General features: G+C 40.4%; 1 protein-coding gene across 1 annotated transcript; it reads right to left on the bottom strand.

Annotated features, from left to right (window-relative positions):
* Positions 1-52,889: 52,889 nt before the first annotated feature.
* PTCHD1 (patched domain containing 1) lies at positions 52,890-132,764 on the bottom strand. The gene is made up of 3 exons (XM_089511751.1): positions 132,406-132,764; positions 93,028-93,688; positions 52,890-58,504 (listed from the first exon to the last, which is right to left on the bottom strand). The coding sequence occupies exons 1-3, from the start codon at positions 132,754-132,756 to the stop codon at positions 56,850-56,852; spliced, it is 2,667 nt and encodes an 888-aa protein (XP_089367877.1). The 5' UTR covers positions 132,757-132,764; the 3' UTR covers positions 52,890-56,849.
* Positions 132,765-133,702: the final 938 nt, after the last annotated feature.

Below are 133,702 nucleotides of genomic sequence, written 5' to 3'. Positions count from 1 at the left end.
ACCATTTCCTCCCTCTAATGTGCCCATAACCAGCACCATATTGGTTCCTATTGGCTACAAGTGATTTCCTTTCCTTTCCTGGAAACTCACTATGGGCCAGCAGATGATGTTTCATGGACTGACAAAGGTCCAGGTACTGCCAGTTTGAGTAGTACAGGTATAGGTGACTTGCCAAGTGCTACAAGATCTTTGATTTGGGTTTGCTGCAACAAAAGTAAATCATATAGTACAGGTTTACTCAGAAGTTATCCTGAGCTCAATGAGTCTCACTCCTACTAAGCGTCCTTAGAAGTGAAATTTCTGTCACTATCAACTGTTGACGTGATTGCTCTTTTGCCAGCCTAGGACTCCTTCTCTTACTTGAACTCTAGGGAACTAACAGAAGTTCAAACTTCATATGTATATGATAGCTACATCTGCTGTGAACTTTTGCTGTGAAGGATAAGAACCAAAAGCCCTTTCATACAACACAATTATAGCACAATTATAGACTCTATTGTAAATGTAATGGCAACATGCTATGGAATTCTGGGTTTTATAGTTTAGGGAGACACTAAAATTTGTTGTCTCAGAATTCTAAATACTGGATCCTAAACTACAGGTCCCAAGATCCCAAAGGACAAAACCATGACGATTGAAGTGAAATCATAGCATTATAATTGTACAGTGTGACAACGACCCAGAGCTTTCAGCAAGCGTTCTTCTGAAATTAGAATATGGTGCATAAATGGCAAGAAATAGGACCACGAAACCAAGCCCTGCAATTCAAAGAGCTGTTGCCAATAATCTGGGGCACTGGCAGAGCCCAGTATTAATGCCTAATCTAGACCTTCTTTAATGGGATATGAAGTTTTGTATTCTAGTGCTTTAAGCAGCAACTGAACAGCTGGGTCCACTAATTTAACATCCCACTGTAATGTGGTACTGGGAAATTAGTGGAAAATCAAAATGATGCGGCCCATGTTTTAGAGCTCTGCTTTTCCTTGCCTTCACTGCTAGGTAAGACCTCAAGTGTCCAGCAATAAAGAAGAGAGCCCATTAGAGAGCACCTTGCCCAGGAGACTCTTAAAAACACAAGCCAGCCCTCCATTTCAAGACTGACTAGGCTTTTAATGAAGACAAATGTTCTCATGGGCTTCTCTCTTTAGAACAATCTTATGTACACTTTGGAAAGTTTTATTATGATTATTATTTTTGTATGTCCTGTTACTCCCCTTTTGACATTTTGACTCTCTTTGAATCTCCTATTCACTGGAGGTCACAAAACCATTCTATTGAGAAAGAAAAGGTCACACAGTGTACTTGCCAGTGTTCCATTATCCATCTAATCTCTTGTATGCTTCCATTGTTACTTTAGTGGTCTATCTTGCTGATCTAAAACGGAAAAAAGCAAAACAAAAACCAGTGACACACTTTCAAGGTTATACAAGCAAGAAAACACATAATGTAATTTGTGTTCATTTTATGATGCATACTAGTAACAGAGGTTGACATAATAGCATGGTGGTGTGGGGGAAAACGTGTTGCTGCTTTTCACATTATTATTTCTAGTTTTAAGTTTGAGTTATGAAAAATATTTCTAGAAAGTTTCTATCTATCTGTTAACACTTCTCACTTTGAATTGATTTACCCTCCTTTTCATACAGTGGCCTCTTCTATGACTGGAACAATGTGTTGCATTATGTCACCATCTCTTTCATGGATAGAATTGCAAACAATTTTGTCCTCTGCTCTTTTGTCCATCTCAAAATGGCACTTGTTACATTCCTGTTTTCTCTGAATACCAGCCTCTTCCTTCAGCACATCCACATAACAATTACTTTCTCTTTGAAACAAAGCCATCTAGATACATGCAACTGCAATGGCATCATCCCTGAGAGACAGGGCTGAATTGAAATTCTGCAAGCATAGGAACTTCTGCCGAGGTTGCTATAGTGCCGGTGTTTGCAGTGTGGTAGTTGAAAATCTGTAAAGAAAAATTCTATCTGCAATTATCTTTGTCCAGGAGGCTTTTTTTTTTTTTTAACTAGAGTTATGTGTTTCTACAAGCAAGGGAGTGATGCTTTAAAATAGGTGTGTTGTCTTAAGTGCTGGAAGAAGATCTTGAGTTTGTTTACACAACTGGAGTAAGGTCCAGTTAAATACTGTGCACTACAGTGTGTCACTAAACATTAGGAATTACAAATTAAGTCCTTGCCATTGCTGTCAGAGATGATTATGATTATGATGATGATGATATTATCTTTTATCTTACCTTTTGCCCAATAATGGGAGTAGAAATGGCTTTTACAGATCGAGAAGATTGAGATTTGGCATCTCTGTTAAACTAGACATTAACATAAATGTGTATTTGTTCGAGTTAGAACCCTTTGCATGTTGATGTTTGCTAATTGCCAGTTTTTTCAGACTTCCTGTTTGCTTTTAAATGCCCACTCTATTCCTGCATCACTCTTAACTTCCAGTCATCATTTTCTCTTCTTCTCTTTGTCTTCCCTAAGAATATGTGCTTGATTATGGCCAAGTAATTTTACAAAGAACACAAAGATGTTTCTTTCTCTGCTAAACACTTTCTCTCCCTTCCTCTCTTTCTGTGAGACTGGAGATTGTTCAGCTTCTGCTTCACTAGTTTGATTACTTTGCTTGAGAGATCCAGGACCATTTCTCACATTTTCCAAGAGTATTATCTAAGGTGTTTATCACACTAAGGTTTTTGCAGCTTTTTGCAGCTCAGATCCGACGTGACTGCGGGTCCAACAATGCGAATTCACACGTTAACGTGATGTGTTATCACACATGATTCCTTTCTATGGGTGCTCCTTCCATGGCGCATCTGCAGTGATTCCAAAGTGACCCCTCATTTTGGCGAAATCGGTAACAAGCGAATTCACAGAAATCACTTCCAAGCTCACTTCGATTTCACTCCGAATTGGTTTGGTGTGGAATGCAACTTTGCTTCTGCTCTCATACACCACCGCAAACCCCCCCCCCCCCAGTTGCAAATTTCCCATGAAACGGAGCTGCAATTTCCCCCCATTTCCTTTCGGTGGTCCTTTCACTTTCAGGGCAACTTTTAGGGCAACTCAGTTTTTTTGGAATATGTGTGTGTGTGTGTGTGTGTGTGTGTGTGTGTGTGTGAAGGTGCATGAATGTGAATATACAGATCGATCTATCTATCTATCTATCTATCTATCTATCTATCTATGTGTTGAAATTGCTGAAATGGAAGGGAAAATAAAAAAGGGGGATGAAGAAGACACAGAAATATTCACGAGGCAAATATTCACACAATCACGCAATTACATGCCCCTTTTCACCCCAGAAATGTACAAGGTCTCGATGCATTCAGACCCCCACTGAGCATATGCAAGGTTGCCGATTCAAATAGTTTAATTGGCATGGTATGTACCGGTGTGGTAATACAATTTGCACTCACCCTGCTTTGCGTGAATCCGCATCACGGATGCCTTGCATTCATTTCCCCCTTGATTCGGAAGGGCAACGGAAGGGCAACCAGATATGATAAAACATTCATGTTATAACATGAATTCGCATAGCTGAACCAGGAGTTACCCCGGATCTGAGCAGCAAAAACCTCAGTGTGATAAACACCTAAGATTAATCTATTTTCTCTCATACAATGGGATTTCCTCAAAGATATGTGTTTCAAAAAATTAATCTGTTTGCAAATTACATCTACATTTACCTTCCTATGATGTATTGAACCCCCCCCCCCCCCCAAGAAAAAATCTTCACCATTGGTTATGCTACCTAGGGCTGTTGGATGTTGCAGTCTAACAACATCTTGAGGGCCACATGATTTCAACTTTGATTTATGTTATGTTCAGTCAAATCTTTCGACATGGCTTGCTTCTTTCTTGATTTCTTTTTATCCTTAAGACAGTTTGCCCTAAAGTTTAACAAGGGCCAGTTGTATCATTAAGGAGAATGCGGCAGACATTTCAGGAAGCAGATGCTTAGGGTCAGGGAGCAGCAGCAAGATTTTGGAAGAGAAAGATTTGTGGGCCATATGGCCTACCCTGCATTTCTTAAGCTGGCCTGGTGCCTGAGATGCAGTAGAAGGGGCAGGCTCCCATTACCAGTACTGAAGTAAAATTCAGCTGTCGGTTGCTCAGCTTGGGGAAATGAAAGGGAGCCATTTTACCTTTGTCTCAGGCTGCAAAATATTTTGGGCTGGATATGAGTTTACCAGGATAGCTTTTCCTGATATTCAGCCTCAATTACATTTTAGTGAGAGTGCAGCTCTTTATTTTGAATATATATATATATATATATATATATATATATATTGAAAATGAATTTGGTTTTTCTGTTTTCAAACTTGTTGTGATAGCTAGAAACTTGGGCCCAATACAGACGGGCAAAAAGCTCTGTCCTGGGGCCAAAATTAGGGCTTGGAAGAGTGGAGCATCTGCATGTTCCATGCTCTCTGGGCGCCGATGATATGCCTTGTGCACTGCGTCCAAATGGAGCAGCGCACAAGAGACATCATTGCACTGCTCGAGGGTGTTAATGGTACCTTGGCAGCAGTGTGGAAAGGAGCTGCATTTTTGGAGTGGATCATTGCTGCTCCTGTATGGTTGTCGTGGCAATGATCCAGAGGAGAAAGGAGTGGTGTCTCGCTGCCCATTCCTGTCTGTCTGTACAGGGCCTTGCTGAAAAAATATAAAAGCTGTGATTCTGCCTTGGTCCAGGCCTCTGAGGTGGAGAAAAACTGCTGGACCTGATCCCCTTCCCCATCACCATTCCCTTCTCCTTTTGTGTCGTGTCTTTTTAGATTGTAAGCCTGAGGGCAGGGAACCGTCTAAATAAAAGATTGTATGTACAGCACTGTGTAACTTTACAGCGCTTTATAAATAAAGGTTAATAATAATAATAATAATAATAATTCATGATTCTGACAAGACTCTGCATTTTTCCATAATCTAATGGAGAATTACAGATAGTTCCTGACCTATGATTAAAGAATAGCCACAGAAAGACTATCTCTGGATTGTCCAAAGTAAGGAAAGAATTCATTCTTATGATCAAGAATTAGTTCAAAGACTGTGCAATCATCTTTAAATAGAAGCTGAAAAACTATATACAATGTAACCATAAACCTCCTTAGTCTGATACTGCCAATCCTGAATCCAAAAAAGGTTTAAAGCATCTTGGTGGAACTAAAGCAAGGAGACCAGTAGTAATAGATATGCCTATGCCCTTCTCTCCATCCCACCACCATCTCAAGCATGGTTGGTGGGGGCACGAGAGAGGGCCTTTACCATGGCTGTCCCTAGACTCTGGAATTCCCTGCCCATTCACAGATTTTGGTGTCCATGGAGGGTCCTGGATACCAAGAACCCAATGTAGTCTGGGATAGCAGAAATGTTATTTATTTTTAAAAAAACATGAGCACTACAGTAATAAATACCACCATCTCCCAAGACATTTGCCCCATTTAAAGAAACCCAATATAATGAGAGGAAGACCAATGCCAATGAAGCTTGGGGAAGAAATAAAATGATTGGCCTTTCTCTAGTCAACTTGTCTTAGGCAGCAGATCTCAATCACTTACCTGCAAATAAGTTCACTGAATATGGCAGAATATTTGAGCAGAAATGCATGGCACTGAGCTATGCAGCATATTCCAACTGGGGATATTCCTAGTGCTAATGGAGCCATCAGTCTGTAGCAACAGGAAAGGTCCACCAGGAATAATGCTGCAAATAAAACTCAGTCAGCAGTACAGTCTTTGATATTGTTGTCTTTCTTTCCACCCTAAGAAGGGAACCAGAAAGGATCCTGGATTTTATTTTCCAAAATTAAAATGTTAGCCTATAGCTTTATTTTTAGACTAAACTGTCAAAGATAGTATTTCATATTTATCCTGTCACATCTGTGCTATTTATAGACTTCCTGTTCACCAAAATATATTGGATGTGGGGTTATTCTGTTTTATCTTCACATGTCTGAGGCTGTGGCTAGAGACAGAATTTAAGATATCCAGCAACTCTGAGAAATAACATTGGCCCTGTCCAGATGGGCCAAAAAGCATGTACTGAGTACGTGCTAGAGTTGCCTGGGAGTGTCCTTTTCAGATGCTCCCTAACCCTAGTACGTACTCAGTACATCAAAATGGCAGTGCCCTGTCTACATGGGTGCTGCCATTTTGCTATGGATGCATAGCGTCTGCATGTCCCGTTGTGCTTACGACATCACGAGTGTGCCATTTGCGCACTCGGGCATTGCAAGTGTGATGCAAAAAGAACCCACTTTTTGAGGGTTCTTTTTCCGCCGCCGGGAAGCCTCACCGTTTGGCAGCTGAGGCTTCCTGCCGGTGGAAATGGAGGCGGTGGCAGACTACCCTTTTTGGGCAGTCTGTATCCCGCCATTATTGAAATAATCCACATTATATGTAAAGACAAGTGATGTTGAGTTCTTAGTATGTGCTTTTGGATTTCAGAGTTCTGTGTACTAATTCCTGTTCTGTTGGGAACTTTTCTGTATATCATAGGAGAAAATCTGTCAGCTTCTTGAACTCTGCTGATCTTGGGTCCATTCACACCACATACATGTAGTGCTATTATTCCACTTTAACTGCCATACTTCTATCCTACGGAATCCTGGAACTCATAATCTGAAAGCATTAATGTGCTCTGTATGAAAACTCTAAATGCCCCTGCAAGTGCCAGGATTCTATACAACAGAACCATGTAGTTGTGCAGTGCGAATGGGCCCCTGTTAAAGGGTTGGCCCAGGAAGGAGGGTCACAAGGCTTGTTAAATTTTTGTACACATGACTTGTTACATCTCTGAAGAGAGCTTTGTTGATCTCTTTGCCAATCATCTTCCACAAGTACAACTGTGTTCACTTGGGGGGGAGGTGTGTGATTATAGTATTGACTCTTCGTTGTAATGAATATTATTGCTTTCTTTCATTTCTTATTTTTGTAAATTTTATTCATTTATTGATTATATTTTACCTCTAGGGAGCCTATGTTTAAGACAGCTCTCATTATCCATATGTTGTCTTCCACACCAACAAATCTGTTGTGAAGAAAACATGGTTGAGAAAGATTAATGTATCCAAGGTCACTCTGTGAGTTTTATGGTCCAGTGGGAACCAGATGTTCTCAACTCTGGCTCAACAACTTAACTGCAACCTCACATTGGTGCTCAGTTGTTTTGAGTATAGTGTTTTCAGGAAAGGTAACCTACTGATGATGATATTGATGATATAATGATAATAGGATCTTGTAGCACCTTTGAGACTAATTGAAAGAAAGAAATTGGTAGCATGAGCTTTTGTAGACTTGAGCCTACATCCTCAGATGCATGCTATCAACTTCTTTCTTTCTTTTGGTTAGTCTCAAAAGTGCTATAAGATCCCTTTGCATACTGATTTCCAGACTAACATGGCTATGTCTTTAAATAATGACAGGATATCATAAAACATTTTTAGAAATTAGATGGAAGTCACTAAAAGAAAACTATGAATATGCTTCTTCTTGTGTGCTTCAAGTTGACACTGACTTATGGCGACCCTATCATGGGGTTTTCTTGGCAAGATTTATTCAGAGAGGCCTTACCGTTGCTTCCTCTAAGGCCGAGGAGATATGACTTGCCCAAGGTCACCCAGTGTTTCCATGGCCAAACAGGGATTTGAACACTCATCTCCCAGAGTGCTAGTCTGACACTCAAACCACTACACCATGCTAGTTTCTCAAGATTACTGTATATACTCAAGTCAGCCTCGTGTATAAGTGGAGGGCAGATTTTGGAGGCCAAATTATGGATTTTGATATGACCCTTGGATAAATTGAGGGTAAAATGTAGGGACATGCAACAAAGGATCTAAATGATGAAGCAAAGGGAAAAAATACCAAAGAACCTACAAAATTATGGTAGGCATAACTGTTTGGGCTCACACTAAAGGCTGGATGAGAGAGAAAGTAGAGGGAGGTCAGTGCTTCCAGGACAGATTGCACTCTTGTCTTTCACCAGGGGATGGTTCCCTTTTTAATAAGAGTTAAAGTATAGTATTTACATTGACCTGTGAATAAGTCAACCTAGGTTCATGGGACCAATTTTTGACTAAAATTTCTAGACTTATACATGAGTATATACAGTATGCTTATCATTATTTATTTATGTCTGGCTTTTAATTATAATGATACGAACAATCACAAAACACTGAATCACTGAATCACATGAGGAGTATTGCAAAGTTTGCATTTCAGGCATTAATTATATGCAGTAATACAAGAAGGGCATCTGCCTCACTAAAGGTGCACTTTTCCATTTGACTGTGTACAAGGTCTTCATGTTGTCCATGTTCTTGTCATTGGAGACTTTGCTGCCTAAACATTTTCCACATAGAGGAAGATCTTCCCATTTTGATCTCTTTCCCATTGGTTTCTCTCTTGTGTGCAGGAAATTGATTCTCTCATTCTGAAGATAATTGACAGTGATTGCTCTTAATCTAACATCTGCCACAGTCCAATTTCAGCTTCCTTTAATACTATGTCTGGCTTTCTTTGTCACAGTTGCTTTCCTGAGAAGTAATCCACATCCCTGTTCAAAAGACCACAGTCACTATAAACAAAAGTCAATAACCTCATGTACTGCTTTAAAGCTGAGCAATTGCTGTTTGAACCATGGGCTGGCAAGTGAGATAGTCCATCACTCTGATGGAGCTAACTTGCATTGCTATGTCATGGAAATGAAAGAGGACACTGCCTGGTCAAAAGCCAGCCCAAGACATTTTGCTGCCTAAAATAAAGGAGAAGATGGCAATCCTCCCCATTCTGTATGTAAGAATATACCATGTGTTATTTATTTTAGCAGCATACTATGGGCTAATGCTGTGAGCTTATGGCTGTAAAATAGGAGTAATTACTCTGGGTACTCAAAGTAAGATGAAAAGAAAAACGTACTTTAAAAACTTGCTTCAGGAAATTCTTCAAAGGTAGGACAGGCAGGGAAAAAAAATCTAACTTGGATGGGTTACAAACCACCAAAAAGTATGTGCTCGGCACGTACTAGGGCGTTTCCGGACGCCCCTAACCCTAGTACATGCTGAGCACATACAAAATGGCGGTGCCCATTCTACATGGGCGCCGCCATTTTGATGTAGCGGAAGCTTAGTGTCCGCACGTTGCGGTGTGGAAATAACACCACAAGTGCGTCATAACCGTGCTGCAAAAAGAACCCGCTTTTGCGGGTACTTTTTGCTGCACCAGGGAACTACGTGGTTTGTCCGCTGCGGTTCCCTGGCTCAGCAAACACGGGCGCCGGCAGAGCGTCCTTTTTGGGTGCTCTGTAAAGCACCTTGGTTATGGAACCCCCTAAAACTGGTTTCTGTGTATGTTAACCTGCTCAGGAAACCATTATGGAGTGTCTATGTGCTGCTTGTCTATGTTCAGCTGTTGGAGAAGTAGGAAGGAGATAATACCCAAATACTGCAATCCTCATACACCACTATAAAAGAAAAGAGAAGAAAACAATTGAAGAAATATACCTGCCTATCTCTCCACCACCATTGGTTCATACAACTTGGTACAATGTTGGTGCTTTACTTTTCAACACCCCTTCTCAAACTCTTTGTACAATTCCACCAAATCCTTCTTCTCTCAGAGACCTTAGAGAAATGAGAAATGCTTTGATGGGAATATTTGCAAACATGCCCTGCTTGGAAATACTTAATTCCAACAATAACTTTCTCTTGCATGTCTTCCACAAATTGTATTTCACACCAGTGGGTTTTCTGTGTCTGTAAGAGTCTTATGTAGCTTTGGTTGTTTTTCAGGATCTGCATGGTCATTGGTTCAGATATCCATAAATATTTGGGTTTGGTCTAAGGAAGTAACTTCTCTCTCTCTCTCAATTTTGAATCCAAGGTGATGTCCTCAAACAATATTCAGTTCAATTTCTCAGTTCAGGAAGTGTGTGACATTCTCACAACCTGCTTCATCTTGACAGCTTAGAATCAAGTCACAAATATATCAATGTATAGGTCTGTATATCAGTGTTGGTCTCTGTGTAGAGAGGAATCAGCTCAGCCATGTATGAAATCTCAGATAAGCATCTGGCTGACTTTCTCATTTCATCCTTTTATAATTTGCATCAAGACCATATATGTTTTTCTGAAATTTGCACACAAATGACCTGTCTTTTGATATTTCAAATCCAGAAGATTCCATCATGTAAATTTATGCCTTGATTTCTCCATGTGGAAAGTCTGCTGTTACATCTCTGTGTTCACCATGCATCTTGAACTTAACAGTGTCTTAATTACATGATATACAGTTGGCCCTTCTTATACTCAGATTTTTTATACACAGATTCAACATCCACGGGTTGAAAATGTAAAAAAAAATATAAATTTCACATATCAAACCTTGATTTTCCATTTTTATAAAGGACACCATTTTGCTATGTCATTATATTTAATGGGAATTGAGCATACATGGATTTTTTTTATACACGGGGGATCTTGGAACCAAACCCCAGTGTATAACAAGGGTCCACTGTACTTCACTAAGGCGTACATAGCTCATAGTTTTCTTGTTATTGCACCTCTCCCTCGCTGCTTTGGTTTAGGTTTCAAGTTATAGCAATGTCTATGCATCTGAGGAAGCAGACTGAAGTCTACAAAAGCTCATGCTGCCAACTTCTTTTTTTCAGTTAGTCTCAAAGGTACTACAAGATCTCTCTACCTACTGATTCTACAGACTAACACAGCTACATCTTTGAATCCATTACAGCAATGGTACTTTAGTTTCCAGCACTATATATGAAAGCTGACTGAACTAGCAATTGAGGGCCCTTTCACACAACACAATGATAATACTTTGATTTCAGTTTAACTGCCATGAGCCCGGTACAGACTGCCAGAAAGTGGCGGTCTGGGGCTGATTTTAGAGCTTGGGATTACAGAGCGACCACATGCTCCTGAGCCCTACTGTGCGGCGGTGGTGCCATCATGGGGTGGCCCCGTCCACATGGAGGGCCATGATGACACAAGCACGGCGTAGCCTCTAAACATTATGGCGCCATGCATGTGTCATCGCTGCATGAGAGTGCACCATTGGAACACTCATGGCGCCTGCTGCGCAGATTAAAAAGAACAAACTTCCAGCGGGTTCTTTTTAGTCCTGACGGAGGCTGTGGTGTTTGTCTGGTGCAGCGTCTGTCAGGAGTAAAAACAGGTGGCTCTAGCCCACCCTTTCAGGGTGGTCTGTTGAGCCCCATGGTTTCATACTATGGAATCCTGGGATTTGTAATTTCATGAGGTATTTAAAATTATCTGCCACAGAGTGCTAGTGCCTCACCAGACTGTTAATTCCAGGATTCTATGGACTGCACCATGGGCAGTTAAAGTGGAATCATAGTGCTATAATTGTGGTAGTGTGGAAGGGTCCTGAATCACGCTTCAGTGGAGGTGGCAGGAGAGTGTTCTCTGCTATTCTTGAGGCATTTGGATAATCCAGGAGGTCTAGAACAGGCTTTCCAGAACAGGGGAATGGCTCTGGGGCTCTGGAGGAACTGACCTCCAGTATCTGCTGCCTGAAGCCTTTATCATACTCTTCTTACTGGCAGGGCCTGGCCTGACCTGGGCTCCTTTTCTTCCAGTTGTTAATCCCCTCATTTGTTATTCATCAGTGGGAGCCTAATGAACACTATCTGGCAGGTTAGCTGAAGACTAGGTGCACTGCTCCAGCCTTCTACAACTTGCCTGCAATACTATGTCTGGCTTTCTAATACTTGTCATCCTCACGAGATGGTGAGTTATGAATGGCCCACTGTGTATGTTGTGTTGTGTATGTAGTTTGAGAATGTGGGACCCAGGGTTCTGATTGCCTTCCAATAAATATATTTTGCTGTCATATCAAGTGAGACCTTTGGTCCATGGGACACACTAAGGGACAGAGCTTGAAAAAGTTACCTTTTTTGGACTACTTTGTTGTCATGCTGGCTGGTGTATTCTGAGCATTGTAATCTGAAAAAGTTAGTCTGTGATTTTAAATCAGGGGTAGAAACATCTAGCCCTCTGAATGTGGATGGATTGTAAATCCCAGCAGCACCAGTCAGCATAGCCAATGGTGAGGAATACTGGGAGCTATATAGTGCAACAACATTTTGGGGACATGCTTTCCACTCCATTTAAATACAGAAAACAGTAACCTTGGGGGGGGGCAATATGGCAGCACTTTCACACAGTAGCTTAATAAGCAGAAGGTAAAAAAAATGTCTTGAATCTACAGTCTGAATCCTATTGGCTAGTGCCAACTAAATTAGACCCACAGAATCAATTGCTCAATAGTGAGTCCACACATAGTTAAATCCCATTGATTTTATGGCTCTTTTGTTGAGACTAACAATAAAATCCAGGCTAACTTGTTGCTTTGTGCCATCTACTCAACAAGCAACCAGACTCTCTAGATGGAAAAATGCCTGTTGGCATTTGTTGTCTTAAAAGCTCACACATATTTAGAAAATGAGATGAATTTTAATCCTTGTGTGATCATAATCTGTAACGCATAGAAGAGATACTTCCCATGATTTCAGAGACATTTACAGGCCATAGTTTGTTGGTATATGTATACATTTATGTAGTGGAGGTGTCTTGGGTTTGCTAATGAAGCTAAGGACATGAATAATATTTGACTTTACTGTATGATGCTTTGGAGTGCTGTTCATTTGTCTCTGTACACATTTGAGAGCAAGCGGTCAGCGTGTGTTGGCAATCCGATGACTAGCTTTAGGTTTATTATTCCACACATCATCATCATTATTTATTGCCTTATTTAAAAAAAGATGTGGAATCTAAATTTTGTTAAAAATGGGTAGCTAGTGATCACTTTTATTTAAGTAAGAACAGTGTTTTAAAATGACATTGCCATGTTTCTGGAGTGAGTTTTATTGGGTGTGATCCATATAAGAATGAATAATATTCCTAATGTCATTTCCTTGCTAGCCAGTAAACCTTTCAGATGAAGCCCTATTTGCAGCTGCTATCTGAAAAGGGACTTTTCATTACATTTATTTTTTCAGACGAGGAAAGAAACAAACAATTATGTCTTAGGGCTGACTCTTTTCCCCCTACAGCAATAAATAGAACATGACACAAAGAAAACAGATGACAAAGAGCAGAACACAGAATGAAGCAAGCTTGGGTCTAATAAAGGACAAATGGCATTAACAAGAGGGACTAATCTGACTGAAAGGTAAAAAGCAAATACACAAGCTGGTTGAATTAATTAAAAATGTTCTAGTTTCCTACAGTCAAAAGATGTATTGAAAATGGCCAGAAATGTAATCAGGAAACAAAAGTCAAGATGGTGATGTTTGCTGGTTATGAGAAGTGTTTACATTTGGTTTTGTGAGGATCTCCTGTTGTTTCTGCCCATTGCTCAACTGGGGAGGGGGGGGGGGAGAGACACTGAGATATGCATTGGCACATTGGCACATTGTGCAATTGTTCTTCTACTCGCCTGTTTTTTTTAAAATGCCTGCTTCAAATTATGGGTTTAGTGTCATGGAAACGGCTTGATTATTTGGAGAGCTACTGCAACACTATCAGAAGCAAACAGAGCGTGCAGTGAAGAGAGTGGGGTGGTGCAAACTGTCTGCGGTTTAGTCTGTCTGTCCAACATTACCTAACGTTCTTTCAGACACTTTTACAAAAGGTCAGTAGTTCTGCAAATACCTGTTGCATTACTCTGCAGTATATCATAAATCTTTCCAGTGCTGCTACGTATCACCCATCCAAACTTTAGGGTCTCATATTTTGTAATAAATCAGAGCAGTCCCACATTTTAATTATAGAGGGATGTCCACCGGTGAATAACTTTTCCAAAAGTCATGAGGTATATATTTATACACAAGTCATACTTTCCCATTTAACAGAGAAGAGTTTTGATTAGCACATGAATTGTTTATTTCAACTGTGTTGCCTATGTGTTGGTAAAAATTACTATGGCAGTGATGTATTACATGTGTCAACTGTAGTGGTGGGAAGCCAACAGTTGACACATTTTTGAAGAACGGAAGAAAAGATATTCTTATTTTATCACTAAATTTAAAAAAGAATGCTGAGATTAAGACTACTAGGTACAATTCCTAGTTTATTAGTTCCAGTTTGTGCTGTTTTTTCCCTTCCTAGGGGCAATATACATTATTTGGTAATTATGAGCTAGTTGGTAACCGAGTACCATGATCAAATTAATTGTATGGTATTTTACTTAAGCAGACTAAAAATAGAAATAGCTGATGGACCATTTTAATAGCACATGAATGTGACACTAACATGAGACATTAACATGAATGGTGTCGCCACTGTAATGTCCTCCAGTTTTTACTGTTTTGCTATATCTCCACCTCGTCCTGACCCTGAGCATGAAATGGGAGCCAGTACCTAGATAACAAGCAATGTTTCTACCACTGATGGTGTAGGAAGTAAGACAGATAAGTATAAAATGAAAAAGCGGTGAAGAGTCATTTCCCCCCTTATCCTCCAAACCTTCAAGTCACTCTTACCACCCATAAGTAGGGTGGGATAGTATTCTAAACTTTGGAGTTTTGTATGTGAGACAGGAACTAATCCCATCCATCTCACCCCGTCTAAGGGTTTACCTGTGTTCAACCAACCAACAACAGAAAGAGAAAAAGGTTATTGCAAAGAACCTAAGAAATCTACCTAGTACCTTGGGAGTATATGTTCACCCTAAGGCAAACCAGCTGCCTCTGTGTTCCAGTGTAGTTCAGCTGTGACTGTTTGTAACCACATCATAACTACCAGGATTGGGTTTTAGTTTTAGAAAGATACTCTAAAATTAGTCCTGGAAAGAATTTCCTTGTGCAGCTTTCTTTGGACCCTACTTATAACACTAAATTTTGAATTACTGGTAATTGAAACTGTCTCCCTTCATCCTAATTTCTTGTTTCAGGTCAGTTCTTGAATTTAACTTTCTCTCAGTTGATTAGGTGTCTAGCTTTTCCATTGCAAGGTAATTACATTTAATAACAGCAACCTATGGTACTATTATGTTTTTCATTTAAAACAATTGTCAATCTATGTTCCTGCTTGAAAATGGTAGTCTCCCAGTTATCATTATATTGAAGAGTTGTTATGGAGCTTTTCTATGGAAGTCCCTCAGTACACTACATTTAGACCTTTTAGTAGTCTCATCTTAACTCAGGATTGTCAATATCCGAGGGTAGTTTACAGAGGTTGGGGAGTTATTTTAGGACTATGTACAGCTTGGGGGATTCTGGGACTGTATTTTAAAAAGCACGTTTTCTAAGATCTTTTTCATACTTAAATCAGTTTCATCCTGTTTCCATATTATTCTGTAATTTAAAACTTTAATCACATTAGTATTTAAACATGCATTACTGAATTTCTTTGAATGCATTTGCGACCATGTTTATCTTAAAATATTCATTTTGAAACACAGACTCATAGAATCATAGAATCATAGAGCTGGAAGAGACCGCAAGGGCCATCCAGTCCAACCCCCTGCCATGCAGGAAATCCAAATCCAAGCAACCCCGACAGATGGCTATTCAGCTTCTGTTTGAAGACCTCCAGGGAAGGTCTTTTTTGAGCCAAGATTACAGCATGAATCTCGGAGAAGTGAGAAATCTGAAAACCCATTCATTGCTAATCCATACATCAATCCAGGAGATGTTAACAGGTTGGTTTTGCACTGGAATCTGTAAAAATTGAATTTCTTAAGCATCCCTGCTTACTGTGAACAGTTTGGTATCCCACCAACTGCTGTAGGCTGGTGCTCTTGGGGTCTTGCCTAAAACCGTTGTTGCTGAAGTAGAGCTGTCCCATGTGGACGTGGTACTGAATATGAAAAAAGGTGGTGGTTATGTCAAATGGGAGTCTTTTGCCTTTGGCTGTAACAATATATTCAAATAGCAAACTACACAATTTCATAAGGTTAATTTCATCTGTTCCTTCTTTATAGAAATTAAATTACTTTTATGTGACATCTTCTTACACAATATTTTATTTCTTCCTAATTTTGCAGATAGACCATTAATGTGATACGGCTGCATTAATGGGACAAGGAACTTTTTCAAGTGAAGGTCCAGCAACCTTTAGCAGGAGCTGTTTAAACACTGGGAGTAAATGAATTGATTTCTGATTGATTTCATTCCGGTTGCAGCAGTCTGAACTAAGGAATGAGCCCCCAAAGACATATATTGGCACATTTATGTGCATACCGAGAAGAAGCAATTTAAGTATAATCCTTTTCTATAAGAGGATGCAGTGCTACATACATGTTGCTCATTTCAAATCCCCAGACATCAATCCTGTTTTGATGCAGTTGATTAATAATTTTGGTGAAATATCTGTGTATTCAATTACACAAGTCCATGTCACAATTACTGCCAGTGGGAGATAAGATTGACTCTAGTGTATTTTAAACATGGCAGTTTCAAGATTGCCCAAATTCTATTACTTATTTAGATATAATTATCCCCAGGGACTTAGATGATTAAGTTTAATATAAGTAAGCTGATAAAAGATATTGCATAGGATTTAGAGAGATGTGTGGCGTAAACTATTAAAATGAATTTTATTCCTAGAATTGTTTGTGTTATTAGTGCAATTCCTCTACTTATTTTCAAAAGTATTTTCAAAAACTAAATGCATTGTTTAGTACATTTGGATGTGGACTCATCACCTCCTAGAATTTCAGTTAAAAGGATACACATTCCTATCAAAGAGGAAGGATTCAGCCTTCCAGAACCTCTTACAAACCACTGGGCATATCTGTTGTCTTGTATTAATTATTTAAAGTAAGTAAAGTAAGTTCTCATTTTATAAAAAAGGGCAATAATTTGCCTACAATTTCAATAGTTCAAAGTGTGTGGGAGATGTTGTCTCATCAATATCAATTTGACGCATACACTCATGCAAATTGACTTTATCAGGGAATCCAGTTTTGAAAATTTGTAAGGAACCATTTTTATGGAAGGTATGGGCGAACCATGGAATTGTTACCTTAAATCAGATACTTAGTGTTGATTATGAGTTTTGCCCTTTTCAATTTTACAAGAACAGCTTAAATGACCTTTATCAGCTAAATGGCAATATCTACAACTGAAACATTTGTTACAGTCCAGATTTGATGATGCAGCTTTAAATACACCTGAGGTTTCCTTAGTATTAGAGACATTAATTGAAGCCAATCAAGTATCCAAACAATTTATATATATAATTTTCTATTACCTATGAATAAACATGACATGTCAGTTTTACAGTAAGAATGGAATGGAGAACTGCAATATCCAGTTCTGGATAATCAATGGCCATTGGTTATAAAATCTATAATTAGTATAGCTATAGATATTTGTCTTACACAGGGTGGGTTCCCACTACGATTTAAAGTGAATTGCTGATCGGGTTATATGACCATTGTTCCCATTTGAAAACAGTTCCGATCCTACTTTGATCAATTTCAGTTAGGATAAAGTGAGGCAAACACAAAAAATCCAGTTTCCCCAAACACTAGTTTCCTAGTGCTTCTTTTGAAAAGAATCAATTCCGAAGTGTGTTCAACAAGTGGGAATGACAGATCTGAATTGCATCATTCTGGAGGGGAGGGACTAATGGCAGAGGGGTGTTTACCATCGCTCCTCAGTTTTTGGTAGATCCACCAGCACCCCCTCTCAGCACTGCCTTTGTGCTTGTGGTGTGACCCATGGGCACATGATTCTTTAAAAATAAAATTGATAAAAGATTGGATTCATTGATTTTGCAATCAGTGAAGCAAGTAGTTGCAAAACCAATGAACTGAACTTTACAAATGGACCAATATCTGGACATTTGGTCAGCTTTTACAGAAACTTATGGCTAATGTGATTTTTCTTCCTTCAGTGTTTTAGTTTCCTACTTTTGTTATATCATTGTATGAGATTCCCATTGAATGTAAACAAACATTTATTTTTTTTAAAGTATGAACACAGGTAGTTGGAATCATGTTGGTGTCTTATCCATGTGTAACCCCCCCCCCCCCCCGAAGTGGTTGGACACTTTTGTCTGATATGGAATGGTCATATTTAGAAATTCAGCACCATTTTTTTATGTATATACATTGCACATGGTGCTCAACATGCAGCATACATGTAGATGGGTTTGCACATGTGTTTGCTTAGTGTTGCAATTCACTAATAGGGCAGCAAGGCACAACCACCATGTATCTCTGTGAGGGTGAAGTTAAACTCTTGTCTCATCAATGCAGGATACTGGCATTATCTCCACTTATCTTTATTGCATACACACTCTCTCTCTGTTTCTCATCCTGAAATTCAAGGAAGGGTTAAGAAACAGTTTCACATAATATAGAGCACTTGAAATTTAATCATAGTGATGGAAAGCTTTCATTTTCCCCTTGTGAAAGCACAATGAATGTGATAGCTGTGAGGTTTTTCAGCCTAGAATAGAGGAAAATGCCTTTTATTACAACTTCCAGACCAAGAACTAAGAAGGTGTGAATTGAAGGCTAGAAGCAGCTGTGTTCTACAATAACTCTGGTCAGGTAGGATGCCTGGGAAGATGCTTTAATTGTACCTAGTTTTTTTAAAATGGATGTTTCATAAAGATCAGGCAGGTTGCTCCCAATGCCACAGTGAATAGAAATATCCATTCTACATGCACGTAGAAGAGTATTACATATGACTACTTTTTTTGTGTGTGAAAACTGAGTAAAATTCAAATTAATGTTTCTAAGATTGCACTATAGCCAGTATGGTAAAGTGGTCTAAGTTGGGATGATGACTCTGGAGATCAGGCTTTAAATCCCTGCTCATGGAACATGGAAACTTACTGGTGACCTTGGGCAAGTCACACTGTCTCAGCTTCAGAGGAAAGCAAAAGGAATCCCATCTGAACAAATCTTGTCAAGAAAATCCTGTAATAGGTTTGCCTTAGCCCTGTCATAAATTAGAAATTACTTGAAGGCACACCACCACCACTAACAGACTGCACTATGTATACTTTTCTTGGAGTACATTAGATACATTGGATCCTGCTTCTGAATAACTATGTGTAGGATTGCAATTTACTACCTATAGCATTGCATTCTCAGTTTCTAAAGGTCACTATCTATCTATCTATCTATCTATCTATCTATCTATCTATCTATCTATCTATCTATCTAATCTCTATCTCTCTCCACTTCCTGTTTATTGAGAAAGATGGTACTGCATGGAAAACATTTGTTGTTGTGTGCCTTCAAGTCAACTCCAACTTATGGAAACCCTGTCCTAGGATTTGCTTGGGAATATGTATTCAGAAGTGGTTTGTCATAGCCTCTTTCTAAGGTTGAGAGAGTGTGACTTGCTGAAGGGAGTTTGAGCAGAGATTCAAACTTTGGTCTCCAAGACTTTTAGTCCAATGCTCAAACCACTATACCACAGTGGCTGGACATGTAGTACAGCCATAGAAAGTTACTTATTTGAAGCATGACTTAAACATCTTCAAGTCATGATGCTCAGTACTGAATCTGGGAGCTATAGTCTAATAAAGGAACTTTTCCAAGTTCTGATATAGAGGTGTAACAAAAACCCAAGTTGATACTGAGATGGAATCACTCTATTTTAAAACCAAATCTGGTTGTCATGGTCTACTCTCTTCAAGCTCCCATCAGAAATTTCATTTTTGAAAACCAAACATTTCCACTCCAGCTTTCCCCTCTGGTCCACTATACTCTGCTATGAAGATAAAGTTAAGAATCTGGAATCAAAAAGAAATAATGCCAGAAGAGCTGGACTAATTACATGTGCTCCTGTTCTTTTATTTAACTTTAAAATGAGCACACAGGTCTTGACATTCAAGGACACCCTTTGAATCTGTAGTCCTCTCTGAGAGATTTGTGTTCATGAAGAGATGAATAGGTTTTGCAAATGTATATTCATTTCTGTTCTCTCATTCCCCCCCCCCCCCCCGGATATTGTTCCCTCTTTAATCATTTACAGTTGATAAGAAATAAAGGACAGTAATAATTGACACCCCTGTATTTGTGTGTACTTGAAGTGCTGTGGTGGTTTCTTGAAATGTAATGGCTGCCTTCTTGCACAACATGAAATCTTTGTAACACAAAAGGAAACAAACCACAAATGAAAAAATTACTCTACAGTGTGTTCTTTCTCTATAAATGTTGTCCACAAAGCATCCCAAGTCCTTCCATATCTATTTTGTTACCATACCTGTATGGAATGATGCCTTGTGTCTTTGTAAAACTGTAAACCAAACTACAATTTGAGATTTCAACTCAATGTACAAAACTAAAACAATTTAGAAAATATCCCCAGTAAACTATATGGAATACTTTTGTCATTTCCAGAAAAAGACTCATGAATGGAGTCAGAATAATATTGACAAGAAATCAGAAATGATCTTCTCCTTTTATGCTAAAGTGACAAACCCAGGTGGAGAAGAAATTGGAAAAACATCTCAAGGTTCTCATCATGCCCATAATGCCTTAGTCTGGAAAACATCCAGCATTCACAATGTTCAAGGAGTATATCCATGTGAGTGGGAGTCCAGTGTCCAGGGAGTAGTGGTACGACTTTCTTTCTTAAACCACAGCTGCACCAGTGCTCAACCAACCATTTCCCAGTCGTTATGTATTGTCTACTAGCAAATGAGAACTCAGCAAATGCAAATGGGAAACCACTCAGAGTCAGGGGCTTTCCCAGCAGATAATGATCACAAATTAGCAGACACTAATCCTCTTTTGCATTAGCCTCCCAGCCTGAGGCCTGCCATCAGCACAGAACAATACACATGCAAATCACTCCTGCCTTCTCAGGCTCACACAATATATTACACACACACACACACACACACACACACACAGACACACACTTTTTCCAGGCAAGTATTCTCTGAAGATGCCAGCCACAGATGCTGGCAGAACATCAGGAAGAAACTCTTCTAGAACATGGCCACATAGCCCAAAAAACCCACAAAAAACTATGGATGCTGGCCATGAAAGCCTTCGACTTCACAACTTGGAAAACTTCATCATTCATGAAAATATTAATTAGGTAATCTAGAATAATATTTGGCTGAACTAGTTTAAATTTGGGGAACATGCACTTTTTGAAGAATATTCATTAAACAGAACATATCTGAGATGTGTTTGTGTTTAAAATATAGGCTATAAACTTAGCATGTTGGCCTATGAATTTGTAGCTTTGTAGTTTTTGTAGTTTTCATATCTGAGCTCACCTGGGTATGGAATTAATTTTTAAGCAGCTGATGTTGGTACTGATGTGAAGGGTATCTTCAACTGACAATAAACAATAGAATCAACAAAGAATTTCCCATTCAGTCCTCACTGACCAAAGTTTATTGAGAATCCATCAGTTTATCTTAAAAGAAAATGCTTCTCTTATATCAATCAGAAATATTATTACACAGCAACAAGAAGGACAGGAAATTGAAGCAATACAGAGAAGGACTCCAATTGGAAACTTAAGTTTTTAAGAACTTTAAAGGCAAAGGTGTTGGAGAAATCCTTTAGATAAAATAGGGAAAAATTAAACCTTTCTACAATTGAAAAACAATAATCTAGGATTGTGTGTGTGTGTGTGTGCGCACGCATGTGTGCGCAAGGGGAGGGGTTGATGAGAAAGAAATGACAGTTCTTACTATTTGTGTGGGAACTTCTTTTGTTTATAATATTCTTTGGTATCCAATACAGTCTTTGTTTTGCTTTCATGTATTTATTTGTATATAAAATTTAAAACAGACTGTCACAGGGCTGAGATTTCTGGACAGTAAAAATCTATTGCTTCTGTCCCACCAGAGTCACTTGGGATACACTTTCTCATATTTTATCTGTGTCCAAGAAGGCATTTCTTTATCTGGCACAGAGATTGAAGACTGTACTTTAGGATGCAGGCTTGCTGTCATTATTCATACTTTTTATCACCTCCCAGTTAGACCCTTGCAATATGTTTTGCATGGAACTATACCTTAAATCAACCCAGAAATAATATAGAAATGGCCAGCTGTCTAGTAAAGAGCGTGACTCACTGAGTGTCTATGAAATGTCAATGAAACCAGACTGATAGCAATGAAAGATTAGTAGCACTGTAAGATTTCTCATAAAAATCCAATTTCAGCAAAATATTTCTAATGTAAACAACTGCAGCAAGAAGAGGAAATTGGGAGAAAAATTAACTTTGGTCTGATGTTTAACTTCAAGCCTATCTGCTGTATCCTTGGAGGATCAAATTTTCATTGATCTATAGAATTCTGGCCTCAAGGTCTCGAAGATAGCATGAATGAGAAGTGAGACTAACTTTATTACTTCATCAGTATGCAGAATCAATGTTTGATAACAAACCCAAACACCAACAGTCTATCTGACACATTTTGCTCATTTTTTATAAATGTGATTATGATGAGTAACTTTAGAACTTGTAGCAAAAACTTTCTGCTGGGAGAAAACACCATGGCCATTTGTCATTCTAGGCATGCCTGCTTGTGCATTTCCTGCCTAGATTATGACAAAAGCACACAGGCCAGGAACTAATGGAGTATGTCTGCTGGATTCTGCTGCTTCAGCTATCAGGACTGTCTGTCCGCCCCCTCTCCCTGCAAACCTTTGTGGCACCAAAGAGCTGCTTTGGAATGCTTCCCAGTCTCCCAGTGTTGGTTTTTGGGGCTTAGGAGAAACTGTTGGTGTGTGTGTGTAGGGATTACTCCAACCCACTCTTGGTGGAAGAAGCAGAATCCAATGCAAGTACACAATTGCATTCAGAATTAGGACATTTCCCCAAATGATGCAAAACATGACATTGCGATCTCCCATGCTTGTATGATTTTTTTAAATGCCCACATTGACTGTAAAGGATGTGGCATTGTCCTTAAGGCTGACATAATGTGAAAGCATGGCATTTTTTGATGAAAAACGTAGGTAGACAGACAGACAAACAGACAGATTAATTCACTCAGGATGTTTAATTTAATGAAACAACATAGGGTGATGCTAAGCATCAGGTAGAGGTACTTCCTTAAGTGAAGGATGTACATCATAGCAGAATATTTTCCTCAACTCCATATCTTGCATTTAGCATGCTTTGTTTTATGACTGGTCATTGGAAGGTAAATATTGGCTTAATTTGCAAGTCTCTTTGCTGAAGCATGTGTGTCTACTGTGTTGTGGATCTGTTGTGAAGAAAACAGGTTCATCCTTGGGAGTGTATGTTCCCTTTAATTTTTAGTTCGACCCTTAGTAATTTGCTCTCAAACTTTGTAAAAGTGGTATTATGAGGTTTTCAATATTATACAGGAAGGACAATTTTTATTTTCTTACAGATGAACTCTAAAAGTAAAGGGAGAACTGTGTTTGCTTTCAATAAAATGTTTTCTTCGTTTATTCATTAGATTGTATTATGTGTCTCAGTGTAATTTCTGACTTTTCAGAAAGAAAATCAGTCTTCCTGGATGCATTAGTGCTCTTTTCACTGTACCTTTTCAGGTGAACTTATTACCAAATACTTTTTTTTAACAACCGTTTTCACAAATGAATGTAAGGGTTTCTTCCTTTTGAAAGAATGAAAAATAAAATTTCCACTTTCCCCAACTAATCTAGAGGCTCTATTAAATTATACAAAATACTTTCCCATAGCACAACAATCTATTGATCCAGAATTCATGAATAAATGTCTGAATATGAAAAGTCTTCTCTGGAACTCTGTGCTGTTAATTGCCATTGAGTCAGCTTTGACTTATGGTAACCCTATGAATAAGAGCCCTCCAAGACATTCAGTTGTTGCCAGCTTTGCTCAGATCGTGCATACTCAGGGCTGTGGGTTTTTTTTTGACTGAGTCTATCTTCTGTAATGGGGTTTTCCAAACACCATCACTAGGGTTGGTGTCACTTGGTGCAGTAACTCATGGTGTAACCCCCCCGCCGCCCCAATTGACCTCCTCCCATACGAAACCATACAAAAACTTTAGTAATGTTTTTTGTACTAATGTTATTCATAAATCATAATTCCCATATATCAATGAATGTAATGGTAATACTTGTGACAGAAACAACTTGCAAAATTATTAAAATTATACCTTTACATGACAATATTATACGAATGGTTGAAATGTATTTGCATCTATATAGTTTCATGTGGTTAAAGTGAAAATTGGTAAAATGTGATGCTTTTAAAGAAAATTTTACAAGAATATTTTTTTAAAAATATTTTTAAATAATTTTTTTATTTTTAATTAAAATTATTATTATTATTTAAAAAAACTGGGGCTTCTCCTTTCTGCTCTCACTTAGCCTTACCCACTCACACCATCTCTTTGGCATTATAAAGGGACACAGGCAAATCCCACTGCCCATTTCTGCAAAAAAGCAGATGTTTGAGGGGAAGTGGTGTCACCCCCCCTTGGGGTGTCACCTGGTGTGATCCGCATGCCCTGCACCCCCTAATGACACCATTGAGTCTTCTTTCTTTCCTACTGACTTCCATTTTACCAAGACTTATTTTCTCCTGGGACCAATTTATGTGTTTATCCCAGAGTATTTTCTGTCAGTTCCTGGTGCAATCAAAGACTTTTTATACCAGCTTCCCAGGTCAGTTTATTTTAACAGAGTATGCAATTGGAAAGGACAGGAACAAAATCTGGGACTTTTTCATCAGTCTGGATGTGCCTTTAGTGTGTCAGAACGCCTCCCTTTAAAAAAAGAATATTGCTTGGATTGCACTTACTTTGAACAGATAGCACAAGGAACAGATAGCACAAGATACCACAACAGATAAAATCCAGAGGAATGTGGGGACAGCAAAAGTTATTCTGAATTATTTTGGTATCTTGAACTCGCCCTATAAAAGCACTAAGCTTCCCCTTTTAAATCTCTGGGATAATATCAATATAATGTGCATTAGGGGCAAACAGTAATGTCTTAATTTAAAACACTATGGCCCAGTACAGAGTGCCCCAAAAGGGCTGTCTGCTGGTGCCCTGGTTTGCTCCACAAGGAAGCTGCAACGGACAAAGTGTGCGGCTCCCTTGCGGAGCAAAAAGAACCAGCGAAAAGCAGGTTCTTTTTGTGGCACCATAATGACACTGCAGTGTGCCAATGGTGCACTCTCAACGTCATTATTGTGCCGTGACGTGTGGACGCTAGGTGTCCGTCACATCAAAATGGCGGCACCCATCTGTACAGGGCGCTGCCATTTTGATGCCCTCGTCATGTGCTAGGGTTGAGGCACACGTAGGCGCAGTGCCCTCGGCCAACCCCTAGCATGTGACGAGGGCTCCCTATAGGCCTGCCTGGACCAGGCCAATATGCTAAAAAAAGGAGTGCGGTGGCTTAGCAGTTAAGATGCCAAATCTGATAATCAGAAGATCAGAAGGTTGGTAGTTTGAGGCCTGAGTGCCACGTGATGGGATGAGCTCCCATCAGTAGTCCCATCATCTGCCAACCTACCAGTTCAAAAATATACAAGCAGATAAATAGGTATCACTTCAGTGGGAAGGTAACAGAGTTCAGTGTAGTCATGCTGGCCACATGACCACCAGAGCAGTACTCAGACAACATTGGCTCTTCAGCTTAGTAACTGAGATGAGCACCACCCTCTACAGCTGGTTACGACTAGACATTTATGTCGAGGGACTACCTTTACCTTTATGCTAAAAAAACCTATAGGCTATCTTTAAGCACCAACTTGCAGTGAAACTTCTGTGTACTTTCATGATGGTTACCACTTATATCAGCTCCATAGGTTGGTTTAGTCATTTGGGCTCGGTACACACCACCAGGAACCGGCATCCTGGCAGCAATAGTAGGGCTCAGAACACACACCAACCACACGCTCCCGAGTCCTATGATGTGTGGACGGCGCCCTTATTGAGCGGTACCGCCCACATGGGGGGGGTGTAGATGACGTGTGGGCATCTGAGCACCTACACGTCTCTTAGAGGAAGCGGCGTCATAGGGCTGCATTTATGCCGCAAAAAGGAGCTGCTCTAGGCGGCTCCTTTTTTGCTGTGAAGCTTTGCTGTGCTGTTTTGGTTGCTGCGGCAACGCTGCGTAGCAAAGAGAGGCGGTGTTTCACCATCAGTGTGTACTGGGACTTAGTTTCATTTGAGTTCTCTTTCTCAGCCTCTCTATGCATAACTTCTAAAACAGCAGATGCTAGGATTCATGCTTCCCAGCATGGCTTGTTCTGTGAGTTAGAAATGAGCAAAATGCAACACAGGCTGTAGTTAGTGGAAGGGGTGAAATGTGGGTATTGCCTCTCCAAATAATTCTTCCCTGCCAATGAAATTTTCCTTCAGTCTTCAAGTTTCTAGTATTTCAGTAACTTAAAACTTTAGTTGAACCTTTAGAAATACAGTCTAGGTATCCAAAGAAAAGAGGCAGGTATAGTTCCTAAGGGAATGTAAACACAGCAAATAGAAAAGTTCTAGAAGTGAATGATTTTCAGCATCTCACTCTATGATGCTTGAAACTGGGAGAGTGAAAGAATATTTCTTTTGGGTGGACATAATTCTTAGGGATGAGGGTCAATCCCCCCATAGCTACAGTCCTGTTGAAGCAGTGTATTGTCAGCATATGGGCTACACTGCACCCCTTGCTTTCACATTTGCATCCCCCAAGTTTATATTTGCCATTGCATCTCCAAAGACAGGAGATATCTCATGATACTAGAAGGTGCTTTGGTGAGTGTGGCCCTTGGTGGATTGAAGGGTGGCCATTGTTGTTGTTGCTTGTGTGCTTTCCAGTAATTTCAGATGCATGATGACTATTACAGGGTTTTCTTGGCAAGGTTTTTTCATAGGGGGTTTGCCATTGTCATACTCTGAGGCTGAAAGAGTGTGACTTGCCCAAGGTCACCCAGTGGGGTTTTATATAGATAGAAGGCTCTTAGTGCTAATAATCAGAGAGCATTAACTATTCTACCTTTTTCCTCTGGAATTATTTTCATCATCATCATTTATTATGATAAACACATCCAATAGAGCCAATAGAAAACTCAAACATAAAATTAAAAACAACACCCAAAAGGAATAAATAGTACAGTAAAAACAATAAAATAATTGCTATCAGCTTTATCTAAAATGCGTAGAGAATTCTAATCCTCTTTGCCTCTGAAAGAAATTTAGCAACAGCCAACATCACATTTTGGGACTTATCCTCCACCAAGAACCTGAATTATGCAGGCAAGGAAAAAGAATGGAGAAAGAAGGAGGAATAAAGAAAAACATGGGAGGATAACAAATGTCAGAAGGAGAGACATAGACCCCCTGTAAAATTTCATGAATGAGGCAGGGCAGTTGCGTCATGAAAGCTTTGCTAGGAAGCCCCTGTTCATTTGAAGATCACTTTACTTGCAAGGAAAAGTACTGCAGAATATTGCAGTTTTTGTTTCTAGCTAATGCTTTCTAATTTTACATGCATCCAAAGCAAGGCCTTAAATGGGAAATGAAGGGTATAATGACTAAGCAAATAGAAAAGTGTGTAATGTCTCTTTAGGTGGAGAAACATCCCAAATTACTCATCAATTTTACTTGGGGAAACGTGTGCCTATGTGTTTCTATGTGTCTGCTTGCATTTTACTGCATAGCAATGAAGAAATTGACCAACAATATCAATCCTTTTACTTGATAATGGCTTTATTGCATGAGTGAATGGATCAGATAGCCCTGTGTGCTTGGTGAACTCCATGTTACTTGTGGGTTAACTCCAAAACACGAAACATGAGTCTCTTTCAAAAACATCTGGGTTTTATTTTATTTTTTAAAAAATGACTTGGGCCCTGTTCAGACCAGCCATGAAGGCTGGCCTGGGGGTGGAGTCGGGGCATTGCATCCAGATGATGCACATCCCAATTCTGCCCCCCAGAGCACCATCACATTGTGCACCATTCCATATGGTGCATGCGGTCATGGCGCTCCTCTGGCACTGCGTCCATATGACGCAGCGCCAAAGGAGTGCCATATAGCTGTGCCGCTGCAGCTATGGCGCCCTTTCGAGGCACAAAAAGCAGCTACTTTTTTGCTGCTCCTTTTCAAGCCCTGGATAGGCTGGATCGGAGCTGCAGCATACAGTTTCCACCGCCCTGATCCAACTGAAGGCGGAACAGCTGGATGCTGCCTTTTCAGGGCTGTTTGTACAGCCCCTTATTGCAGTAGTTTGTATATCTTGGCTCTACTTCTGTAACTTGGGGCTACCCTTGTGCCAAGTTTGGAAACTTCAATTGGTACAAAATATGGCAGCCAGGTTGGTTACGAGCTTACCTAGAACTGCCCACATTACACCAGTTCTAAAACCTCTCCACTGGATACCTATTAGTTTCCAGGCAAGATACAAGGTGTTGGTTTTAACCTTTAAAGCCCTACATGGCTTGGGTCCTGACTACTTGTGGGAGCATCTCCTTCCATATAATCCATCCCATACTCTTCGGTCCTCTGGGAAGAATCTGCTACAACCTAAGAAGACTAGACTTTCAGCAGTGACCCAGAAGTCCTTCTCATCAGCTGCTCCCAGGCTCTGGAACGACCTGCCGAATGAGATCCATCAGATTACCACCTTGGAAGCTTTTAAGAAGGCTATTCAAACGGATCTCTTCCGGCAGGCCATTCCAGACTAGACCAGATTTACTGACTTGCCTCTCCCCTACTTTCACCTTTAAGCCATCGTTGTGACACTGGAAGTGTCATTGATAGCGTCGCTTCTGACCTCCTCCCCTCCTCTAGAAGATTATTCATTATCTCACCCCCCCCAATCTGCCTGAAACTTTTTTTTTTTTACTTTTTTGGTCCTGCAATGTTTTAAATTTTTCCTGTTTAATTTCTTTTTGGGGTTTGATTAATGATTTTATGTTTGGGGGGAGGGTTGTTTTTTTTTTGGGGGGGGGGTAATTGCATTTAAAAATTGTATGTGATTTTATCTTGATATTTCTGTAATCTGCTTTGATTCTTTTGAGAAAAAGCAGAATATAAATAAATGTTATTATTATTATTATTATTATTACTATTATTATTATGTTGGACTAGGACTCTGGGAGGCCAAGGTTTGAATCACTGCTCAGCCATGGAAACCCACTGGGTGACCTTGGACAATTCACACTCTTAGTCTCAGAGAAAGGCAAAGGCAAAAGTAAACCTTCTCTGAACAAATTGAGCCAAGAAAACCCTAGAATAAGGTCACCATAAGTCAGAATTAACTTTGAAGATGAACTATAACAATGATTCAAAGATGTAGCTATGTTAGTCTGTAGAATCAGTATGTAGAGAGAACTTGTCGCACATTTGAGATTAACTGAAGGAAAGAAGTTGGCAGCATAAGCTTTTGAGGACTTAAGGAATGCATTTGAGGAATGCATCTGAGGAAATAGACTTTAGTCTACATAAGCTCATACAGCCAACTTCTTTCATTCAGTTAGGTGGAGTACAGACCGCCCAAAAAGGGCGGCCTGCCGGTGCCTGTTTTTCCGCCGGAGGGAAGCCTCAGCCGCCAAATGGTGAGGCTTGCGCTGGTGGAAAAAGAACCTGCAAAAAGTGGGTTCTTTCTACGCTGCAGTGGCAGTGTAATGAATGCGCCACAGCACACCACTGGCGCACTTGTTACGCAAATGCTGCGCAGTGCTGTGTGGATGCCATGCGGCACTTGCGTAACAATGGTGGCACCCCTGTGTGTACAGGGCGCTGCCATTTTGACGCCCTCGTCACGTGCTAGGGTTGCGGGACGTGTGGAAGCACCGCCCCAAGGCAACCCTAGCACATGACGAGGGTGTCTTAAAGGGCCGGTATGTACCGGGCCATAGTTTCAAAGATGCTACAAGATCTCTCCAAATAACAACGATAGGAAATCTCTTTTGGATGATGCCATTTAACAGAAGTATGTGAAATACTGCCTTCCTCAGGAGGCCAGGCAGCAGATGCAAAATGTTTGCCATTCACTCTAAGGTAATCAGGGGAGATGGTAGAGGATCAAGGAACACTGCAGCCATTTCTTTCCAAATGCACAGTTGCTGGCTGAATAGTCATTTCCTGCTGATTTCTGAAGTCTGCATGGGTGGGTGGGGACTATCTAATCAAAATTATGATATGGTTTAAATTCCTCTTCCTCCAATTAACACACAGTTGTGATGGTGTTTGTGCCCAGTGAACTACCTTTTAGGCCACTGCTGAAACCAACATACAGCTGAGCACATCAAGGCCACTGTTTTTATAGTAGATGCGATTAGAAGTAGGCTTATGAGTACCAGCTCTCCTGTAAATAGGGATGCCAAATGAAATAAAGGACAAGGCTCCTATCCCTTTAAGACTTATGTAGTAAAAATGAATTTCAGCAGATATTGTAACACCTCCTAAAATTCCTTCTGCACAACTATTAAAGGGGCAGGAATCCTGTGCCTTATTTCACTTGGTGACTCTACCTGTTAGCATTCAGATCAGGTCTCAACTCAGGCAGGTACCTTTAAAAATATTCCTGTCCTTTGGAAAAGAGTGCCCTTATAATGAAAAACATTGATAAAGGCAGCAACTGAAGTCTGCATGGTAATCGAAAAGTCTCTAAAGTGCTGGCAGGGGAGGTAACTGATGCAGTGGCCTGTAAAAGATCTCAAACCACCACTGAGAAGTTTTCCATTGCCAAAGTGCCTCAGAACTGCCTGGATAAATTCAATGGGCATCGCTAGGGTATGTCAAGTCAATTTGCACCTGTCATAGTGGCATTAATGGATGGCATTAAAGGGCTCTGTCCCTTGGCGAATTCTGTTCCATAAACCTCATAGACTGAGGAAGAGCTGGGCAAATGCTCCTGTGCAGCTGCTCTCCAATTCTTTCCAATGAATCATGTGCAAGTGTTCTGGTAGATAATGCTTTCTGAGTCAAGTTTACTTTCTGTCTTCTATGGTGTTGCCCTTAATGGTGCTTATCGTTGGCTATGTCTGAAGCCTACTTCTGCTTGCCTTATGTTTTACAGTCACCTTTGGCTGTGGATTTGTTTGTTTGTTAATGGTAAACACATTGAGGTAGCTTTGCAGTGATACCTGGGCTGCATGCCATGCCTAGAATACATACTTCAGCTGCAGCAAATGGGGAAAAATAACCCCACATCCAACCGCCTCTTTTTATGTTGCTGCAGCTCAAGCAAACCCAGAGGATCTAACTGTTCCTTTCCCCTTAATTTTTCATATCACAACTTTTAGCACAGGATAATCAGCTATTCTGTGTAAATAGCTATTTCCAAAAGGACCTAAATCAAACTAGTTTTTATTGTCCTCTTGGGAGAAATATGCTGTGCATTTTAAGAAGCTCATAGAAATGCTTCATATTTTATTCAGGTTTAGCACTTTTCATCTGAAGATTTGGAAGCACTTCTCACACATTAATTATAATTCCTATTTACAATTCCCTGTGAATGAGGCACCTTTTTTTTTACATGGAAGAAACAAACAAATCACCAAACCAAAGGAGAGAACAGTGGCCACTGCATGTGACTACACTGGCTTGCTGAGACTACATTAGCAATGAAATGTATCATATGAATTTTTGTAATTTTTGATGTACTTGACAGTGTTTTCTGCCCAGTTTCTTAGACCCTGCCCAGGGCTCATTCTTTTCAATCTACTTAGACTTCCAAAACGGTCTCAGAAGAAGGAAAAGAGTTTGGAAAACACAACATGCCCCTTCCTTGTCCAAAAGATTTCTCCTGAAGAATCCCAGCAGATAATCTTCCTACACTGCCATGCCTCTTCCTTGTCTATTGTGTATTTCCTAATACAGCTTAGCAGCGATTCTTCTTTCCTGGCCTTTTGCTGTTCTGGGTTGCATCTAAACTGCAGAATTAATGCAGTTTGACACCACTAGCTGCTCTGGTTCAGTGCTCTGGAATTCTGGGATTTGTAGTTTCTTGTGACACTAGAACTCTCTGATAGATAAGGCTAAATATCTCATAAAATTACAAATCCTAGAATTCCATAGCATTGAGCCATGGCAGTTAAAGCGGTGTCAAACTGCTGTAACTCTGCAGTGTAGATGCATCGCTTGTCTCTACTAGGAAAGTCTTCAAGCCATTTCCCATTTCATATTTGCAAACAAGTTCTTGCTTAAGTTAGGCTGTGGGCCCTGTGGTAGTGTTTGGATAAGGGGGTTAGTAGTGTTAATCTCTCCTCATCTTGTTGGTCAGATGCGAAGTTAATATAGTTTAATGTAAAGTCGAAGGCTTTCATGGCCAGCATCCATATTTTTTTGTGGGTTTTTCAGGCTATGTGGCCATGTTCCGGAATAATTTATTCCTGACATTTCACCTGCATCTGTGGGTGGCATCTTCAGAAAATAGTGGCATGGAGGTGTGTGGGGTATATATACTCCATGCCACCATTCTCTGAAGATGCTACCCACAGATGCAGGTGAAACTTCAGGAATAAATTCTTCCGGAACACAGCCACATAGCCGAAAAACACACACAAAAAAACTATTAATATAGTTTCTTGTTATTGCTCTCTTTGTAATTTACAGAGCTTTTACATTTCTAACTAGAAATATCAATAACAATAGCAAGTACATTTCTATACTGCGTATCAGTGAACTAAGCACTCCCTAAGCTGTTTACAACGTGTAAACTAATTGCCCCCAATAAAATGGGTATTCATTTTAGCGACCTATGAAAGGATGCAAGGCTGAATGGACCTTGGAACCCTGGCTGGGATCAAACCCACAACCTTGTGGCTGCAGTACAGGCATTTAACCACTGCATCACTAATTACAAAATGAATTTATAATTAATTCATTTTTTGTAATAAGTAAGACATAGCTACATGGTATAATTGAAAAATAATGAAGGATAATGTTACTCCTTTGTAACAGTTTTAGTTATTTTTATTCTAAGGTATGTGTAACCTCATTGTTTTAGGACTTTTTACAGACTGGTAACTTGTAGTATTCTTTTTTTTAAAAAAGGCATTAAATTTACTTCTGGACAATGAGAAAGTAAATAGTTACTTTAAAAATTGCAGTTATAACTATAACGTTGCAAAGGTAACTATCACTGTGGACATTAAAATTATATCTGTAATAATTACTTTGTAAAAGTGAATGCCCAAGTTCTGGTTAAATCCACAACTCTTGGCCTCTTTACAGGGCACTCGTTCCTGTCATTTTAGTCCAGAGGGGTTATTTCTCCCTACATAAATCACTTTTTTGTGTTATATAGAATATAGCTCTTTCCCAATTAGTGTTCTCATCTGAACCGAAATAGTGTGTGGTTTTGAGCAATGTTTTTCTGGAAATTTCTTCTTTTTGATTCATTATTTTTTTAAAAAGATGTCCATTTCCTCTTTCCAGAAAAAGGAGTCTATCATACAGTGGCATCATTAGGGCTGATGTCACTCAGTGAGGTAACTTTGGGAGAGGCAGCAGCAGCAATCTTACTTCCAAATGCCTCCTGAAGTTTGAGCTTCCCACGGGGAGCAGGTGGGTAGCATGGGTGTGTGTGTGTGTGTGTACGTGGTGGAGGATCCCAGCTGAGGGGGTGCTTGCAGGCGAAGTGTGAGCCCCTCCTGCAAAAGAGAGGGTGCTTTGCGGGGGACTAACACCACAGCTGGTGTGGCGGCAGCCTGGGTGCTCTGGGTTCCAAAAATTGAGGGGTGGCAGGAGACAGTGTCAGTCTTTGCCCCCCAACCAACCCCCATTCCCTCCCCCAGTGATGAGAGTGTCCTCTCCTGCTCTGTCTGAGGTGCACTCACCTCCTCCAGCTCTTCAGCAGCAACACTAGCCTGGTGGCTTGAATGGACAACATCACCTGATCAGGGCAGACATGAAGCATCCTTCCCTGCCTGCTGCCACTTCTCTTTCCACTGCCATCTCACCTCCTGCTCTGCAGCGGCAGTAGAGGCAGCATTCTTCTCTTTTGTGCCCCTTCCTCCCCCTTTTGCAGAGGTGTCCTGGCCTGCTGCAAGGGGTAGTGGGGGCATTGGAGGGGGGTGAGTAACTGCCTCACCGGATTTTCACCCCCTCTGAGGTGTTACCTCATGTGATCCACACACCACACAGCCCCCTAGCAATGGCCCTAATATCATGAAAGTGTTTTAGAAATATCTTGTTATTTAGACACATTAGGTAGGATCCAGATTAGTCATACTTAGAGCCATTTGATGTATTTAAGTCTTTTACTCCAGTCTCAAGTCGAGTCTCAATTCCTTGCAAGATACTTTCAAGTCAAGTCTTGGAGCCAACTTTTAACATTAAAAAAATAGGAGGCAGGGTGTGTTTCTTGGAGGGGAACAGCAAGCGTGTTAAGCAATGAGCTTGGGGTTGAGGTCTGCTTGGCAGCACATCAGAGGAACCTTCTAAAGCTTTACAAAAGTTTTAGAAGGATCCTTCCACCTCCAGCTCATTGACCATCACATTTGTTGTTCCTCTCTCCAGAAATGCACCCCATGTTCTGCGGACAGGTCTTGTGCTGCTTGAAGTGAATGGTGCCAACAAGTTGGTTGCTAAAAATATTACAGTTTGCAAGTCAAGCCACTACATCATTTATTGCTGAGCTGAGTCCAAGCAGAGTCACTGAAGTGACTTGAGTCCAAGATGAGTCTGAGTCAGTCAACCCAGATCTAAATCACTGCTTGGAGCAGACCTTGAAATCACTGTGATGTGTTCATCAGTGGGAATACTCTAACCCTGCTAGGATCAGTCTCCTTTACTACAAACTAAACTTTTCCTCTCAGGTAATTTTCATTAGAAATTCATGTCTGAAATACAGATATTATTATTAGTTCAATAATCTTCTCATGACCTATTGAAATATTTAAAGTTCTGTTATAGGAAAATGCATAACTGTCTTCGCTGAATTCATTGAGCAGTAAAAAAGGGGACTGAGAAATTCTATTTTTCTTTTCTGCCAAGAAACGTTTCTTGCTTTCTTTCTACCACTTTATATAGGTATTCCTTCCATCATACCACATGATATTTGCTTGAAAGCACATAAATCCAGGGAAAGTTACTTATGTGGGATATCCACATGATATGATTATCTGACCCATTTTCTTCTTTTCACATTGTTCATGGAGGATTCCTGATTTGGTCTACTTTCTCCTTGCCAGTGGTTGATGGCTCTGATATTAGTGGGGCTCTACATTTTGAAGGAACCATCCAAAGCTGAGCCTCTTTTGGGGATAGTGCTTAACACATTGGAGAAGTCCTTGAATCTTTGGAATAAAACTTGCTGCACTGACCACAGAGACACCCCCTGACTCCACTCTAAATCAGTCCCGTTGGAGCTGCTATTATTATTAAATTATTATTATTATTTATTTTGTTTATATCCTACCTGTCTCCAGAAATAGGTAATCAAGGCAGTTCATGACAAATGTAAGACCATACCAACTAAAATTAAATACAAAGCATTAAAAAGTTTAAGAAACAATTAAACAGTGTATTAAAGTTAAAAACAATTAAATATTAAAATATTAATGTGCATTTAAAAAACTATATGCAAACGTTAAAGTCTGGATTGCACAATATTTAAAAGCCCAGCTCTCATCAGTTTGGAAAAGCCTGCTAGAACAAGAGTGTTTTTACCGGCTGCCAAAAGAACAGGGAACTCTAGGGAGGGAATTCCAAAGTCTGGGACCAGCCACTGAGAAAGTCTTCTTTCCTTTCCCCCCCAATTGAACCTGAGAGGGTGGTGGGACAGTAAGAATGGCCTTTCCAGATGATCTTAATGTTCTGCTAGGCTCATAAAGGGAAATACAGTCCTTCACATAACCTGGAACCAAACTGTATAAGGCTTGTAGGCCAAAACCAGCACAGAGGCCATGATATAGGGAAAAAGTCTGGAAAGCTTTTCTCTTTTACAATCACCCAGAATAAAATTATGGATCTACCACATGAAGTCTAATTAGGAAGTTAATATTAATTACTTTCAATGGGGACAGTGTCTTGCTTTGTGCAGGATTTAGTAATGACTAAAACTCTATTCAGTTCTAGTCATGCAGCTTTTGTATTGTGGCGAAGGTGGCATCAGATCTGTGCTGCTGGCCTCACTCCCTTGAATTAGGTTCCGTGTGTGTGTGTGTGTCCCTCTTCTTGATATATGTGACAATTTAATGCTGCATACAAAATGGTATGGACATGTATGCTGACTATCAGATCTCAGTGACACAACTTTGAAAGGGGAGTAGCCATAGTTCAATGCAGAGCTATTCAGAGTTTTTTTAAAAAACAAAGCTAGTGATTAGTTATTAGATATATCCTGTTTTTCCCTCAAACTGGGATTTGAGATAATCTCTAACATCCAGACTGATTAGAAAGGCCAGATTTTCCCAGGTTTTGTTCCTGTTCTTTCCAATTTTATTTGGGAGATCCATACACATTTTGTTTATCCCAAAATATTCTCTGTCAGCTCCTGCTATGATGAGAGACTTTTAATACCAGTTGCCCAGGTCAGTTTAGTTTCACCTAGTATGAAATCACAAAGAAGATGAACAAACTCTGAGACTTTTTAATCAATCTGGATGCACCCACAATTAAAAACAAATTCCAATAAACACACAATTATACATATTAAAATACAGTTGAACTCATTGTAACATTAAACATTAAAAAAGAAACCAAGTTCAAGCTGCTTAATAATTATTATTATAATTAAAAATTTAAAGATCTAGCAAGTCCATTTAATGTTCTTGTCCATATCAGCCAGTCAATCACCAAAGACCTGCCTGACTAGAAAGGTCTTGCCTTCCACAGTCTCAGAGCAAGCACCAAGAAAGCCTTTTCTCAAGTCTTCATCAACATGTTGTTGTTGCTGTTGTTGTTGTTGTTATATATATTGAAGGTGGCAGGACTGAGATATGGGTTTGTTCTGCAGCTTTTTAAAGTTCAGACACACTTATGTAGGATAATTTGTTTGTTTATTTCATTTATATGCCACCTTTCTCCCAGATAGGGACCTAAGGGGACTCACATATAAAATTAGATTTTTCAAATAGTGTGAACACAAGTAATCTAGGGCTTTATGTGTCATAACTAGTATTTTGAATTGTGCCCACAAATGGACTGGTAGTTAGTTGAGTTGTTGTAACAGGGACTTTATGTACCTTTTAAGTTGAAATTGTTTTTGGAGATGGGAGGAATATCAATCAATAATATTTCTAAGCACTTAGGCACTAGCAGTCTACAGTCAAGGCAAAGGAGACACTTGCAGTGATAATATGATCTTATAGACTGTTGATGTGCTTAGGACTGGGATATATTTTGAGTGTAGAATTGAAATTTATAGAACTCTCTCTCTCTCTCTCTCTCTCTGTGTGTGTGTACAAACACACACAATTCATTCAATTTCCTCCTCCTTTGATTTAACAAATCATTGGCACATGTGTAACCAAATTCTGAAGTCTGCCAAGTTTAGGTTAAATTAAATTTGCTGCTTTGGAACATATTTTATATCAAATGAATATGACAATCTTGCAAGAAATAATTATAATTAATCTGTAATATGTTTTCTGGAATCACAAAAGGAGACTAATTCAAAGTAATAAATACAATTGGAGAGAACTGATCTGCTTGTAGATATTTTACAAAGAAAAACGGGATAAATTCATCAGATGAATTATTCAGGATGTATTATTTGTTCAGCTCTGGTGGAATTTATTATACATGCAGATTTGATTGTAGGGAAGACGTAAGAAAAACTATAGCAACTGCCCTTCCATGCAATGAACAAAATTTCTTTTTATTTCTTTAGCTCCCCCCCCCCCCCTTTGGTAAAAGTTCAACTGTGATGTCTAAAAATGGTGGTATCCTAGCCACAGTACAACTGATGCAGTTCCTATAATATGTACTGTGCAGCTTCAGACTTCCATTTCTGAGCATGCCAACAGCTGTACATCGTTTCAGCCTGAGTCCAGCTGCATCATTAGCCACAGTGCTACTTGTAGTTGTACTCTGCTGTACCCCAGTAGTTTGTTGAATGCCATCCATTCTGGGCATTTCATCTGGCGCTATCTTTTGTTTCATTTTGGATTGTCTCATCATAGGGTTTTTGTGGTAAAAACATTCAAAAGGGGTTTATTCTGCCTTGCTCTGTGCTGTACTAACAAGTGTTAGCTTTGCTGGCACTGCTGTTGTCTCTCAGAAATCTTCTTCCTGTATCGCCATCCACTGGTACTGCTGCCCGGAATCTGTCTGACACATTCAGTCTGGCTCCTCAGTGAAAGCCTGCCTGACATGAGGGACTCTGCTAACAGCACTGCTGCTATCAACATAGCCTCTTGACTCACAGGAGAATACAATCCCACGTCCGCAGAAAGGTAGTGCCATTGCTGGCACTAAATATCCCTCCTTAAACTACAAATCCCAAGATTACCTAGGGTGGAAACATGGTAGTTAAAACAGAATGATAGTACTGTAATTGAACTGTGTGAAAGGGGTCCAAGGTTATTTTCTTAAACATGTTTACTGTGAATCTGGAACATGTCTACTCTGGATCCAATGCTAAATGTTATAGTTATACTTTGCTTATTTGTATACTCAACACTGATGTTTATATGTGCTAATGTAATAACATTACATATGCAATATGCAATGTCAACTATAATTTTAAGGGGGCATTGCAGACAGAAAATGTATCCAGGATAATGGGGAAGGAGGAGGTAGGGGATTAGGAACATCTACTTACAATGGCACAAACCACACCACAAAAACACACAGAAGTGCTGCATTTCATGTTGATCAGTGAAGTGGAAAATGTGATAAAAAGCATCAAGTACTATAATGTGGTAACATTAAATACTATGGCACAAATTGCCACTCTGGAAGAGTAAAATACAAGTTGGGGAAATGTGTAAAAGCATTAACAACCATGCCTTAACTAGTTGGGGGGATAGGTTGGGGGTTGGGGTGCTGAGAAGCAATGGAGGAAAACTCTAGGATGGATAAGAGTCCTGACAAGGAAGGTACAGAGTGCAGGAGGTGGGGTTGATAGCTGAAAAGTCTCCAGAGAACAACAAAACTGATGAAGAGGCTTTGTGGAAGCCTGGGGAAGAGAAATCATGGGGCACCAGCCACAGTCCTGTCATACAAAATGCACACACACAGAGAAGGAAAGCTTGGTATGCAATGGAGATTTGGAGTCTAAAAGAGGTTTAGCAAAGTAAAGCGAGAGAAAGAGATAAAGCTTGGAGCCTAATGGTCAATCTGGAAGCATAGGTACACTGTCTTTAGGATGTTTGAGAGCAGAGGAGGCCTGGGTCAGTGACTAATGGGAACCTGACCCATTTGCTTTGAGTCAGTTTTTGAATGCTAAAAATGTTTTGAGATGCAAGGAATTGATCTAACTTTTCAATAATTGTTTACTTAGGATTCTGTCTTCTAACTCTGATTTGTCTGTTAGTTACTCTGCTTTCCAAAAGCAGTTGAGTCCATAATCTGGACAAGGAAGACCACCTATCTTAATTTCATTAACAGGTGGCAATTACTATCTGAAGGCATTTTGCAACAGTGTGTGTGTCATGACTTCTTGGCTGCTGTGTCCTATCCATTTTGTAATTATGGCTGCTTCTCTCTCCTGTGCTACAATGTTTGTGTGCTGTAAGCTGGCTTCAGTATGGTGTAGTGTTGGACCATGACTTCAGAGACCAAGATTCTATTCCTGGCCACGAAACCCACTGGGTGACCTTGGGTAAGTCACAGTCTCTCAGCCTTAGGGGAAGGCAATAGTAAACCTCCTCTGAACAAATCTTGCCAAGAAAACCCCATGATAAATTCACCTTAGGGTTGCCGTAAGTCAGAAACAACTTGAAGGCAAACAACACACAAGACATACTGGCTGGTTTCTTATGGACCACCCAATGCCTCATCACTACTCTGAGGAGGTTCTGGGGGTAATATTCAATCTACCCCTAGCCTGTTCCGCTTAGGTGTGTAGGAGGATGTTGTCCCATAGTGTTGAAGTAAGATTTAGCTCCTCATGTGGTTGTGTACCATAATTTCTTTCACTTAAGGAAGAAAATTTGGCAAGATTAGACTAAATCCATTGATTTCTGTGGGAGCACAGAAGTGTGGATTAGGGCTGAGGTTTCAATTGGGGATTCATCAATAGGGTTATTGTCCCCTTTGAACCTTCTCTTTCAACTTAATACAAGGGTTACTCTTTTGTGGGTTTGACATGAGGTAGGTTTTGTAGTTCTGTGCTGAAACACATGTGTGAAAGATCAAACCCCTGCATCTCAAGGTAGAGCTGAGAGATAACACCATCGAAAACAGTACAAAGTGTGCGGGGATCATTGTGCAGTCTTTCAGTTGTTGAATTAAAGCTCCCAGTATTCCTCATCATTGGCTGTGCCAGCTAGGCTAGTGAGAGCTGGAAATGGAGTTTAACAACCTCTGGAGAGCCATATGATTCTGACTGCTGATATGTAGCCACTGTCCATCAGTCTAGATTGGGGTGGGCAAAGTGCAGCCCTCCAGATGTTGAACGGCATCTCCTAGCTTTCCCAGGTAAGGCTGATGAGAAGCACAGATCAGCAACATCTGACGAGCTCCCCTTTGCCCACCTCTGTACTAGGTGCTATTGAGCTAAACAGACCACAGCATCATGTATGCATATGTGGCTTTGTGCTGCTTTCATATACTTGGGTTTTCTCATGTGAATGAGAAGTTATCTGTTAAGTATCCCCAAGAGTTTAAAATAGATGGTGGTCATTGTTTCCCAGAGAGAGTCTTCAAATGTTTGATGATTTGCAAGCATTAAAAAAAAAAGGGTGCTTATTGAACAGCCAGTGGATGACAGTAGATGGCCGCCGCATCACATCCAGCCACAGGGCTGATGCTTGGGAGGTGTGCAATTGAGAATAGGTTTTAAAAAACAGACTGCAATACTCCACATTTGTAGACCCCTGGGGAATACTACCATCACAAAGCCTGCAGAGTTTAGCTCAGTTCTTTGGTGAGCACTTCTTTTTAATCTCATGAAGCCCTGGCATCTCTGATCTCTTCCTTCCTCTACAAACTCATCATGTATACAGATTGGCTGAGCACTCTCCTTTAGCACCCAATTCTGCTAATAAGGTGACAGCAGCAAAACATGACAGCAGTGAGTGAGTTTATAGAGCAAGGAGAATATTTAAAGATGCTGCTCAGTTTATACTTGCATTTTCTAACCCCCTCTATGTTTACTTGTTCGATAATAACTAGTGACATCAAGGGTCTTCATTTCAGATATTTGTATCCTCTTACAATGTTGTCTTTTTGAGGCAAATCCTATTAGATTTGAAAATTGAAATCATGCCAATCTAATCTAATCTAATCTAATCTAGCTCATGGAGTCTGTGGTTCTGTCAGACACTGGGTATATGTTGAAGTTTACAAGTGATTTTTCAAATTTATGTCTATGCCACAGGAGCATGCATGACACACTCTAAAATGAGGTCATTACCTCCATACGATATGAACAATATTGGGTCTGAGCAGAAGGTGTAAGCCAGGCAAGGGGAGACACTGCCAACTTTTCCCTTCAAAAGTGCTCAAAAGAAATGTGATTCAAAAAGAATGAAGCAAAAATTAAGGTTTGAACCATCCTTTTTGGATCATCCAATTAAAAATATTGTATGTACAGCACTGTGTAAATTTACAGCACTTTATAAATAAAGGTTAATAATAATAATAATAATAATAATAATAATAATAATAATAATCCTGTAGTATTTTCTTCTAGGCATCCACTGGATGTGGAACTGTCTGATCTGCACATTTAGTTGTACAAGAAAAATACTTGCTTACTCAAATACCCTCTTTCTGAGAACATTCTGATAAACCAGAACATGGCTATCATTTTATTTTTGACAGTGTAGAAGGCATACGTAGGAGATTTAGTAGCTGAGAAATGCATTAACCTCATGCAGATTTCGCCCTACATATCAGCAAGGACTGGAAGAGACCTTGCTGCTACAACAGCAGTTTCATAGGTCCATCCACACAAATTCTAAAATTGTCCCTTAAACCATTTTGTGCCTGAAGAGAAGGGTTTTTAAAGTCCACAAAAAGAAAGACATATGCTCTATTAACTTTTAAGATCTACAAAAAGAGCCAGATTTCCTAATTTAACTAGCAAAAAGGATCTGAATTGCACGTTATATCTATTTTCTCAAGTATTGTTTATTTTCCTTTCTTCAGTTGTATGTTTAATATCTGATTTAATAAGCGAGTTTTTACCTTTGTCTTTGAATAGCCTCCTTTAAAATCATATGGGCACACCAAACAAACACAGAGTAGTTGGGCTGGAGGAACATTCATGAGCATTTATTCAAACATGTAAATTCTGAGACTGGGTTCAACACTCATAAAACATTAACTGAATGAGCCATCCAGCATTATGTGCCAGTATTACTTGGTGCTACATCTCAGGCTCTTTCACACTGTATGATTTACAGCACTATTATTCCACTTTAACTGCCATGATTCCATCTTCTGAAATCCTGGGGTTTGTAGCCCAATGAGAGGTATTTAGAATTCTCTGCCAGAGAGGTCTGGTACCTCTCCAAACTACATATATCAGGATTCCATAGGATGTTGTCATGGCAGTTAAAGTGGATTTGTAGTGCTATAATTATGTAGTGTGAAAGGCTCCTCAGTGTATCAGGGCATTCCTCCATATATTTTCTTTTAGATCCCTTCTTTTCCTTTAGAACAGGGGTGAGAATCAAGCAGGCTCTTACATACATGAGCCCCAGAGGGCTGTTTTTCATCCCTTGGGCCCTTTCTAGATCCTCCACCCCATATCATATAGACTTTCTATTTGCAATAAATTTGTGCTGTTCCTGTAAGTTAAATAAATGAGGAAAAGAAGAGGGAAGCAGAAATTATAAGGGAGGGGGGAAAGGAAAACAAGATAATGGATTAAAATAAGGTGGCTGAGAGATGTGGTTTTCAAATATTCATGCAGCTCTTTTGTTTTCTCCAAATGTCACAACATAGATGGAACATAGAAGTAAATCATGGATGGGATTTTTCATGTTTATTCTGGTAAGGCTTTTCATGCAGAGCAATATAAATTTAAAGTGAGAGACAAATTAGCTTCTTTGTTAAAACATCCCTCTTTCTGTTTAGGTGAGCATGTTAGTCCATTTATACAAACTTTCCCATATTTTATATAACAAGCCAGTTAAGATGAAATTCTAGAATCTAGGGGCTGAGGTATACATATTTTGAAGGCAAGCCCTCTATAGAATCATATTCCCTGATAAGAGGTAGATGTATAGATTTGAAAACTAAATTGAACCCTGGAGGAACTGATTCTTGTTAGATATCTGACTGGATAGAATGTTGTTTGGCTAGCCCACATTATTATAATAAAGCCTTCCCTCTCGTCTTCCTATCTGGCTTTGTGTAATGCTGGTTGGGTAACTGTTTTGGTAGTCATGAAAACCCTCCATGCCTTAGCACTCCCCTCCCAAGTACTGAAAAATGAAAACTTTAAGAGAGAGAGAAAAGGCCTGAATGAAAGTATATCCTCAGAAACTGGGATACAAGTTCACAGGCAACATCGGAGAGTGGTTCAGATGGAAACCATTTGCTGGAATCTTATATCACATTTTATTTAACATAACTTTATACTTAGTTAAGTAGCAGAGGTGCTAAGAAACCCTGTTAGTGAATTGCAAGGATATGTATTGGGTCAATGGCAGAATGCCTGATACACATTGTTGCTTGATGTGCATTATTTCTGTTGCACATCAGTCCCAATGTCCAGTGGTCCCAAACACAACAGTCCCATTGCACAATGGTCACCTTGGTGGCTTTGCTTTGTAGTTACATAACAGCACCCCTACACTGGACATGGACATTACAAAACTGCCCAATTCCAATCCCCATATATGTAAGTGCACTTACAAAGATATCACTTTCATACAGGTTTCCGGCCATTGACAGACAAATTGGGAAGAGCAAGGTTCCACTGCCTCCTGTCCTCTTCCCACTCTCTGAGTTAATGAAATGCAAACTGCTTTTGCCCTTTGTAATCATTTGCAGTAATTGAAGTATATTGTAGACAAGGAACAAAAGAGGGAGGTGGAGAGAGAAATGGGGGGCATTTTACAAGCAGCTGGAAAGAAATGGGACTACAGAGGATTAATTAGGAAATCTGTGCCAAATAGGTTGGAAGGTATATGAATGTTTTCATGAGCACACAAACATGCTGACTCTTTGAGCAGAAAGAGTTCAACATCTCCTTCAGTTAACATCTGGAGTTATATATGGAGGCAAAGATCCTGCTAGAGTCAGGAATGAGTGTCAGTAGAGGACTGGATGTGCAGCAAAACAAGATGAAAGAAACAGGGAAAAATAACCACCCCAACTTGCTTTTGAAAGGTAGTAGTCTATTTTGGCCCTATGTCTGTTTATACCATATATGTGTGTTTAAATTGCTTGCCCAATAGAGCTATGGCCATTTGTATCGTGACCCTAGAAAAGCCGTTGTCTGTTTTACCCTTTTACTCTTATGTGTTTTATAATAATGGCATCATACTTGGCATCATAATGGCCTACATAATGGATAAAGGTATGTAATACATTCTTATACCAGAAAACTTTTTTTTAAATGTGTGCTTTATTTTTTTAAACCTGTATAAATAAATACAAAATGACAAAGAGATTTATGTTTACTAAACATTGCATTTGATTGTATGACATTACACAGTGTCTGTCACAACAGGTTGACTTAAAATTGTGTCCTTTCAGCTGTTGGTGCATAATTACATAACTCTGTAGGAGACAATAAGTCCTGAAGCTGCATCCAGCCACCCCTTTTCAGTGAAACCCCTGAGTGCTTACAATTGCAAAAGAGTGTTAGGGGAGCCATTAAACCATAGTGGCTGAATTCTGGGAATTTTGTAAGGGAGGAAAAAAAAACAGAAGAAAGGTACTCTTTCAAGACATAAAATAAACTGCAGGCTTTTTCTAACCCCTTTCCTCCCCTAAGAATGTTATTATCCTCCCCAGTGGCTGAAGAATCCACAAAACTTTCTAACATAATAATAATAATAATAATAATAATAATAATAATAATAATAATACTTTCATAACATTACTTAGTCACCTGAGATTCTCTTCCTCCCCTCCATGCTCACTGAAAGCTTGATGATATTAATATTCATGAAGTTAATTTTTGATGCACAACTGCTTCCAACATAGATTAAAATTTCATCCCTGGGTCTACCCAACATGAATGACAGAGCTAGATCTGACAGTTCAGGAAGAAGGAAGCATGTTCAGTCTTGCTTTTCTACAGCAAGTCTAATGATGTACCTTCATGTCCCTAATATGTGGTTCTATACTCCAGGTTCATGGTTCTGTACTCCAGGTTGAGGTGATCCAGACCTGTATGTGCACTGCATACAAGTGTCCAGTAGGATTATGCTTTTCATAGAGCATGAAGAGGAGGGATATAATCAGCCACTATACAGATCTTGTGCATCTCCAGTGCTCTTACTGATGGAAGGTCAACTGCCAAGGTTCTAGAAGTGTATTACATTTCAAAATAAACAGTATTTATCAAATGTAGCCATTTTATAAATAGGCGTTCTATTTATACTTTTCCAGTAAGTGCTCCTTGTTTGCAGCTAGCTCACTTGCTGGATTTTACCTATTGTTTTAGAAGAAAAGCCACAACATTCAAGAACATCCTGCAATATGACCAGTACTATAGAAAGCTAGCATCGATCAGACTTGAGGACTGCAGTTGGTACGTGAAACTCATTCTGAGTTTCTCTGAGTGTTTGATATGCAAATGTTGTGACTAGATCTTGATGTTATGTTGCACCAGGGATGGGGAATATGTGGTGTTCTGAAAATTGTTAGACTGCAAACGCCCTTGATTCCTCACTATTGGCTATTTTGGCTAATGCTGATGGTAGTCCAACAAAAGCTGGTGGGCAAGATATTTCCTACTTCTGCTTTACATGGGTTAAGTTCAAAGATTTCTTAACACTGTATAGGAGGCCTATATTCCATTTTTCATGTTCTTTCCACTACATATTCTTCTGCTGTGGCTGCCCACATCAGGGGAGCAGGGCTGTTGAAAGGACTCTAAATTAACTCAGAGTTTTTGGTACCCCAGTTCAGAAGTGTCATGTACAATGACCAAAGAAATAATTCATAGCTGAAGGGAAACAAGAAGCACTGTTAGATCATGGACAAGCAATGCCAAAATTTTTCCATGCTCCACATAACTAAAATATTTGTTAGTCAATAAATGACTCACAATCAATTTTCAATTCTGTTCACATTTGATTACATTATATGCAGCTCATGAAAGGTCATCTAAACAGGCTCCTAAATAGGAGGTCAGGCGAAGAAGTGGTGGTGTTCTTTGAAAAATGAATTGCAACCATTTGCACAGCTTAAGAGGGAAGTGATGGTCATGGATATTTCAGAGAATTTTCACTTTTGTGAAAGATAATGTTTTTCTTGGCCTCAAAGAAACATGCTTGAAGACTAAAGACCACCCTTTAAAAATCACTGGTCTGGTTTGTTAAAAAGAAAAGAAATAAAATTACATTCTAAGTAGATTGGTTCAGATCATTTAAAACACTTTGACATTAAAAGGAGTGGTTGCACCAAATGGACATCTAATCTAATGAGACAGCCTGTTTCATGATGAGTCCACCCTATTATTAAGATCTATAGATCCCTGATTCTATTACTTCCAGATACAGTTACCTCTTATCTGATAAAAAAGAGGGCCTGCTATTCCTATGTTTCTCCCCAAACTGTGAAACACACTCTCGGTTCCTTCTGAATTACTGACACTCTTGACTGTTTTTAGCACAGGTTTTGAAACACATCTTTTTTAATTTGACATTTAAAGTTGTCTTAAATGATCTTTCTGTATTTCTGTTTTTAATTATGCATGCTGTCTTCTAATTTGTGTTGTATACTGCTCTAGATATCTTCATGGAAAGTTACTATACAAATGCAAATAAATAAATACATAAAAATAAATAACTGGCACAAGCACCACATTTATACCTCTGGCCCGTTATGTTTCATAGGGTGAGTGAGATGTCATGCCTGTGCTAGCATTATGTAAACTCTTTTGCTTCTTTGGCAGAGGGACAAGGCCTTGCCATCAAGGTGGTATCCTAGGCTATTTAAAAGTAAAAATAGAAAAAAGTATAAGCATGTTTTCAGTGTCTCTCATTAGATAGCAACAGTGGCTTGCCAACTGCACACTTAAAACAAAGTAGAAGGCCTTTTCCAAAGCAGAAGGCATGGCATTCTAGTAGACTTTAATGCCTAGAGGTGATGGTCAAGAAGCAGGTTTAGAACTCTGGAGGAAATTGACAGACTGTGATACATAACTACAAATGAAAACACTTTTCTATATGTCTTGTGGCATATGTTTTGGTGGCCTATAACCCATAGAGGTGCTACTTTTGATGCAGTATACTAACATTGCTCTCCACTACCTGGTGGAAATTTCCTACATATGCTTGACTAGAATATTATATTTGGCAAAGTACAGAGGGAGCCAAAGTTTAAAAATAGCCAGGCTTCATTTCCTTCTGAAGGACAAGAGAAAGCTATAAACTAGATTTATTGTCTGAATGAATGTTACATTCAGTTCTTCTCTGTCACTCTTTGCATGGTAGCACTGTTATTCTTGAGGATCTAATTCTTCCCATTCAGGTGCTGCTGCTTCCTAGATTCCAAAAGTAAATGTAGGTTGCTGCTATACCATCCCTCAAGATGTTCCTTTAAATCAATCTGATGCTGCAGAGGTATAATCATATGGTTATGTGGCTCAGAACTCAGATCTGAATCTTGACTAGAATAGTGCCATTGAATTAGTGAAATTATTTTAAGTATTGATGTATTGATTCAGTGGAACCAACAAGTGGATTTAGGCCTCAGATTGCTTCATATGAAGGCATAATTCTAAGAAAAGAAAGAAAGCTCTGTCCAAAGACACCCTAAACTAGGGTTAGTCTTATATGAAAGAAAGAGAAAGAAAGATGTCTTTAAATGTCTGAACAGATGTCATGTGGAAGATGGAGAGAACTCTTGCTGTCCCAGAGACTAGAACACAAACCAATGGATTCAAATTGCAAGCAAAGAGATTTTAAACTAAAAATTAGGAAGAACTTTCTAACAGTAAGACCTGTTTGACAATGGAATACATTGTCTTTGAGAGTGGTGGTCTCTCCTTCTTTGGAGGTCTTTAAAAAGAGGATGAACCTCCATCTCTCAGGAGTGCTTTAGTTATGTATTCATGGGGTTGGACTAAATGCTCTTTGCTGTCCCTTTAAAATCTAGGATTATAGGAAAACAGGTATTAATAAGTACTGTACCAGATTTCAGGGCCAATTTGTACACTTTGGTATTAACAATGAAACCTTGAGAGCTGTAGGCTAAATGTGGTTTCAGAAGCTGATTCTATTCCTATTAATTCAGAAAGAACATGAAATAGTTAGCCAGTGTGTGTAAATGTTCTTGCCCTGTACTTTGAAAAGTTAAGCAACATGTGATTAAACACTGACTTTTTACCCATTACAGTTTTCTGAAATTGGGTTCCTTTCAGAAGGAAGGGCTCTTAGCACTACCAGTCAACAGGCAGCCCATATTTTCCTCCTTAATTGGATTTTGTAAATAGATACATAAATAGAAGAGAAAACAACTCTCCAGAATGGAAGGAAGGAAATAGGTGGTAAAAGAGATCCTGGTGGTGATGGGACCAGCAATTTTCTCCCTGGGCTTCATGTATCTGGATTTTTTCACCCCCCCCCCCCCATGGTGCTGTTGCCACTGATTTCAGATGTAGTATCAAGTGCAATGGGGTCTGCAAAAATAACTGGGGCCCACACTTCACTCATCCACTGTGTGTTCTCCACCCTTGACCTAGAGAGGGAGGGATGTCTTGTGATCTTCTACATGTTGTTGGTATGCAACTCACAGCAAACATCACAATTGGCTTTGCTGGCCCGCATTGTTGGGATTTACTGTCCATAAATATCTGGAAGGTTGCATGATTCCTACCATGAACAAGAGAGACAGGATAGGCACTAACCACTTCTTCCTGCCCTCCAGAGCAGGCTTTCTTGGAGAGTATGCTGTTATTGTTGCTGGCTGAACCATGCCACCAGTCATTTGGCAATTATGACTCCCCCCCCAAACACACAAAGAGCAACAGGGTAACAGCACTGTTTTTGTCTGGAAGGCACCAAGCATTCCTGCTTGCAGTTTAGATGTCCATTAACCAAGCTAAGCAAGCAAGTTCTGAAGGCTGATAGGATATTATGGAAATGGAATGGCAATGGAAAACTGAAGCAGTATTTGCTGCTATTTGCATTCTGCCTTAATGCGGTTGGGAAGGAGGTGAATGAAGAGCTACCATTTGTGTGGTGGTATGGGCAGTGGTTTGAGCATTGGACTACACTCTGGAGACCAGGGTTTGAATCCCTGCTAACCATGCAAATCCTCTGGGTGACCTTGGGCAAGTCCTTTTCTGAGGCTGAAAAAGGCAAACTCTAAAAGAAATCTCACTAAGAAAACCAATGATAGGTTCACCTTAGGTTGCCATAAGTTGGACATGACTGAAAGCACAGAACAACAACAACAACAACAACAGAATGAACCAGAATGAAACCAGACTCATGGAACCCGAGAGACACACTAAGTATACCAGCATCTCAACAAAAATCCTTTCCCTCACAACAGTTAGCTGAACAATATGTAGGTTGATGAAGATATTATTAAACTAAAACTAACAGCTTTTTTTTCCTATGAGTGAAATTCAACATAAATAGATGGGAACTTATCATGTTCATTCCATTTCAGCCAGTACAAGTAACTTTGTATGGACTTGTTCGCATTGTTTCCAACAGGAACATTGAATAATGGCAACTGGGATGAAATGAATTTATAGCCAATCTAGTTACAGTGGGCTCTTGGTATCTGCTGGGGTTTGGTTCCAGGACATCCCATGGATAACAAAATGCATACATGCTCAAGTCCCATTAAATACTAAGACATAGCAAAATGGTGTCCTTATAAAATGGAAAAAAAAAACACCCATGGTATTTGAAATTTATATATTTTAAAAACATTTTCAAGCTGTGGATGCTTGAATCTGTGGATAAAAAAAAAATCAGTGGATACAGAAAGCTGACTGTATTTAAAAATAATTGCATAGCTTGAATATGATATTCAACATTGAGACCAGAGATGGGCAGTTTCTGAGGTACTGGGCTATTTTGCCTCCTCAAGACCTTGGCCCACTACTCATGACCTGCTATTCATTTACCCTTCACTATTCTCTCTGAAGAGAGCCAGTGAAGTGTAGGTTTGAGTGTTGGACTGTGACTTTGGACACCAGATTTCAGCCCCCTGCTCAGCCATGGAAACCCACTGAGCGACCATGGGTGAGTCATAAAGTCTCAGCCCCAGAAAACCCCATGAAAGGTTTGCCTTAGGGCCACCATAAGTCAGAAACACTTGAAAGCACACAATAACAGCAATCATCTCTATCATGGCAAACCATGCCTCAGAAGCACTGGAGTGCAAGTTGCTATTTAAAGTGACAACTGTTATTTCACATAGTCACCCCCCAGCCTATTATAGGGTAGAAAAGAAAAGGGTTTTCTTTATAAACCAGGAAGTGACTAGACCAAGTGACCTCCTTTTAAAAAAAGGACTATTTGGGCACTCATAGAATCATAGAATCAATAGATGAAGGAACATATATATGGTTTAAATGGTACCCCCTCACCCTGGCTGGGATTCTGATTTGTCATTATTGGATAAATTTAGGTGTATGGTTGGGAATCCTGAATTTGATCCTGAGGGTCCTGGGATGGCACTGAGGTCCTGGGAGATCATGCCCATCTCATAGGCTCAGCTTTGCCCATCCTAAAATGGACTGATGAACTGGAAGATGTCAGGCACTAGAAAAGATAGTAGAAATTTCTGCTTTGGCTCCAACTGGCAAGCATATTGCAATTGTTTTATAATCCTACTCCTTAAAAAAGTGATTTTTCTATTTTCCTGGCAGTTATTTTGTGCTTTCATGCTCTATAACCTTTAAATGATACTTTTTTGTTGTTTTTGTGTAAAACCCTTCGAAATTTTGCTGGCTGTGAATTAACAATAGTTGTATGAAATGCTATTTCTATAGGTTATGTATTTCAGTCAATAAGGTAATTCACAGCTTTAACTTTTAATTTCTGCTTGAGGTAACAGCAATACACTTGCAGTCCTTGCAATTGTGTCCGTTATATTTGGGGCCAGGGATTTCAACCTCAGCTTTATGCAACAAAGTACCAATTGAAGATTTCTTTTGAGCCTCTCCTTGGCTCTGTGTTTGGAAATGCTGGATACTACAGCTTTCAGTGTTTTGAATCCCTAACCACAACCTGGGGGAATGAGGCTTGAGTGAGGCTTAATGGAGCTTAGTGCCTGCTTTTCTCAGTAACACAGGTTACTGGGCAGGTGGACAAGATGACTTGAGGAAGGTTCAGAGTTGGACAAAATTGTCCATGTTCCATGGACACCACTAGGGGTGTGCGAGGGGTACAAACAGAACTGGGTGACCCTTCAAAGAGGGGCGTCACCCACTGTGCCAGTGGAAAGGGGATGCTTCCCAGAGCTGGTGGTACTTCTGTCCAAGTGGGAAAATGAGTCGCCTCCCTCTCCTCCTTAACCAGCAGCTCCATCAGAGCCAGAAAGGCTGCAGGGTGGCAGGAAGAGCCTGCCAGCAGCAGTAGCTGCCGGTGGAAAGCAGTGCCTCCAGATCTGGCAGTTCTACTGGCCAGGCCCAGACCTCCCCCCCCCCCCCCCCATTAGAGACCCTTTGTCTTGCTGTGCTGCCCTGGTGTGTCCACCACCATGGCACCTCATTTTGCTCTGAGGACAGAACAACTATGATCACATAGCTGGGCACCTCATTCTGAGCTCACTGATGCACTGGATAGCATAGCAGGACAGATGTGCGATCAGCCACCCAGCAGTAGAACAGAGGGCTCTGGATCTTCCTGGAATTTCTAGATCAAACAGGCAGTTTTAAAAATGCATATTAAGAGGGGTACACCCCAGTTCTGGTGCTGATCAGGAGGGCATTGTCCGATCTGTTGACATCAGAAACAAGGTTTGAGGCATGTGTCATCTGGCCTCTTTGCTGAGAATATGGGGAGAGTATTGGGGGGGGGGGGGGAAGGAGGCCAGCTTATATGTCCTGTGCAGACAGGGCTTTAGAAAATTCCTTTAAAGTTCAAAGTAAAACTCAGAGCAGAATTACCTGCCTCTTTACATGGCAACGATGAATTGCCACTGCTTGAGTCAGAGGATAAGACTCTGCCCTCTTCATTCCCTGTACATTAGCCAACAGGACTTGAATCCTACTGCAATTCCGATGAAGGAACAATATATTTCACAGCACTTGAAGGCACTGTGGAAGCTGAAAGGGACAGGTCATGTCCTCCAACAGATCCCTGCTGCTTCTGACTGCTTGAAGTGGCTGCCTCACTAAGACTAATAGTATGATTGGCCCTGGAAAGGCCTGTTTTGAAAAAGCATGGGTGGTTTAAATATGGTTCTTATTGATATATGTTTGACGCCTGATCATGACCTTTTTGATGATGTTTGTGTTTTATTTGTGGTTGTATGCAGAAAAATTATGAGCAATTTTATACTATGGGAAGAATTTGAAGTTATCACTCCTGTAAAATAAGGTTATGTGGATGAATGAAAAAAATTAGCCATACATTAAAAAAGAAGTTGGAACATTACAAAGAATGTATTTCATTTCATTGCATTCATTACATTACATTCATTGCATTACTTGCAATTCTGAACTTGTGAATGGTATGCAACTTGGAAGAAACTATGCCAACACATTGTCATTACAGCCACTCTATCATCTTTATTGTCTCCTGTTTCTGTAGTCCGTCCTCCAACTCTTCCCATGGAAACTGAGCTGGAAACAAGGCACACAACTTGTGTTACATCTTATAAGGCCACTAGTATTTCCAGGAGGTTTCCTGGAACACTATTTGATTTTGTAGAAGCTGCTGCAGGTCTTGTGTTGTGTTTTTTTTTATTGTTTTAGATGAAGGATGGGCAATCTCCAAGTTTGGGGAACTATTTTTATCTTGAGAGCTCTTGTGGGCTAAACCAGCTTTTCAAACTGAAAGGGACTAGAAGTCCACTTCTGGTTTTGTGAAATCCCTCCCCTCTGGGGGGGCCGGGCAGAATGGTTTTTGTGTATGTGTGTGTGTTTGCTTTTTGAAAAGACTACCGTAATTGCCATTATTTCAGCATCATTAATGCTATATGGAAACTCTTGAGGATACAACGAGAATTTGACACTAACTGCAACAGCAATCCATTCTTGATGTTGGCAAGCTTCTATAGGTCTAGACTTACTTAATAAGGTGTTTGGCATTTTGAAATGTTCCATTTGTCTTTGCCAGGGAGATTTTCTTCACATTTCTTTGAGTCTTGTCTTTATTTAATCTGGATTATTTTCAGAAGTAATCTTCCACTAGAGTTAGACTACTTGTAAATGAAGTGAGAATGAACGTGCCCAAAGCCACAATAGGCAATAATATCTCTAGAAAGATTAGTGTGAACTTGCCAAACACAATCAATTAGGTTTATTTTTTTGTTTTCCGGGGGGGGGGGGGGAATCAAAATCCTCTTCTGATCAATGAGCTGTAGTAAATATAAATGCTTAATGTAATAATGGCCTTTTAAGCTATAAGCACTTAGGCTAAATGGGTGATACTTTCCAATGTAACCACAGACTGTGTAAGATTTAAACTTAGTGGACACAATCCAGAAAACAGGTGGTATTTTAAAGCCCTGTTAATTTCACTGCGGTTTAAATATGCATATCTTTCTATTGCATTCCTTGCTGTCTGTTTGGGAGCCAAATTGGAAATCTGTCAGCATCTGGATTAGGAGTAGGCATATGCGTGTGACAGTGTTTTTTAAGCTTTGAAAAATCAACATCAAGGTTTATTGACAAGAGGATTTGATAGAACATAATCTCAGGAAAGGAGAACAAAATTCGTAGATGATTATGATAATGATATGAATCATTTAAAATTTTTACTTCTTCTCATGCTAAATACCCATGTAAATTATATTTCAGGGCAAACACTGGGAAGGAGAAATTACACCCCCCCCCCCCCCCCTGCTGAATTTGTATTCAGCAGAGCATGACTAGGTTTAGTTCTTTCCCACATATTATGTGAAGAACAAAAATGTTACCAAATTCAGTGAGATTTCTAAAAGAGAACTCGCATTACAGTTTCCAGCTGATACTGCACATCGTCGTGTGTGCGTGTGCGTGAGATTTCCATTTTGGGAAGGGGAAATATATGTCAGAAAGCCAAATGTCTCCTGCTTGAATACCCCTCATGTTGGCAAGGATGTTAAATACTTTTGACTGAAACAAAACATTGTAACTTGTACATATGTACAGTCAGATACCCAAGAGGTGAACAGTAACAAAAGATATTCCACTATCAAAGCAGAGCTTCAAGACTGACTAATGATATCTGAAAAATGAACAAAATAAATTGTAACTAACCACCACATACTACATTATTGTATTGGTGCAATGTGCTCAGCCTCCAATTTATACACAAACCACAGGCTCTTAGGAACACCTATCAAGGAAAGTAAAAAAAAAGTTTGTTTCTAGAATTATAGGAGATAATTTGTAGCTCATTTAAGCCCTTATGCCCTTTGGAGAAAAATATGAATGAAGCACTAATAATAACTGAACACAAAAGACAGTTCCAGCTTTTTCCTCTAGTGAAAGTACTATTCTTCATTGGAAAGTTATTTGTGAAAGTCCAAATTGATATAGTTTCTCAGTGATGACATTAACAGTCAGTCTGAATTACTGCAGGGTAGTGATATATATGAACATGTAGAAGTGACCCACTGCTTTTTGACATGGCCTTGGGGCAAATGCCCTACCTGTGCTGGATCAGCAGAAACCATTGGGACAAGTTGAAGAGGGATATACCACAATCCTTGTAAAAGAAGGTTAACCAAGAGATCTTTACAGGCCAAATGGAGAACAAGTGAAAGACAGAAGTCTAAGAAGAGTATGGTTTGGATTTGAAAGGTCAGTAGACCAGTTCAATTATACTGGTATCTACTTGGAGGGAAGTCTTAGGTGCATGATCACCAAGTTCTGTCCTAGATTTTCAGGCACCATTTTGTGGTGCTGTTAAAACATTATAGGAAATGATTGCTAACGTTTTTATTAAAGTTTATCATAATTTCTTATAGATTGCAAAGTGTGAGTATTCTAAGGAAATACAGTTGGCCCTCCATATTGACGCATTCTGCATCTACAGATTCTGCATCCATAGCTAGAAAATATTACTTAAATATTCCAAAAAGCAAACCTTGATTTTGCCACTTAAGTAAGGGACACCATTTTACTTTGTCATTTTATATAATGGGGCTTGAGCATCCATGGATTTTAGTATCCATGGTGGATCCTGGAAACAAACCTCTGAAGATACCAAGAACCCACTGTATTGTATTAGTCATGTTGCAGATAATAAGTCTGCTCTCAAAGTTTTACAGATGTATACTTTTCTGGAATAGATCACTTCCAGGATTTTAATTATCTGTCCATAAAATTGGTTTCCATCTGTCTTTTGTAAGAAGAGGGATAGAGTAAATTGTGTTCCACTATTTTTAGGGCAACTGCTTTTAATGTCACCTTAGGGAAGACTGAAGTATTTTAGAGTTCAAAAGCCACTTCTTCCAAAGCAGCTTGGTTCATTTCCACAACTCATGGTCTATAGTAGAGATTACAGAAATGGAAATTACTGGTTGAGATTTGTGGCAGGTACTACTTGTGAATGGCTCTTATTTTGAAGAATCTCAACATTCACATTTTCTTGATGAAATTTAGGCATCTGAGGCTTGTTTCATGGATTCTCGTAGTGAAGTGCTTCCTTCTCTAACCTGCCACTAAATCTCTAGCATATTGAAGAGAGTGCTACAAAATATAGCATTGGTAAAACAGATCTCTTAAATGAGACAAACACATTCAAAGATTGGAGCTGTTTCAGAGAACTAGAATCATGTGCATGTATGTGTCTTAAACTTATGATCAATTCTCAGATTTTTTTAAAAAAAGAAATGCTACAAAAGTATGTTATATTAAAAATATATTGGGGATTCATTATATTTTAAAATATAGATTCAGAAAAAAGGCAACTGCAACATTATCCTGCCTTGACAGTGATTGCTGTATTTATCCTTGTATTAATTAGCTTTTCTTGGTCTTGTTTTCTTTTGTGTGTTTTTACAACATAATTGCATATATATTTCCATTTGGAAAAAAAATGGGAAGAGGAGGGCAAGAAAAAAGGAAATTAGATGTGATGGCTAAGATCCATAATAGGTGACTCAATGACTTGAGTTATTGCTAAACTGAAAATTTTCCAATAGCCTTTGTGTCCAAAACATACACTTACTACTACTTCAGCCTTGACAGTTGACCTTTCAGTGTGCTGGTACACTGCCGTAAAGGCAGCAGCATCTGCAGGGTAACCTATTTAATAACCCACTTCTATTGTCTTATCTCAGGTAGCAACACAAATTGACACTTGCATTGTACTGGGTGAATGTAAATTTCACTATACTTTTTATGTGAAGGCCAAACGATGTGCAGTTATCCCCACCCCACCTTCACAGGCTGTTTTGGATGCTCCTGGTTTTAATTTGAAAACAGACATCCAAACCCAATTGTTATAATCAATATGATTTTCTTCTCTTGATAATATCTAGGGTTTTTTTTTAAAAAAAGAAAACAAACCAACTAGTCAGACTGTTGTAATTTGGTCAACCACTCGGGTACTATCCATATCCACCATTTCAACACACTCTATTTCCTCCCGGTTCTCGGGAGTTTTCTTCTCTTTCCGCTTTTTCTTCGATGGTGGCACAAAAGTCAGTATCACAGGTAAAATGGCAAAGCAATGAAAGAAGGTGACTAATGCTATCAAAAACAAGCACCTGAACAGTGTACGGGTCAGATTTGAAGGCACAGCTGCAAGAGGAATCAGACCAACAAGGTAGCAGAGGTAGCTCTGTAAAATAGCTACCCCGTGCACTTCTAGGGCATTCTTTACCCATTTAGTTCTTGTGAAATCTTTGCCTAGGACAAAAGTTGACAAGAGAGGTGCACAGTTGTCAACTGTATAATTAATCCCATAAATTAAGCACAATACAGAAATACAGTCTAAGTCGACTTTCCACAAGGTCATAAAACCTATAACTCCAAACTCAACTGAGGCAACGGTGAGCGTGAGCCATACATTGATGAGAGAGTCTGCCACCAGAAATGCAGAGAAGAAGAGCAGGAATAAAGCACTAATGCAGGAGTTTTGCAAAGGGGCCCCCATATAGGAGGCGTAACGATCCATGTATACAAATGATGGGTTGAAAACAATGAATTTAACCTTTGATTTGAGAGAGAGCTTTCTTAAGGTTTCCAGGAGATGGTAAAGTTCTTCTCGTTTGGTTTCCATTGTCTTAGCCACCAGGAACATTCTAGAGGCCACAATGTCGACTTCATTGTTGTATTTCTTGGAAAAAATTATATCCTCTGAAAAATGGGCAAATTGAGGTGCTTTCAGGAAGGAGTTCCTTAGCATATCTGTGAAATTCTTTTTGGGTAATCCAGTTGATATGTTGAGTTTTCTAAGGTAATTTAAATAGCTCTCAAACCAAGATATCCTCACAAACCCCTTGGTGTACTCTAGCATATCTTCTTGAACGGTTATGTTCCAGTATTCTATTGATTCATAGATATAAAACCCAATGACTGGGCTATAATTACTGAAGTACTTCTGCTGAGCTGCAGTATACTCCATGGTTCGTGTCGCAGTTGCTACAATGTTACTAAGGTCTGACTCTTCATTGACCTGCAGGTAGCCCATTAAGGCAAAGGAAATATAAATAAGGTAAAAGAGAACTACAAAAGGCTTGACGTAAGTGTTCGTTATCCAGTCGCAGTAATAACGCTTGAGGAAACATACCAAAAGGTGACTTTCATAACTGTTTGCCTCCTCTGACTCTGCTGTGTCCTCGCTAAATTTGGCTGTCAGAAGAAACCTGTACCAGGCAGGCTTCTCTTGCAAGACCTCTGGCTTTGGTACCTTTCTGCAGAAGATACTATGCTGGTAGTTGTTTTCTATGTAGCCAGTAAACACGAGGCTGGAACCATAAAAGGAGAGCACATAGAGGTAGTTGAAGAAAATTGCAATACAGGAATTACAACAGAAGATCCTGGCTGCTTCAATGTTAGTGAAGGGGCTGGCACCTATTCCAAAAGTGACCAGATACATGGCAGTGGTGAGAGAAAAGGAGAGCATGGAGTCTGCAAACACAGCTGCAGTTCTCTCTTTCACATGTTGGTCTTCTCTAGTTTTCCTCCAGGAGGACAACATTTCAAAAGTTCCATATAATCCATGACCTGGAAGAGATAAGAAAGCCACTATTTAATTTTAGAAAGGAAGGATGAAACTAGGAAATATGAATATGTCTACTGAACGGTACATACATGTACATATGCTATTGGAGAAGCAATTGTCTTCCTGGAGGAAAAACACAAACAAAGTCGAACACTGCCAAGGTTCTTTTAAATGATGGAACTACAGGAAATGGTGCGGGTGAGATGTGCCAGGAGAAACCCAAGTTAGCTGCCATGAAGTATTATGCTAACAAGTCCAGTTATCCACATTAGAACTAAATTAGACATTTTATACCCTATGTTTTCATTCTGAAAAGATTTAAGAGTTGTCTAAGTTTAGGGAACTTTAACTATATGCTATTGATTTCAAAGTAAAACACTGAATGTATATACAAAGCTTTTTAAATATAACGTAAGATGCTGTAGAGATTAACAAGAAGAGTTATGACATATATAACCATTTACTCTTTTTTGCGTGTAGTGTGGTCAGACTAAATTGCAAAACCAAGACATTTTGACCAAGTGTCTTCATTTTACTAAATATTCTCAGTGAAAGTTGTATGTCTAGTTACAAAATGCAGCTATTTCTTCCTCTACAATGCTGTAATAAAAGGGAAATACATGGATAATTTATATCATTTTGAAAAACAAGTTCCCAGTACTTCTGTTTGTACAAATATTGAAAACATGCATGTCATATATACAAACCAGAAGCTCTCTCATAGAATACAAATCAGTAATGGTCCAAAATGCCAGTTGGTAACACCTGGTAGATTAGGAAACCAGTGGTGATGATGATGATATTCATGAGAAAGAGAGTAATTTTTTCCCCTTTCTACCTTTTCTATGCTATGTGTGATTTCATACATTTTTTAATGTATTCCTTTCCTTTTTAAAATCTATGCTAAAGAGCTCTGAACATTATACCCTTTCCTCAGAGGGGAAAGTTGCTCTAAAACTGTAATAGATTTGGAAACGCTTACACAGGTCAGAGTTTCAGACTACTGTATCAAAAACCCTGCATGGGTACCTAAGGGCAGCACTTCTTAATCTGATAATGACAGAGTTCAGTTTCAGATCCACAGGAATTCCTGAAGTAAAAGAAACCCTGATGAGATCATGCAGACGCTAAGGTAATTTCACCTTTTAAAAGGTTCGTTTAGGAGAGCACAGAGGTAGCTAGGATCTGAAGGCAGCCTCAGCATGTTCCGTTATAATGGTCTCATATTGACAAGAGCTTGGTCTCCATTCCTGTCCATTTGGAATGCTAGAGGGTCACCATCATTTGTAATCTTGTCATAGGAAAACACAAATAGATATGTAAATAATATTTGCATCCTATTTGGAGTGAGACGTTTGCTATTTGTCTTCATTTTCCAAACTGTTTTGTAGTTGCTTCCACTGGGCAGGTCATGACTGTCAATTTGATAACTAGCACAGTGCCCCCATTAAAGCTAATTGAGAGCACTGAAACTCCCTAGATATAAAATCTAGCAAAAAGTACAACTGGTGACTGACATCCCATTGTTAATTATGTTTTAAATAGTTATGTTCTATTCTCAGTAGGGAAAACTATTAAGCTCACTTTCTCTGCCTTTGTAAAGGCAGCTTGACCTTTACAAAAAGGAAAGGAAAGGAAAAACAGATTGCCTGCCAACGTAAGAACCAAGAGGTTTAATCCCTTTATAGTTCCCCTATGTACTGTGGACAACTCTGCCTGAAAATTCTATGTATCACCCAGAAGAATCTGTCTTCTATTGAATAAATCATTTTAAAAGCAAATTACTGTTATAACTCTGGGATGCCCAGACATTTAAATTGTAGTTTGTTACAATTTTCTACAAAGGTCTCCCCATAATATGGTCTGACCCATTAAAGCATGTCAATTATCTGTATTAATTTGTGTGTATGTATTGTGTTTGCCTTCAAGTTTTTTTCTGACTTACAGAAACCCTAAGGTAAAGCTATCATGGAGTTTTCTTGGCAAAATTTATTCAGGAAGAGTTTGCCATCACCTTCCTTTGAGGCTGTTAAAGGTGACTTGCTCAAGGTCACCCACAGCCAATTGTAGATTCAAGTTCAAGTTCAAGTTCAGACCCTAGTCTCCTGGAATCCTAATCCAACAGTCAATATTGAGGCGCAAGACAACAAAAATCAGATCTCACTAAAAATGATGCAAGGTTTTCACACATCAGCAATAACAAGCATAGTCAGTAGTGAGAGATGATGGAAGCTTCAGTCTGACAACATTCAAATATATTTCATCACCCCATCATATAAATGTGCAGACAAGGTGATAGGGGGTGTGGAAGTATATTTGGGCTGAAAGTAATGCAGGACTATGGGAAGGATGTATGTTAACTATTCAGGAAGATTTTGTTTTACCTACAAGTCAAAAAAGCAACAAAATATAACAAAGTGGAGTGCTCTCTGTTCAGAATCTTAGGACACCACATTTTCCTTTTCCCGAGTCTTCTATTTTTACCCACTAAATCAGTGGTTCTCAATCTTTGATATTGCAGATGTTTTGGACTTTAGCTCCCCAGATTCCTCATCACTGGCTATTCTGGGAACTGAAGTACAAAACAGCTGGAAAATCAAAGCTTAAGTAACATTGCTCTAAATTGTTGAATAGGCATTCTGTTAATGAGGTATGCTCAGCCCTTATCAGACCTCCTTTCACACAACACAGCAACTATGCACTATGATTGTACCTTAACTGCCATGGCTCCATCCTATAGAATCCTAGGATTTTTGGTCCAATGAAGTTTTAGAGCTCTCTGGCTCAATAGTATAAATGCGTCTCCATAAACTACCAGGATTTCATAACACACAATGACCCCTGGTTGTCGCTCAGAACTCATGTATAATTTGGGGGCCCCAGTACAAATTTGACCAGGACTAAATGCCTAAGGGTACTAGACCTTGCAGGCTCAGCCCTGGTTAATATTTGGAAGGGAGACCTTCCTAGGGAGGCTAGAAAGGCTTCCTCCTTGCTGTCCTTTCATTAGAAGGCTTTTTGAGCTGATGGCTTTTGAAAACAAGGCAATAAGAGAAGGCTATATTAAGTTGTACAGGCTTTTAATATATAATCTTTATCAGGGAGGCTTTTATATGGAGTGTAGGGTTGTACAGACAGCCCAGAAGGAGTGGCTGTACGCTGCCCCTAGAAGTGCTGGGCTAGGAATGTGGCAACCATATGCCATACCCCAACCTGGTGCAAAAAGAGCCCACAATCTGCAGGTACTTTTTCTGCCCAGAAAAGGCATCATAGCTGTGGCAGTGCAGCTTTTTGATGTCCTTTCGGCGCTGCATTGTCTAGATTGTCACAAAGTACTGGTCTGCATTGCCCCTGTGTGTTATTTTTAAGTTTTTTAACTTTTGTATGTTTAATGCAATATATATATATATATATATATATATATATATATATATATTCGCAAGATGATTTTAATTGTTTTAAAAAATATTAAATAAATAAATAACTCTTTACATTGTTTTAAAAATATGTTAAAAGTATATACTTTAAATTGTTTGACATGGTTAATAGTTTGATTTTATTTTAATGTTGACTTCTTGTATGTTTTAATTTTATTGTAGCCATTCTAATTTGTAAAACATCTCGAGTTCCAGTCTTGGAAAATCATGATCATGATCATGATCGACAAGGTTTTTGATCATGATAAGAATGAGTGATCACAGACACAATGGTGGTATATCACATTATGTAGTTGTTAACGTCCTTAATCTACAAGAGCACCCACAAATTCTACTTTGTTATTGTTTTCTACAAATTGTCTACCAGTTGCCAACTGCCAGTGACTGAATTATAATAAAAAATTATAAATAAAAAACCCTACTGTTCTTATTGTTATTAAATAGTAAATATTATAGTGAAATTATTTTCACAGTCCACAGTTGGTTCGGTAGGAAAATCCTGTGAACACATCTGGTATTCAGAATAGCAAATGCATGAAATAAAAGACAAAAATATTGGTTCATTGTATGTACTGTACCATAGTATGTACTATACTGTACACTGTATAGTAACATATATTTTTGCAGAGTGACATAAACACATTGAGATTGTCATAAAATGACAATCTTTCATGTTCTGGCTGGACAGTCTGATCTAATCTAACTGGTAATCACCAGCTAAAATCAATGCTGTTTGTGTTAACTTACTGTTCAACAGTTGAGTCAATGGGTCTACTTTAATTGAGATAAGCAAATGAATTTATCCCTCTTTGTTAAAATTTTGTTCTTATTGTTCAGTCCTTATTAATGTATTCTCAGTACAGCCCAGGAGATACAAATTTCAGTCTAGTAGGGTAATTAAGTCAGGCTGACAACAAAGCTTTCAGTCAGGATAAGAGGACAATTAGCTTTTACTAATGAGAACACAACCTGTTTTGATGATATTTGGTTGCCATTCACTGCTCTTCAGTAACCCTCAGGTCAGCATACAAAAGTACTATCTTGTGAACTGTATCACTCCTCTAAAAATATTTCACTGGGCCTGGGACAGTACATATCACATGTCCTTTACTGCCACTAAGGGTTGCCAAAAGAGATTGTCTACTGAATACTTTGGCTGTTTGACCAGAATGATAAGTGGTTTACCAAAGTGCCCTTTGTCTTATTTAAAGTGACAACATTTCCGTACATTCTAGGGGGAAAAAAACCCCTCATGGATATCAAGCTGATGGGCATTTGGAATCTTTCTCTTTATCACAGTAGACATTCCTCTTTTAATAGCTATTCTTGATTATTCCTTTTTCAGCTCCATGGAACATAGTATTTCCTCTACATGTTGGAACAGTTCTGCAGTGCCTCAGCTACAGAGAACCTTTTATCTGGAGGAAAAGAAAAATCTGACCTGCCGATAAAAGATATGGTAGCACAAGATGGACAAAAAGATTATAGTGTTATAGATATTCGAAGAGCACTGAAAGGAGGGGGAGGAGAGGGAGGAGGAAGGGGTGGAAACTAGATTTAAAATCTTCAAAATCTAACATATCGGCCTCCCTTGTTACGGCTCAGAATAAGTGCTTTTCCCTCTCTCATGCCTGAATAAATAATTCATCTTCTACTGAACAGACATTAAACACTGAGCAGTCAGAGTAAGATAGGCACATCCCATTGTTACCTCTAAGAATTAAAGAACACATTTCAAAAGGTCCAAGCCCACTTTTTTTTTCTTTTGAAGCAGATACAGTTTCTTATATTCAAAGAACGATGAAGGAGTTCTTCTTGATTATGGCCATGTACTTGCCCTAGGGGCTGTAGAAAAGCAGAATACAATGTAGGTAACCAAGGGCATCTAATCTTAGTATTATTCATGAACCTACAGGGTGTTTCCATCTGTAGAGGGCTACAGCTACAGACTGTAGAAAAAGCACAAGCACTGTGTTGGGATGTATGCACAAATACAGAAGCACTGTGGTATGGGCAATGGACCTACACTGGACAACTGAAGCAGTGGAGGACCATCCACTGGTGATGAGCTAGAAGTCCATTAGTTAAGCAGCACTGCCATATAGGAATGGGATGCTGAACATTTCTGGGCTGGAAGAACCAAATAGTTGTGAAAGATGGGTAATAACAAGGAAGTTTTAACAGGTTAAAGAAAGCTAGCCACTGCTCCCTGTTAGTCTTCTGCCCCGCTCCAGTGGTGGAAAAAAAAATACTATCTTGTTGTAGTGTTTAATAAAAAAGATTTAACTACTAGTTAGACCAGTTACTGTATTTAGAAAAGGTGGTGACTAAATGGCTCTGGTTAGCTCTGAGTTGCATTGTGGTACCCTCTTCAATTCTTGATGAGGTCTTGATAAAGATCCAAATAGACCCGGGATTTAAACCTGCATGCCTGGCTCAGGGAGCATTGGCAAACATTGCTGCCATGCTGTGAGAGACCCAGCTGGGGACAGTCCCTGGAATCCTTGGCGGGGGGGGGGGGGTGGAGGCACAGGACTGGCAAGCATGTCTGAGCAACAGAACATGGAGAGCTGCAAAGAGAAAAAATGGTTTGAATAACAAGCCCAGAATACGTGCGTTGACTTATTCGCATCATCCCATCAAACAAACAAACAAACAAACAAATAATCAAACAAAAAACAACGTCTGAATGAACCCTTAAATGAAATAAAGTGTGTATGTGTGCCCTAGCATCAATAGATTTTTTTACTGTTGACTTCCTTCCTTATTAAAATACAAATGTTGTGCACTGACAAATGCTTGCATTTAATCTAAATACTATAAAGGACATAATAATAATACTAGCAGTAATAAGTATAAGTATGCTCTTAATCATTTGGTATTGATAATAATTTGCTGCTGTTATTTGCTGCCAAGTCAGCTCTGATTTATGGTGACCCTATGAATGAGGGATCTCCAAGAGCCTCGGTCATGAATAGTCCTGCTCTGGTTTTGCAAACGCAGGTCTGTGGCTTCCTAGGTTGAATCAATCCACCCATAATGTGCTCTTGCTCCTTTCATTACTGCCTCCCACTTTTCACAGTATTAAAACATATTATTTTAGTATCATGCACCCCCATTCTCAGACAGTTTATACAGTCGGAACTCTGTATCTATAGATCTGCATCTATGGATTCATCCTGCTATGGCTTGACATTAAAAAACGAATTCCAAAAAGCAACCCTTTGAGTTGTTCATGAAGAATGCTATTTTACAATACCATTGCACATAATGATACATGACCCTCCACCGATTTTGGGGTCCTAAAACCAAACCCCAGTGGATACCAAGGGCTCACTGTAATGACAATTTCAGTGTAATGTTCTGTAATGTTCAGTTCTGACTGAAAATGCACCAACTGAAGGGGTTTAGGATTAGTCGTCATCCTTTGCCACCACCAGAAATGCTTTTGTTATGGCTAGTTTCAGAGATCTGCTCTGTTGTGTTGGCTAAAGTCTGTAGGTAGAAGAGTCAAAAAGTGGATGAAGGAGAGGGGAGGAGGAAAAAGGGCTTAGACTCATAACTGACCCTAACATTTACTAGTCAATCCTAAACCTGTACAAAAATGTTGTGGATGTCAATCGAAGTGCATTCTCTCTCTCTCTCTCTCTCTCTCTATATATATATATGTGTGTGTGTGTGTGGTGTGTGTGTGTGTCCATATAGAAGGCTATGTTCTTTGTTTCAGTCCAATCAGTGAAGACATTTGGTGACTATGATGTTTATCACACTATACTCTTAAAGTGCTACTATTCCACTTTGACTCCTCTAGCTGCCTCCTGTTGCATTCTGGGATTGGCAGTTTTAAGGAGGGGTATTTAGAATTCTCAGGCAGAGATTGGCAGGTCAGCAGTTTGAGGCCCAAGTGCCATGTGATGGAGAGAGCTCCCGCTGCTAGTCCCAACTTCTGCCAACCTAGCAGTTCAAAAGCATGTAAAGGTGCAAGTAGATAAAATAGGTATCACTTTGGTGGGAAGGGAACAGTCTTCTGTGCAGTCATGATCGCCACATGATCACAGACTTGTCTTGACAACGCTGTCTCTTTGGCTTAGTGTCAGAGATGAGCACTGCTCCCTACAGTCAGACATGACTTGATAACCTTGTCAAAGGGGAAACCTTTACGTTTGGCCCAAAACAGATGGGCAGTAAAGTGGGGCTTCTGGCTGCTCTGTGGGTGTGGTTTTTAGATGAATCATGCTTCAGAATGGCTGGAAGCTGGGAAGAGCTGGCTGCAAAAGGAGCAGACAAAGTCTGCTCTTCATTGGCATCCCATTCAGGGCTGCAATGACATCCTGGATTGGGACTATGCATGTGTGGTCCCACGCTGATTGGCCACTCCTTTTGCTGGAGGCCTTTACTGCTTTAAATAACTTTTATACAAGTACAGTGCGCCTGAGCCATATGCGGGTGCACTATATGTGGTTTTCAGATTATGCTGAAGCCAAGCAGCAATACATGGCGCATGTGCGCCGCCATGCTCGAGCCCCATTATATTGAATGGGGCTTGAGCATACACGTTTTTGGGCTTAAGCGGGGTGGGTGGGTCTGGAACAGATCCCCTGCGTAAGATAAGGCTCCACTGTATTCCGATAATAGTTATACAAACAATTAATGCCTTCAGTGTTATATACCCAAAATCATACCAGCCAGCCATTATGAGATTTTTTTTTCATCATTAGTGGTAAAGCTCAGAAAGATTAACAGTTCCTTGTGTTACCCCACAAAGTGGATCTTTTTAGGATATTCTGTTTCTTTACATTCTAAAGAGCTAATTATGTCTGAGATGGTTCAGCTGTCTCAGTTACTTTTTTTATTCACTGGTGTGTCCTTCTTACTGTTGTTATACAAAATGCTAAAGGTTTCTGAAGCATCTGTGAGATAATGATATTAATGATCTTAATTTAGCTGATGAATATGGGGATGCAATATTATGTTATACTGTGGCCATCTGCATTGGTATATTTTGAACTAGTCCTGAATTTTCTCACAAGTCATTGCTGTGAGATGTTAAACCTTTTCTGCTCCTCTCTACCTTTTAATTGAACCCTTTCTTTGTTTATGAGGATGGTCGTCTCTTTTGTTAAAAATATGATCTTGTTTTACATTTCTGAAATTAGTATGTTGCCTTGGGCTCCTTTTTTTAGGCTGAAAGTTGACTCATAAGTAGTTTTATAAATAAAGAAATACAATATTTGCCCTTTAAAATGAGTCAGATGACATTCTGCAATGCCAGTAAATTCTGTGGAATCAAAGTACATCTGTGTACAGTGGATGGGAGAAGGATTGGATCATAGTTTAAGAAAGACTTGCAGCCACAGGTAATTTAGCCTACAGTTCAATCCTAATTAAAGTGTAATGCATTCCTTAAAGTGGCCCCTTGCCTTTGGTCTTCCATTTGTTTTGGACTTCAAATTCCAGAAGCTCTAGCCAACTTGGCCAGCAGTCAGGAAATATGGGAACCTAAGTCCAAAACATCTGCAGGACCGAAGGTTGGAAACCACTTTTTAATAGAAAAGATGCCCTAAGATTTAGTGGGTTAGTATTACAACAAGACTCTCTTTATGAAGTAGAAATGCCATAATCCAAGAGCAGAAATGTTTGACTGCTTCAGATCTCTCTTCTGCTGGCTGATCTCAGAGATTTGGCATCCAAGGGGGTAAAACTGCTTTGCTGGCTAAGATCTACTGGTGGAAGATCAAAAGGGTTAAACAATCACCTCCAGCCCACAAACACTGCTGCAATGCTTGCCCAAAGTTAGACCAGGATGAGGGAAGCCCTCAGTAATTTCCAACCCCCCCCCCCCAGACTGGGAAGGATTTGGAGTCTGCACAATTACAAACGGTCCAGGTGGCCTCTGGCCATTTTCTACGGTTCGCATGGTGTTCATATTCCAAAACTCTCTCTGATGAGTTAAGACCATTTCAGTGTAGTTAAGAAAAATCATTGGGGGGGGGGGGGGGAAGCACACATTTCTAGAGTGATAAATGTGTGTTATGTAGCCCATGGGCCTTGTTGGCAGTTTCACTGTCCAATGAGGCTTCCTCCCAAGCACATTTGCTTATAGTTGTAGCCTTCAGAAACTAATTCACACACATTCATGCCCAGACCAAAAGTTTCTTTGTTGTCTAAAATGTAAAAATGTTCGATGTCCACTTATGGATTATTCTAGTGAATCATTGAGGGACAAATAGCTGAAGGTGAAATGACATCTCATTGGACTATATTACACTATGGTAATATAATTTGAGCTGAAACCCCGGAGAACTAATTATTTACATTTCTAAATTGAACATAGGGCAGAATGCAGCTAGATTTCCTGTACGAACAGAAGCCTTCCATGAGCAAAACAGAAAGGACAAAATTTGCAGCAAAATTTCCCTGCAGCCTGGCACAGCACAAATTAGATCCACATTTTTGTTATGGGAGGGGACAATTGCTGAAAATTGCCTCCATACCCTTCCACTGAAAGAAGCTTTCTATCAAGAGAAGAAAAGCAGTTGGATTCTGCCTGTGTCTTCCAAGAGCCACAAATCATTCCTCAGAGGCTGCATTAATACACAATTCATGATGATGCATGGTATTGTTCAGTATAAAGTAGGTTCAGCCTCCTGCTTGTATTACTACTATTGTAACAATAATTTGCTTATTGACTGTTATTACTTGGTATGGTGTAATGCACATATTTTTGCCCAAAGCTATCAAAATGCTACCAACCCTTTAAACCACTATTGGAATTTTCATATACACAAACCTTTGTGACCATTGCCCTCTTTTTGATGTGATTCTGAACAGTATATATATAAATTGGGAATGTTATATCAATAGGGAAACCAGCCACTATTCCCCCACCTTCCAGTGTGCCAGGGATAGGTACCACACTTGTGCCCACTGTCAACAACAGTTTCTTTCTTTCTTTCCTATAAACTTTTTGGGACCAATCCAGGGACACTCACTTTGATAAAATCCAACATATGCCTATAGTTTCCATATGGTAAACTTCTAAAGAGTTCACACATTGTCTAAAAGCACTAAAAGGCTTGGGAATGACAGGCTTGTTTGTTACAAAACAAGGGAACAGAATACTGACGGCATATTGTGCCCCATATCTCAGCTACTAAAGAGGTTACAGATTTTTTAAAGGTTTGGCATCTGGACCAGCTAATGGTCCAATGAGCCACAGGGTGGCATGCCTAGAATTTCAGTAAAACCTGGCCATCCAGGTAATATGAAAAAGCTGCATTCAACTATCTGAGTTACTACTAGCAGGAGCATTAGATCTATCCTCTAAGACATGGGTAGAGAACATATGGTCTATAACTCATTTTTATGGCCCACTATTGCATTTGGTGCTGTTGCCTTCAAAAGCAGTGGTACTACACTGGTGCCAACATAAGTGAGTCACCCAAAATCATAACACACTAAGAGATGTCATCTTGGTCTCCCTTTCAGGAATGCAAGCAGATATTTCCCCCTGCAATCTGGTGAGGCTTTCTGGAAAGGTACCCTTCTGTGCTATAAGAGCCACAACAGCCACCACTAAAATCTGGGGCAAGCATGATAGTAGGAACCTCTGGAAGACAAATGGCTCATAGTGTTGTAAATCTTGCCAATCCATGGCCTGTTACAGACTGCCAAAATGAAGCTGCTTTGGGTCTCTTTGGAGGTATGCAGTTTAAATGATGCAAGAGATTGGAGGTCGCGCCAAAGCCACACTCCATTCCTAAGCACTGGAGTGCAGCTTTGGTGCAGCTTCCGGATTCTTAGGATGCATGCATCATTTAAACAGCATACCTCCAAAGAGACCCGAAGCAGCTTTATTTTGGCAGTCTGTAACAGGCCCATGAAACATGATTCAAAATCACTTTCACGCAGCTGTCCTCTTTTCTTTGCATTCTGTGCATTATTCCAATGTGGCTGCACCATTTGTTTATATAAAGACAAAACATTGATGGCAATTTTATTTTCAACCCATTTTCTAACAGTCACAGCATGGGATTTCTTTTTCACTGCTGCTACACACTGGACTTGATGTTTGCATTGAGCTATCCACTATGTGGTCTTTTTCCTGGATGATCACAGACCATACAGATCTTATCAATGCATATTTATCTCTCCATGCAACTCTTACATTGAATCTCATTTACCACATTATTACTCATTCACCAGTACTGAGTAGGAGTTTTTGGAATGGTGTTTTCTTTCCATCCTGAATAATTTGTTATCACCAGAAAACCTGGACACCTTCTGCTTACTTCCTTAATCCAGATTGTGTATGAATCATTAAACAACACTGGTGTCAATAACATTTTTGGGTGTGTGTGTGTGTTCTTAATAGCCATTAAGTTAGCTTTCACTTATGGAACCAGTGTGGTTTTGCAGTTTGAATCTTGGATTAGGATTCTGAGAGAACAGGGTTTGGATACCCACTGGGTCATGGAAACCCACTGGGTGACCTTGGGCAAGTCACACTTTCAGCCTCACAGAAGGCAATGGGAAACCCATTCTGAACAAATCTTTCCAGGTAAACACTGTTGCATTCACCTTAGGGTTGTCATAAATCAGAAATGACATGAAGGCACACAACAGTAATGAATGAGAGACCTCCAAGACACCCCCATCATCAATGGCCTTGCAGATTTCGAGGTGCCCAAGGGCTTGTTCCATCTATTGTGAAAAGTGTCCATTTATTTTGTTGTTTTCTTTTGCATGGTCATGATTTTAACTGCTTTTAATTCTATAGTTTGTTAAATGATATTTTGAAGTTTTGCATGATGTGATTTTTAAAGCTATATGTTTTTACATTTGTAAGCTGCCTTGCATTCCAGATTGGGATAAAGATGGGATCATCATCCCCTTAGAATCTCTAGGACTTAGAGATTCCTAGAGAGGACAGATTGATCAAAACCACAAATAATCAAATCTGCAAAAGTCACAGCCGCAAATGTGGAGGGCTGACTGTACTTAGCTAAGCAGTAGAAGTGCTAAGAACCCCTGAACTGCTAAGATGTGTATCAGTATACCAGCAAGAGTACTCGATGTACATCCAGATCAACATGCATTGATGTGTGATGTGCATCAGTGTGTGATGCGCATTCATGCACAATGCGTAGTGAACACTTTGTCATCTCTGCTACATTGCAACATAACAGTAGTCCTCAATTGGGTTTGGATGTTATGAAACTATCTGTTTCTAATTCCTACATATGTCAGTCCATTTACTAAGTTTTAAAACCTAAACAGATTACAGCTAATATCTATCATCTCGGCCTCAGAGGGAGCCATCAGGCAGACCAGCAACATCAGGGACTGCCTGAAGGAAGAGGCCCCTCCCTCCTCAACTGTCATCTCGGCCTCAGAGGGAGCCATCAGGCAGACCCAGCAACATCAGGGACTGTCTGAAGGACGAGACTTCTCCCTGCTTTAATTGTCACATTGTATTTGTATTGTATTCAATTTTCACTGTACACCGCTATGATCATTGCGGAATAGCGGTCTATAAATAAAACGTATTATTATTATTATAATAATAATAATATTAATAATAGTAATGTTTCTCCTTGTTCTTTTGAATTACATCTGTTTATAAAAGGTTCTGACCTCTTATCACAGAATTGTTAACTTCAGTTCAGGAGCCTTTGGTAAGGGGCTTCATATATAGGTTTGTGAAAGCCTTATAATGGCTACCCAATGAACCTTAAGTATATATTTGTGGTCCTTCTTAAAGTATCTTGAAAAACTGGCAAGATGTCTTTCCTTCACAGCAAATAGGCTTATTCTTTCTCAATAAGATTTCTTGCAATCCTTCAGAAACCTCCACTCTTACTTTCACAATGAGCATTATCTATAGATGGCCTTCAGATCCAGAAAACACATTGAAAAGTAGCCATTCCCCGAATGCTGGCCAATCAGCAAAATGCAATAAAATCCAAAATTCACAAAAGACCTTTGTTAACCTCCCAAAATGTACAAAAGACACCATGCAAGCTTTCAAAACTACACCAACTTCTTCATTAGGCAAAAGATATTTAAAAATGATACAGGAGAGGTCGAGCGACAATGGTAAAGTCACAGGGCTACATTTTATATCAGATGTTGTTTATGTTGTAGTTCAGTTGTTCTGGAGGGATTTCAATGCAGACAAAGGCCACTCCACTTACTGGTCATGTGGAAACCAGGAGCAAAGGGCAATAAAAGGCAGCTAATAAAATTATAACTCCGTTAGCAACAGAAAAGTTTTCTTGAGCTCCAGGTTCTTCCTGACCTGTGCAAAGCTAACTACTCCTTTCTTAGGCAGAGAATACCAAATTTCTCAATAAGTGCCTGCATTGTTACATCTGGAAAAAAATTAGATGCTCTATAGGTAAAACTTGCCAATTTTAGTACAAATGAAAGAGTTTAACTTTGTCTCCTGCATGGAGATCCCTCTAGAATAACTGAACTACAACAGAAACAACAACTGATACAAAATATAGCCCTGTGACTCTGCCATCACTTCTCCTCTCCTGTTTGATTTTTTAACATTTTTGGCCTGAGGAAGAAGCTGGTAGAGCTGTTAAAGCTTGTATGATATATTTTGTGCATTTTGGTTGGCCAATAAAGTATCGATTTTGGATTTTGTTGTATTATACCTGGGGCCCTGGTAATTTTCTTTTTCTCTTCTTTAAAAATATTTTTTATTAAACAAACAAAACAAACAAACAAACAAACAAACACTAAATTTTCTATTTCTGGGGATCACACAAGGAAAAAATAATCTAAATAACAAAATATCTAAAATGGTCTAAAACAAATCTAAAATGAAAAAAACAAAAACAAACGCAGACAAACAAAACAGGGAAACAGTGCCTTCCAGCTTAACTGACTTTGGTTCTTCAATGAATGAAGAATATAAAATGAGAATATAAAATTCTCTAAATGAGAATATAAAACTGAATAAAATCTCTTTCTATATCCCGTTTCTAAAAGCCTAAAACCATAACAGAACCTCCTTTAATTTTTTTATATAACCAATCAGCATCTGTTATCTAATGGTTTCTCATGTATCAACATAGTTAACTTATCAATTTCTGCAAAATCAAACTATTTTAACAACCAGTCTTCTCATGAAGGAACTATTGTCGCTTTCCATGTTGTGCACAGATCATTCTAACTGCAGTTATCAAATATTGTAGTAGTCTTCCGTGTATCCTTTCTAACTGTTCATCTAAAAGTCCTTATAAAAATATTTTAGGTTCCCGCTTAAGTTTAATTTTATTAATTTTCAATTTTAACCCCTGAAATCAACAGCAACTGAATCTTTAGAGCAATGAATCTGTTCCACATTTATGGGCTACACAAGAATCTGATCCAAGGTAACAAACTGTATCCCTAAAACGAGCTCTGTACCTTGGATAGCTCCTTTAAAGTTCAGCCCAAGACCTTGGGCATATCTACCATCCTACAGCCATCAGAACCACCAAATCATTATTATCTCTGTTTAATGAAGACTGGAATCCTAGATATATATAGTTAGGTGTAAACCCAGCTCAACACAGAGGGTCTTAATTCTGCGTAGACATGTATACGATTTTGTGGTAGTTTTCCAATTTCCATTTTTAAAAACCAGGAGCTAGAAATGGGTGTGTTTAATGAATAACAATCCAATTCATTTATTTTTTCTTCAGTCTTTTAATTTTTCTTTGATAATTCTTTCTTTCTTTTTAATTCTTAAAAGAAAAACTTTTATCTAATGGTTCAAGACTCCATGCCTTTCCCCCAAATTTGCTGTGATCAAACATTTTTTCATTGTTTAACATTTTTTTAGCAAGATGCTCCACAGATTTGTGTGTGTGTGTGTGTGTGTGTGTTAGAGTAATTGCTATTAGCTTTACAAGAGTTTGTGCTTGTTTTTCTTCTTCCTCTTTTGGGCAAATCTGTCACACTTCATAATGAGAGCCTTTTTGCCTTTTTTAGATTCCTCAGCATTACTTGTTAGCTACACTGGAAACTCCTGGATTTGTATACACCTAATTGAAGCTTTTTATTATAGTGCTTTTAAGTAGCCTACAAAAGTGTCCTGAAGAGGTCTGACCCTCCTAACTCCTTCTTTCAAGTTCTTTCCCCTTAAGAAGTTTCCTGTTTTTAAATTAAATGTCACCATGTTGAAGGTTTCTAGATGACTTTCGACTTTCTTTTTCAGTTCAGTTGAAAAGCTTTATGGTAATTGACAACGCTTAACATCTTGCACTGCTTGGGGAAATCAAACATATAGCCACCTTTTTTCTAGTTGGCTCAATGGCTGTTCTATGCTGCAGCACTTCATCTTATTTATATACATTAGTATAGGAACACTTTTATTTATCTGTCAAAATATTGTCTAGTAGCGAGAACACACATTCCCAGGCTGCATTTGTAGATAACTATGAAGCATAATTTGGGGTTATAAAATACACCAAGATTTCACAAAGCAACATCAGAGTGTGGTCAAGATGGCAAATGTTATTAATAAGGAAAAACAGGAAAGCTAGGATTGATTGCAGCAGTTTGCCTTTGCTTGCACCTACTGGGAAGGGTAAGGGTCTGCCCCCTTCTCTCCTCTCCCCTCAGCTAGGCTAACTGAGTACTGTACAGACTATATTTGCACATTGAATTATGCAGGAATTCAAGTAAGCAAAAGGATAAAGAAGTAAAGTGGGATGAGGAAAGAGAGACTGGGACCTTTTAAAAGCAGCTGAAAAAATTGTATGACAGAGGATAAATCAGGACTGCCCTTGCAAACTGAAATAATTTGAGGGTATGTAACATGCATTTCTGAGCCAGTATGACATAGGGGTTTATCACACCGGAGGGTTCCTGCCATGCTCCCGTCACGTAAATGTCACCAAAGTGCGATGGGAGCCTCCTGGTGGGATCGTGGATGGCGCTATTAAGGTGGAACATTTCCATTTTCGTCACAGAAGCGTTTTCATAATTGTTTAAAAAAGGGCCCTTTTTAAATAACAATTTAATCCATTATTAATAATATGTTTTATTTTTAAATAAAAATAAAATAAAAAAGGCTCTTTTTTAAACAATTACGAGAATGCTTTCATGACGAAAACGGAAGCTTTCCCCGTTAAAAGCGCCATCCGCGATCCCAACAGCAGGCTCCCATCGCAAATCGGTGGCGCTGGGGCGATGGGAGCAGAGCAGAAGGTAAGTAATGTGATAAACTCCATAGTAGTTTGACTATTTGACTATGACTCTGGAGACTAGGATTCGATTTTGAACTTGGCAGAAACCTCATGGTAGGTTCACCTTAGGGTCACCATGCTGGAAATGACTTGAAGGCACACAACAAGAACAACAATATGCATTTAGAAAAACTGAACCCAGCATGAAGTACCAGCCTTCTGTGCTTTTCCTTTCCTCTCCTCTCCTCTTCCTGAAGACCATGTTCACTACAGGTTGATCTGTAGTGAGCTGAAGGAGTTGAGCAATGAGACAGGAACCAAAAGCGCTTTGGTTCTTGTCACTTTCATTTGTTCAGTACACCAACATCCCTGTTATTTTTCTTCTGACTTTCAACATGAAACAAACTCTGAATTAACAGCCCCCCTTCTCAAATTAGACAGACACCAAAAAACTATGTCTCTCTCTTCCTCCCTCCCCAGCTTTCAGCACATGTCTATGACAGCAATGAAGAAATAGCAACCATGAACAAGAACTAGAGATTTGTGCTTTCAAATGGTAACAGTAGACATGTGCAAGGAAATGGTATAGTTTGGAAAAGTTATGCTTGTGGGCTATAACTCGCAGGGTAAAAAGCATTTCTCCACTTGCCTTGAAGCTTCCCACCCTAATGAAAGTGAGAAGCACTTTCCATTATATTTCTTTCTACACTCTCCTCTTCTTCATAAGCTCCCCCACTCATTACCTCTTCTGGCAACTGTCTTTTTTGTTTGTTTAAATTTTGCTTCTATGGAGTGTCTGTCAATTGCCCTGTCACAGTACTGATGTTCTCTGGTTGCTTGGGATCTGAGCATATTGGAGGATAGCACATCACCCTCCTCATTTCAGGGTGAAGTATAGTTGGCCCTCCATTTGTGCGGGGTATCGGTTCTGCCCCCCCATGAAAACAGAGGCTTGCACGTGTTCATAGGATTGAATAGGGTGCACCCCATGCATGTGCACCATTAGAAATTATAGAGGTCGTTCCTCCACGCATAATCAAGGTTGCGGATCTCAGATCCACAAGTTAGAAGGGGTGACTGTATACTCTTTTTGGGCCACAGCCATGATTTTAGAGCCCCGTGCAAATGGCTGATAGAGCATCTCCTATCACAGGGGTAGGCAACCTGCGGCACACGGGCCGGATGCGGCCTGGCGAGGCCTTGGGACCGGCCCTAGCCCGGTCCTGCTGCCGATTGCCACCGGGGCCTTTGGCGTCTCGCGCGAGGGGCATGGTAGGGCAATATAGAAACCTCAGAAACATGCATTTATCTTAACATTTTTTAAAAAATCAGCAAATTTTTTTGTGTGTCCTCCATTTTTTATTTAAAAAGTGCCCTCCATTTGAAAATTTTGTCCTACATTTGTCCCGGTTTATTTTTATTTTTTTTAAAATTATTTAATTATTTATTTTTGTGCTTTGTCTGAGGGACAGCAACCCGGCCCCCGGCTCAAAAGGGTTGCCTATCCCTGTCCTATCAGATGTCATGCCCACTGCATGCAGAATAGCCCTGAATTAAGATCTTTGGACTAAAAGTCATCAGCAGTGGGAAAGATATATGTGGGGGAGCAGGATCAATTTGGGGTAATGGTAGGAATATTGACAGTGGTGTGGGATAACATTGACTACTGTTGGCACTACTGGTGACAATTTGTTAGTTGTCACAGTTTGGGTAATAAATCAGTAAATGCACGGGGCACTGGCATAGGAGCATCTGGGGCATGGGTCCTATTGGTAGCCCCATTTTGGCCCATTAAGCCAACTGGTCAATGGTGACATAACACTTAGGTAAATCCAGTTCATTTTAGTGGTTTTCTCTAGTTAGTTAGGATTACCAATACAGTGAGGCCTACAGCAACTGTGGTGATTGCATAAGAGGCCTTCAAAGGTGGCATGCATTATGTGGGCTATCCAGACATGGGCTTTAGTCTGCATTTCTGTCATTATTTACTAACCAGAAATCACAGTTTAAAATAGTGGAAAACAAACTCAGTTCTTTGTGTGTTTCTAAATAAAACACAAAGAGAATTCAAGATGGCTTGCTTAGCAATTGGCTAAAGCATAATGGTAAGCCAAAGCTCTGTTTATGTGAAACTGAATTCTGATTGATTCCTCACTCTTGTGGGAGAAGAAGAATGGAAGTGGAAGTACTAAAGCCTAGATTTTTCTGTGGTCATACTCCTGACCTTGGATGCAATCCTAAAATATAGTTCAGTGCTAAGTGAAACTCATCCCGAGAGTTTGTTTCCATTTTTTTTAAAAAAAGGCTCGTGCAAAGGAATCATTACTGGGGAATTCATGGAGGAAGTTACTCTGGAATGGATGGTGCAGCAAACATTTACATAATAATCTAACATTACAATGTACTGTATGGACAGAGTAAGAGCACAGCACCAGTGAAAATTAAAATTTGACATCCTATGATCCTTGATGGGTGACCCAGTCCATAAGAAAGAGAGATGTTTGCCCACACAGAGGGAGGTCCACTATGCAGGTTCTCCCTTGACCAGCAGTGGGAACATCTTGCTGAAAATGCTCCACTGTAAAACAAAAAAGGGACTTTCTGAAAGGGATGGGAGGGGCAGATTAAGGGAGGCTGTGACCCAAAGCTGCCTTGTTTTCTAGGCACCCATAGAAGTGTGTGGGTGGGAAGAGAGAGAAAGAGAACATCATCCTTGGACTATATTTAGTGGTTTCTTTGTCTCCTTGGAACCAAGGAAAAGGAAACAAACCTTGTGTAGGGAAGAAGGAAATAAAGTGGGGGAAAATCTGCTTTCTTCTGTCCTGGCTGTCTTGAGTCCATGAGGGCTTAAGACATGGTACTGCATCATCCACAGACTCTCATCCTTTTATCCAAGTAATTTGGTAATGGCTTAATTTTAAAATAAAATAAAAATAAAATTAGTGGCTATTAAGACTTGCACCCATGACCCAAGTATCCACATCCCTCCATGCAAAGATGAAGGCAGTAAAGCAAAAAGATGTACAAGAAAAGAAAACAGAAGAGAAAACTGAGTGGAGAAAGAAGCTGGAAAGAAAAGTGGGCCCAAATTCTGCAGGGCAATTGCAAATATGCAACCTACAGTTGTGCATTTGCAACTGCTATGTATTAACAATCCTTACGCAGCTCCTAGGTTAGAGACTACGCAGGGAATGTTAAAGTCCCCTAAACCACATTTAACGGTAAGCAGACACTGTGGCTGCAGAGGTTTATTTCTTTTTTATTTTTTTATTTTTGTTATAACAATAATGCATTCATACAATGTCACTCCCCCTATCATCTCCCCCATCACCATCACCAATCAAATATTCCTATCATACTAAACACGATATACATAGTATATTAAACTAAGCACTACTCCTTATATCTTATACCTATGCCTCTACCTATCAATACATGCCCCCAAATACCCCTTTTTAAAAAACACACCATTGTCTAATACTTTTTCCTATCTATTTATCCCATACATTCTCCTCCTTTCATTTCACTTCCTATTGCTTCCACTCTAACTAGGGTTGCCATCCCTGAGGGCCTCCAAACCGGGAAAATGTAGGACATGGTTTTAAAATGTAGGACCTTTTTTTTTTTTTAATTTCCTTGCCAGGAAATTAAAAAAAAAAAAGGTCCTACATTTTAAAACCTTGTCCAAGGCCTCCCTGGGGCCTGGGAGACAGCGTCCCCCAAGCAGCAGCCAAGGAGGAAGGGGGAAGGAGGAGAAAAAGGAAAGGGAAGGAGAAAGAAGAAAAGGAGGAGAAAGAAGAATAGGGAACAATATAAAAAGAAGAGGAGGAGGAGGAAGAGGGGAAGAACAGAAAAAAGGGGAAGAAAAGAAGAGGAGGGGGAAGAGAAAGAAGAGAAGGAGGGGAAGAAAACGAGGAGGAGGAGGAGGAGGAAAAAGAAGAAGAAGAGAAGAAAAAATAGGGGAAGGGGAAGGAAGAGAGATAGCTTGCCGGCAAGGCTCTTTTCTGCCCTCGCCTGCGCAAGGGACCAAAGAGGAGACACTCCTCCTCTTGAGGCTGGCTGGCCAATGGGGAGAGTGGAGCTGGAACAGCCCTGCCTCCTGCTAGCAGTCACAGGGTCCTGCAGCAGGGGAGGGCTGTCCAGCCATTGGCCAGCCACCCTGAAGGGCAGGAGCTCCTGCTCAGCCCTGTGCGTGGCCGCGCAAGAGCACGCAGGGCCAGGGCAAAGCGAGGCAGGCGGCGAAAAGGCAGCAGCAGCAGCCGCAGCAGCAATGGTGGCGGTGGCGGCTGCAGAACAGCTGCGGTTGTTGCGGCAGCGGCGGCGGCAACCAGCTCAACCCGGGGCAAAGAGCCAAACCGGGACGTGACCGTGCCAAGTGGCCAAAAATCGGGTTTGTCACGGCCCCAGGGGGGTTATGGCAACCCTATCTCTAACCCTTCTGACCTCTCCTTCTCTCCTTCTAAATTATCTCTTTCCAATTCTCCCTCTTTCCCTACTCCTGTTAACACCTCTTCCCTTTTATCCATTTATGTTTCTCACCCTTCCTTCTCCTTCTTCCTCTCCGCTACCTTCTTCACCTACATATATCTTCAACTACTTACTCCACCCTTCTAAAAAAGAACATCCTCCCTCTTCTACTACTCCTACTTCTTCTGTCACAAACTCTTACATTGCCTTCCTTCCTCCCTAATTTCTCATTTTGTCATAAACCATGTCTCTTTTCTTACCATTTATCATTTTCTATAATGTCAGGAAGCTGCTTCTTGATTGACAAAGGAATGGAGACCTGTTGCTCCCTGCAGCTGCTTACTGGTAAGTGAGGTTTTTTTTGAGAGGTGGCACACCAGAATTCACTATGCAGAAATATCATCAAAATGCTATAATACACAATGGTGGTATATAATCCCGGTAGTGATTTACAATGCAGGAAGTTCCCGCCTCCATTTGTTGCTTACTCTCAAGAGTTCAAGCAATCTGTCAGGGATGCTTTGATTGAGAGTTCCTGCATGGCAGGGGGTTGGACTGGATGGCCCTTGTGGTCTCTTCCAACTCTACGATTCTATGATTAAATACAAAGCTCTCTTCTGCTAAACATTTCCACATGCTTACAGGAGGCTGCAGACCACACTGCTGTGGATCTACATTCAGGAAGTGTTGTCTATTCTGGATACTCTCTTCCTCCTCTGCCAATGGGAATCTTCTCCCCCTCCAGCTATAACTTCACTCCTGCTGTAATGTCATTAAGGCATAGGAGCCAAGGTATGGCGTGTACTGCAGACTATATAAGGAGAAATCTGCCAGTTGCCACAGTAATGAATACATAAGACAATAAGCTGGGATCGGATGCCACAGCAGAGATGGATGAGTCCATGAATCTGGCTCATAAAAGGCCTAAGGTGCAGAGACATGCGTTGTTTCCTGACAAATGGTTTGGTAGCATGGAATGAGGAACAGAATGGTAGGTTGCTAGGCAACTTGAATGGAGCATGGGAAAGAAGAGGCATTTCAGAAGGCTTCATTTGTCCTTTCTCTTAGGTGAATTTTCTTGGGTTTGATCAGAGGAGAAGGGCTACTCACATGAATACTTTAGCAGAAGTTGAGTGGGGACTGTTTGCAGGGGTGCTTATGTAGAGATACGGTAAAGGCAGCTTTTCCAGTTAGAATATAAAGAAACCAGGCTAATTCCATAGCTGTTTCCATTTCTGAGAAAGTCACAAAGAAACTCATTATCTATTTCAGCATCTGGCCAGGAAAAACTGCATGCATTTCCCCCAGGTTTTCCTCCAGAAATAGTAGCTGAATGCAAAGAGGATAAAGCCAAGGTGGTGGTTAGGCTATTAGCCTTGAACCTATGAAACCCAGATTCAAAGCTTTGGAATGAAGTAGGTGATTTTGGGGAAATCACTATGCAACAGAAAAAAAATTACCTGATATTAATGTGGCAAAGATAAAAATACACTAATTTGATCTATGCTTCCTGAACTCTTGGAGCAAATGGTGGGATATGCATATAACAGTATTTTAAACTGCAGACATGGAAAGTGACTCTAAGGGGGACCATTCTGGCTTGCAAAATCTAATCCACGTGCAAAGTGCTGGGTTTAATTTTTTTAAAATGAATTTCATTTTAAAGTCAAGTAAATACATTTTCTAATGTAATCTATAACGTGAAAGCTTTAATGGGCTATAACCTCCCCACATACCACAAATGTTCTCTAGTCAGAACCTGTGGGAGATGAAAACATGTACAAAACCAGAGGCACCTCAAGAGAGAAATGAAGCTATCCATCATTTGGTGTGACAGAACATTAAAATATATTACAAATTCCCAGAAGCATTCTTATGTTTCATTTTCAATCTCAATTCAAATAAATGAAATTGTTTTATTGTTGATAGGCTATATTCCTAAACGAATTAGTGCTAGCAAAACAACAATAAACTTTTTTTTTTTTTTACAAACCTTTGGAATTATACTGGAATTAAAGCAGTAGGCTTCTGCTGGGAAATAGCAGAGCTAGGAAAAATTACTTTTGCAAACCATAAGCCTAAGCAGCCTTAGCAGGATATCCAATGTTAATAATTACAGTCTAACAATATCTGGAGGGCTGCATGCTTCCCAACTTTGCTCTAAGATGAGTGTTGTGTTTCTGGAGTTGCTCATTTCATTATGTTTTCATTGTCTTTTGTTGTGTGTTGTATTTTGATGTATTTTTAGATAATAACTATGTTCTCTGAGCCTTGGGAAGTAGGAAGATTAGAAATGTAAATACATTTTATACAGCAAACAAACCTATCTCACATATGATTCCCAACAGTCTTGCTTGTGTTGAATTAGTTTACAGCAGAAATAAGATTTTAATTGATTGAGAGCTTATCCAAACTGTTCTCCAAAGGGGAAATCTCCCAAACATATTCACTGTTGTTGCTTTTGCAGTATCTCTGCAAGCTCTTCCCCATGTTCCAATCAGCACTCAAGGGACATGAGATTGGGAGATTGTCTTGTTCAGGCTGTTGTCAGTTGCAACACCCTGTTTTCAAAATGCTAAGATCTGACACTGACATGACAGGTTTCCTAAACTCTCAGTATATCTGCAGACAGAGCTGGAAAGTGGTATGTACAACCTAGCAAAATAATGAAGCCAAAGGAGCAGTTCTATAGTAAAGGGATCCTATTTCTCTATGTGCTATTGTTATGAACTTCAAAAATTCTCCTCAATCCGCAGTCAAAGAAAATTGATCCTGCTCATATGATTTTTAGTGTGGAAAACTGACATGATAAGTGGTATAATCTCACTGAATCCCTGAGAGAGTCTCAATGGCGGGTTACAAACCGCCATAAAATACGTATTGACTATGTATTAGGGTTAGGAAGAGGCGGTGCTTCCGCACCACCCTAACCCTAGTACGTAGTCAATACGTATAATATGGCGGCGGCCGTTCCACATGGCTGCTGCCATATTGACATAGCGGATGCTGTGCGTCCACACGTCGCACGCCACTTATGACGTCGCGAGTGCGCCATTGGCGCCTCGCGGCGTCATAACCGCGCCGCAGGAAGAAGCTCCATTTTGGAGCTTCTTTTTTGCTCTGCGAGGGAGTCGCGCGGTTTGGCTGCTGTGGCTCCCTCGCGGAGCAAACAGCAGCGCCAGCAGACCGCCACAAAGCGGTGGTCTGTAACACTCCAATGAATCTCAAAGAAAATCTCAGTGAATCTCAGAGATCAGATGAACAGCTGAGTTACATTAGATACATAGCTTTGATGAATTATGGCTCCTAGTTATGACCATTCCCACATTCATACCTATGTTCCTTTTGGAAATCTAGATAATGTCAAATAAGGAGGAGGAAAAGGAGTGGGAGGAGGAGGAATAATCAAGTATATTTAATAATCTCACTTTCGTTGATTTGCAAATTCATTAAGTTTTAAAAGTTCCCATTTTAATTATAAATAGAATGTTTTGAAGTACAGGTTTTGCAGATTAAAGAAATTTTATCCTCAAAAGGATTGTGGCCATTCTTGGACAACATCCTCTGTTTGTGTGTGTGTATGTGCATGTGTTCACATGTGCGTGTATGCTTTTTGTACCTGAATGCTGTGAGGAAAAAGAGAAAGAGAGATGCAGTGACAGAGGGTTCTTCCAGATGGACCTAAAGTATGAGTTCTCACAGTGTTGCTCCTTGCTTTGTGCCAGGTTACTGCCAGCTGTTGTCACCTCCATTGCCCACTCATTCTATGCCAGTAGACTCCTTTCCATTATTTTTGGGGTGATGGAGGCAGCATAGAATAGTAATTCGAAGGTTTAAAAAATAAACAAACTCTGGATTTATGGTTTGCTGAGGTTGGAGTGTGTCCCTATGTTTCTGAAATGAAAGAAGGTAAAAGTAAAGGTATTCCCCATTGACAAGGTTGTCAAGTCGTGTCCAATCATAGGGGGCGGCGCTCGTATCTGTTACTTAGCTGAAGAACAAGCGATGTCAGAGACTACTCTGTGATCATGTGGCCAGCATGATTACCCGCAAGGCTGTTTACCTTCCCACCAAAGTGGTATCTATTTATCTATTTGCATTTGCATGCTTTCGAACTGCTACATTTGTACAAGTATCTGAAATGTATTTATTTTTATTTCATTTCACTATTTTTCTTAGAGCTGTAGTGCATCTACAAAAAATTAAAGGAACAGAGTGGGGAAATGAGGATATTTTCATTTCCTTTCTCTCTCTCGAACTCATTCACCATGTAAACCCTGCAGCTTACCTCACCATACACATCCATGGGAAGTGGCTGAACCCTCCTGCATGAGCCACAAGAGATACACATGTGCCCCTTGGGACTTCTCTGAGATTGGGAATAAAATGTTGCAGCTGTTGCTGGAAATTGCCAGTAAAACAATCCAGGATAACAGCAAGGACCACTGGATCGATCTTCCTTCCTTCCTTCCTTCCTTAGTGGCCTTGACAGGAGATAAGCTTTTTGAATAAATATTTAAAAATAAAATAGCATCCATGAACAAACCTTATTTCCTAACACCATTATGTTGTACTTTAACACCAAGGAAATATAGGACATTACCACGTGAGACCAAAAAGCAAAATTTTAACAGATAAAAGTGTTTTTGGCCTTTATCAGACAATGTCATGCCCATTCTGCTGCCGCCCTGTTACTATAGTGCACCTTTTCATCGACAGGCAAAACCTGTCAATGAGCTATCAATCTTGGCATTAGAGCACAAGTATTGTGGTGAAAAAAAGTCTCTCATTTCAGTTTAGACATTACAGCAGTCATGTGGCAGGACAGGGCCTGATTCTCCTCCTTTGTCCCCATACTACGCACTATTCCAAAGCAGGCTAACTCCATGCCTGTCCAGTTTTTGAATTTTTATCTCTGCTATGTTTGTGTACTCATGGCAAAACAATAAAATAATTTTTAATTTTTAATTTTTTAAATAATAGTTTTTAGTAATGTTTCTGCAATTAGGCAAAAACAGCAAAATTAAAAATAAACAAACCAACAGGCTTTGAAAGTTAGCTTTGAAAGAGGTACAAGAACAAATGTTTTACAAGCAGTATGTTCCTGTTTCCTTTCATAACACCATTGGCACTATCACACAAGGCTGGTGTGATGATGTCTGTAATTACACTGTCTGAGGAAATGTACACTGGTCACCTAATGGCAATGTATCTCTTTCTTTTCTTTGCCTAAAAACAGTAGCCAGAACAACTACAGGTGTTGTATCTACACAGCAGAAATAATCTGGTTTGACTTTAATTGTCATGGCTCAATGCTATGGAAATCTGGGCAACTCTGGTGCCACAAGAAACTACAAATCCCAGAATTCCATAGCATCCTGGGATTTCATGGCAGTTAAAGTGGTGTCAAATTGGATTGTTTCTGCAGTGTGGGTGAAGCTTAGGAAAAGAAAGAATCTTGTGGCAGTTTAAATCTCTCTATGAATATTTTGTGCCAGTTTCTTTGGACCTTGTCAAGTTGAAAGGTAAGCTTGCTTATCTCCTCAGGAGTGGTCTGAGACATTAACAAGCAAGATGACAGGAGAATAGTACTGATTACGAACAGATTGGAAAAGCTCAGAAAGCAGAGAATAGAAAGCAGGATGGGAAAAACAGGATGAATTTTGCAAGCAAGTGGACTGTGGGAAAGAACTGGATGGGAGGGAAGCTAGAAATAAGATCTTAGGAGAGATTGGAGCTGAGAGTGAGAGAATGAGTACTGCATTAGCACTGAAGAGGGGTAATATGACAGATAATAGGACAGAATGAATAGTAAATGCAGAAAAAAAGTAAAGCAAACATGTTGCAGCAAACAGGAATAAGAATGGTCTCCAGGAATCAACACTGTAGAAAATGAAAACAGTAACAGAACATAGAGAAGGGAAAACTGTTGGACCAGGATGCATGTACGATCAGTGATAGAGAAAGAGGAAAAACGTGTGGAGTAGGACATATAAGGAGGGAAATGAAGATACAAAGATAAGCAAAACATACTGGTAGCTAAAAAAACAATCCAAAGGAAAATATATCAAAAATAGCATACCTAAAGTAGAAAAATAAATAAGTAAAGGTATGCCTCACAGATTTGGAAGTGAAAACCTAAGCATCAGAGCTACTGTACATACTCCTGTATAAGTCTAGAAATTTTAGTCAAAAAGTGAGCTCAAAAACCTGTGTCAACTTATCCACGGGTCAATGTAAGTACTACACTTTAACTCTTATTGAAAAAAAGGAAACATTCCCTGGTGACAGGCAAGAGCATAATTTGTCCTGGAAGCACTGCTCCCCTCTATTCTCTCATTCATCTAGTCTTTAGTATGAACACAGTTAATATCTGCTGAAATTCTATAAGTTCTTTGGCACCGTTTTCTTTTGCTTCATCCTTTAGATCCTTTGTCATATGCTCCTAAGTTTTATCCTCAACTATCCACAGGTCATATCAAAATCCATAATTTTGGCCCCAGAAGCCTCCCTTTTAATACATGAGGTTGACTTATGGTTGAGTATATATGATAAAACATTTGTGGTTAAATATTTTTGATTGATCAAGAGATACATTTTGGCCACAGCCTCTTCTGGGCTTTATTCAACATGCTAAAATACTTCATCTAGATTTAATTTAGTGGCAGAGGGTGCATCCTGACAAATTAAAAAGTCCAAAAAGTCTTTGACAGTCCGGCCAGAGAGAGGAGAAGGAGAGGAGCTGCTTGGCAGCCATTTTGAGACCATGTGCTTGAGACCGTGTGCTCATTGCTGAAGGGGCGGAGCTTCTGTGAGTCACATCTGTGAGTCACAAGGGGGCGGAGCTAGCAGACTAGCTTTATAGACCAACTTCCAGAGCCTTCCAGAACAGTCCGGCCAGAGAGAGGAGAAGGAGAGGAGCTGCTTGGCAGCCATTTTGAGACCGTGTGCTTGAGACCGTGTGCTCGTTGCTGAAGGGGAGGAGCTTCTGTGAGTCACATCTGTGAGTCACAAGGGGGCGGAGCTAGCAGACTAGCTTCATATACCAACTTCCAGAGCCGCGCGCCTAACGCTAACGGCGCGCGAATTTTAGTTTTCTTTAACTCAACAACTCTGCTCAAGTGGCATCAGGTTAGAATCAGATATTGAAACAGAACCTTCCCTTTAAGTGTAAGATAGCAGCCAGTACATTCCTTTAAAGAAGTATTCCCAGTAGATTGACTGTTATACTCATTACTAAAGACTTTGCAGTATGGACAACGAGGGATCTGCTGCAGTCACCTGCAACTCTTGTGGGATGTTTCTCTTCTTGCCTACAGAAGTGGAGAACTTCACATGCCCCAAGTGCAAGTTGGTAGCACTCTTGGAGGAGAAAGTGCAGCAGCTGGAGTCCAGAGTAGCTAAACTTCAGCATATTAGGGAACAAGAGGATTTCCTGGACACAATAGAACTAACCATCTTGGATGAGTACCATGCAGAGGAAGATGCTAGGGTGGAAGAGGTCACTTGCCAAACAGAGGAGGCAGACAGCTGGAGGAATGTCACAAAGAGAAGTAAGCCAAGAAGGAATTGTTCGGGGAGCTTGCAGCTAGAGAATCGATTCGAAGCTCTTTCCCTTATCAAGGAGGATGAAGAAGAGCAGCATGGACAGACTTCAGGGACGGAGCAGGGGAGCCTGAGAGTCCCACCCGAGGGAACAGTCGCTGCTAAGCCTCAGAGGAGGCATGTGGTCGTAGTGGGGGACTCCTTGCTGAGGGGTACAGAAGCAGTGATTTGTAGGCCTGACAAGATGTCTCGAGAGGTGTGTTGTCTTCCAGGTGCAAAGATCCGTGATGTGACAGAGAGGCTGACAAGACTGGTCAAGCCTACTGACCAATACCCCTTCCTTTTGGTCCACGTGGGAACTAATGATACTGCAAGACACAGCATTCAGAACATCAAAAGGGATTACGAGGCGCTTGGTAGGAAGCTGAAAGGAATGGATGTACAGGTTGTCATCTCGTCTCTTCTGCCAGTTGAAGGGCATGGTCCAGGAAGGGAGAGGAAAATAGCAGATGTGAACAACTGGCTTCGCAGATGGTGCCGCCGAGAAGGATTTGGATTCTTCGATCATGGGCTATGGTTCCATGAGGAGAGACTTCTTGCAACAGACGGGTTGCATCTCACGCCAGTTGGAAGAAATGTTTTTGCCAACAGTCTCAAGAACTTGATCAGGAGAGCTTTAAACTGAGTTCCAAGGGGAAGGGCGACAATATTAAGGAAGGCGAAAGGGATGGCAAAAATAGTCAAACTGACACAGAGGAAACAAGGCAAACAGTGCAAGGACCCAACAGTGGGAGGCAAAAAAACTTGCACAGGCAGCAAGTAAAAGGGAACCATGGTCTGCGATGTCTCTACACTAATGCACAGAGCATGGGAAATAAGCAAGATGAACTCGAACTCCTAGTACAACAAAGCAAATATGATATAATAGGCATCACTGAAACCTGGTGGGATGAGTCTCATGATTGGAATGTGGAAATAGAGGGGTATAACCTTATTAAGAGAAATAGGCCAAACGGGAAAGGAGGAGGAATAGCACTATATGTCAGAGATATTTACACCAGTGAAGAGATCCTGGACATCAATCATGGAAGCCAGGTGGAGAGCATCTGGATAAGAATCAAAGGGGAGGGAAACAACAAGGATGTTACGGTGGGAGTCTACTACAGACCCCCAAGTCAGACTGAGGAATTGGATGATATCTTTCTAGAACAGATGACCACACAGTCAGAAAAGAGAGATGTAGTAGTGATGGGCGACTTCAACTATCCTGATATTTGCTGGAAGTCAAACTCAGCAAAATCCTCAAGGCCTAGCAAATTCCTCACTTGCCTGGAAGACAATTTCATGGTCCAAAAGGTGGAAGAGGCAACAAGGGGGTCAGCTATTTTAGATCTGATCCTAACCAACAAGGATGACTTGGTTAATGGGGTGCAAGTGGTGGGATCATTAGGTGGAAGTGACCATGTTCTCCTGGAGTTTGTAATACAGTGGAAAGGAGAAGCCAGGCAGAGTCAGACACGCATCCTAGACTTTAGGAGAGCGAATTTCAGTAAACTTAGAGAAGTATTGAGGGCGATTCCATGGTCAGAAATACTAAAAGATAAAGGAGTTCAGGACGGATGGGAGTTTCTCAAAAGAGAGATACTGAAGGCACAATTTCAAACAGTTCCAGTGAGAAAGAAAAACGGGAGGTGTCTCAAGAAACCAGGATGGATGACTAAGGAACTTTCAACTGAGCTAAGTTTGAAACGGAACATGTATAAGAAATGGAAAAAGGGGGAAATCACAAAAAAGGAATTCAAAGAAATAGCAGGCATGTGTAGGGGTAAAGTCAGAAAAGCTAAAGCGCAGAATGAACTCAGGCTTGCTAGAGAGGTTAAGAACAATAAAAAGGGCTTTTTGGGATATGTCCGCAGCAAAAGGAAGAAGAAGGAAACGGTAGGGTCACTGCGTGGAGAAGATGGCAAAATGCTAACAGAAGACAGAGAAAAGGCAGAATTACTCAACACCTTCTTTGCCTCAGTCTTCTCAGAAAAGGCAAAGGGTGCTCAACCTGAGGATAATGGAGCAGAGGACAGAATAGGGGAATTTCAGCACAGAATAAGTAAAGAGATAGTAGAGGATCACCTTATTAATCTAAATGAATTTAAGTCTCCGGGACCAGATAACTCCATCCAAGGGTATTAAAAGAACTGGCAAATGTAATATCGGAGCCATTGGCAATAATCTTTGAAAACTCCTGGAGAACAGGAGAGATCCCAGCAGACTGGAGGAGGGCAAACGTTGTCCCCATCTTCAAAAAGGGGAAAAAAGAGGATCCCAACAATTATCGTCCAGTTAGTCTGACATCAATACCAGGAAAGATTCTGGAGCAGATCATTAAACAGAGAGTCTGTGAACATCTAGAAGGCAATGCCATAATCACAAAAAGTCAACATGGGTTTCAGAGAAACAAGTCATGCCAGACAAACCTAATCTCTTTCTTTGACAAAATTACCAGCTTGGTAGATGAAGGGAATGCTGTGGATATAGTATATCTTGATTTCAGTAAGGCCTTTGACAAGGTTTCCCATGACATTCTTGCAAACAAGCTTGTGAAATGTGGGCTAGACAAAGAAACTGTTAAATGGATCTGTAATTGGTTGACCGGCCGAACCCAAAGGGTGCTCAACAATGGCTCCTTTTCATCCTGGAGAGAAGTGACCAGTGGGGTCCCACAGGGCTCTGTCCTGGGCCCAGTGCTATTCAACATCTTTATCAATGACCTGGATGACAGAATTGGGAGCATACTTATCAAATTTGCAGATGACACCAAATTAGGGGGAATAGCTAATACCCCAGAGGACAGGATCAAGATCCAAAATGACCTGAATAGACTAGAAAGCTGGGCCAAAGCTAACGAAATTCAACACAGAGAAATGTAAGGTATTGCACTTAGGGCGGAAAAATAAAATGCACAGATATAGGATGGGTGACACCTGGTTGAATGAAACTACGTGTGAAAGGGATCTAGGAGTCCAAGTAGACCACAAGTTGAACATGAGTGAACAGTGTGATGCGGCAGCTAAAAAGGCCAATGCTATTTTAGGCTGCATCAATAGAAGTATAGTGTCTAGATCAAGAGAAGTAATAGTGCCACTGTATTCCGCTCTGGTCAGGCCCCACCTAGAATATTGTGTCCAGTTCTGGGCACCACAATTCAGAAAGGACATTGAGAAACTGGAGCGTGTCCAAAGGAGGGCGACAAAAATGGTGAAGGGTCTGGAAACCATGCCCTATGAGGAACGACTTAGGGAGCTGGGGATGTTTAGCCTGGAGAAAAGAAGGTTAAGAGGTGATATGATAGCCCTGTTTAAATATTTGAAAGGATGTCATATTGAAGAGGGAGCAAGCTTGTTTTTTGCTGCTCCAGAGAACAGGACCCGGAACAATGGATGCAAGCTACAGGAAAAGAGATTCCACCTGAACATTAGGAGGAACTTCCTGACAGTAAGGGCTGTTCGACAGTGGAATGCACTCCCTCGGAGGGTGATAGAGTCTCCTTCCTTGGAGGTCTTTAAACAGAGGCTGGATGGCCATCTGTCAGGGATGCTTTGAATTGGATTTCCTGCATGGCAGGGGGTTGGACTGGATGGCCCTAGTGGTCTCTTCCAACTCTACGATTCTATGATTCTATGATTCTAACTCTCTTGTCTAGTAAACATCTAATTTTTGATAACTAGTATTAAATGTCATATTTTGTAGAGAGATAAAGCCATCTTCCAGCCTGAACTGATTCCAATTAAAGATTCTTCAGGCCTTGCTACACAGTGGCCCTTCACTCTGCAGTCTAGTCTTTGTCAGTTTTTATTAAGCCATGCAAACCACTGGAAGGATTCAAATGAACTGGCCGATTTTGTTCTGACAATTACTTAGTGTTGAATTACTTGCCTGAAACTTGTTCCTGGAAGGAACAAAAACAAGCCTGTAGCTGCTACTGAACAATGGAATACTCAAAATTGAAAGATTTGTCACAAGTTAACCCATTTGAAAGTGAGGATCATAGTATATTCTCTGTCAGTCTATTAAAAATATGAAAGGTTGTCCTCAAGTAACAGGTATCTTGATCATTTTACCTGACACCATTAAAAAAAATATTCCATGTGTCATATTCTATGGGTGGATTTGTACATTAAATTCCTATGTTTTACTTTCTTTAACACAGATTGTGGTACAGGAGGCTTATGTTTGGTACAAATTGTTTAATTTTGATCAAGGCACTATCATTTTACATTCAGGCCAATTTACAGGAAATTACTAGTTTCCTGACAACACATTCCTGCAGTATATTGCCTTTAAATGATGTAGTATTTACCTTACATTTTGGATGTCATTGTGAAATTAAATAAAACAGTCATTATTTTTTGATCCTGCCACCCTTACTTTTTACTAAATATTTTCCATCCACAAATGCTCGCTGAGAAAGATGTATTCATTTTCTGTATTCCTTTTTAGTTTACAATAGTAAGAGATGAACGTGCATATTATGGGCACCTTTTAGTAGACCTAATAGCCAGTCTGAATGAATTTTTGTTGCCAAAACCAAGAAACCACCTGAGAAATGGACAATGCATCTACAAGATGTGATGAAGCAATATGAGCTCATTTATGCTAAAACATAAGAAAGCACTGTAAATTAAATTTCAGGCTGTCAATCCTTTATTAAATCACCGTACTGATTATTCTGCAAATGTGTAATGCTGTTAGCAAGGAGATAGTGGATTGCAGCATTATTTCCTTACCAGCACTTACGAATGAAGCAAAATCAAACTGAGGGATTTCTAAAAATATAATTTGGGTAACTTCAAAAGATCATTTCATTCCAACTTCCTATCTCCCTGGAGTAAAAACAATCCTTTAGTTAGAAAGTTACTTTTATAGATTTGGAAGGAAAAGGTCTCTTGTGACACTTATAAGAGTAACAGGTTTATTTTAGAATTCATTTTTATGAATTACAATGCACTTTTAAAAGATGCATCAAGACATTGCATCTGAGGAAGTGGTTTGTAACCCAGAAATTCTTGTGCCAAAATTAATCTATTAAAGGTGCCACACGACCCTTTTCTTTCTTTCTTTCTTTTTTGAAGTGAAACAGATTAACAAAACTACAAGTTTGAAAATTCACCTGGATCTTCAAAATACCTTGTTACTTTTAGGTTCTCTGATGAGAAATGCCCGTCTCCCTCCCCTCCTGGAAAGTTAACGTATTTTGCATATATTAACTGATAAACTACATATTCAGTAAACCATACAATTATACTGCAATATATACTGAATATGTAAAAAGTATGTTTCTGACCTTATTCACTAAGACAGCTACTATTTTAAATTTGAATACGAGAAGTTGCAGAAGATTGTGTTATGAAGCTAAGTACAAAACCAAACTAAATATTCTACAGAGAAGTATGCATTTGATTTGATTCTTCTTCACTCTCTGCTGCCTAATGCTCCATGCTAATGCCTATACTTTTCATAGCTGTGGTCATAACTATCTTATGGATCAGCCTAGGTTCCATTAAACAGTAAATGAATAAAGTAAAGAATAAATGACAAATAGTCTAAATATTATGTGCATTACATGGACTGGTATTCAGTATATAAGTATCACAGAAAGTAGAAAGGCTCAGAGGCATACTGAGGACTTGCTGGCTGCAATGTTAGCACAAGTATGGTATCTCATTTCTAAATATTAATGATTAAACAAACTGTGGCCCTTCCAAATGGCCTGGATTCTCCTGCCCTGTCCTTTTCCTTCCTCTTGATAGCTTTGGTCTGAATAGTAGTTTAAGACAGATAATTATTTCACAGAGAAACATTAATGAAAATAGCAGAATAAGAGGCAGTTACCTAATACGATGAAGGGAATTCCAAGGAAAGTAGAATTGTATTTCCCACCAGTCAGATTAATGATTCCAGCTGCAGTGAGAGTGGCCAAACTCACAGTTAGCATCCCAAGGAGGCCAAGCCAGGGTTTGCTGCGGACACAGTCTTGCATGGAGCAACAAAGCATGGCCAAGGTTACTACAAGGACCAGGCTTGTGGTCAGGTAGCGTTCTGATACCCTACTTGTCTTTTGGAAGTCTTCTTGAAGAGATGATGAAGTGAAAGGATACATTGTGATATTCTGGTTGGATTTCTGGAAAAGTTCAACAGTGTCACAGAAGTTGGATTCCCATTTTTCTGCCACCATATCATTCAGGGAGTTGATTGCCTGCAAGTAATATGTGAGCTGAATGGCTTCGGCAGACTTTACCCGGTCTTTGCTGTGCACGGTGACACCGCCAAGCTGGTGTCCATTGTACACTTCCCTGCCATCCTTCAAGTGTGTGATTGGATATGTGATAGCAAAATTCGTTTGGTTAGACAAGCGAGCAGCCTTCAGTTCCTTCAGTATGTGCACAATGTCATCCACTATGCAAGACTTGTCATTATTTAGGATGCAGATATGAGCAAATGTATAATTGAAACCTGGTCTTTGTACTTGGATCCTGGTCACAGCAGAATGCAACTACAAGGGAGAGAAAAATCACACACATTATTTATCATCTGATAATCTTGTATTATAGCAAGTAGAACAGCAGCAGCACCTTCATCGACACAGCCTGTTTCTTCTTATCTAACCAACCAAGAAGGTTTTAATACCGGCAGTAGTAATAAAAAGAACCTGCTGAAAATGGAAAACATGCATTAAAGCATTGTTATCATTCCCCAACACCATTCCCATAACTCAATTAGATTCTGGCAAACAGAAACACTGCCTAAGTTTCTTGCTTTATATGCCATCTCACCCCAACTCTTATATTAGCAACTGTGTTTGAATTTACAACAACTTTGTATAAAATGAATCAAAAGTAGTCTTCCAATATGATCTGTTTGTGAAAGCAAATAATTTTTCCATGCTATTTGGAATAGTTTTATTACTATAGTTATATAGTGATGATCAACTTGCTTTTTATTAGAATGTTGAGGTCCACCAGAGTTAGGTGACGAATACTACCATAGGAGAATGGACATGCATTAAGAATTAATAAAGTGAGTTCATATGTTTTTCACATGAAGTAATGATTAGTTCCAGAACAAAACTCACAAGTGCTTTCACATGTGCTCACTCCTAAGGATAACTCCAGCATCATTGTGCAGCATAGCTTTCTTCAGCGTCCCTCATTTCTGCACTACTCATCACCTCCCAAAACTGGCTCCAGCTGGTACCTCATCCTTAGATTTTGAGGATGCACAGGAAAGATACAGTGTGGAGGAGTATCATATTCTTCTGTATTCTTCAGGAACTTTCAGTTCCTTAATCAGATGTACACCACCGGATTCTGGACCAAGTTTTTTTCCATTATTCTTTTCCAGAAATATAATTGTAGGAGGGTTTTAATTACTGCTTTTGTTAGACAACTGACAGTCAGAACTGCTACCAGTTGCAAATCACCCTGAGATCTATCAGTCTACTCATGTCTGCTTTAAGAGATGACTGGATACAATGCCCTTCCCCTGTCCAACAGTGAGAAAGAGATGATGAGAACGTGAAACTTATCACTGGCAAAAGGTCTGTGGAAGTGGAGTGGACTTTTCTAATGTCTAAATACAAAGTGCACTGTGCAGTGACTTTGGTTTATGAGACTGTCTTCTTGAATTGCTTTGTTGTTATTGCTATTTCTGATCATTTTTGTGGAAGCTGCTTTGCCCTTTGGAAAGGTGAGATATAAACCTTTAAAATAAATATGGGCAAAGAAGGCTGGAGGCTTCCGGATGGCACTTTGAAGGTAACAGAGGAAGCAGGGAAATCCAGGATGAAGTAGGCTTTGTAGTCCAAGGGCATCTGAACAGAATGAATGGAATGGAATCTTTCTAAGGTCCAAATGGCAGCATGTGAAAAAACACACACCCTGATTTCTATTTAGAAATACACAGCAAATAAATAAATAAAAAATAAGCCGAAACAGAAGGGAAGCTTGTTCTTACTGATGCAAACCTTCAGCACTCTGAGGTACATAGGGGGTGGGTTGTTCTGAATAAAAACTGCTGTCTCAGAGAACACATTTAATTAGAGAAAGAAAAATAAGAAGGTTGTACTTGAGAAGATATGAATTATTTATTTTTTTAAAAACAATATGCTCTGGGTTTCAAATGATTAATTTTGTGCGTGGTTTCTATGACAATTTATGTTTACACTTAGGAAGGTATAATAACATTTAATTCGATAACCAAGTTTACTAGTAGTTCTTAACTGTGACGATCAGTTAGAACAGAGGCAGAACCAAGTTATTTTTTTCATCCAAAAATGGGGGAAACATTCTGAATGTGGGATTACTGCTTTTGGCATGCACACCAATATTCTGTACACTAGATACAAATACATAGTTTTCAGTAATGTTTCTTCTGTTTCCATATAATATATATAATAAGAAAAGGAGATTGCTTGTTTTTAAGTCCAGATAACAAAAATGTATCTGTTTTAGTACAATGTTGACAGTTTCCACCTTGTCTTGGCCCTCTCATCACCCCAACTTCATTAAAATAAATACAAAATTTACAGGCCCTCCTCCCGACGGCCATCTTGAGGGGGAGAGAAGCAGGCCAGCAACAACAGGCCTCTGCCTGCTACGAAGACAAGCCCTCCTCCTGACCACCATCTTGAGGAGGAGAGAAGCAGGCCAGCAACAACAGGCCTCTGCCTGCTACGAAGACAAGCCCTCCTCCTGACCACCATCTTGAGGAGGAGAGAAGCAGGCCAGCAACAACAGGCCTCTGCCTGCTAAGAAGACAAGCCCTCCTTCTGACCACCATCTTGAGGAGGAGAGAAGCAGGCCAGCAACAACAGGCCTCTGCCTGCTAAGAAGTAAAGCCCTCCTCCCGACCACCATCTTAAGGGGGAGAGAAGCAGGCCAGCAACAACAGGCCTCTGCCTGCTAAGAAGACAAGCCCTCCTCCCGACCACCATCTTAAGGGGGAGAGAAGCAGGCCAGCAACAACAGGCCTCTGCCTGCTAAGAAGACAAGCCCTCCTCCTGACCACCATCTTGAGGAGGAGAGAAGCAGGCCAGCAACAACAGGCCTCTGCCTGCTAAGAAGTAAAGCCCTCCTCCCGACCACCATCTTGAGGAGGAGAGAAGCAGGCCAGCAACAACAGGCCTCTGCCTGCTAAGAAGACAAGCCCTCCTCCCGACCACCATCTTAAGGGGGAGAGAAGCAGGCCAGCAACAACAGGCCTCTGCCTGCTAAGAAGACAAGCCCTCCTCCTGACCACCATCTTGAGGAGGAGAGAAGCAGGCCAGCAACAACAGGCCTCTGCCTGCTAAGAAGTAAAGCCCTCCTCCCGACCACCATCTTGAGGGGGAGAGAAGCAGGCCAGCAACAACAGGCCTCTGCCTGCTAAGAAGTAAAGCCCTCCTCCCGACCACCATCTTGAGGAGGAGAGAAGCAGGCCAGCAACAACAGGCCTCTGCCTGCTAAGAAGTAAAGCCCTCCTCCCGACCACCATCTTGAGGGGGAGAGAAGCAGGCCAGCAACAACAGGCCTCTGCCTGCTAAGAAGTAAAGCCCTCCTCCCGACCACCATCTTGAGGGGGAGAGAAGCAGGCCAGCAACAACAGGCCTCTGCCTGCTAAGAAGTAAAGCCCTCCTCCCGACCACCATCTTGAGGAGGAGAGAAGCAGGCCAGCAACAACAGGCCTCTGCCTGCTAAGAAGTAAAGCCCTCCTCCCGACCACCATCTTGAGGAGGAGAGAAGCAGGCCAGCAACAACAGGCCTCTGCCTGCTAAGAAGTAAAGCCCTCCTCCCGACCACCATCTTGAGGAGGAGAGAAGCAGGCCAGCAACAACAGGCCTCTGCCTGCTAAGAAGACAAGCCCTCCTCCTGACCACCATCTTGAGGAGGAGAGAAGCAGGCCAGCAACAACAGGCCTCTGCCTGCTAAGAAGACGAGCCCTCCTCCCGACCACCATCTTGAGGGGGAGAGAAGCAGGCCAGCAACAACAGGCCTCTGCCTGCTAAGAAGACAAGCCCTCCTCCTGACCACCATCTTGAGGGGGAGAGAAGCAGGCCAGCAACAACAGGTCTCTGCCTGCTAAGAAGTAAAGCCCTCCTCCCGACCACCATCTTGAGGGGGAGAGAAGCAGGCCAGCAACAACAGGCCTCTGTCTGCTAAGAAGACAAGCCCTCCTCCTGACCACCATCTTGAGGAGGAGAGAAGCAGGCCAGCAACAACAGGCCTCTGCCTGCTAAGAAGACAAGCCCTCCTCCCGACCACCATCTTAAGGGGGAGAGAAGCAGGCCAGCAACAACAGGCCTCTGCCTGCTAAGAAGACAAGCCCTCCTCCCGACCACCATCTTGAGGAGGAGAGAAGCAGGCCAGCAACAACAGGCCTCTGCCTGCTAAGAAGTAAAGCCCTCCTCCCGACCACCATCTTGAGGAGGAGAGAAGCAGGCCAGCAACAACAGGCCTCTGCCTGCTAAGAAGACAAGCCCTCCTCCTGACCACCATCTTGAGGAGGAGAGAAGCAGGCCAGCAACAACAGGCCTCTGCCTGCTAAGAAGACAAGCCCTCCTCCCGACCACCATCTTAAGGGGGAGAGAAGCAGGCCAGCAACAACAGGCCTCTGCCTGCTAAGAAGACAAGCCCTCCTCCTGACCACCATCTTGAGGAGGAGAGAAGCAGGCCAGCAACAACAGGCCTCTGCCTGCTAAGAAGTAAAGCCCTCCTCCCGACCACCATCTTGAGGAGGAGAGAAGCAGGCCAGCAACAACAGGCCTCTGCCTGCTAAGAAGACAAGCCCTCCTCCCGACCACCATCTTGAGGAGGAGAGAAGCAGGCCAGCAACAACAGGCCTCTGCCTGCTAAGAAGACAAGCCCTCCTCCTGACCACCATCTTGAGGAGGAGAGAAGCAGGCCAGCAACAACAGGCCTCTGCCTGCTAAGAAGTAAAGCCCTCCTCCCGACCACCATCTTGAGGAGGAGAGAAGCAGGCCAGCAACAACAGGCCTCTGCCTGCTAAGAAGTAAAGCCCTCCTCCCGACCACCATCTTGAGGGGGAGAGAAGCAGGCCAGCAACAACAGGCCTCTGCCTGCTAAGAAGTAAAGCCCTCCTCCCGACCACCATCTTGAGGGGGAGAGAAGCAGGCCAGCAACAACAGGCCTCTGCCTGCTAAGAAGTAAAGCCCTCCTCCCGACCACCATCTTGAGGAGGAGAGAAGCAGGCCAGCAACAACAGGCCTCTGCCTGCTAAGAAGTAAAGCCCTCCTCCCGACCACCATCTTGAGGAGGAGAGAAGCAGGCCAGCAACAACAGGCCTCTGCCTGCTAAGAAGTAAAGCCCTCCTCCCGACCACCATCTTGAGGAGGAGAGAAGCAGGCCAGCAACAACAGGCCTCTGCCTGCTAAGAAGTAAAGCCCTCCTCCCGACCACCATCTTGAGGAGGAGAGAAGCAGGCCAGCAACAACAGGCCTCTGCCTGCTAAGAAGTAAAGCCCTCCTCCCGACCACCATCTTGAGGAGGAGAGAAGCAGGCCAGCAACAACAGGCCTCTGCCTGCTAAGAAGTAAAGCCCTCCTCCCGACCACCATCTTGCTTGTCTTTATTGCATGTTGTTCTATTTTTATTGGTTTTTTTGAGGTTGTTTTTATGATGTGTTAATTTTTATTGATTCTGAGAACCGCTTTGATCACCTCGGAAAAGCGGTATAAAAATAAAACATATTATTATTATTATTATTATTATTATTATTATTATTAAAATGAATTTTACCTTCCAAGAGTGGTAATACAGTCTGAGAAAAGAGTACATAGTCGTTTTCCCCCCCAATTTCTGCTTAGAATCCTTTTTTTAACCACCACCTGAAATAAATAGTCTTTCATATCCTCATTTTTTGGGTGGTGGTGGGGAAGGAAATCTTACCTCTTTAACCTGAGATTGCAAAGAATTTGGATAATTTGGTTTTGCCTTAGGTTACAAAACTAATCTGCAAAAGTTGGAAATGATAAATATAGCCATACTTTTTCACTTAAGCTGAAGTTGAAGAACATGCCCTATTTAACAGGGCTAATAAGTCCTATAAACATCTGGGGGGAATATTTCAGTTGTACTGTTGCATTATAAAAAGCATAATTATGCCTTCTTGAAGATGATGATTACAAGAGACCATCAGAACACAGGAAGCTAGGCTTTTCCTGATGAGCAAGATCTGCCATTATTACCTATGAATATTCCCCTTGCAGGCTGTTCTTGTTATACATGCTACCAGTGTATTTATCATCTCAGTGGGACTTAGCATTAGACCTTCATTCAGAATGTTCTCTAGTCTGTATATACCCACTAAGCTGCAAAGGCCTTTTGTCATAAGGAGTGTAGTAATTCTGCATTTGGGAAGTTATTGTGTTTGCATTAGGTGTTGTTTTGGTTTAAAAATAGAATTTGGTTTAAAAATGGAACACTTGATTCTTGAGGAGTAACAATTAGAATCTGTTAGACAATGTTGCAGATTACTTCTAATATAATTTATTAGAGGCTTTTGATTATGAGGATGCTGCTCACCTGGTTTTGGGCTGGACGTCACTGAGACTACTGGATTATCACACTGAATTTGTTGCAAGGAAGGAACTGCCTTATGTTATTTACCATCTGGAAAAAGGCCAATGTGTTTGTACTGATGCATGGTGGCTCAGAGGACTCTGTTAAACCAGATGGTTAGTGGGTCCTGTTGGTGAGTATATTTTGGCAGCTGCAGTTTAGCAGTTATGTTCATCTGATTTGATATAGCCATCCACATTTGAAGGGTATTCACTTGAAAACTCGACTAACTGCTGATCTCACTTGAGAACTTCTATCTATCTATCTATCTATCTATCTATCTATCTATCTATCCATCTATCTAAGGCTTTGGAAACTGACCTGGAGAAAATAATAATGACATGACATTCATGCTGTTAATGCCAATTTACTTCTGGATGAAAGAAAGTAAAAAGTTGTAGTTCTGTTAGGATCTTTTGTCCTGGAATATTGTTACTTATAGTGGGAAGAAACATTATTTTGGAGGAAGGTTGTCAATCAACTGGCCAAAGCTATCCCAGCTTCAATGGGCACCATCTCTCTAAATCGAACTGTACCTGGGACAGATAGTCAACTGAGACCTGACATAGCAATCACAGATGAAGATCACAAGAAGATTACTATTGTGGATGTCACCAACCCCTTTGAAAACAGGAAGCCAGCCATGAGGGAGGCCAGAGAACGGAAACATCAAAAGTATACCCCTCTGGCCGATGTCCTGAGACAAAAGGGGTATGAGGTCTCTGTCCATGCATTGCTTGTTGGAGCCCTGGGTGCCTGGGATCTGGCAAATGAACCTGTGTTGAGAGTCTGAGGAGTGGGAAAGCGCTATGCAAAGCTCATGCACAAGCTAATGGTGTCAGATACCATTAGATGATCAAGAGACATTTACATTGAGCACATTTCGGGCCATCATCAGTATGAGGAACCAGCTGTGGTTTTGGCAGAAAAGGAACGGTGAAGTTTCAGTCTTCTTTTCTTCCTCTCCCTTCTCCCCCTTTTCCCTTCTTCTTCTTTTTTCTTTTTCTTTCCTTTTATGGTATGCAACTGTTTGGATAGATTAGTGATTGCCATCGGTGATTTAAAAGTAAAGGATATATATTTTGGTCTCTTTAGTATGTTCTATTTTATTTAAAATATGCTTTAATAATTTAACACATCCTAGGAATGAAATCTGCTTTGTATCTAATCTTTTTATATATTACCATATTACTATGTACTTTTATTTGCAATTGCATTCTTTGGACTTGATATGTATTGCTTATTGTTTTATGTAAAACTGTTTTCTTAAATATTTTCTAATAAAAGGTTTACGTAGGCCTGTTACAGACTGCCAAAATAAAGCTGCTTTGGGTCTCTTTGGAGGTAAGCTATTTAAATGATGCATGCATCCTAAGAATCCGGAAGCTACACCAAAGCTGCACTCCAGTGCTTAGGAATGGAGTGTGGCTTTGGCGCAACCTCCGGACTCTTAGGACCCATGCATCATTTAAATAGCATGCCTCCAAAGAGACCCGAAGCAGCTTTATTTTGGCAGTCTGTAACAGGCCGTAGTAAAATAATAAAGGATTCACCACATCAGTCTTTATCATATAGTAAAGTAACTACCACATCAGTTTTGATCCAGCCTTTATATTACAGAATTAAATTGACAGTCCAGCTTCATGTAGGAAGATTTTGGCTGTTTTATGCAGAGTAGCTGAAGTTTCTACAAGTAGATGCTGAATCACCTCCAGCCATGGATTTCAAAGGTTTAGGGGTCTCTTACAGTGCACAAGCTACTTTTTCAAACTGAGATAAGTGGATAACATAATATGCAAATTACATTTTTGGAGGTGTAGCATTTTAATTATTCATGAGAAGGCATGACTCATTAGAAGAGACAATAATGCTAGGAAAGGTAGAATGCATTAGAAAGAGAAGAAGACTATATGCAAGATGGATAGACTCAGTCAGAGAGGCCATTGACCTGAGCCTGTGGGACCTGAGCAGAGCAGTGGAAGACAGAGGTCTTGGACTGTCTCATACACAGGGTTGTCATGAGTTGGGGTTGACTTGAGGGCACTTAACAACGACAAAAAATGCAAAGGGATCTTGTAGCACCCTTGAGACTAGCTGAATGAAAGATGTTGAAGCATAAGCTTTCATTTACTTCCTCAGAACATCCTTTGATCTTATTTATACATGACAATGTACAAATAGGTTTAGTAATACTAACTGTAAGTCTCTAAAGTATATCATGTAATCTATTCTGCATCTATTTCCTAGTACTTCCTGAAGTTTTCTGTTCTTGTTTGTGATCCCATTTATATCACCCACTCCTAAAAACAGTTATATTTAAAATGAGGGTAGGGCTGTTGTGTTCTTCAGTGCATGGAACATATTTATTAATTATTTAATATTAGATACGTTTATCCTTTATTTTCTCTTAAGTGAGCTCAAAGTGGCATGCGTCTTTGTCTCCTCTTTATCCTCACAATAACACTATGAGATATGGCTGGTTCTTGTGAGTTTCATGGCCCAGTGGGGACTAGAAACTGGATTCCCCAAGTACCACTCCCACATGCCTACTAGTGCACTGTCTGTGGGCATGTTCAAAAAAAGTAGATAAACCTTCTTCATTGACTTTATGACTCTATTGTCTTTATGACTCTATCCTAAGTCTTGAAGTTGTGGCACAATTCTTTTTATTTTACCTTGGTCATATGAATCTCTTGAGATTTCGAGGGGGGCTGGTTCAGGAAGCAAGCCTTTTTGAAAAACATCACATCTTATCGAATTTTCACTTTAACCACATGAAACAATGTATATGTAAATATATTTGGGCAATGCACATACTATTATAATTTAAAGGTCATGTTGATTTTACTAGTTGTTTATTTCACAACTATTGCTGTTACATTTACTGATATGCAGGAATTATGATTTATGAGCAATGTTAGTACAAAAAAAATCATTAAGGATTCTGTATGGTGTGGGAGGAGGTTAATGTGTGTGTGTGGGATGACACAATAGGTTATTGCACCAGGTGCCCCCAATTTTAGTTGTAGAAAACTAAGTAGAAAAAGTATTAATTCCTCCTCCACCACATATACAGATTCTCAATTGCCACCACAGCTTTGTTGTTGTTGTTGTTGTTGTTGTTGTTGCTGTGTGCCTTCAAGCTGTTTTCGACTTATGGCAACCCTAAGGTGAGCTTACCACAAAGTTTTTGAGGCTGACAGTGTATGACTTGCCCGAGGTCAACCAGTGGATTTCTATGGCTGAGTGGAAATTTGAACCTTGCTCTCCAGTGTCATAGTCCAAAGTTAAAACCACTATGCCACACTGGCTCTCCAGCTGCTTTCTCTAATAGAAGTGATTGTCAGTAGTTTTGTTGCATGCATTTATACATACATAGACCCTGAGATGCCTTTAATAACATTTAGACACATTCACAGATGAATCTCCATCAACAGAGATTAGGCATGATCATTAAATGGAATATCCAAGTCCAAAGCCTGTATGACTCTGAATTCTGGATACCGAATACAGGAAATGCCTGGGACTTCTTAAGTACCCTGATGTTTGCTGCCATGGCCACAATCAGGGCTAGACAGACATTTTGTACAGTCCTTCAGGAGGGCTGGATTTGGTTCCAGGCCCAATGCTTTTTCACCCTATCTTAAGGAGAGACAGACATAATCAGGGAAGAGGGACTCATTTGGGGCAGTTCCCCACTTTGCAGTATCTCTTCTGCTATCCATCTCATCTGGACCTTTTTCTGGTCTCGTATTTTTTTCTTTCTCAGACAATAGACCTATGCTCCAAGTGAGCCAAGGATTAAGTCAGGAGAAAAACAGTGTCATCGCCAATAATCTTCCTTCCTCCCAGGCGAAGTTTCCTTTTTTCCCTCCAACAAGCTTCTGTGTACTCTTTGTCACATGTGTAAAACTCACCAGGGTAGGGATGATAGTTCAAGCAGTGGGTGAAGAGTGAAAAAGCAACTGTCCATGCCTATCTACTCTGTTCTGAGCATGTGGTTTGGGGCTGGATATAGATCTTCAGCTCACAAACTGTTCTCTGGAAAAATGGCTACATGCACTACGATGTTATGTGTTCCTGTAAGTGCTGCCGTTCTTTCAAGCAGTGTGCTAGCAGCCGTATGATACAGCCTATTACAGCAACAGAGGAGAATCCCCTATTGCTAACAGTTGCCAACACCTGCTGGCTTATTATGATTAGGAAAGCCTAGGAGATTTGAGACCTGGAGGGCTATTTCTGCCCCACCTTGTGCAAAAGTCCTTCCCATTGTGAATAGCAGCAAACTGCATCCAATTTTCACTCATTATTTTGGTTTCAATAACTCATTTTTTTTTTCTAAGGAATCCATTTCAATGCCTTCTTCGTCTGATATAAAACATGAAAGGTGCTATAAATGTGAATTACTACAGTACATACTAATTCAGTTGGACACAGTATATTAAAGCAATTCCCCAGGAAACTTTTTAGTTTAATGACAGCGAAAGATGCTTAATTGGGGCAGCATTAGGGCATAGTTAATTGACATAGAATTGTTAAATGTGGATGCAGGATCTGAAAATGGTGCAGTGGAAGAGCTTACTCCGATTGAGATGTTTTAATATTCCAAATCATTAAGAATTTTTTTAAAGAAAATACTAAAAAGAACAGATTAAATGAGTTTTTACTATAACCTGTATGAAGAAGTTGATACTGAGATGCAAAAAGAGCGGCTGGTACTGCTTAGTCATTGCTCATAATTTAGGAGCTTGCTCGGTATAAATAACATTAGACACAAGAACACTGCATTCTCACTAACACACTGCAGCAGTGAGGATTTTACAGTGTTACCCTTTGCCAGGATGTCATGCATGCTCCTCCCCATCCCACAATTAAACACAAGTAACCTGAACCTCAAAAAGTATGTTAGACATTCTTTCTGATTATTCACTGTTGAAAACAATGAAAGGTTCACCTTGAAAAACTCTGGGTTCATGCATGCTGGTGAGGCAATTGCTACAATTGTCATGTCTTAGACTTTTCTCAAGAGGAATGTTAGATTGCTCGTGGTGGACAATTGGAAACCCAAGAATCAAATCTGGACATCCAGCCATTGTCTCATTGTCCTTCTGTTCTCTTTCAGTGACTAACAGAAGTTTGGGATATTTATCCTCCTCCTTAGTTTTGGATGAGAGGGCAAGCTGCCAATAATTTAAGTTTTGCATTGCTCATATTTTCTTCACAATAACTTAAGAGGGGCAGAACGCTGGTTAGAGCTTTTAAGCACACCCAACTCTGAACACCAGTGGTTGCAAGTTAGTAAATAGGACAGGGGAGACAACCATCAATCCAGAACATTTCATTATTCTAGACCATCACCCCAGGGACATAGCCAGGATTTTAGGAAGGGGGGGGGTCCAGACTAAGTGCCACCATTATAATGGGGCTTGGGCGCGGCAGCGCAGCAGCATGCACTATTCATTTTTCTAATGGAAGGGGGGGTCCGGACCCCAAGAACCCCCCCGGCTATGTCCCTGATCACCCTATCTATTTGTTGTAATCATTTATTTGATTTGTTCATCTGACATTAGTTTAGATCATATTTTAACAAACTTTTTAAAAGCCTGTGTAAAGAGACCTTTAAATTTTATTTAACTTGTCTGAAATTGTAATTGTTCACATAGATTATCATTTGAGCAAGTAGCTTAAGATTTCATATTACCGTAATAAATAAATTTTAGTCACTGGTAGGTAAGACTTAACTACAGGTTGGAGACAGTTTAACTATTATGTCAAATATTCAAGCAGGGTTCCATCCCAGTGACATAACCTTTGAAACAGATATTGTAGAGCACCATCCTTTAAAGGAAAAAGGCCACCCACTCTTGTGAATTGAAAGTGAGGGCACCTTACATTCAGAGGCCCTATAATTGTGTAAATTATTTGAACAATTAAGTGTTCACATTAATGCATGATTATAGTTCTGTGCACATAGATTTTCATTTGGCAATTTGACATGGCTAGTTACAAAAAAAGTAAGAATTTTTTTCTACTATTATGTCTTATTCTTCTTCTATAATTAAACCTGCACATTTATTAAAATTTGGATATCTCCTTCAACAAAGATTATCTAGGAACTTAGCTATGTGGGATGTATACCCATTATATTACTTTCATTGCATTCCTTTTAAAATTCTCTAAATGTAGCTCAAGGGAGAACATTGGGCACATTGCCATTAGTAAGAAAACAGAGAATAGCTGTAGCAATAATGCATTGTAGGTTGTGGAATGCTGTTTACACTGAAGAGACTTTCATGAGTGGAATAAGATGAGGTAGATAGAAATGAGCAAAACTTTATGTTGGTCATCAAGTAATGAGGTAGGGTCTGTTTGACTTGCACTGTGAATTATTATCTTGTTAACACTACTGTTTTTCAAAATTTTGCTAAACTTAGAATCTCCATAACAATCTCACTCAAACCCAACAGGAACTGCATTTGATCCCTTTCTGTTCTCCAAAAATGGATCCCTTATTTTGTACTCTAGTCTTTATTAGCACTAAAATATAAGAAATGCAGGATGTGGTTTCTCTGGAAAACCTAAAACCTCTGGAAAACCTCAGAGGAGAAGCCTTCTGAAAGTATAATTTTCGACCATGTGAGTGAAATCTAGAGATATGACTCTACAGCGCTATAGATCTCTGATGCTACTATAGTTCTGGAGCACTCTACAACCATAGCTGTATACAGCACTTGTGCATCAGAGGGAAATTACATCATTAGCATTTCGAGGAGGCTCACCAGAGCAGTCTTAGGCGGGATACAGACAGGCAAAAAGGGGTGTGTTCATGACGTCATGAAGGTAGAGCCTTCAGACGGCCCTTACCTGAATGCCGCCATGAACACGCCGCCCGCACGCCCCAAGCGGGAAGAAGCGGCATTAAAAAGGTGCTGCTTTTCCCCACTTCTTTTCTGTATGATGCGCAGCTGCGCAGCTCCGTATGTAAGCTGCTGCACCGGTACGCCAGAATTGTTACGCTGCTAATTTAAGTTGCCCATTTAAAAGCTCCGTGTCTGCTGCGTCACATAATGAGTCGGGGTCCTGGAACATGCGCAGTTTGCAGTCAGGCTTTAATTGCAGCGTCAGCTGCCATGCAGGTGTGGAAGCTGCAGCACAGCTGCAGCGCATTTTAAGACTCGTAACCCTAACCCTAACCCTAACCCTAACCCTAACCCTAACCCTAACCCTAACCCTAGAGCAACATGTACGCATGCGCTGCTAGAATCGGGGAAAGTTTGGAATTTAAAGTGCACCCCTACACACATTCCTGTGCCATTTTCACCTAACAATAAAAAAACCCCTAAAACTTTAAATATTTACATATGTACAAGGGAGGTGATGGGGGATGGCAGGGGGACAGCAGTGGCAGCGGCGACAGCTGTGGCTGTGCATTGCAGATTCAGCAAGAGCGCGGGGACCAAAGGAGAGGAGGCATCCATGATGCTGGTGACACTGGCAACGTGCAAGCGGACAAGGATGCCAACACCAGCTGATCACCAGCTGGCAGGAGACCACTATTGTTCTTGGGCAGGGCGAGGGAAAAAGTTTTAAAGGGGCTTGGGCGTTTTAAATGTGCACATAAGCTTTCTGCCGCCGCTGCTGAGCGCCGCAGCTGCGCAGCTGCGCATCCGTCAGCCGGCAAAGGAAAAAAAAAAGCCCCGTTTTTGGCCGCCCGTGAGGAAGCTGCCTCTCTCTTTGCAGCGTCCTCCGAGGTGGCGGTTTGGAAACTGCGGGTCAGAAACGGCCCCAGGTGAGGCGTCTTCACTACCCCCCATGTGGAAGCCCCATCACCTGAGCCACGCCCCCGGGGCGGGTGGTCTGGAGGCTCCGTATTCAGCAGAATACACCTCCAAGACGTCTTCCCCTGCCCGTCTGTATCCCGCCATAGTCTTCTGGAAGAGCTCTACACATCCTGCATGGTTTACATTTTGGTGTGAGAATGGCACAAGCTGGCAGGGGAAGAAGAGAGGGACACAAGTGCCACCGTGCCGCTGCAAGTTGGCCAGAGGGAGGAGGAGGAGGCAGAGGAGGGTGCAGGAGTGCTCTGGCCAGGCTCCCCACCAGTAGGCAGGGAAGAGAAGAGGGAGACAGGGCACTGCAGCCTTGGCAAGGTTTGTTCAGGAGCCCCAAGACAGCCACCCTTCCCTCCCTGTAACATGGGGGGGGGGGGCTTGTGGAGCATGCACATAACAGGTATTTCCCAAGCTGGCAACTGAGATTTGTCCTCACCCGTTTGATACCCAAATTCGCATTGGATCCTCAGTAATGTGCTTTTAACTCCTTGTTGTACTCTGTGTGTAATGAGCATTAGCAAATGGGCTTGCTTTTCCAAGATGCCAGCACTTTAACCATTTTCAGAATGGAAATACATAGGTCCCCGTGTGAAAAAGTCTTAAGAATTGCAGGTCAAAAGCTCTGCAAGGCTACACTGGTCCAGGAACTGCTATGAGACAATGGGAAAAATCAGCCTTGGGTCCCATATTAGGAGAAAAGAAGGTTATAAATTAAATCAATGAACAAATGTCACAAAGGAGATTTTTTCTCTCTCAATAGTCTTTAGCAGGCTTCTCTCTGTGTGGTATCTGTAGTAGTGGCACTCAGAGTACTCTTGTGTGTTTATTTTTAGCCATCTTTTAAATTTCCCACAATGCACCAGAAAAATGATAGGGAAGGAGCATTACGGGGGAATTTATAACAGATTCACATCAGGAAAATAATAATTCTAGGTGTTGCTGGCAGAGTGCATTTATTTGTACAATACCCTGTGAAGACATATGTGTGTGAATATGTATACTATATGGCATTGCTGCCTAATGTGGTTCCTGTCTGAAACTGAGAGAGTGTCCCACAATGGATAAGAGGTGAGATAGAAATTGAGCAAGAAAAAAATAAAGAAAAAAATAAAAAAGGAAGAGGCTGCAGACAGAGGAAGGAAGGAAGGAAGGAAGGAAGGAAGGAAGGAAGGAAGGTAGGTAGGTAGCTCCATTAACTATCCCTCCATGAGTTGTGTGAAGAACAGTGATTAGATTTTTGGAAATGAGTGAATACCTTTTAAAATATACTACCCAGGAAATATATCAAATTAAGATAAGATTGGAACCAGAAATAATATTATTAAACATGATTGAAGACGATACACCAAGAAAACACAGAAAATTATTGTTGTATTTAATAACAACAGCAAGGATGACTCTTGCGAAAAATTGGAAAAAGATGGGAGATGTAGACATAGATGAGTGGCTATTAAAGGCCCTAGAGGCCATGGAGATGGAGACTTTAACGATGTGGTTACGGGACGATGTGGGACAGGAAATCTCAAATGAGGAAATGTGGAAACCATTAAGGTTATTCTGTAAAGAGAGATGGAAAAACCAGACTTAAAGTTACCCCACAGTGTCTCATGAAATCAAACAAAAATTTTTAATGTTAGTTCCAGAGATAGGAGGGTAGATTGGAAGGATGATTTCTGTTTAGTTAAAGAAGACAGATACGGAGAAGATATAATCAAAGTTATGGAAATATAGACTGCATAAAAATAACTAAGAAGAATTAGTTATTAGGGTGAGATGGGTTAGAATTTTATATACAGGAATAGAGGAATAATTTCTAACCGTAGTCGCTATATAAGAAGGGAGAGTGGTAATAAATGTAGGAGCAGTTCTGTCATCTGTTCTGGAGGGGGAAATGGAAACATCGAAGAATGGACCAGTAGGCCAAAGGAAGTCAGAAATATAGCAGGATTATTATTAATGTATTTCTTTTTGTTTTATTTACTGTATATATGTAATAAAAATTTCTAATTAAAATATATATATATATATACTACCCACAAGGTTCTGGCAAATATGCTAGTGAACTAACCCTGATTGTCTTAATCAAATGATGTTTATAAAGCACTATAAAGGTTTCATAATTCATGATAAATTATCCTGAACATTCATGTGGGAAAACAAGTGGTAATTCTGATTCACAGAGACGAGAATAGACTGAGAACCTCTGATGGTGTGGTGTTGGAGTCACTTTTCTGTTATGAGATTCTATCTGCTCCAATAACCATCTTAGTGCTGTAAACCATGAAAACTATGAGTTAATGAATTCAAGCAACTTATTCGCTAAAAAAGTGATTAGCTGGTCAAATGTTTGATGATTCTGGCTAAGATTCTATTGCTTCCTCTGGGAACATAGTGAAGGTAGAAGTAAACAGATGAAGGCGACAAGAAGCAAAAAAGCCTACTGCACCAGCAATGGGAGTAGAACACTGCCATCCCATGTAACTTGTTTCTCAAATGTCTTCTTTGGGTGTTGTGCATGTATATCCCCCAAACCAAGGCAGCAAGGGGCAGAGTGGCTTCATCTGTGCAATGATGATTTGTACAGTGGGAGAGGTGATTAATCAAGTCACCCTCCTATACTACCATGGCTCTGTGGACACCTAGCCAGAAGCCAAGCATTTCAATTATACACAAACTAAAGTATGTCACAACCTTATGGTTGCTAGCCATTTAAACCAATCAGAAAACATATAGTATGTCTCTTTGTAAGTACAGTTGGCCCTGCATATCTGTGGATTCTGCATCCATGGAGTCAACCATCCATGACTTAAAAAAATATTTTTAAAAAACCCAGAACCAAAAAGGCAAACCTTGATGTTGCCATTTTATATAAGGGACACCATTTTACTATGCTACTGTATATAATTAGACTAATGAGACTTGAGCATTCATGGATTTTAGTATCCATGGGGCATCCTGGAACAAAATCCAAGTGGATACTAAGGGTCCACTGTATTTTCAGATGCTTTCTAGAAAGGAGAAATATTACATGAGTTATATTTTTTCCTACTATGGATTGGCATCTTTAATTTAAAAAGGACAGAAACTCATAACAAATAGAATCAGCATCCCTGGCAGCTGGTGGTTCTGATGCCAGCTGGGTGGTCAATCCATTCTGCATTTTAGGTTTAAAGAAAGATGAATCCAAGTCACTGACTCCTGTTCCCAAAATATGTTTGATCTATTTTTGCAGTTTACTACCTCACAGACATCAGAGCCGCCAGCCACACTAACGAATAGAAAGTACTTTTCCTGCCATTGCAGGCAAAGGTTTTACCTGTTTATCTCATAGGAGATTATCAGAGGGGGGACAGGATGGGGCAGGAGCAAAGTGGATCACTCTCCCATCTTTATCCCATCCTTATCGCAATCGTGCAAAAGAATATCATACACATTGTGCTTATCTAGTGATTATCCTGTCAGTGAAGTGGAATTGTCCTTTCATTTCTATTAGTGGGTTATTCCGTTAATGAAAAATGAAGGGAAATGATGGGACAATTCCACCTCACTGCCGGGACAATGATGGGATCAGAGTGACATCATCAGAAAGTCTTTTGTGTAATTGCAGTAAATTGCACTTCGATGTCAGAATAATGACTGGATAAACATGACGTCATGTGAAAGTTCTTCACACATTAAGGGCGGGAAAAGGATGGTACAAGGATGTCCTTTTCTGTGTGTTAATCTCCTTTGTCTCATGTGACTCTTAAAAGCACAGCCCATGCTTTGTGCTGCTCACAAGCTTTGTGCTATCCCTGCTTTAAGCTGCTCCAAACCTTCCTGAAAATAAAAGCCATACAGATCACTGATTTCTGACCTTACACTTTTTCATAATGTATGCCCCCAAAGCAACATCAGTCCTTACGTATAAAATTCTTACATTCTTTCAAAAGGCCTTACTTAGTTCTTTTAGGCTGCATTTGCACTGCAGAAATAATGCAGTTTGACACTACTTTAACTGTCATGGCTCAGTGCTATGGAATTCTGGGAATGGTAGTTTGTTGTGACACCAGAGGTCTGATAGAGAAGGTTAAATGTCTCACAAAACTACAGTTCTTAAAATTCCACAGCACTGAGCCATGGTGTCAAACTGGATTATTTCTGCAGTGTGGATGCACTGGAGGCCAAAGGAATTAGTAGCAGTTTGCCTGATGTAAGAAGAGATCAGAACAAGATATAATAATCTATAAAAGGTGTAAAATAAAATAGATGCATGAAAGTTTTTCTTAGTTCTTCTCCCCCAAAATAATTAAGGGCTTAGCTATTTCCCCCCTTTCTGCACATAGCCTGAGATTGGCTGCATCTTCACTGCAGATATAATGCCATTTAACACTGCTTAACTGCCATGGCTCCATGCTATGGAATCATGGAATTTGTAGTTTGTTGTGGCACCAGAGCTCTCTAACAGAGAGAACTAAATATCTCACAAAACTACAAATCTCAGAAATCTATAGCATTGAGACATGACAATTAAAGCAGTGTCAAATTGCATTATTTTTGCAGTGCAGATTGGGCTCTTGGCTTCCTTTACCCTTTCCCAATGTATTTGACAAACGTGCTGATCAACAATTCAAACTGATTTAATAGTGTTTTTTCCTGCTGCATTCTGCTCCAGAACTATTTCCCCTGCCTTTTAAAAATCCTCCTATACACATATCTAAGATGGGTTTGTCTCATTTTACCTTCAAAAAGAAAACAAACAAATCAAAAGCAGACAATTTCAAAAGCCTTGAAAAGTGCTTCAAAAAGAGATAGGTAAATGACATGAGGAATTTCTAGCCAATCAGTACTGTGTAGAGATGACTTCTCAAGTCAACTGTGTCAAATGCATGGAATCAGTTTTGCTCAATCCATGAAAGAAAAAGGCACATCTAAACATAGTATGTGTCTGCTTCCATAGAAATCTCACTACTCAGACTGTATGTCTGTATGCACCCCAAGAGTACAACTCCGTAACTAATTGTTTTCCTTGTCTTGTAGTTGAGACAGTGCTTCTATGAGGCATTTATATGAAAGAGAATGTCTGAAACTAAAGACAAATAGGGAACTGTTGGAAGTCTGCAGAGAAAACTGGGCAATGGGGAATGGGAAGAGGTGTTGTTCTTGTTCCCAGACCTATTAGCAAGATACTTCAAAACATAAAAGGAAAATGATCTCCCAACATTCAAAACATCAGCGTACAACGCACAAAGTTATATCATCGGGGAAACTGGTAGGTATTTTAGAAAATACACACACAACATGAATTGTATCAAAGTCTATTCTGGTCTGTCCCTTTTAGGTAAACAAACTGCATTCCTACTGGGGAAGGTCAGGAGCATTCCTTTGCACAGTTATATAATCTTGAAAGTCTGTAAACCCTGTCGATCGTAGTAAAACTACGATGCAGTCCATGGCTGAAAAATAACAGAATGAAACTAAACCCACCTGCTCCAGTAAACACCTTTCCAAAAAGGTCTCTACGCTAGAACTAGACACCTTTTAAACCTTAAAAGTTCACAAGCAAACTCTGGTCCTAAAGCAGACTCAAACAAACCCAGGACTGACTCAGAACAGAAAGAGATTGCTGTAGGTTTCTGTGAGCTCTTAATGACTCCCAGTTTTGAAAGCCTTTTGTCATGACTCTGAATCCTGTAGCACCTGATAATTAAAGAAGCAACAGAAAATTTTAAAATAAATACTGTATGTACAGTCGGCCCTTATTATACATGGATTTTTTATACATGGATTCAAGCATCCACGGTTTGAAAATGTTCAAAAAAAGTATATATTTACCTTGATTTTCCATTTTTTATAAGGGACACCATTTTGCTATGTCATTATATTGACGAGGGATCTTGGAACCAAACCGCAGTGTATAACAAGGGTCCACTGTACTCAACTATAAGTTGGCCTCATGTATAAGTCGATTGCAGGTTTTGGGGCCAAAATTATGGATTTTGATATGACCCGTGGATAAGTCAAGGATAAAACTTAGCGGCATGTAACAAAAGATCTAAAGGATGAATATGAAGCAAAGGAAAAGAATGCTAAAGAACTTACAAAATTCCTGCAGACATTAACTGTACTCACACGAAAGGCTGGATGAATGAGAGAATAGAAGGGGGTCAGTGCTTCCAGGATAGATTACACTCCTCCCTATCACCCGGGGATTGTTCACTTTCACCCAGGGATTCTCTAGGACTTACATTGACCTGTGGATAAGTCGATCCAGGTTTTTGGGGTCAATTTTTTGGACTAAAATTTCTAGACTTATACATGAGTATATAGAGTATGTGCACCAGAGAAGGGAAAATCTGTGGCCAGTGACTCTGAACATGCTTACATCTTCTAAAGGAAACTTACCTCACATACCATCAGGGGTTGGCATCACTGGCAATGTCAAAGCCCATACTTCAATGGGCAGTTCACTGCTCATTACTAGAGATATCTATCTCTGTTCCTGTTCATCCTACCATCTGCTTATCCACTTTGTTCAAATTAGAACAGTTACTTTTGGGGACTATAACTGACAGAATCCCAAAGCCTGGGTGACCTTCTGTTAAATTTATTTTTTTATTTGTTGCACTTACATCCCACCTTTTTCCACAAATGAGAGCCAAGGCAGCTTACAATAGTTTAAAAGGAAGCAGACTGAGCTCATGCTACAATTTCTTGCACACAGTTAGGGGCTGTGCAGACCAGCATGGCATGTACATGACATTTGCCCAGACCAGCATGGCATGTACATGACATTTGCCCTGACTCTGTCCCCAGGCCAGTGTGATGCTACACAGCGCTCCTCTGGCGCTGCGTCTACATGAAAAGCCACGTATCAATAGCTATGGCAGCCTTTCCAGAGTGCAAAAAGGAGACTTTTTTGTGGCTCCTTTTTGTGCTGCAGAAAGGAGATATCAGGGCTGCAACGTGTAGTTGCTGTGGCCCGATTCAGCACAGATAGAGGCGGCTGTGGTCTCAAAGGTGCTGCAAGATCCCTTTGCATATTAAAAAACAAAGACAGTTACAACATTGATTACCAAAGGTAAAGGAAAAATAAACAGTTAAACCCAACTGAAGGTTAGCTTTGGGGATTATGGGAGTTATGCGCTGAGAGTTCTGCTCAGAAGGAAAGCACCAGCCAGTGACTGGTGTGAGCAGAACTTGTCCCTATAGAGGGGCAGCAATTGAACAACTGCAGAGAGGAGGAGAGGAGCTCTCAGAACTTCCCAAAAATATGGAGCCACCATGTCACTGTAGGAATAGAGCTTGCAAATGAAAATAAATATCCTGGCTAAATTCTCGACTTCATTCCAATGTCAGCATGTTGGAATGAAAGGTTGTAGGATTAGGATTTCTATCAATGCTAAGTTTATATAATACAACACCAAGCTAATTTGGTTAGTAATGAGGAATGAGAGAGATTTTCTGTGTTTTGTACAACTTTCTTATCCGCAACCTGGCAGTTTACCTACTTTCAACCAGTTGAAAAATATGTTTATTTTTGCTTTTGTTTTCATAACATTGTACGTGGCATTTTGTGGAGAAATATGGTACATCATTACTCCAAGTTATGCTGTGTCACTAGACATGTGGCAATAAATAGCTCGCCATATAAAATTAGTGTGATGGATATATTTTGTTCCAGCCGAGTGAGTAATCTGACAAAAATAGAAAAACATTGCCAATATGACAGCCTGACACTTGTGACACTACAGCAGAACTATAAATTCTGCCCTCTGTTGTTTACAGATTGACTTTGAGGCCAAGGACAAAGAGCAACCTGTGGTTAGAAAAACTAAAAAGGATGCTGCATGTTGCTAGGGTTAAAAACTCTTATGACGGGAGACATTTTTCTTTACAAAGCCTGAACCCCCTGGAGCCATGTCATTATATGAGAGCATTATAGGAGAACCTCAGGTTCTCTCATTAAAGAGAAAAATTATCCCCTCAGAGCTTTGTGGGAGGGGGGGATGTTGCAAATGTCAGTGGCAAGCATCCCAGAAGGCAAAATTTAAGAGGCTGCTTCAAAAACAAATCTAGTTCAGGGATTCTGCCTTAGTGGTTTGTGATCACCTGAGTTCAAGAAGGTTGCTTTGGCTACTGATTTCTTTGAAGCTTCCTCTGAAGTGGACAGAAGGTATGAAAATGTATTTTTTAGCTTCTTTTTATAAAGCACTTGGAACAGTGGAAACCAAATAGCTATCAAAGAAGTGAAACCTATTTTGGAGATTGGGCTAAGAACTGTGGCTAATGCCTTTAAAGTTCAGGCTAAAACCCAGAGTAGATCTGTCATTCCACTGATGCTGGAACCACTGCTGGTTACTGACTGAATACCACCAATGATTTTAATAGTGGTTTAGCATCAGTCTTGTTCTTTATGAGCAACTGAGAGCTGCAATAAAATGTTGCAGTGTATGGTCGATACCAAAGTTTGACATTCTCTGAAGCATACCGTATATACTCAACTATAAGTCAACCTCACATATAAGTTGAGGGCAGGTTTGGGAGCCAAAATTATGGATTTTGATATGATCTGTGGATATGTCGAAGGTAAAACTTAGGGGCATGTAACAAAAGATCTAAAGGGTGAAGCAAAGGAAAACAATGCTAAAAAACTTACAAAATTCCAGAGGACATAACTGTTTGTACTCACCCTAAAGACTGGATGGATGAGTCAGTAGAGGGAGGTCAGTGCTTCCAGGAAAGATTATGCTCTTGCATTTCATCAGGGGATGGTTCCCTTTTGTCAAAAGAGGACTTATACTGACCCGTGGATAAATCGATCCAGGTTTTTGAAGTCAATTTTTTGAGTAAAATTTCTAGACTTATACTTGAGTATATACATTATATAAAATGGTCTGAATATGTGAAACACAGGCAGACAGGGCTTTATGGAGTCTGGTTCCTTGTCTGAATAGTACAATAGCACAATTTGGCAGTTCTTTTGCATAGCACAAAAGCAGGTACCAAGCACAGGGTTTAGAACCTTAAAATATTGGTCAGTATTTTACATGAGCTACTTAGTTAATGTAGCTACTCATACATGTTCCATATTCATGATAGCTGCCTAGTCATGATTGTGAAACTATTGCCACAATAGTAACTCCCCCAACTTTACTAGGCACCAGCTGCAGGGAAAGAAAGAGGTTTAATCTGCCAGTGATCAGAGCATGAGTGAATGTTGTTTCCACCAGTTTGGGGAGTCAGGCCAGCAGAGAGTTACTACTGCTGTTTCTACACAGCAGGAATTAATGCAGTTTAACACTGCTGTAACTGCCTTGGCTCCATCCTGTGGAATCCTGGGATTTGTAGTTTGTTGTGGCACCAGAGCTCTCTAACAGACAAGGCTAAATATCTCACAAAATCACAATTCCAGAATTCCATTGCATTGAGCCATGGCAATGTCAAATTGCATGAATTCTGTAGGGCAGATACAGCCTCAGTTGATTATAATTGACTAAATACCTGATGTAGAATACTGGCCACAATCTTTTATATTATGTAAATTGATAGTCCTCATGGAAGCCTTAAAAACGTGAAATATCTGGTGAATTTTCAGAAACTGTTGATAGGTAAGCAGGATTTCCAGAAGACCATAATAAGGTGCTCTGTTTAGCTTTTTGACCTCTGAATAAGCAAGAACAGAATAAATTGTGCAAACAAGCATGTGGGCATAAATTACAGATGTAAACAGATCTTTGAATTCAGTCTTAATTTGGCAATGACAGATAGATGGTCAAAATTTATATGCCAACTTTCCTCCAAGCAGTTTGATACAGCATACATAGTTATCCCTACTCATGATGAAAAACTTTGTGGGATAGGTAGTCTGAAAAACAGTGATTGGCCCAAGTGACCTTCCTGACTAATTGGGATCTGAACTTGGCTACCTAACCACCCGACCCCAACACAGACTATCCTCAGCTCTGCTGAAAGGTTTTACTAATAAAAAATTTATAGTCTACTTCTGGAATGGCTATCATTTTTTCCTGTTTTCAGTATAATCCTATTATGAGTGTGCTTCATTGTCTACACTGTCTACCAGTCTATTTCTGGGCCCAGGAGGAGTACTTGTATTAAATCTCAGGTTAAGTAAAAGGATTTGTATTTTAATTTCTAAATGCATTCCAGCCAGGTTACTTGAACCATGATCTCCTGCCATACACCCCTATTCAGTCCTTGAGATCTCATCCAAAATTGTTTCTGTACATGAGTTTAAATATTAGTATTCCATTAATTTCTAGCAATGTCCCCCATATACCCATACACAGGCCTACCATTTTATAGTATGAAAGATGGTTTTATGCTGGAAAATCTCATAATAAGATTTCCTCCAGTGATATGATATTTATTCATGTCACTTAAGTGTCAAAGAAAATTTGCATCACTAACCTAAATACATATATATGACAGCAAGGCCTGATGCAGCCATTCATCAGAAATGGCTCCTTCACCAAGGGGGATTAACATTCAAAAGGGGTTCTTATTAGAGGAAACCTATGTTAAAATCTAAATCTAAGCTAAAATCAGAAAAATACTTGTTATAAATTGTCACTAAACTCTGTTGTGTGTGTGTGTGCGCGCGCATGCCTTCAACTTGCCTGTTGACTTATGGTGACCCCATGAATTTAATAGGGTTTTGTTAGGCAAGGAATCCTCATAGGTGGTTTTCATTTGAAATATAACCTATACAACCTGTTATTTGTTGGTAGTCTCCCATTCAGGTATTAACCAGGACTGACCCTGCTTAGCTTCCAAGATCAAACAGGTTCTGGTGCCTTTAGAGTACATGAGATCTTCACTTTGCATTATAGCTGGATTAGCTATTACAGCAACACCATTAAGCAGAGCAAGGCAACCATTTCAGGGAGTTGATCTTGCTAGTCTACAATAGCCGCAAATGATATTTTTGAAATATTGTATTTTTACCATCAGGGAGAGTGCTGCTCAGATTTTCGATCTAACATATGAAAGTAAAAATTGATTAGCCTTGGACTTTCTTTCTTTATATATTTATCTATCCACATGTATATACTGCCCAATCAACTTATTCCTTTATGTAGTTTATAAAATTCTAAAACATAAAACACTAAAAATCTAAATATCAAATAAAGTCTTAAAATCCATAGCTATACAAACCAAATAAATACAATAAAGATAGCAACAATCAGCAAAATCATTAAGAATCCAAAGAATTAATCAGCTAACTGTTTTGGGCAATGAGGATGTACCAGTAACCAAGTTGTGTTTCTAATATAAGATAATGACTAAGATCAAAATTACTTTATTAGTGTAACAAATAATGAATTCTCATAAATTTCAAACGTTATTTTAAAAGAGCATTTTAATATGGCTTTAATTTTTTTACACTATTCTCTCATCAGACCTAAGGGGTTTCCCCCCTTCAACCTTAGTTACTTTCAGAAAGTAACATATCCCTTCAGAATATGTTGAAAACCATTCTGCAGGACAAAATAATCACTTCCTTAATAGCTGCTCCATCCAGCCTGGACTGATTCTCAGTTTACTGACCCTCATGGAGTCAATTACTGTGCAAAGACACTGAGTCACAGTGTCCACAGCTGCACTTGGATTAGAAGAAAAAGGGAGACAACACTGACTTTTATTCACATACTGGGGAGATCTCAGTTCAAATTTTTGGGTACATGGCTTGCTGTGGAATGCCATAGCAAAACTATCAAGGGGCAGAACAACTACTTGCCAGCTCTACCTACTGGAATCATCCATCCAACTAGAACTGCAGTATAGTTCTGTGGTGGTCTCAGGGACGTAGCCAGGATTTTAGGAAGGGTTTATTTCCCCAGACTAAGTGCCACCATTATAATGGGGCTTGGGTGTGGCGGCGCAGCAGCACACACCATTCATTTTTCTAATGGAAGGGGGGATCTGAACCCCAAGGACCCCCCCCCTTGGCTATGCCCCTGGTGGTCTGCTGTGAGCAGGGCTGGGGAATAGTGATGATTTTGGGGTTACTCCTTGCCCTGCTCTGGAGTAAGATATTTTTTCTTAATGTTACTGCTATTCCTACTCCCATAAAAACCTCTTACTCCTTTACTCCTTACTCCTACTTCCCAGTCCTGGGGAAAAGCCCTGGTTGCTTTGCAAGGCTGGTGTGTGTGTAAATGTCTCTCTTTGGGCCCATTCAGACTACCTTTTACCCTGGATCAGGAATCGATCCTTGCACGTGAAATTCATATTCACCCCGAATCCCCCACAAGCGAATCAGAGGCTTGCACACCCGTTTCATGTCAAATGCCCCTTAGTGCGGGACATTTGCAATCGGGGCATTTGCCGTTTCTTTTGAAAAAAACCGGGTTCTGCTGAATATGAACTTGCCCCTGATCATGATCAGGGCAAGTTCAGGGAGGGATTTAGGTCAGAGGGCAGAGCATTCTCTCCCCTTCATCGGAGAAGGAGGAGTAAAGAGCCTGGATGCAAAAAGGGGAATCTGACAGGAGGCAGGGTGACAGGAGGCTAAAAGGGGAAATCAGGGTGACTGACGGAGGCTGCAAAGGGAGGGCAGGGGGGGACTGGAGAAAGTGACAAAGGAGGAGGAGGAGGGAGCTGGGGGAAGAAGGGGACCATGAAGAGCATTCTATAACGGAGGAGGAGGAGGAGGAGGAGGAAGGAGCCAGAGCAGCTCAGAGGGAGGGGAGGGTCGGAAGGAAGGAGGAGGAGGAGGATTGCCAAGGGAAATTGGGCTGTGGGGCCAAGCTGGAGGAAGGATGTAGGGAAATTAGGCTGAGGAAGAAGCACCTCTCTCTTTTTATTTTTGACAATCTATGAGCATGGTTTTTTGGGTGACATAGAATGTATGTGTGCTTGCTTGTGCTACTTTCATTTCCTCTTGCTCCTGGAACTTAAGAGTCTTTATTATTATTATTATTATTATTATTATTTGTGTTATATGTGGATGCTACAACCAGAATGCCTGCATTACATTTCCCTTTCATTTCCTCTTGTTCCTGGAACTTAAGAGCCATTATTATTATTATTATTATTTGCGGATGCTACAGTCAGAATGCCTGCGCTATATTTCCCTTTTATTTCCAATTGATTCCATGGGTCTACTTTAGTTGGAACTGACAGGTCAACTCTCTCTCAGCCTGAGTGGAAGGCAATGGCAAACCTCCTCTGAAGAGAATGTAAGCAGGAAGAAAAGGGTCAGTTCAGTTCAGGTCAGAGGCAGGGCATGAACGGAGCTCGCATCAGGCACCTTCCCCCCCTTTATTTTTAAAAATTATTTTTGACAAAAAATGTGCATGATTTTTGCTTGAGGTAGATATATAGGACGTGGCTAGCTGCTGGTTCACTTTCCCTTTCATTTCGCTTCCAGCAAAGGGGAAATGTTGCAGAGTACTTTGCAAAAAACTTTTTTTCCTTTGCAAATGAATGCTACAATTTGAATGTTACAATGTTTCTCTTTCCAATTTGGCAAATTGGCAAATGTTACAATGTTTCTCTTTCCAATTTGGCAAATTGATACACAGAATGCTTTTGCTATTGTCTCTAAGGAATTCAGGGGTAGCCTAGGAAAAGCAAAGAATGCATGGCATTGCATCCTTTTCTGGCATTCTGAGTTGAGGAATTAATTTATTATTATTATTATTATTATTATTATTATTATTATATGTGTATGAGGCATTTGGGGTGGCAAGGAGGGGGGATACAGCATGCAGAGATGGCATTAGCTTGCATTTTGGGGTTGAAAATGGGGCCAAGGGAAGATCATAACCTGCACTGACCCAAATGCCCACAAAACACACACACACACACACACACACACACACACACACTCGGTTTTTAATTTGACAGAATCTGCACATTCTGGCACCTGGCTCTTTTTTTAAAAAAGGAGGGGGGGAAGCACACTTCCGATGCCCCATGAGTGCTGGAAACGTCACCTATGATGATCGCGGAAATAATTTGATTGATAGCCAGGCAACTTCATTTTAAACCTGATTTCTATAAGAGGGCATTTGGGTTAAAACACCCCTAATTTGTAGTGGGCACTTGCTTACGGAGAGATTCAGGAGGGGGCCCCCTGAATCTGCCCAGTTACATTCAGGGCAAATAGCTCAGTGTGAATAGGGTCTTTGCCTCCCAGTCCCTTCCCCACTGCAATATAATTAAAAAAGAATTGGTGTTTGCATGTACAATATACAGTAATAACAGGAATAAGGAGCAACAAGTATATTTTGTCACTCCTTATTCCTACTCCTGTAAAAACCTCTTACTCCTTTACTCCTTACTCCTAGCCCTGGTTATGAGTAAGATAGTGGATCCCATGGCTAGTGAGATTAAAGGCTCTGAGAGGTCCAAGAGAAGCAAAGGAATTCCCTTTGTGGCCTCTTTCTCTCTCTCCGTCTCTCTCTCTCACCATATTTATCTCCCTGGGAAACCAAGGCCAGGTACAAAAACCAAAAAATTCACACTAGCAAGAAATTTATTTCAGCAATGTCTGGAGTTGGCCAACTACCACTTGTTATGGTAGGCATCACTATGTGTCTTGGAATGGTATTAGTGATGTATCATAACTTGAGAGACTGTTATAGATTTCAAATTAGTGACTGGAGGAATGTCAAAGGAGAATGTATCACTACTCAGCTTTACCCCAAGGGAGGAGACTCTAGTTTGGCCAGGCAGACCACCAAAAGGAACATTTCCACCTACAAGCCACAGTGTATCAGACGGTATCCTTTTATTACCTTCAAAAAACTTCATAAAACATTAGGTTTGCTTACTAGTATGAGTAATTACCTAATCTGTTCTAAAGTAGAATCATTAATCAATGGAAGTTACATAAATGTGGATTCTGGGTTGAATTCTGGATTCTGGATTGATTCTGGATTCTGTTGATTGAACAGCTGATTCAATGTATCTATTCTAGTTGGGATTACTAATAAGATTGATCTTCTTGTTTCTTGGGGAGGGGGCACCTAGGAAGCTGTCTTTACCTTTGCTCCCCCTTTCCATGATGCTCCTTCATCTCAGCATTGGGGAATCTTTTTGTGTTGCAGCACTTCTACATTATAGCAGAGAGGAAAAGCAACAACAAAACATTGGCTTTATAACATACTTGAATTCTGCTCAGCAACTAGGACTGCATTTGACCTGCAGAAATAATGCAGTATCACATCGCTTTAACTATCATGGCTCAATGCTATGGAATTCTGAGATGTGTTGTTTTTCTGAGATATTTAGCCTCCTGTGTCAGAGCACTCTGAAGCCACACCAAACTACAACTCCCAGGCTTCCACAGCACTGAGCTATGGTAGTTAAAGCAGGGTCAAACTGCATTATTTCTGCAGTGCAGATGCAGCCTAGGATTCAGCATTTCAAATGTCCATCTACTTATGAAATATTTATTAAAGAAGTCCATAACTTTGTGCCATACATACATGGTGAAAATGCCATGTGCTAATGTTTTCTTTACTATGCAGATTGTCAGTTGTCTTATTCTCACACACGCTGCTTCAGTGAAACCCATGCCTCATGTATCATTATTTCTAACAAAAATAATATTAATGCTAAGCATGAGTTTTATCCAGAGGTTCATAGAAAAACATCTGAGATGTTTATAGTGAATTGTATAATAACATATTGGATTTCATTTAATGCCTTAATGTTAATGATCTGGACTTTCATTAAATAGAAACAAGAACTTCTAAAATTGTTGATTTAAAAAAATAATACACCTGATATGGCGGGGTGGGGGGACGGACACAACCCTATTAAGAACAGGGAATCTATTAACTCCCAGCTCAATGAGAAATCCCACCATCAGTATAGCTGACTTGATTTTTTTCCCATTCTCATTTAGTAGGCAGATTGTCTTCCAGGAAAAGGCCAATTCTATTTTACTTAAATAGGATTGATTGGCTGGGACACCATTTTGGGTAGAAAGCACTGTTTCTGGAGTAGGTTTGGAAGACCTTCACAATGTTGCCATGGTGTACACATTTCTGTCGCCCATCAGAGGTGGACTCAGGAGAAAAATTTATTGAACACCATATAAGAATAGACATGAGCCAAAGAAAGGGCTTGTGAGTTGGCAAATGAAACCTGTTTAAAATCATGGTTTCTGTATGATTTCTTGCCATATTATTGCAAACCACAATTTCCCCCCACTTTCAACATCATGCTCATCCTTAAAGCATCCTTAACAAGCATAATTTGGAATTATTTCTGAATCGACAAGACAGGTTATGCGCATTGTTCCCATGCCAAACTGCTGCAATAAGAGATGGAAGAGGTGAAGAAACAGCAACTGGAAGCAGCTCTAATTTGGTGCAATGTGTGAGAGAGACTAAAGAAGATGAATGAAGAGTAGTGATTTGCTGGCCCCAGTCAAAAATGAGTCAGAGTCACACAAAACCAAATAGTGCTTTGACATTGCCCAGGCTCATATACTCTCTGCCTTCTTTGGAGTCCTGCTTGAAGTGAGCGATGAAAAAAGATGACAGCATGGAAGCTTGATGCTTTAAATCTGCAGCTTACTCACTCTGGCTGTTGATGTTCAAGTTTTTATCCCTTCTAGTTAGCCACTGTGGCTATTGTTGGAATTATATTTCTAACCTTTGGCCCAAAGTTGCCAACCCTTGTTATAACAACAATAGCAACAGCAGCAAAAACAGTAGCAGCAACAACAGGTGGTACACTCGTCCCTCCACATTTGTGGCTTTGACTTTTGCAGATTTGTTTATTCATGGATTTTATTAATATGTTCTCTATAAAAATATTTAGGTCCTCCAGTGCAACTCCATGGTCAACTTTAACCAAAAGTTGCACTGAAGGACCTAGAGATTCCTAGAGAGAACACTCCACTAGGCATCTGTAGCTCCTCCAGAGCAGTTCTATGGTCAATGTCTTGCAGATGTTGACTACAGAGTTGCACTGGAGGACCTAGAGATTCCTAGAGAGGTGCTCACTCAGGTAAAAACATAGTCTTTTTGTTATTTGTGGTTTTTCCACATTCATGGGGGTCCTGTGCCCCTAACCCCACCAAATGTGGAGGGACAAGTGTATTCTGGAATAGGAGAATTCACACCCTGTCCTTGGCACAGTGGATCTTGAGGTTTTCAGCCCCCCTATGAGGGAGTAACAAGCAATCTATAGGGAAGAAACCTCTAACAAGTAGCTCCAAAGCAAAGCCTAACAACAAAATCCAAACAACAACAAAAATTCTGGTCAGAAACCTTTTCAACTTTAATCTAAAGGTTAACATATAGATCATTAAAATGAATTCTCTTACAGTAAAGATGGGCAAGTGAATCCAATAGTATGTTCCCATCTTTCATGCCATCTTTTTAGGCCTCTGACACTTCCCAGAATTTTATTTTTTAATTTTTTAAACACTATCTTGCTGCTGAAATTTGGAGGCAAACTACTAAATAACTAGACTCACATCAGTGGGGAAAGTAACTAATACATAATGGTCAAAAGTATCATCAGTATACTAGTCAATTTAGTTCCTTTTTGGTCAATATCAGTAGTCAGTATCAGAGTTAATATCCTGTTAATTAAAGTCAACTGAAGTACATTTAAGGTTCATCTATATATAAACAGAAATTTAATCATAGTTAATCAAGAATGAGTAGGAGTTTTCAGGTGTTAATAACAAGGAAGGAAATGTAACAAATATAACAGTATGTAATAAAAATTATTTATTTAATTGAGCTAATTTTAAATCTAATTTACATATATGTAGCTAATTATATGAATTTTTAAAGTATTTTTTTTTTAAACTTCAAAATCAAAATAAAAAAGTATGGTCCTTTGAAAAGCCCCCAGTATTTGTACATGTCTGCCATACAGCAAGTATGGGCAACTTTTTCTGTCAAGGACTGCATTCCCATAGTAGAGTTAATTTGTTGGAGACAGCATGTGGCTAGATTAGAAGGTGGTAAGCAGGGCACAAGCCAAGGGAGGGTGTGCCCACCTCTTTCTCAATCACCCACTTCTCCCTCTCTCTGTTCCTCCCATCATTTAGTGGGCTTCTAGAAAAGGAACAGGTTATTTTTGAAGTGGCCTGAATTAACATCTTGCAGATTAAGCAGAGGGGTATATGGCATCACATTGAAGCCTGCATGTCAGCCGTAGGGCCAAAGGATGACTATTCTTGCCTTTCAGATAGTCAGATAGAATACCAGCCAGTGCTGAGTACAACACGCTCTCAGTATTGATGCTCTGAGGTACATACCTGTGAAGTAACCAAGAACAAGCCCACTGAATGGAAATAAAAAAGGATTTTTGTGTGTGAAAGTCATTAAATTATGTATATTTTAATGCCATGTAATATAACCAAGGGTCAAAATACCATTTCTGTTGTGTTTCCTCCCATACTGACATAATGTCATGTAATACTGGGGTGGATCTACATGCAATCCCACATATATTAGAGACATTAAAACAATGGGATTTGAGTTTGTTATAACTAATTAAGTTTGTTATGACAGGACAAAATGTTACAAGTAATGTGCTGAAACAGATGATGATACCAAGTAACAAGTTTCTGTCTAGGGTAATAAAAGAGCAATGATATCATTTTCAGAAGATAATGTAACTGATGAATTTGTTATCTTTTGATATAACAAGTAACATTTACTCATTACTTTATAAGCATTGGATTTGGGGGGGACAATTTGGGGAAAATTATGTATTTCTAAGTGTTTTTTAAAGAATTAAATTAATAAGCAATAAAAAAGTAACAAGTAATGAATGTAACAGCTAAAGTGAATGTGTTACTATGTAATGTGTTATTATGTAAATCAATAAATCAATTATGAGTAAAGCTGAATTATTAAAAATTACATTCCAAGCGCTGGATCCAACATACTGTAAGCATTTTTATATAGTATATATAACCGTATCTAGGATTACTAGCAGGTTTAAGATAATACGAATAGCTTTACCATGAAAACTTTCTTCATAAGACCAATATCAACTTGCTGATTCAATTATCTCATACAAAAGCCTGTACTATCTTGAAGTAAAACCAAACTAATATTCAACCACATTGAATGTTTAACAAGTTTTACTCTCTTGGAAGCTGAGTACATCTTGTAGATGAAACCAGAATATGGGGTGATTATGTTCAAGTATACTCAGAACTTATTGTGGAGCAGTATTCTGAAGAATATGTATTGAAAAGTTATTTTAAGTTCTAATCAGCCACTTCCCAATTGAAATATTTTAGTTGATGTACAGACCAGCTGGTCAAAAATTAGATTAATGAAATATGCCAAAACCCCAGCCTAGGACTGTTTTTTTTAAAGAAGTCAAAAGGAAATTTGTAAAGGAAAGCTATTAACTGTCAAAAAGCACATGCCATCTTAACATTTTACACTTCACAGACTTTTGACACCAATGCAAGTTATTTTGGATAGCTGTTTATGTTCTCCTCTGTGTCTTGGGCTTCCAGGTTAGATTGTGTGAGAGATGGTAGTCTCAGTCTGATATGTCAGTGCCTCCATATTCATGCAAGGCATTTTATGTAAGTGGGACTTTCCCACCTTTTCTGTCCTTCAGGCTATTTCCAAAGTTAAAACAACACATTTATGTTACTGCTATTCAGTGAAACCCATTTAGCTTGTAAACATGATAGAAAATAAGTCCTGTGCATTTTGGTTTTGTTATTGTTGTTGGGATTATCAGCCTACCTACAAGAAATGAAATTCTTATAGGGAAGACTTCTAACTTGGCTCCTTTCCCTCCATGAGTTTTACTTGCCTCCAGTCAAATAAGAAATCAAAAACACGCAATACCAACAGAGCGTTATGGATTTAGGTAAGACAACCATCACCCCTCTGAACAGAGAAAGACCGCTAATGGGTCTGGTTGAGGTAGAAGGGACATGGCAGCTTTACTAAACATTTTCAGGATCAAGTAAAGCATTAATATGGCCAAAGAAACTCTATGCCACTATACCCTTCCCTCCCAATCAAGACAGTAGTTTTTACAATTTTAAGTTCTATTAGCTTTCCTGCTACAAAATATTAAAGAAAAATCTATTGTGTTTTATTGAAGCTAGAGCCACAAGTTAAGAGTACCTTTCCATTGCAAAGCTACTATACTGAAGTCCACTGATATTCCTACTTTCTTGTTACAATATTATCAGCTTACTCATTAAAAAACCTCCCTGTTTTCATTATTAGATCACCCTCTGACATGAGAAAAGATAACTTGCTAGATATCAGCAATTAGCAGTGTCCTTTAATTTAAAATAATTTAAAAAAGGAAGTCAGTTGCAAAGCAGGATCTATTGCAGTTACCTAAATTTTGCAACCGGGAGTTTGCAGTTTAGCTATATGCCTCTAATAATTTTTTAATTAGATGATATTGTTCTGCACATATAAATTTTAGAAAGCACATTAGATTTTTTTCACTTCAATATTATAAAAGTTTAAGTAAACAGAAATACTTCAAAAATATTTCTTAAAAATCAGCAATGTCCAAACCTGGCTTAGTTGGTGTGTGTATGTGCCTTCAAGTCTCGCTATGACGACTCCATGAATTTCATTGCATTTTCTTAGGCACGGAATATTCAGAGGTGGTTTTGCCAGTTTCTTCCTCTGAAACATAGCCTACAGCGCCTGGTATTTCTTGGTGGACTCCCATCCAAGTACTAACCAGGGCTGACTTAGCTTCCAAGATCAGATAGGCATAGGATACAGAACATCTTAATTTCAGAGCTGTAGTGTTCATGCTAGAAGTCAGTAAAATATGCCAAGGTTCACTTGACAGGAGAGAATGAGCAGCTGATACAACACTAATGTGAGGCCCACTGTGGCTAGTGAGCCTTCAGTGGCTGATACAGGCTTGGTGACTTTATCGCCTTTCTCCATCAGTATGATTCATAAAGAAAGAAAGAAGAGGAGAGAAGAGGAGAGAAGAGGAGAGGAGAGAAGAGAAGAGAAGAGAAGAGAAGAGAAGAGAAGAGAAGGAAGAGCTTCCCATTATGTCTTAAGCCCCACTGACAGAAAATAGGCTGAAACCAAACAATGTACAGTCCAAACACATAGCATTTGGTTTCTTCACCTAACCAAAATACAACTGCTTTAAATTTAGTCAGCTGGAAAGGTGAACCTCTTCTTCTCGTACTTATAACAATGGGGAAGATTTCCCACTGATCAGATCCTTCATACTTGAATAGATGAAAACATCCCTACTCCTGAAGATGATGAGATGATGGATACAGTCAACTAATAGATTGCATCATTGGTGCCATGACCATTTTTGGAGAGAGAGGGGGAGGGAGAAAGAAAAGGAGAAAAATCACGGGAAAGAACAATCCTAGATAGACATGGTGTACAGATCTAGTAGATTAAAACAATTTCTATCCATTAGCATCTCCTAGGCACTTTTGCCTGTGGGGTATAGACAGCGAAACACTCACCTTTTGTACCACATGATACTGTAATGTGGCTACATTATGGAACATTAGACGAACCAAGGAGGACAGTGTCATCTTATGAAGCATACTTGGAAGAAAGTCCCACTGTGCTGAATAGGGCTTATTCCTTAGTAAGTGGTTTTATGATTATTGCTTTAGTACTTGCGTCTTCTTCCACCTGCTACTTGCATAATGCAAGGCCACACTGCCACATGTCAAGAACTGCATTTTCTGTCTCTACTTGAATAATGCTGGATTCCAGCCCATTTCAAAGACTTCACCACACATTTACCTCCAAATAATGCCCTTCCCAAGGGAAAGCGATTAAAACAGAGGTGGTTGTACAATGACTAGAGGATTTCCACGCAGCAACAGACAACAGTTGATATGCATGATGACTAAAGACTAACTGCAAGAGCCCATGGTGTCAAAATAACAATGGAGTGTGGTTTACCATCATCTCACCCACTGAATACTAACTGATCTGTTACCACATTTTGATCCAGAGACAATGCTGTCTTTTTGCTATTGAACTAAGATTTCCAGAGATATCACACTTGCAGGAAATACATTCTAGTCCTAAGCCTGCTTCTAAAGGAATGCATTTCGGGAAGGACAGAAGTACTGATCTCCACAGGGTTTTCTTATCTGCCAGAAATTTGTCAATGGGAAGAGAGTGACTACATCTTGCCTGTTGGTGTTTCCATGCCACCAGACCAATATTCACATATATAAATCATTAAATGCTGGTCATAATTACTAAGATTACAGATTGCATTTGAAATGGTTCATGGAATGCTTGGCATGGAGTGTTTTTTTGAATTGTCGAACCTGTATGAATATGTATTTTCTGATTTGAGGTAAGAGACACTAAAGGTCAAGACATTGAAGATTACTTTGCAGTATGTTTTGAAGCCTTGGCAGCATTTCCCTCCCCCCTAAAGACAATGTCTGGCACTTTCCAAAGGGAGCAACATAAACATGCAGTGCAGTTGTCTAATACTGAGAAGTGTGTGTGTGTTTGCTCATAGCCACACCTCTAAAACATTACTCCATGTTTTAGAAATTCATTTCCCTCCCTTTCGCCAACTAGGATCCTCTTATCAAGCCACCAACATATATTTTCCATGTTTCTGCTCCAAACCTTTACTCCACATCATGACAGTACCTATCTGAAAGTAGACAGGAGCACAATTCCCTAAAAATTACAACAGCACATAGGAATAAGTAATACCTCTCTCGGTGCAGTATTGCCCTAAGAAGGCAAGATCTTTCATTATATCATACTGTAAACATCCACGACAGGCTTATTATTCAAACATTCATCCTCTCCTCTGACTTGGCGTTATCTCCTTTGCACCGAAATAGTGTCTCTCTCTGTGTGTCTTCATGTGGGTGAAAGAGTGAGTTGTGGCAATGCTCAAAATGGGATGGCTGGCCATAAAGGAGATGTATTTCAAATCAAACAGGTTCTGCGCTTGATTTAAATTAACACATAAGTGCGGCTTATAAATTGGGTTTGGTGGCATTTTTCTTTTTCATCCCTGGCTAGTCTTGTTTATGGGAAAGGAAACAGGAGGAAACCCACAAGCATTCCTTTTCTCTTTTTGTGCCCATTGACTGCAGTTTTGAAGTTTAGGTTCCATGGCAAATCAGTGAAACTAGTTATCATTGAGTAAGAAAGCAGTAAAGGGGGGAAGGAGAGAAAGAGAGTGAAAGAAAGAGAGTGAAAGAGAGAAAGAGTGGGAATATATGTGTATAGGCAGCCTGTTTTAAAAACTTCCAGAGAAAGCCCTGTTAGCCATTTTCCAAATTCAAGAAGGAAGGGACCAGATTGCAAGAGATACCTCTCCACACCATCTTAACTAAAGAAGAGAAACAGCAAAATGCAGGCCTATGACTAACATCTTCATTTTTTATCCCTCCTGAGGAAGAACCAGAGGAGATCTGAAAGCTTGCAAGATGCAGATACAGTTGGTCCTCCTTATCCACAGATATTTTTATCCACGGATTTAAGCTTCCATAGCTTGAAAATATTTTTAAAAAAGTATAAATTCCAAATAGCAAACCTTGATTTTGCCATTTTATATATAAGGGACAGCATTTTGCTCTGCCGTTATGTTTAATGGGACTTGAACATTCACGGATTTTGTTATCCACAGGGGGGATCCTGGAATCAAACCCCAGCGGATAACAAGGTCCCACTGTGTACTGTGCATTTCGGTCACTCTTTGCTTGTTTTCAAAAACTCCCATCCCTTCATTTACGTGTTTTAAAACTTCCAGAGATAGCCCTGTTGGGCCATTAAGAGATTCAAGAAGGAGGGCACTGTGCAAGAGACAGCCCCTCCACAGCATCTCAACTACAGAAGAGAAGCAACAAAATGCAGGCCTATGACTGACATCTTCCATTTCCCCCCTCCTGTTATGTTATGATGATGATGAAGGGATGGCAGTTTGATAACAACCAACAATCCACTGAAGGGGGACACCTTTATTGGGCCACCCAAAATGCACACAGTAGTATCTGCGCCTTGCAAGCTTTCGAAGCTCCATTGCCTTCTTCTTCTTCTTCTTCTTCAGGCAAGGTATTGCAAACCAAAGAAGCCAGCAGAGCTTTGAAAGCTTGTGAGGCGTGTATACTACTGTGTGTGTGCCTTTTGGTCGGCCAATAAAGGTGTCCACTCTTTGGGTGGATTGTTGATTGCATTTTCAAACTGCCATCCTTGTTTAAATATTTGATGGGATGTCATATTGAGGAGGGAGCAAGCTTGTTTTCTGCTGCTCCAGAGAACAGGACCTGGAACAATGGATGCAAGCTACAGGAAAAGAGATTCCAGCTCAACATTAGGAGGGACTTCCTGACATTAAGGGCCATTTGACAGTGGAACACACTCCTTCCTCAGAGTGTAGTGGAATCTCCTTCCTTAAGAGGTCCTTAAGCAGAGGCTGGATGGCCATCTGTTGGGGATGCTTTGATTGAGAGATTCTGCATGGCAGAATGGGGTTGGACTGGATGGCCCTTGCGGTCTCTTCCAACTCTGTGATTCTATAATAATAACAATAACAATACTTTACTTATACTCTGCTTCTCCGCTGGAATTGAGAGCGGCTTATAATAAAACCCAAACAGTGTAAGGATGAACCCCCTTATTCCCTCCATCTATTATCCACCTTCATTCACCAACTCTCTGCTCTCCTCTGCAACCAGTAGTCAAGCCAACTGTTGCAGGGGCGCAGGGACTTGGCAACTCAGCAGCGTCCACACTGGAGACATAATCCTGTTTGGCCCCGCTTTAATTTATCTGGCTGAAGGGTATGGCAATCTGGGAGTTGGAGTTTGGCCAGACAGTCTGGAGTGCGGATGCTGGCCAGGGCGGGCGCCGGGCTTACCTTGAGGATCAGGTCGGTGTGGTGCTGGTCGAGCATGTTGGCCTTGCGGAGGGAGGTGACCAGGACCCTGCCGTACCTGCCGGGGGTCTGGAGGTCGGAGTAGAGCCGGTGCTTGGAGCGGTTGAGCGGGAAGAGGCTGTCGACCAGGCTGCGCTCGATGCGGGCCAGGCTGTGCTTGGGGGCCAGCAGCTGCTCCAGGCTCTCCTCCACTCGGTAGCGGCTGAAGCTGGCCCCCAGCAGGATGGAGAGCAGCACCGGCGCCGAGGCGAAGAAGACCGGGTGGCTGGCGACGAAGTGGCCGAGGCGGGCGAAGGACGTGCTCAGCCCCCTGTGCAGCACCTGCCGCAACATCCTCCTAGGGCGGCAGCCGGGGCCGGGCGGGAGGGACAGCCCAGCCCAGGGCAGCAGCAGCAGGAAGGCGCCCCGGAGGCTCTCGCAGAAGCATGGGAGGGCAGGGCCGGGGGCAAGGCGAGGGCTCCCCGGGTGCCAGAGCCCCCTCCAACCCCTGCCCTTGCCTCCCTCTCCCCTCCTCGCCTCCCTTCAGGCTCCAGAGGGGAGTCTCCCCCAGAGACTCATGGCCGCTCCCCGACTTTCAACACCAACAAAGACTCTCCCGAGAGAAAAGGAAGAGGAGGAAAAGAGGGAGAGGAGGAGGAGGAGGAAGAAGAAGAAGAAGAAGAAGGCGGGAAAATGGGGGGAAGGAGAGAGAGAGACAGGCGGGAAGGCAGCTGGGCGGTGGGTGGCACCCCTCTCTGGCTGGCTGGCTTTGCCCGCTCTCTGCCTCTCTCCGCCAAGAGCCCAGCGGGGGGGGGGGTCCTCCCTCTGAGGGGAGAGAGAGAGAGAGGGGGGGGAGTCCAGGGCGGGATTGGCGTCTCTCTCTCTCTCTCTCTGGGTGGGGAGGCGGCAGTCCCAGGTGGGATGTGTCTGTGTGTGTCTGTGGGGAGGCTTCTTTGGAGGAGATCTCGATGAGTCCAGGCTGGGAGCTGTGTCTGAGAGAGAGAGGGGGGGGGGGAGTGCGAGGCACTCTCTGACTAACCCGAGGCCTGGGGCGCCCCTCCCCGGCGAGGAGCAGCAGCGGAGGAAACCGGGGGCAAGAGAGCGGGAGAGAGCCAAGGAGGCGGGGAAGGGAGGACTCAGGCCAGCCTTCCTTCATTCACAGAGCCCTCGCCCGGGCTCCTGAGGAAGGAAGGAAGGAAGAGGCGGCGGCTGCTGTGTCGCCCGGGGGCCTTTGAGGCGGCGGCGGCGGCGGCGCTGGCGCTAGGAAGGGCAGCGGGGGTCTTCCCTGCCCCTTTCCCTA

Source organism: Sceloporus occidentalis, unplaced genomic scaffold, assembly GCF_023333645.1.
Source record: "Sceloporus occidentalis isolate IW3139 unplaced genomic scaffold, rSceOcc1.0.p SCAF_2, whole genome shotgun sequence".
NCBI lineage: Eukaryota > Metazoa > Chordata > Lepidosauria > Squamata > Phrynosomatidae > Sceloporus > Sceloporus occidentalis.
This window is presented reverse-complemented; position numbering and strand designations above follow the sequence as displayed.

Bases quoted from the DNA above. Each gene is read 5' to 3' on its own strand.
- PTCHD1 (XM_089511751.1), bottom strand. From the start codon at position 132,756: ATGTTGCGGCAGGTGCTGCACAGGGGGCTGAGCACGTCCTTCGCCCGC. The intron at 93,689-132,405 runs GTAAGCCCGGCG...TCTCCCTTGTAG, and splicing joins ACACCGACCTGATCCTCAAG to TTGCATTCTGCTGTGACCAG. The intron at 58,505-93,027 runs GTAACTGCCTCT...TATCTCTTCCAG, and splicing joins AATTCCCTTCATCGTATTAG to GTCATGGATTATATGGAACT.